Source organism: Ovis canadensis, chromosome X (genome assembly GCF_042477335.2).
Source record: "Ovis canadensis isolate MfBH-ARS-UI-01 breed Bighorn chromosome X, ARS-UI_OviCan_v2, whole genome shotgun sequence".
NCBI classification, from domain to species: domain Eukaryota; kingdom Metazoa; phylum Chordata; class Mammalia; order Artiodactyla; family Bovidae; genus Ovis; species Ovis canadensis.
In genome coordinates, this window is record NC_091727.1 from 114,944,542 (window position 1) to 115,066,437 (window position 121,896).

Below are 121,896 nucleotides of genomic sequence, written 5' to 3' on the forward strand. Positions count from 1 at the left end.
AAGATCTTTTTCGTTTATTTCTTCTGTGTATTCTTGCCACCTCTTCTTAATATCTTCTGCTTCTCTTAGGTCCATACCTTTTATGTCCTTTATTGTACCCATCTTGCATGAAATGTTCCCTTGGTATCTCTAATTTTCTTGAAGAGATCTCTAGTCTTTCCCATTCTATTGTTTTCCTCTCTTTCTTTGTGCTGATCACTAAGGAAGGCTTTCTTATCTCTCCTTGCTACTCTTTGGAACTCTGCATTAAAATGGGTATATCTTTCCTTTTCTCCTCTGCTAACCATCACTAGGCCAAAGAATATCACATGGCCATGCTCAACATTAGTAGGGTTAGGAAATATACTCCTCTTACAGTGACTGGAAAGGAAGGTCAAGCAAATTAACAGTTAATGTACCACAATGTGTAAAATTTGCAGGTGTGGGGCAGCACTAACCTAAGAAGACAGCAGTGCATGGTGGCAAAAAACTTAGGCCATGACATTAGGCATACTTAAATTAAAATCCACTTCTCCATTTACTGTACTGGCCTTTTCATTCAGTCACCATCTTTTATATGTCAACTGGAGAATAGAGCAAGAGAAAATAGTCAAAACAGGTAGAATATTTGATGTACTTAAGGCAGCACCCCAATAAAATCTTAAAATCAATATAAAAAAAGAAGAAACATTTTCAAGAGTTTCAGTTAATTTTTACCTTTTTTAAAAAAAAAACTTTGCTTTGATTTCAAAGAGAAAAGGAATCATTTGCTGGAGCAAACCAAAACTACTCTAAAAACATGTATAATATCATATATGAAATGAATCGCCAGTCCAGGTTCAATGCATGATACTGGATGCTTGGGGCTGGTGCACTGAGATGATTCAGAGGGATGGTATGGGGAGGGAGGAGGGAGGGGGGTTCAGGATGGGGAACACGTGTATACTTGTGGCAGATTCATGTTGATGTATGGCAAAACCAATGCAATATTGTAAAGTAATTAACCTCCAATTAAAATAAATAAATTTATATTTTTTTAAAAAAATGGAATTGAGGTTTGACCCCAGGTTAAGTTGGAGTAAGACATTTTTTCTCGCTGAAATTAACCACAGAACCTGAGCAGACTGCAGGAGCATCTATTTAAAAGGTAAATAGCAGCAGGGATTGCAAGGAAGAACACCAGAATTTGAGCCATCACCAACCCAGCAGTGAGTTTCCCATTTTAGCCCCTCCTATATCCGCTGGCCAGAAATCAAGGCAGACAGAAACCCACAAGTAAGCAATACTGTACAGACAGAGAAAGTCCCAAATGAAGCTCTCTAATTCTGGCTGGAGGTACAGGAAAGGAAACTAGTAATGTTCATAAAGTAGAGGAAAACCCTAGTTTCTTTCCATTCTTTCTCATTTCCAGCATATCAGCCTCCAGGTGATCATGCAGCTATAGCAATGGCAGTGGCAGCAGCACTTCGCTCAGCAGCTTGCAAGAGCCAAAATTCTGAAGGAGGCCACTTTTCTCTCCATTAGGCTGAGGTGTAGCTCCAAGAGAACCGAGCTAAACCCTTTACTTTTGTATACTCTCTCTGTTCTCTTGCTGCTTGGCCCTGACAGTATAATTAGGAAAGTAGGCAGCTAAAATACCAAAAAGGAGAGCCCCAGGGAACCAGAAAATATTGGAGAGTTTGAAGAGGGAGGAGCTCATGAATGTAACCCTGTAAAGTTGCTTATGAACTCCCAAACTGTGCATGTGTTGATCTGGTCTGCATCAGCATACCAATGATTTCCAGAGCAGAACTAAAAGATGGACCACTACCCAGGTTCCAGTCTGGCCACTGGGTGGCTCACATGTAGGCAGGTTCAATGTTTAGAAAACTATCAAAGGAACTTGTGGTCTGAACTGAGACAGATGGATTACCTGATTAAAAACAAAAATTTCAACATGCTCATTAAGAAAGATCTAGAATCTCATAGTGTAATATTCAAAATGTCTATAATAAAATCCAAAATTACTAGGCATATGGAGGACAACAAAAATTTCTATTCATCTAGGAAAAGACAATCAAGAGGTCAATCATAAGCTCATACGGATATTGGAATTATCTGATAAAGACTTTGACATGACAAATTTTAAAATGCTTAAATGAACAATTTTAAACTCTCAAAGCAAACAGTAAAATATAAAGGTATTTGTAAAGAAATGAAAGATTTATAAAAGAACCAAGTAGAAATACTAAAATAGAAAAATATGAAAATAAATTTAAAATTCACTAGACAGATTCATTAGCAAAGAAGAGAGGACAGAGAAAAGATTCTGTGAAGTTGAAGAGAAATTAACAGAAAATACCCATTCTAAAAGGTAGAGACAAAAAATAAAAAGGTTTTAAAAAGTGAACAGAGCCTCAGAGACCTGTGGGACTTAAAAATGTTTTAACAATAGTGTCCTCAGAGTCTAGAAGAAGAAAAATAGTGAAATGTTGAAAAAATATTTGAAGAAATAATGGCTGAAAACTTCTCAAGCTTAACAAAAGAAAAAAATACAAATTTAAGAAGCTGAAGAATCCTCAAATTGGATAAACCCAATGCCAATACACATTATAGCTAGAATTCTAGAAAATAAAGACCAAAAAAAATCCAGAACACAATCAGAAGTTGTGTATAACTTATAGGGGACAATGTTACAAAGGAATGTATATTTCTCTTTAAAAACCGTGGAGGAGAGAAGGAGGTGGCACAGCATCTATAAAGCACTGGGCCGGGGGGGTGGGGGGGGGGTGAAGAATTGTCTTCCTAGAATTCTGTATCTAGTGAAAATATCCCTCAGAAGTACAAGTAAAATTATCAAACAAAGGAAACTAAATACATAAACAGCTAACCTGCTCTTAATTTCTAAAGGAATTTCCTCAGATAAAAGGAAAATAATACTGCGAGAAAATTTGGATTCTTGGGAATAAAGGCAGAACAAAAAATTGTAAACATCTGGAAAAGTATAATAGAAAGGAGCAGGAGAAATATTGAAATTATAATAGATGATACTTTTCCAATATTAATACAGACCCCAAACCACAGATCCAGCAAACTCAGAAAATAACAAGTAGGAAAAACACCAAAAAAATCTACAACTCAGCATACCATATTCAAACTGAAGAAAACCAAAGACAAGGGGAAAAGCTTGCAAAAAAACTAGAGGGAAAAACACACTTTACCTACAGAGGAAAAAGGATTGGAATTACATTGGATTTTTCAGAAACCATGCAAGCAAGAAAAGAAAAGATTGAAACATTCAAAATGTTGAAAGAAAAAAAAATCCACCTAGAATTTCATATTTAGCAAATTCACTCTTTAAAAGACGCTCAGAGGGAATCTGCTGCCAATAGACTATGCTTGAAAGAAATGTTAAAGAAGTTTTTCAGAGAGAAGGAAAGTGATATTGGTCAGAAACTCAGGTCTTCTGAGGAAGGAATCACCAGAGAGGGAATAAATGAAAGTAAAACAAAATGTATCCTTTTTATTATTCTTAATTGATCTAATGGATAATTAGATCTAATTATTCAAAGTAATAATGACAATAATATACTGGGAGATTGTAGCATATGAATAAGTGAAATAAGTGACAACAATGTTATAAGAGACAGGAGGAAGGAATTGGGAATACTCTGTTATACTGTTAAGAGATACCTGTACTACCTATGAAAATGCATAGTGTTATTTGAAAGTGGGCCTAGACTATTTGTAAATGTATACTGGAAATACTAGTAAATTTTTTTTGAAGAAGTATAACTGATACACTAAGAGAGGAGAGAAAATGGAATCATATGAAATGCTCAATGAAAACCAAAGAAGGCAGAAAAAAATAGAAGACAAAAAGAAACAAAGAACAGATACAATGAATTGAAATCAGTAACAAACATGATAGATATTAACTTACATTGTAATATCACTTCAAATATCAGTGATCTTAATATATCAATTACAATAAAGAGATTGATAGAGTAGATAAAACAATAAGACCAAGCTACATGTTGTCTACAGGAAGCTCACATTAAATATAAAGACATTTGCTGTTGTTCAGTCACTCAGTCGTATCCGACTGTTTGCATCACTATGGACGGCAGCACGCCAGACTTCCCTGTCCTTCACCATCTCCTGGAACTTGCTCACATTCATGTCCATTGAGTCAGTGATGCCATCCAACCACCTCATTCTCTGTCATCCCCTTCTCCTCCTGCCTTCTGTCTTTCCCAGCATCAAGGTCTTTTCTAATGAGTCAGCTCTTCTCATCAGGTGACCAAAGTATTGGAGCTTCAGCTTCAGCATCAGTCTTTCCAGTGGATATTCAGAGCTGATTTCCTTTAGGGTTGACTGGTTTGATCTCCTTGCTGTCCAAGGAGATCTTCTCCAACATCACAGTTCAAAAGCATCAATTCTTTGGTGCTTAGCCTTCATTATGGTCCAACTCTTAGATCCATATATGACTACTGGAAAAACCATAGTTTTGACCATATGGAGCTTTGTTGGCAAAGTAATGTCTCTGCTTTTTAATATACTGTCTAGGTTTGTCATAGCTCTTCTTCCAGGGAGCAAGCATCTTTTAATTTCATGGCTGCAGTCACCATCTGCAGTGATTTGGGAGCCCAAGAAAATAAAGTCTGTCACTGTTTTTACTTAGCCATAAAAAAGAATAAAAAAGTAAAACAATGCAACTTGCTGAAACATGGAGGGACCTGGAGATTGTCATACTGAGTGAAGTAAGTCAGACAGAGAAATATATGATATCACTTATGTGTGGAATCTAAAAATATGGTACAAAATGAACCTATTTACAAAACAGAAATAGAGTCACAGATGAGAAAAGAAACTTATGGCTACCAAGGGTAAAAGGGGAGGAAGGATAGATTGGGAGATTGGGATTGACATATACTCACTACTATATATAAAATAGATAACTAATAACCTACTGTAAAGCTCATGGAACTCTACTCAGTATTCTGCAAGGGCCTATATGGAAATAGAATCTATAAAAGAGTGACTATATGTATATGCAAAACTGATTCACTTTGTTGTACAACAGAAAATAATGCAACATTGTAAACCAACTATATTCCAATAAAAATTAATTTAAAAAACTAAACAAAAAAAATAGAAAAGATCAATGAAACTAGGAGTTGATTCTTTAAAAAGATAAAATTGACAAACCTTTAGCCAGACTCATCAAGAAAAAAGAGAGGGTCCAAATAAATAAAATCAGAAATGAAAGAGAATAAGTTAAAAACCAATACAACACTCAAAATATTATAAGATTACTACAAAAAACAATATGCCAACAAATTAGAAACCTAGAAAAAATATTGAATACATAAATTCCTACAAACACATGATTTTCTAAGACTGAATCAGGAAGAAATAGAAAATCTGAACAGAGAGATTATCAGTAGCAAATTTAGTCAGTAATCAAAACATGCCTAATAAACAAGAATTTAGGACTGAATGGCTTCACAGGCATATCCTACCAAACATTTAAAGCAGAGTTAGTAACTAAGAAGCCTGTATGCAGGTCAAAAAACAACTTTTAGAACTGAACATGGAACAATGGACTGATTCAAAATTGGGAAAGGAGTACATCAAGGCTGTTTATTGTCACTCTGCTTACTTAACTTATATACAGAGTACATCATGTAAAATTCCGGGATGGATGAAGCCCAAGCTGGAATCAAGATTGCCAGGAGAAATAACAATAAACTCAGATATGCGGATGACATCACCTTAATGGCAGAAAATGAAGAGGAACTAAAGAGCCTCTGGATGAAGGTGAAAGAGGAGAGTGAAAAAGCTGGCTTAAAACTCAAAATTCAAAAAACTAAGACCATGGTATCTTGTTGCATCACCTCATGGCAAATAGATGGGGGAAAAAATGGAAACAGTGACAGAATTCATTTTCTTAGGCTCCAAAATCACTGTGGATGGTGACTGCAGCCATGAAATTAAAAGATGCTTGTTCCTTGGAAGAAAAGCTATGACAAACCTAGACAATGTATTTAAAAGGAAAGACATCACTTTTCTGACAAAGCTCTGTATAGTCGAAGCTATGGTTTTTTCCAGTAGTAGTGTATGGATATGAGATTTGGACTGTAAAGAAGGCTGAACACTGAAGAATTGATGTTTCTGAATTGTGGTGTTGCAAAAAACTCTTGAGAAGCCCTTGGACAGCAAGAAGATCAAACCAATCAATCCTAAAGGAAATCAACCCTGAATAGTCATTAGGACTGATGCTGAAGCTGAAGCCCCAATACACTGACCACCTTATGTAAAGAGTCAATTCATTGGAAAAGATCCTGATGCTGGGAAAGATTAAGAGCAGGAGAAGAAGGGGACAACAGAGGATGAGATGGTTGGATGGCATCACCAACTCAATGGACAATCGAAAGCAGTCTATAGCTACAATGCAATCCCTACCAAAATACTGATGACATTTTTCTCAGAACTAGAACAAATAATTCTGAAATTATTATGGAGCCAAAGAGACTTTGACTAGCCAAACGAATCTTGAGAAAGAACAAAATTGGAAGTACCACATGCCTCGATTTCAAACTATACAGCAAAGGTATGGTAGACAAAAGAGTATGATACTGGCACAAAGATGGACATATAGATCAATGGAAGAGAATAGGAAGCCCAGGAAAAAACCCACATTTATATGGTTAACTAATTTTTTATAAAGGAGGAAAATATACAATGGGGGAAAGATAGCCTCTTTTTAAGTAAATGGTGTTGGCAAAACTGGACAGCTACATGCAAGAGAATGAAACTAGACTATTTTCTTACATCATATACAAAAATAAACTCAAAATGGATTAAAGACCTAAATGTAAGACCTGAAACTATAAAATTCCTAGAAGAAAACAGGCAGTAAACTCTATGACACTGGCCTTACCAATATTTTTTTGAATCTGTCTCCTCAGGTAAGAGCAACAAAAGCAAAAGTAAACAAATTTAACTACATCATACTACAAATCTTCTGTACAGCAAAAATCAAACAAGAAAAAACCATCAACAAGGCAAACTACTGAACAGGAGAAATATTTGCAAATGATATATCTGATAATGTGATAATGTGTTAATATCCAAATTATATAAAGAAATCACACAACTTAATATTTTAAAAGCAACCAAATTGATTCAAAAGTGGGCAGAGAAACTTAGTAGACATTTCTCAAATTTTGCTGTATGGCTCAGGAAACTCTAACAGGGGCTCTGTATCAACCTGGAGGGGTGGGATGGGGAGGGAGATGGGAGGGAGTTTCAAAAGGGAGGGATATATGTATACCTATGGCTGATTCATGTTGAGGTTTGACAGAAAATAGGAAAATTCTGTAAAGTAATTATCCTTCAATAAAAAATAAATAAAAAAGAAAAAGTGGGCAGAGAAGCTTAGTAGACATTTCTCCAAAGAAGACATACAGATGGCCAACAGACACATGAAAAGATGCTCACCATCACTAACCATCAGGAAAATGTAAATCAAAACCACAATGAGATATCACCTCACATATGTCCGATGACTGTTGTAAAAAAAAAAAAAGACAATAAATAACAAGTATTGGCAAAATTGTGAAGTAAAGAGAACACTCACACACTGTTGATAGGAATGTAAATTGGTGAAGGCATTTTGAATGACAGTATGGAGATTCAGCAAAAATTAAAAATAGAACTACCATAAAACCCAGCAATTTTACTCATGGGTATTTATTCAAAGAAAATGAAAATACTAATTAGAAAAGATATATGCAGTCCTATATTCATTGCAGCATTATTTATAATAGCCAAGATATGGAAGCAGCCCACATGTCTGTTGATAGATAAATGGATAAAGAATATGTGGTATGGGGAGGAAGATGGGAGGGGGGTTCAGGAGGGAGGGGACATATGTAAAAAAAAATAATATGTGGTATACACATACATGCACACACACACACGCACCATCATTATATACACCATTCCAGACCATGTCAATTTCATATCTTTAATGCAGATTAAAGATGTAAACACAAAACCATGGTCCCAATTGGGCCATATCTAAAATTCAATTACATCTGGCAGGTGGAATTAAGTGAAGCCTTCTTTATCATCCCAGTCACAAGCCAGTTACATCAATTGATTTGCACTGGTACAAAATCTTCCATATAAAGGATACCAGCCATATCTTTTCTTGGATTTCTAATAGGTAGAGACCCCAGCAAAAGATATGTTTCTGAACAGATTGTAAGGTCCCTAAGAACTCATCCACCAAGGAAACATGTCAGGTATAGTGAATTGGATTTAGCAAGAGGGGCTGAGAATGAGGGGCAGGCAGAGTTTCCAATTACAGGATCGTTGTTGTTGCCTAAATCCACTTCATCCCAACTACTCTGACTGGGCAAATGTGTATCCTGGGATATAAGGACTGTGAGTAAAAGCCAAATGATATGACTAAACTTTGTAACACCTCAGGACCCAAATAACCATGCCATGAGATTCCCCTAAGGGAGCATAATGCAAGAAGAAGAAAGCTCTGCCCTTTCTGACTTTGCAGTTGATTGCCAAGGTCTTATTGCTCTGTGAGCCTTAAAAGTGTTGATATCCAGGCCAATCAGCAGGCTGTAGCAGGCTGGCCAGGCAGCAGCCACAGCACTGAGGGTCCAGGGCACAGTATCAGCAGCAGTGGTGGTGGTCTGGCTAATTCAGAGCTCATGTAAGATAACCCCCAGGGACTCCCATAAATACTTTGGCAGGGTCTTTGGGAGAGTGACGGGCTTAAAATTACCGTGTAAGCAGATAAGGGCCAGAGCCAGGGTCGGGTGGTTATAGCCATAAATCAGACAGGCTAGCACAATGAAATGTGATACAAAAATAACCTTCACAGTAGAATGACTATACCATTATTTACTCTGTGACAACAGCAGTTGTTTCCTTGGTGCCATTAACTGATTTGCTAGTATTAAAAAGCTAATAATTAAAATGACAAACTCACATGGACAAGTCAGTTGAAGTCTTTGGTTAATCAATTTCCTCCTCAAAGCATGTTACTACACTTTTTTAAAAACCTGTTTCCACTGGGACATAATCAAGGAACATGTTCTTCATCAGTCCCAAGACAGAAATAAGGCATTAAAATAAGATTCCTAGAAGCACATATAAACCCAAAGAAATAAACATTAAAAAGTAGAATAAATATAGGAATTCCACTGGATATCACAGGTAATATCAGTCATCTCATTGGCTGAATTCTTAGTGATAGGCAAACATTTCCCAAAATGCTTTTTTCCCAAAGTCCTTTTTATATAATTAAAATCACCTTTCTTTTTATTTATTTATAAATGTTTGGCCATGCCACATGGCATGTGGGATCTTAGTTACCCAAATAGGGACCAAACCTGTGCCCCATGCAATGAAGTGTGAAGTGCTAACCATTGCACCACCAGGGAATCCCCTGAAGTCACTTTTCTATAGAACCATATTTCCAGTTTAAGCCAGATCTTGAACTGGAATAATGGCCAACACTTAATACTTATTATAAGCCAGATACCATTCTAAATATTTACATGTAATAACACATCTAGTCTATGAGGTCCACAAAGAGTTGGACACAACTTAGTGACTGGAAAACAACAACAACAATAATGCATCCAGTCCCCTCAAATCCCTATTAGGCAAGTACTTATTATTCCTATTTTGCAGTTGAGCAAAATAAGGCTCAGAAAGTTTACATAGTGAGTGGCAGAGCCAGTGTTCTAATCCAGGACATATGACGTCAGAGATGAACTTCTTAACTTTGAATGCTTTCTATGCGCACCTACTGCTTGCATCAACTCCTCGCATCCCAGAGTCCTCCAGAGTGGTACTCCATCACAGCCTGCCCATCCTGGCAAGCACCATGCAACACGGAAAATAGGCTAAACAGAAATGCACCTGTTCATGGACTTGTCCATCCAGACAGTTCTCTTCATGGTTAAGTAAGTGTGCTGTTTGATTGAAAATCCATGCTCTTTTACTTCCAGCAAATGGATGAGCAGCATAATAATTCTCCCAGCACCAGTTTAAGGTACTTAATCAGGCCTGCTTATTTAACTTATATGCAGAGTACATCATGAGGAATGCTGGACTGGAAGAAGCACAAGCTGGAATCAAGATTGCTGGGAGGAATATCAATAACCTCAGATATGCAGATGACACCACCCTTATGGCAGAAAGTGAAGAGGAACTAAAAAGCCTCTTGATGAAAGTGAAAGAGGAGAGTGAAAAAGTTGGCTTAAAGCTCAACATTCAGAAAACAAAGATCATGGCATCTGGTCCCATCACTTCATGGGAAATAGATGGGGAAACAGTGGAAATAGTGTCAGACTTTATTTTGGGGGGCTCCAAAATCACTGCAGATGGTGACTGCAGCCATGAAATTAAAAGACGCTTGCTCCTTGGAAGGAAGTTATAACCAACCTAGACAGCATATTGAAAAGCAGAGACATTACTTTGCCAACAAAGGTCTGTCTAGTCAAGGCTATGGTTTTTCCTGTGGTCATGTATGGATGTGAGAGTTGGACTGTGAAGAAAGGTGAGTGCTGAAGAATTGATGTTTTTGAACTGTGGCGTTGGAGAAGACTCTTGAGAGTCCCTTGGACTGCAAGGAGATTCAATCAGTCCATTCTAAAGGAGATCAGTCCTGGGTGTTCTTTGGAAGGAATAATGCTAAAGCTGAAACTCCAATACTTTGGCCACCTGATGCGAAGAGTTGACTCATTGGAAAAAAAACTCTGATGCTGGGAGGCATTGGGGGCAGGAGGAGAAGGGGACGACAGAGGATGAGATGGCTGGTGACATCACTGGCTCGATGAACATGAGTTTGAGTGAATTCTGGGAGTTGGTGATGGACAGGGAGGCCTGGCGTGCTGCAATTCATGGGGTCACAAAGAGTCAGACACGACTGAGCGACTGAACTGAACTGAAAAACAGAACTTCTCTGTCCCATGTATGGATATAACCCCCATGACCAGCTGTTACTGGAACATTGATTGTAAGTTGGTCCTCCAGCAGAGGGATGGCTTTTGCCAAATCATCGTCATTGTCTACTCCAGCCCAAGACTCAGTCTCACAAGGAAATTGGCCATAAAGGGTAAATAAATCTTGAAGATAAATCTTAACCAATTCATCAAAACTGTTTCCTCTATTTCCCCTGCTTTATATCATTGTATATCACACATCTGATGATCTAACCATTTTTCATTTTCTCTTTCTGTACAGGCAAACCTAACTTGGAATCCCACCTCAGCCATTTCCTAGCTCCATGTTCAACCTTGGGCAATTTACTTAACCTTTCTGTGACTTAGTTTCTCACTCTAAAATGGGTACACAGATGTCTCTTCACAAGGGATCTATGAGGGAAAAATGAGCATACATGTGAAAACATTTGGCATGTTTTAAATGATACAAAATATATTATCATTTTGTTTTAAATTGTGTAAATTCTCAGATGGTCAAATAATTGAAATCAAAGGTGACAATAATCTATAAATCCAAGGAGACAGGATTTTGCTGGGTCATAGCTTCCAGTTGTCTATCTATGACCCTTCACTGTTCCGTATTAATGATCTATATAGCCTGTCATTTTCTTGGCATTCAAAAAAGTCCACAGCTCAACCAATCTGTGAGCACAGTCTTCAGTAACTACACTGGCAATTTCAATCCTCCTAAATTCAATTCCAAGTATCCACCATTTTAACCAATGCCTAAAGACTCAGGTTTTTTGAGAACAGTGTCTAAAGCTGAGTCATTGGGCCAAATTTCCAGAGAGTGGGTTCAAATGTCAATCAAAATAGACTATAGGGAATCATGAGTGGACCATTCAGCTGCTCCAGAATCCTCAAAGCATATTGTCATTCTTTCTCTCACCCTCAGGCATTCTGGAATACCAGAGTCCAGACCAGCATAAAGAAGTATGCTTCCAAAAAGAAAAAGGGGGGGAAATTCAAAACAGAAGATTACAGAAGGAAACTGAATTCACCAGACAAATTTTCAGCAAGAAATTAATTAATGTGCCGCATTTGCAAAAAGGATAAAACAACCTATTCCCTCAAATATCCATATTTTAAATTAAACCTTTATTAAATATTGAGATCAGTTGAGTTCCCATCAATATTACACACGTCCTGCAATATCGTAATCATACATATTTCATTAACTATATATCCACAGCTTTGTAATAACATTTCCATTTAGACTTCCTGTCATTGGGGCTTATATTAGCATAAAAGCACTTGCAGTCCATGACGAAGGGAAGGAAAAACATAGCAACCAAAATGTGCTTTCATTCTCACTATCAGCAGGAACTGTAGCTTGAGACACATAACTGCAAAGCAATACTGGCATGATATACTGCATTGGGCAAGAAAAAATATAGTGGAAGATTCAGAACAGAGGAAGAAAAAGAATAATATATTGTTTATCACAGGTAATTACAGGTTTTCAATATTTTTTATTCCATTAGTTATCATTCCACCAACTTTCCTGTCTTCATTTGCATGAAAGAAAGAGCTGTGACATTTGCTTCTGTAAAATACTCATTATCTGGTAAATTTTGAAAGCTAGTGCACAGACACAGAAAAAGGTACAGGCAGGCAGCCATCAAGATATAAACCAGTGACTCACAGTGTTCTGTTATTTACTTGCTTAATTTCTGACACTTGCCTTTCAAGCCATCTCTTTGATTTGAACAAAAGCTGCATGCATTTAACCTTCACCTTTATTTTTTTCTCAACCATTTTCCAGGCCATGCTTGTCTTAACTTGACCAAGTAGAGCAGGGAGGGTCATTGTGAAAAGTCAGGGCCAAAATAGTTTCGCAAAAGCAAAACCAAGGGTAGGATGTTTTTTTGTTTTTTTTGTTTGTTTGTTTTGCCATGATCTGGCCTTTGAGCCTAAGAGAATTGGGAGCAGAGTTAGGATCAAATATAGGGTCATCCCAGCAGGGGATGACAGATCCAAGTGAATGAATGCCAGAGTCAACATTCAAGGGCAAAACTGAAGCCAAAGTTATAAAAGGCCTGACAAGTAGGGTGGCTATAGACAAATCCTATGGACAGCATTTCCTTGGTATAAGGCATCTTTTGAAGGAACAAGACCCCAATCTTTTACACATACCTCTATCAGTTTGAAGAGCACAAATCTGTGCATGTTAAACTCCTCCCATGATGCCTAGAAGGTACGAAGTGCTTAGGAATTGTCTAAGTTTGTGCTAAAATGTAAGTCCATGATCCTTTATATGCAATTCCAAAATACAAAGGGCTCTTGGATGGAAAGATATTTATAGCTCATTTGTTAGCAAAATCTGATAGGAACAATCGTGAGGTTATAATCTATATTCTTCATAGAACAAATATTTATACAGGTTGCTGCAGAAATGTTACTGTGTTTGTTTGATTATAAAGCATTGTCGCACACTATGCTGAGGATGCCATAAAATCTTTGAGTAACACATTGGATTACCTTCCTAAGGTCTGAAAAATTCTGAATTTCAAAACGCTGAGAAGAAGATAAGGGATGTGGACCTTAATTAAAAGCAGTTGCTTCTGAATACTAGAATCGTACACTGTATTTCTTTATACTTTTCTGTATTTTCAATATTTTTATAGTATATATATAATCTTTATAATTATAAAAACATCTTAATACCTATTCATCACAGCTATTGCAGAACATCTATCTATGCAAATAATTTTAAGTTAATTTATTACATATATTTGAAACAATAAAACAATATAGTTCTCTAGATATGATATTACAAATCAGGGTTTTCACCAATACAAACTTTGTTCCACTCTAATTATTCTCAGCAAAGATTCCAAATGAGTGGTATTGCATACGAATTTTTCTCACCTAACCATTCATTTCCTTTAAGGAATAGCCTGAAAGCAGCATGCTTGCTTTAGAGGGAATTCATGGATTGGGTGACAGTGCTTTTCAAATTTTTCTGCCAAGGCAGAAGAGAATGAACACATTCTTCCAGGGCCTGAGGGCATAAACCCTGTCTGCTTGGTTCTCCATTGCAACCTAGGTGCCCAACTCACACCCTGGCAAGAGTGAGCAAATGAGTGAGAAAAAAATGAATAGTAACTAATTTCCTTATATTGCACTATCTAGAAATAATCCTATTTGCAATGCTTTAAGGATGAAAGAAAGAAACTCTTCATGGACACACAGTTTATTTACATGTCTCTCTGAGAGCTAAACAATCAGTAATTCCTAGAAGCAGGAATATTCTCAGTGTAGTCAACCTAGTGTTTCCAAAATGGTGTGGAGGCTTTTAAGCAGAAGTGATGAGGAATATGTGGGAAAGGGAATACCAGTGGTTTGAATACTTTATACTTATCCCTGCAGCCAAATCAAGCTTTATGGACTAGAAACCTAGAGCAAACTCAAGGAGTAAGGTGTGGTTTTCCTGGGAAGTGTGTGTGTTTGTGTAACTTTGGATTTTTTTAAATTTATTTTAATTGGAGGCTAACTACTTTGCAATATCATAGTGGTTTTTGCCATACATCGACATGAATCAGCCATGGGTGTACATGTACCCCACCATCCTGAACCCTTTAAAGCTAAAAAAATTGACTTGAAGCCAAAGATCTGTGGCCTGAAAAAAACAGGCAAAAACTGATGGGAATCGGTCTCCATGCAAATAAAATTGAGAACTAAGACTGATACGATCTCTTCCTTCCGTTATCTCTGGACTCCTAGTAGGTCTGTTGGTAACAGAGTGGGCTGGGTCAATTAGATTCTTTATTGACAAGGCTGGATTAAGCACTCTGAAAGGAGGTTTAAACATCTAGTTCTCAGGGGTTTACAGGAGGAGGGAGGGATGAAGGGGCAGACCACAGAGGGGTTTGGGGGTGGTGAAACTCATCTATATGATACTACAGTGGTGGATACATGTCATTATACATTGATCAAAACTCAGAATACACCACGGGCGAATTGTAATGCAAATTATGGACTGTAGGTAATTGTGATGTGTCAAGGTATGTTCATCAATTGTAAAATAACATGCCAGTGTTGGGGCATTTGGATAATAGGGAAGTCTATACCTATTTGAAGGAAGAGGCTGGATGGGAAATTTCAGTACTTTCCTCTTAATTTTACTATAAACTTGAAACATTTAAAAAATAAAGTCTTAATTTATGTAAAGAAAGGATATGAGGACACAGTGGGGGGAGGGGAGGGTGGTACAAATTGAGACAGTAGGATTGACATGTTCACACTACCATGTGTAAAATAGATAGTCAGCGGGAAGCTGCTGTAGAGCACCGGGAGTTTAGCTTGGTGCTCTGTGACAACCTATAGGGGTGGAACAGGGGTAGGTTGGAGGGATATCAAAAGAGAGGGGATATATGTATACTTATGGCTGATTGACAATGTTGTACAGCAGGTGATATCATAAAGCAATTATACTCTGATAAGGAAATAAAGTCTTAATTTAAAAATAAAAAGCCTAATAAAGAGATAAGCTTCTCTTTAGAGGAAGGGAAATCTTGCTTCTTCAACTATTATGGAAAAGGAATCAGATGCATTTTGTGGGCCATATGGTCAGTAAAGAAGTGTCTTTCACTGAACTGTGACAATAGACTGGAGCCCTAGACAATGCTCTTGACAACACAGTATCCCATGCTCTTGGCAGCATCATACTCTTTGGCATGGAGGCACTGCTCTTTATGTCCGAGGTCTAGCTCATAAGTGGGTGGAGCTACTACTGTGAGGTAATGAGGTCTGGGAAAGACCCTCTTGCCCATTCATTAATTCAGTTGTTCAAAAAATTAACTGAAGGGCTACCACTGCCTACGCTCTGCCCTGGGAGATACAAACTGAGTATACAGAGAGAAGAACACAGAAAATTACCACTTGCTTGTTGTAATTGAATCTCAGAATATAACAGGAAGGAACAAAAATGTTCCACCCTATCCTTGCCCCCAACCTCACCTTCAGCTAACAGATGCCTACGTGTGTAAGAGTAGCACTTCATCTCATTAACTAACGGTCAAGTTCTTGCTACAGTGACCCTTTGAGAAGCATCAGAGGTTTCCCCATCATGTTGCAGAGCTTCCCCATCCTCTCCCAGAGCAGGATTTCATAGGGGTGGGATAGAAGATAGTCAAAGAGGTCTGGGAACCTGTCAGGGAGAGTAAGGAAACAGGAAAGGAAGAAAAGGCTGGCTCATCAAGAGAAAACAAAAGAAGGAAGACAGCAGGCAGAAGTGAAGAACACCGAGAACAAACTGCCAGTGTTGCCAGTGTTACCTGTGTTGCCAAGGATTGACTTTGCAATAGATACCAGAGCCAGAAAATGAGGTGGGGCAGTGGGGCACCAAAGGGTACCTACAGAAGAGAGGAGACAGACAGGTATGTGGAGGATTCTTATTGTTCAGTCGCTAAGTTGTGTCTGACACTTTTGTGACCCCATGGACTGTAGCTCACCAGGCTCCTTTGCTCATGAGATCCTTCAGGCAAGAATTTCCTTCTCCAGGGGATCTTCCCAACCTGGGGATTGAACCTGAGTCTCCTGCATTGGCAGGAGGGTTCTTTACCACTGAGCTACTAGGGAAGCCAGGCTCCTCCGTCCATGTGATTCTCCAGGCAAGAATACTGGAGTGGGTTGCCATTTCCTTCTCCAAGGGGTCTTCCCAACCCAGGGATCGAACCCAGGTCTCCTGCATTGCAGGCAGACGCTTTAACCTCTGAGCCACCAGGGAAGCCCTATGCAGTGGTTACTATAAGCCAAACTCACCTGCTCAAGGTTCACGTGGTTGTTCCTAATTTTCTTACGGTAAATGTAATTCAGACCATGGATAAATATGTCTTTCCTCCCTTTCCCACCTCCCTTCACTCCTGGACAGGTCCCCAGACACATCAAGATGTCTTTTCCAGTCTGTAGACCACTTGGGACTGTGTGATTACAAAACAAGAAGGCACAAGGGGTATGGTTCTTGCCCCCTAATGAAATCAAGGCCATAAATAATATCTATGAAATGCTTCTTATACAGAATTAGGATAAGATATCAAGTGTCACTTATAGGCATAAATGTGTGGATTATAGAAGGGATTAATGCACATTTGGCACTTCATGCTGATGGATCAAACTCTCAGTCTTTCTCTCTCTTGCCTACACAGACATGCACACACACACACTTCTCATACAGTCTCCACTGTCATTCTTATAAAATATACCTGAAAAAAACAACGTGTCCCTATCCAAACTACTACTCCTGCATCCTAAAGCATCCAAAACATTATCTGACAAATAATTAGAAAATATCTCCACCAAAGGCCAATTATTTTTACATCAAGAAAAATTCTACATCTCAGCTCTAGTCTGCACCCTGACTCTGGGCACAAACTCAGCATCTAATTTTAATTAGCCACCTTACAAACATGTGAGGAAACTCGTAAGGGGACATCGGTGTGACAGTGTGGGTGACACAGAACAGACACCTACTCAATGATGGAAACACTCCAGAAAGTTCATCTTCTTCCTGGAAGGTCATCATCACAAAACGGATGATAGCACATGTTGCTTTCATCCATGAAAGGAGCACACCTGACAAGCCAGTCCAAGGAAATGCCAGCGACTTCAGCAAGGCCTCCTCCCTAGAAGACTCAACAGCTGGCTTTCCATGCTGAGCCCAGCAAGAGGGTTTAAGGCAAAGTCCAACCAGGTTCCATCAGTTTCAACTTCACAAAGGCAGAAAAATACCCAGCTAGATTTGCCTTCTTGAGATAGTACCTTTAAATATGCCTTGGGTGTCTCATGTGTGTGTGTGTGTGTGTGTGTGTGTGTGCATTTACAAGAACCCTCTGTTTGTGATCTGCTCACTGCAATGTAAGACATGAATAAAACAGTGCAACTGTGTTTGTTTTAATAAGGCCATTCTGAGCAGCTGTTTAATGATCCATGGTGTTAAATGAAAACTACAGGTGTTCCAAGTGCAAACCTTATGGCCCAGGGCCCCCCTTATTACCTCTCCACAATTAGCAGCCAACTGCTCTTAGGCTGCGCGAAGAATTGCCGCCATCATCATTACATTGTTTCTTAATTTCATTCTCTGCCTAAGTTTCTTTCCCCAAAGGAAAAACCTGCTTGGCATGGGAAAGCATAATAGTGACAAAACTAAGAAGGAGGGAGAATACAAACCACTCCCTATCTGAGCACAGGCAGGCCTCAGTTAAGGGGGAAAGAAAAGCCAAAAAGCTCAGCCCCTTGAGCAAATTTCCAGAGTGGCTTGATAGCCAAACTGAGCAAAGTCTTGCTGAAATTATGGATAAAAGCTACTGTTTTTCCTGGTTTGGGGTTTGGGGTTTTGGCTGTTACCCTTATACCCCCATTTATATATATATATATATATATATATATATATATATATATATATATATATATATATATATATATAAATTTTAACCTTACAACTTCAGCTTTCATGGAAGGTACATATAACAAGCAGCAAAGGAGGAAAGTTTCTGTATCTCGTGTGAAATTGCTACCCATAGCATCATTCATGACATAGCTCAGTACCCCTTTTGTAAAGATGCCTGAGGAAAATTTAATTATAGCTCAGGAACAAGTTTATCTTTTCATACCAATGGGTGTTCTTTCTTCCACAACTAGCAGTTCTCAATTCTGACAGCACATTAGAATCATCTAATACTAAACACATTGCCCTGCCAGCTCCATTCTGCTAAGTTGCTAAGTCGCTTCAGTCATGTCCGACTCTGTGCGACCCCATAGACGGCAGCCCACCAGGCTCCGCCATCCCTGGGATTCTCCAGGCAAGAACACTGGAGTGGGTTGCCATAGTTTTGGGAGTAGGCACTGGGCAAGGATGCTGAGTTGTGCATTTACCATGTGCTTGGACAAACTCCAGCATTATACTCTGCAGCCAAGATGGAGAACAACTGCCTCAGATAATGAGTTTTATAACTCATTGCTTCTGCCTCTTCATTTTGGTTACTAAGAAGCTCAAAACTAATTGTACTGACTTGTAGTAATTTTCCTCTGCCAGAATTTTTCAATATAATTTTCCCTCTGGATCCCTTTTCATTAATGGATTTACTAGTACTTTAATGTCAGTGATCAAATATTCATTTTGGAGAGAAAGTGAAATAAAACAAGGAATTAAATAAAATAAGACTTGGGGGGCAGCACAAGTAGGCCAATATATGGATCTCTAATAATCACCCAAACTTAAGATGGTCAAACATGAACTCTTGGTTCCCCTCATACGAGCTCTTCCATGAGTCTGCCCCATGGCAGTAAAGGAGGCCCTATTCACCCCGTTTCTCAAAAGTCATCCTGCACTCTTCTCTTTCATCTCACATCTTGCAAACATCAACAGCTCTTGGTACTCCAGTCTTCCAAATATATGTTAAATCGAACCACTTCTCATCATTTGTACTGCTGCTATTTTTCCTGGTTTGAGGTTTGGGGTTTTGGCTGTTACCCTTAAACAATCCTAGAATCTCTGGGGTTTCTAAAAATAAATATTTATTTCTTGTTCAAGTTATATAAAGGGCTGCAGCTTGACTGAACTTAGCTGAGCTCGCTGAGATGAGCTGAGTTCCATATGTGTACAAAGGACCCGGGCTGAAAGTCATGCTGTCCTCATGGTGGAGAACAGAAGTCTGTGGGCGACAGAGTCAACCATCACAAGTGCATTTGAAGCTCTGCTCTGATGGGTTTTACGTTACGTCTTCTCATATTTAATTGGCCAAATCAAGTCACATGACCAAACCCAAAGTTAAGGGGGTAGGAAAATACACTCAGTGTACAGAAAACCTTGGCAAGGAAGGAAAAAAATATTTTTGAACAAATACACAGTGACCACAGCCTCCTAACGGCTATCCACAATTTCCACTCTTATTCCCTCTAATTTTTTTCTCAACACAGAGGATTCTTCTTAAAATTCAAAATGGATCATGTAACTCTCTTGCTTAAAACCCTCCAATGGCATCCTACCACATCTAGAATCAAATACAAATTCTTGGGTGTTTTTTTTTTCAAAATTCGCTTCATCATCTGGTCCCTGCCCATGGTCTCACAGCACTCTCCTCTTCACAAATCTGTTCCAGCCAGGCTGATCCTCAAACTTACCTTCTCCCCACCCTCCAGGGCCTTTTCATTGGCTATCTCCTCTACTTGGAATGTTCTTCCACTTGGTCATCGCAATCTGGCTGCTTTTTGTCATTCAAAAATAAGTTTAAGTGTCACTTCTCAGAGAAACCTTCCTGAATAACATAATCTAAGTTGCTCCCTGCACACCCACCCCATCATCTGCTATCACAAAACCCTGTTTTAATTACCTTTATACCATGTATCGAGCTTCCCCAGTGGCTCAGTGGTAAAGAGACTGCCTGTAATGCAGGAGATGCAGGTTCCATCCCTGGGTCAGGAAGAGCCCCTGGAGAAGGAAATCGCAACCCACTCCAGTATTCTTTCTTTGGAAATCCCCTGGACAGAGGAGCCTGGCAGTCCATGGGGTCACAAAAGATTGGACATGACTGAGTGACTGAACACCAACAAGCAAGAATACCAAGTATCACTGAGAAATTATTTATATATATATATATATATATATACACACATATATATAATTTTTATAATATTATAACATATTATAATATTATAATACAATATATTATAATATTATAATATATATTATATATATATAATTTTTTCAGATTATATGGTCCAAGTTTAAGCTATTTGAGGGCAGAGACCTTGTCTGTTTCACTGTTTTACCTACAGTGCCTAGAACAGCATCTGAAAAACCATAGGTACTCAATAAATACTCATTGACTGACTCAGTCACTCCTCAAGTAATGCTTTTCTTTGTAAATCTTCAAGTCAATAATAACAAGAGTGGATTCTTCAAGCATAGGATAGAAGATTGGACTAGATGACCTTTCAATTCTCACCAGATCTTAAGATACTATGGTTTTCCAGCCAAGTCCCTACCTTTATGCAGCAGTTTCCTGTTTGCAAAAAATTTCACAATGATTACCACTCTTGATCTTCACTAGAACCTTGCAGAGTTTCCAAGGCAAGGTGTTGATACAGATAAGAAAGCAACTTCATACTTCAGGCCAGGATACAGGAGAGGTAACAAATGAGAAGAACATCTTTGCAGTCTGACCCTTCAGTACACAGAGAGATGTCAGCATCTCCAGGTTCCAAACTCCACCCCCGCCCCCAGTCCCTTTAAGACATTCAGGGGACTTCCCTGGCAGTCCAGTGGTTAAGAATCTATGTTTCCAAGCAGGGTTACAGGTTCGATCCCTAGTCACAGAACTAAGATCCTGCATGCTGTGCCATGCAGCCAAAAAAAAAAAAAGGCTTTCAGGCATTGATACTTATGTGTTCCAGCCCCATCAGGCCCCACAGCCTAGCCATCAGTTTCTCCTCCTAATCCAGACTTCTCTATCCTACACCTCTCCACTTAGTTGGGTCTGCTCAGAAAAAATACCTGTGAGTGGACAGTGACCTTTCCCAAGGCAGCTTATTTTCTCTTTTGTGAAAAGAAACAATCTCTAGAAATAAATTAGGTGAGATCCTCTGGCTGGTGGAGCGTGTTGGTGTAAGTACAGACCATGGCGAGGGGCGGCTCTAACCATTTCCCGGTCTACAGGTAAGCAGAGAGAGAAACAGATGGGCCAATTTCACCATCTCACAAAAAACAGTGTTTTCAATATGGTCTCCAATATGGAATTCTGTTTGGGGACTGGATGGCCAATGAAAGCATTTCAGGAAAATAATAAACTCCGTTATGGGCAAGCAGCATGCTTTTTGATTGATAGCATTCATTAAAGTGTGGACCAACAAATGAGCCAGACTTCTGCAGGATGTAACTGTCCTTGGAACAAACTTCAGGTGGAGACTGAGTATGCTGAAGCATGTCCAAACGCCCCACCTCCCACCTGCCAGTGCTCGGAGGTTTTCACAGACAGCCTCACCTCTGCTGGTTCTGCTAACAGACTTGAGGCTTGCCTCTGGCCCTCACATAACCCTGCCTTACTCTGGGGAAGATCACCTACCCTGGTCTTATCTGTCCTCACTATGGAGGGGGCTAAAGTCAGAGCAGAAGAAAGCAACCTTGCTCAATGAGAGCACAGCCATTGGAGGATCTAAGAAAACATTTTTAATCTCAAGTTTGAGGAACACTATTCCTCAATGAAAGGTAAAGGGAAATGCAAATCACCACCACATGGCCACGTTCATTTTTTTAATTTAATTTTTCTTATTTTAATTTTTTCAGCTTTACCACATGGAATGTGGGATCTTAGTTTCCCAATCAAGGATGGAACCTGCACCTCCTGCATTGGAAGAGCACAGTCTTAACCACTACAGTGCCAGGGAAGTTCAACATGGCCACCTTTAGAAAATAGGAAATGAATACTAATGGGGAACTTTAACAGTGCTTGACTCCTGAATCTCCTACCCTCAACTACTGCCATCCCTTTGATCCCAATGTAGTAATACCCTCAGCTCCAAATGAGAATTCCCAGTTAAGGTTCCCTTAGTGTTAGTCACTCAGTCATGTCCAACTCCTTGCAACCCCATGGACAGTGGCCTGCCAGGCTCCTCTGTCCATGGACTTTCCCAGGCAAGAATACTGGAGTGGGTTGCCATTTCCTTCTCCAGGCGACCTTCTCAACCCTGGCATCAAACCCAGCTCTCCCACACTGCAGGCAGATTCTTTACCATCTGAGCCACCAGGTAAGCAAGTATAATGTGTTAGGTTGCAGGTATAAAACAAGAATAAGTAGAATATAAAATTCTTTGTATGGGTGCAGAGGAATTGAAGTTTGGAGAAATAGAGGGGTCTGATCATGCAAGATGTTACATAGAAGACTGAAGAGTTTGGAAGTTCATTTAATGGTAATTCCTATCTGGGGCAGGCTTCCCAGGTGGCGCTAGTAGTAAAGAATTTGCCTGCCAATGCAGACGACACAAGAGACTTGGTTTCGATCCCTGGGTTGGGAAGATGCTCTGGAGGAGGAAATGGCAACCCACTCTAGTATTCTTGCCAGGAAAATTCCATGGACAGAGGAGCCTGGTGGGCTACTGGCAGGCTATAGTCCATGGGGTCGCAAAGAGTCAGGCACAACTGAGCGCCTGAGTATGAGCGCGCGCGCGCACACACACACACACACACACACACCTGACTAGGTCAGGAAAGTTGGTGGGCAGCAGTGACAACAACAAATAGGCTACTTGTGAATCCTAGCTCTGACATCATTCACAGGCACAATAAGCTGTTTAAATAAAGGAATTTGAGCAGCACCTATAAGTCCCCCTGACTTATCAATACCTTCCTCTCATTGACCCAGCCACCACCACACCAAATCCCCAACAATAATATAATAACAAAAACAATATTAGTCACTAAGCCTTACTGAGCACTTACTCTATTCTAGGAGCTCTTCTAATTATATCATATATTTTAGATTATGACTCACTTCTCTAGTTCAAGATGTAAAAGTCCCTGATAAAATGCATGTTATCTGAGCATAGTACATTAATCCATTATCAACCACTCACATTTAAATATTCACCAGAAAAAATAAGTAAAATTAATTAATATTCACCAAATCACCATATTAATGAAGAGTGGTCTGCAGAGACCTAACATGAAAAAAGCTTCTAGAAGATTCATTTGACAGCTGTGTAGAGAATCAGTTAGGGCTAGAAAGACACTACAGCCCTGCACATAAGTTAGGAGTCTGTTTTTATAGGAAATCCAATTGCACAATAAAAGATTAAGTTGTAATTGGTATACAATATACATTTTATAAATTTGGAGAGATGTCTGTGTGTGTATTTATGTATGGGTGTTACTTGCTCAGTTGTGTCTGACTCTTTGTGACCCTAAGGACTGCAGGCTACAGTCTCTGTCCATGGGATTCTCCAGGCAAGGATACTGGAGTGGGGTGCCATTTCCTTCTCCAGGGGATCTTCCTGATCCAAGGATCAAACCCGGGCTCTTGCATTGCAGGCAGATTCTTTATCATCTGAGCCACCAGGAAAGGCCATTAATTATGTATATGCTATAGCACAAACCCAAATCAGATGGGCCCTTTTAAGCAGTAAGTGCACAGTTAGGAGCAGGCACAGGGAGACCCAGAGCTAAGTTCTGGAGTTAGTATTGACCCTAGAGACAGACAAATTGTTCTGTACAAAGAAAATCTGTAATACTTTTATATTCCTCCTGAGAGGGCCAAAGCAAAAAGTAAAAGAAAAGGGATGAGGCCATGAAGAGAGAGGAAGGAAGCTAACCCACATGGTGAGAGACTGTAGCTCGGGTTTCAGAAATGGCTTAGGGACTTGAAAGGACAAGGATGGCCACCGCTCCATCTGAAGTTGTTTGCAACTGTGGTAGCGTCTCTCCACACACACCCCCCACCCAGCTTCAGTAACATCTGCCACACTTTCCCTGTGTCAGTGGGTTGTTGGGAATTGAAGAACAGGAGTTGCATTCTGAGTTTGAGCCAACATGGTACAGAAGAGAAAGAGTATGTACAGCACAGTAAGAAGACCGTGAAATAAAAAAGCTTCCCAAATAGCAGGCACTCAGGGCTTCAGGCAACTGTATAGTGTCAGCACCCTGGAAATTCACAGCTTACACAGGGCTTCAGACTTCCCATGATCTCTGGGATAGAGTTGCTGTGCGTGTGTGCTAAGTCGCTCCAGTTGTGTCTGACTCTGTGCGACTCTATGGACTGTAGCCCACCAGGCTCCTTTCTCCATGGGATTCACCAGGCAAGAATACTGGCTTGGCTTGCCATGCCATCCTCCAGGGGATCTTCCTGACCAGGGAATGAGCCATCATCTTCTGCATTGCAGGCGGATTCTTTATAGCTGAGCCACCAGAGGGAAGCCTGATAGAGGTTTCAGCCAAACTTATTTCAATTTTAAGGACAATGAGGATGACCCTAGCTGACGACTGGAAATGTATAGGATTTTCTTAAAGTGAAATGCAAAAGCAAAATAGAATGTTTTCCAGCACAATTCAGTTGCCATAGTCCTCTGAGCTATTTTTCTCTTTTTCTTCTTTACTTTCCTTTTCTCTCCTTCTCCCTCCCTCTCCTGTCCTCCCCCTCTTTTTCCAGGCCTTCCCCTCTCTCTCTCTCTCCTTCCCTCCCTCCCTGACTCCTCCCTCTTTCTCTCTTTCTTGGTATTTTTCCATCTCACTCAAAGAAGAAAACAGTAAATTGAAACAACAACAACAAAAAAGGTGCATTAATTCCAATTCTAGGTAGATTGCAGTAAATGAGCTTTACGAAGAAAGAAAACTGATTAAGGTAGAGTATTGCAAGCCATATGCCAGTGTCAGGCAGGGAAGCAGCAGCTGTGCTATCAATTAGAACATTCTAATACCCAGTTATGAAGACTGACACTTTGGAAGTAATTAAGTATTAGATATTTTTAGGTCATTGCAGCTGCAGGAACACACAACTTATGCATTCAGGAGATTGAAGACTTGATAGTGGCTTTTTCCTTGGAGGCTGCACTATCTTAATTGTCCCTAATCATTTTCAATACCTATGGTGTTTTGTGATTGCCTCAAACATAGCAATTGGTCAAATGTGAACCAAGGGGGAACTGCTGCCTCTTCTTTTTTTGCTAAGATCATGAAAAGCAGCAGGGGCATATTGGAATATCAGACTAAACCACAATGACAGAAATAGCCCATTGACATGCTAGATTCCCATTAAGAGCATACACGGCTACAGCTAATTTCCTATGGCTAGTGGGAGATTCTAGGAGGCAGTAATCATTCTGTCAAGATGCTGAGATTGTCAAAGATGTCTCTTTCTAGCTGGAGAAAAGAAAGAAAGGGAAATCTTAGCTGATTATTATTTCAGTTAACATATTGTTATTGTGTGTCCCTGCCATGTGATCAAGCCCTAGGCTACACATTCTGGGGGAGAGAGAAAGGGTCTCAATACCAACAACAAAGACTTCACTGCAGTACTTCTGTATAGAGTCACAGACTTGTAAAGCTGGAAACCACCTGCCTCAGTGGTTCTCAGCCCATGAATTTTAACCCACACGTTAAAATCGCCTGCCAGCTTTTAAAAGCTATCATGCCTGGGACTCACTCCTGACCATTCAAATCAGATTTTTAAAGATATATTCTATGTATATACTAGAGCTCCCCAGATGATTTTAAGGTCAGCCAGGGTGGAAAATCACTTATTCATCCAACACCGTTATTTTATGGGTGAGAAAACTAAGACTCAGAAAGTCACTCCCCTGTGACAAAGGGACACCTAGAATCAATCCTCTGAACTCCCAGTGTGTGCTCTTTTGCCCTCTTGAAATGCTGCTTCCTGTCAAAGGAACAGGACTTAGATTGTAAGTGGCAGAAATGAGACCTGAACTCAGACAATCTGACTCCACAGTCTGTGTTTTACCCACTATGCTGTTTGAATCCCAAACAGGGCCAATTGAAAGGCTCAGGCTTCGTGCCAAATGATATTGAGACCAGTCACGCTAGAGGGACACAGAAGAGGAAGTGGTGCATAGAAGGATGTCCAAGGAGCTGGACTTGGAAATCCAGGTAGGAATCAAGGAAGATGACTTGACAGGTTAGGGAGAATGGTAGTGGGAGTGATGTCAGAGACAGAACGACAATAGGAATCCACAGTATACAAGGGAATCCGTGCCATCATTCTTGAAAAACAATTCCAAACTTAACAGTTGCAAAAACATAGAGTATATGTATAGACACTCTACCCAGGTTCATCTTGTTCTCTATGAGTGTGTATGTACGTGTGTATATATGCATATACATATGGATATATACACAGCTTTGTTTTGGAATGCAGATAGAATAGTGAATAAAAGCATAGACTGTATACAGAAGTTAAGTCACTCAGTCGTATCCGACTCTTTGTGATCCCATGGACTGTAGCCCACCAGGCTCCTCCGTCCATGGGATTCTCCAGGCAAGAATACTGGAGTGGGTTGCCATTTCCTTCTCCAGGGGATCTTCCCAACCCAGGGATCGAACCCAGGTCTCCTGTATTAGAGGCAGACGCTTTAACCTCTGAGCCACTAGGGAAGCCCATAGACTGTATATATACATACATATATGTATATATTTGAGGAGGGCATGGCAACCCACTCCAGTGTTCTTGCCTGGAGAATCCCCATGGACAGAGGAGCCTGGCAGGCTACAGTCCATGGGCTCGCAGGAGTCAGACACAACTGGGCGACTAAGCACAGCACAGGAGCATATGTTGTTGTTGTTCAGTGACCCAGTCGTGTCGGACTCTTTGTGATCCCATGGACTGCAGGACACCAGACCTCCCTGTCCCTCACCATCTCCCAGAGTTTGCCCAAGTTCATATTCATTGCATCAGTGAAGCTGTCCAGCCATCTCATCCTCTGATGCCCTCTGATATATAGCATGTACATATATATAATTTGTTACATATAATTATTTCCATATAGAAATTTATATATATTTATTTAATATACTCATATATAATTTATTTTCTGAGCCATTTTAAGATAGATTACATCTATCAATTCCCTTAACCCCCTAATACTTTAGTTTGTATTTCCTAAGGACAAAGATATTCGCTTAGATAACCACAGCACAGTTATTAAGTTCACGAAATGTAACATTGTTACAATAACTTTATCTTATCTACTGCTCATATTATTTCATCAATTGTCCCAATAATGTCCTTTATAGCATTTTGGTTCCTCAAGCAACCTAGCGTCATGATTGCCTTTAGTTGTCATGTCCCTTTAGTTTCATCTCAAACAGTTCTTCAGCCTTTGTCTTTGATGACACTGACATATTTGAAGAGTAGAAGCCTACTACTTTATAGACTGTTCATCAATTTTCATTTGTCTGGGTCTTCCTTAGGATTAGATGTGGTTAATGCATTCCCACCCAGAAAACCACATAAGTGATGTGTCCCACTCAGAGCACCATGTTCGCAGGACACAATGTCTGTCTGTGAGATTGAAAACTGGTCAAGGCATTGTTCAGTGTTCCTGCTGTGTACTCTTTTTCACTTCATTACCAAAACGCAATCTAGGAGGAAACACTTGGAGAACATACATATATCTCGCTCCTCACTGAGGTTCCCTCCACCAAAGTTAGCATCTATGGATGATTCTTTCCTGAACCCTACTCTACTACAATGATTTCCCAACTCTGCCACTCCCTCCACATCTATCAGTTGGCATTCTGTTGTTAGGAATCCCTTCTCCACTATCTGTTTGTTTATCTATTTACTTTTGGCATGAACTTTAATAGTTTCTATATCTGGCTCTGCTAGTCATAATAGGAACTGGCTAGAATATTATGGTGGAAGCCTGCAGTGGTTCCATATATATCCAGAAGAGTTTTCACATTTTAAGAGAGAAATAAGGCATGATTATCCACTGATAAAGGGGGAAAGAAACCTAGTAAACCTATAGGAAGTCCTTTTGGAGGGGTTAAATCAGACAAAATGCCCATTAAATGCAGCTATTAGTAATAAACCCAAAATTCAAACAAAAGCACTTTGCTGTTTGCTTGAAAGCACTGTACCTATTTCAATGTAACATCTCAATTTTCAACCACCAGCCCAGCAAAGATCATTCCAGGAACCTAGTTTTGTCCAAAATTAAAAAAAATTCTGTTCAACTAAATGCATCATGACAGATTTCTCACAGCTCCAGGAATAGATCTATGTTCTTAGGGTGGGTTGGCAGAGAGTGAGGGATTGGACTACAGGAGGTGGTAATTAATCTGATTTTAAAAATCGCTCAAACTGTGAAAACATTAATCCTGCCGAGATTTCAGGGTGTGTTAGCAGGTCAGTTAGGGTTTGTGTAAACCACACCACTAACCCTGGGATGCTTTCACAATTAAAAGCTGATGACGCTTGGGGGGAGACTTTATCATCAGTAAATTAAAAAATCAGGATAGCAAAGCCAAAGAGCACTTTATAGACCAGTGCAATTGGGTTCAGGTTGAAACAAGGCACATGAGGAATATGCATCACATTTCTTCCTTAAAGCTTGCAGTAAAGGCCATATCTTTTCCCAGGTGGTTTTACTTTTCCCTCCTATTTTACCCTCTTCCCAAGAGCAGACTTAAATGTTCAGCTTCCATCATAGCCAGGTCTGGGAAAGCCAGGTAAGTTTGGGGTTGCCTTCGGTCTGCATGCCCCTGACACAGAGAGGCTCCAAAGCAATGATTTCCTTATATTTTCTGAAACTGAAAATCCCAATTATGGTAAACAAAGCTGACACCAACTTTGGCTCATGCCATCTTATGAAAGATGTTTATACTGCCTCAGAATATAAAAAGCTGTCAGGGAGATAACAATCTGCATGAGAAAATGCAGGAGTGTTTTGGAAATGTCAATAGTTAATGAGCCTAAGAGAACAGTTTTTTGTTGTTTTTTTTTTAAAGATCTCATCCCAGAAAATTTAGAACATAGGGCTGATGTATACATATAAAATAATACTGCTATATTTAAAATGGATAACCAACACAGATCTATTGTATAGTTCTTGGAACTCTGCTCAATGTTATGTGGCAGCCTGGATGGGAGGGGAGTTTGGGAGAGAATAGATGCATGTATATGTATGGCTGAATCCCTTCACTGTGCACCCGAAACTATCACAACATTGTTAATTGGCTATACCCCAATACAAAACAAAAGTTTTAAAAAATAGCAGGGATTTCAGGCACTTGTTTTATCAGGCTTTGGTTGCATTTTTAAATTTTGGAAGTAATCATTGCTTTTCAGGTAATGATTGTTACTGATTTACATGAAGGATTCAGGTTCTAACAGCCAGAAATGAATTCCCTAATCTCAAACTGTATGATGGGTCCACTGGTCCTTCCAAACGATTCTTTTGTGATAACAACACCTCACTTCCTGAGCTCATCCACCATGAGAACCCTGAACATTTGGTTGATAACCGACTCGTGAGTTGATTGTCTTCTTGGGAGAATTTAAGTTTCGGTTACTGGAAGGTCCAAAGGAAAAGAATGCTGGCTGTTATGCATAAACAACCCACAGGTTGCTTTAAAGGACTCGACTTGTTGGAGACACAAGATTCAAATTTGCTATTAAGCTGCTGTAATATTGTTCAGTTTCTGAAATGATTTTGTGGTCTTTAGAATGATGGGATTTCTCATAGAGCTCTTTGGCCTTGAAACATACTTATTCACAACATTTATCATATGCAGCGACATTCAGCTACAGCAGAGTAAATAGGCTTAAAACTGTGAGTTCTGCCTGCTGAAATACTTTATCATTACGCCTTGGCATCCTCAAATGCAATAAATGTGGAAATTTGGAATTGAAGGGCTTGATTTCCAGTCTCATTGGCCTCTCTCCCTTTGAATTAATGTGGTGCCATTGAGTTCAGCAATAAAGCATCTCGTGCTAACAGAGAGAAAATATCAACTTTCTTCCCGTGCATATGTGAATTTGGCAAAATATCAGGAAGAAGGCAATATAAAAGTAAAAATGATTTAGCCGTCATGAATATGAGAAGGTGAATTTAATGCATAACTAACACTCTGCAGGATTCGTGGCTCTGGCATACTGGGGGAGGTGAGACATTAATTGAGTTAAGCTTTGGAAGAAAACCATTTTTCTAGTGATAAAAGCAAAGCAGTATTCTGTATGCTTTTCTCTAAGTAATGTTACATTTAAATCACCTTATCATCATCAACAACAACAACAAAAACAAGCTGAACATTTTCTCTTTCTTCCCCTATAAGAATGTCAGTTCCATAGGGCCAGAAGCCATATTATCCCTGACACTTTATAGTAAGTACTTAGTACCTATTGGTCAAAAAAAAAATGTCATAAGTGATTTTTTTGCATGTTTATTTGCTTCCTCTCTGTTTCATCCACTAAAAAGATCTTCTTCATCACACAGTGCCTGGAATAAAATAGGAGCTCAAAGAATGTTTGTCCAGTGAGTAAAAATGAATTCTCCCACTGCACTAGACTTCTGATGGGTAGAAAGAAGCAAGCATATGCAAAAGATCAGACTGAGTGGCCCACAAAAATCTATATTTCTGGAAAATTATACTCATATAAAGCACAAAAATTTATTTTTAATTCCCTACAAGTCATCAAAGGCCAGGGCAAGTAAGGTACTGCCTTTGAACACAAAACTTAAGGGGCAAATATAAGTACAGAACTAAACAGCAAGAGACTATATTTCAATGTGACAGGAATTTTTTTTTTCCTTTCTACTTGCTGTATAAGAACAAGAAGACTTATTGGACACTACCTGTTTCATAGATTCACTCTTGCTTCTCAATTATAAATTAAATTACTTATGCTATTTGTTATATTTTTAACAAAATATAAATTTCCAAAAATTTATTATAAAAATGTAAGGGGCAACAAGATTCAGAAATAAGATGAATAATATTTTAATGCAAGATTTTCGAGTTAAAAATAATGTAAAAATACACACTGAACAAAGTATCCAAATATTAAATAAAGATAGGATCAGTAACAGGCCAGTATCTAGCTGTATTGAAACCTGAGAAAAAAGAAAAATAATACTGCTGCTGTTTATCATGTCCCTGCCTTCTAAAGACGATGATTCTCAAGCAAAATGTGTGGGCTGCCATATGAGGCTGTAAGTTAAAGAAACCCAGAAAAAAGGCAAATTGCTCTCTATAAGTAAGAAGATAGATGTGAAATAGAATCTAGGAGGAGGCAAGAGAACAGAGTTGAGAAGACAGGACCAGTGGAGGAAGGAAAAGGGATGACCAGGAGACTGGAAAAGAGATGTCCAATGAGAAAATTAGATTCAGTTTCACTCTGGTGTGCAATGTAACCAGGCTGTCCATTCCATAGTGACATATTCAGCAAAAAGCTCATTCCCCATTAATGTTTTGGGAAGTGGGTGGATTTATTTTGCAGGGGACGAGGGACAGAGCACCTAATCTTGTCCCAGGAAGAGCAGAGGGCAAAAGCAGAGGTTACCCAAGGAGAGTACAGTCTGATCCTTCTTTATCCAGAAACTTGGCCACTCACCAAGTTTGACTAGTGCTATGTCAATTGTTTGTTGAATCTGTCTGCTCCCTTCCAACTCGACTGCCTGCCTCCATCGTCTCAGATTATCATCATCACCTTTCACCTTAACCATAGCACTAAACTTCTAACCACTCAGGGGTTCATCTTCCCTGCTCTCCAAATCATTCCTCACACAGAAGCACCTAAGCTTTTGAAAATTCTCATGTCACTCTCACCGCTCCTACGACAAAGTCTAAATATTTCAAAATGGCTTGAAAGTCCTTCATGATGAAGCCCTAGCATTGTTTTTTATGATTTCCCATTATCCTCAATCCACCAGATACACTAGACTCTTATAGGTTTTCTGAATGAATGCACTATAATAGAGTGGGAAATTTTTAAAAGCATAAAGGTAGCACATAGGGCAACTATTGCAAATGCAAGACCTGAACCTCAGAATTATAATCACTAAATGACAGTGGGACAAATAGACAGTCAAGTTTAAGATCTGCTTCGTTAGTCAAACTATAGCCAAAGACATTAATTTGGCCACTGGCATATCATTTTCTCTTGTTTCATTCTGTAGTCCAAGTCACCCATAGTATGATATTGAAATAGATATTAAGTTTTTTTCTTTGACTGGATTATAAATGCCCCACATAAAGATAGAACTTGGGCTATTATACCCAGAGCAGAGAAGAAATATTACCAAATTCTTTCATCAAAATTTTATTTACATTTCTTTTGTGAAACATTCATTTCTCTGCACCAAACAAGATAGATTACTTTCATTAAAGTCATTAATGCCCATTAGTAAAAAAAATAATGTACTTGAACTTTCCATAGCCTTAGACTAATCACAGAGACACATGCTCCACCAACACTGGCATGTTCTCATGTAAAATCAAGGTACAGGGACAGCCCTGGTAGCCCAGTGATTGAGACTTCCCACTTTCAATGCAGGGAGAGAGAGTTCGATCCCTGGTCTGAGTAGTGGCATCCCACACACCACATAGCACAGCCAAAAAACTAAAGAAATAAATAAAATAAAACAACACACTTTTTTTGTTTTTTGTTTGTTTGTTTGTTTGTTTTAAATCAAGGTGCAGGGCCTGTCTGTCCACAGCTAACAGCAGCCTATTCTCAACAGAGAAACAAATTGCACACAGACATACAGATTTGCTGGTTCTGTCTTTTCCTTAGACTTTTGTTACTCCTGAATCTGGATATTGACCTACCTTTGAGTGCTATGCCATCTAGCCTGGTAGCCTCTAGCCACATGTGACTATGTAATTTTTAATTAATTATGACTAAAATTAAAAGTTTAAGTCATCTATAACACGATCCACATCTCAAGTGCTCAATAGCCATAAGTGGCCAGTGGCTACCATATTGGACAGTGTAAATACAGCTTACTTCCAACACTGCAGGAAGTTCTATTGGGCAGAGCTGTTTTCACACATTCCAAAGCGCCCACCTCCCTAGCCCCCCAAGTGCAATATTCACACGGAGTTCTCATTCCTGAGCTTCCCTCTTCCTCATCCTGCAAAGATTTAGACATTTTTTTAAATCCCCTATTACACTTCAACTTCAGTTCAAGTAGAGACTCTGACAGCTTTATTACTACTTTATCAAGTCACTTCGTGATTTTTTTAAAAAAATTATTATTCTACAAAACCATTTATCCAGACTGGATTTTGTAGCTGTATGAAGCCTATTCATTTAATAGAAACTGATTTCCAGCACATGATTCCTGGCTTCCTTGCCCCCTAATGTGCTCTGTACCAGCAGTACTAAGGGTAGACGTCCTTTCCAAGAAATCTTCCTTCCGTCAGCCACACTCATAGACCCATCTAAAACCGTGTTCAGGCATTTGCTTTATGTTTTCACAGTCACAGGAAATTACTTCTTTCACTTGAGTTTCATTTCTTTCTTTCTTTTTTTCTTCTCTTTCAGGAAAGGACTGTCTACCCCAGCAATAAAGCATTTGTGTTTTCTGCAGCTAGATAACTGAAGACGAAACACTGACAGGCATATTGCTATATCAATAATGCACTGTCCTTCACCGACAAAAGGCACAGCTACTGACCCACCCCTAGTAAAATACAGGCCTTGAATTGTGTCTCCAGTGGCGAGAAGAGGTTTGTCTTAACCTTTTTGATAATGATCATTTGTGTCTGGAGTTAGGGTGCCATCTGTGGCCAGATTTGGGGCTCAGTCTGTGACCAGAGCCAGGACTCATCTTTAACTACACCTAGGAAACAATATTGTGGCCAGAATCAACACCCAACTAATATTTGACTCTGATGGCCAGAAAGCACATGAGGCCTAGGGATCAGTAGTTTTGTGTTCTAACCCTTAATCCTAGCATGACACAGATAATAATAGTTTGGGGCAGAAATATATTGTACAACTTTCTCTTCTACCCCAAGAGTAGTACATTTGGAGGCATGCATGCTGTCCAGCTCCCATGCCAGACCTACGCATCATGAATCAGTCCTGGCTTTCCTTCCTGATGTGTTCAGATGAGCCCTCGAATGACTTCTCACCACAGTGCCCTATGCAGCCACTACCATTCAATCAGAATTGGCCCAAAAGATTAAAACTATTTATTATCTTTGTTCCAGAGAGATCCATGAACCGAGCAGCAGATTGTGCCTGGAAAGAGGATTGTTATGGTTCTGACCATTTTTTGAGGCCAGAGGAAGGGAGCAATCAACTTAAGGGTAGGACCTGAGGCAAATAAAAACATGGGTATAAGCAGTCCCCTGTAGACACAGGCAGCCTTAGCAGTGATGCAGAGAAGGCAGGAAAGTATTATTTCCAGGCCACCTGCTCTAGTCCTATATTTGCATACTATTGGAGGTAACATGATTTTGTGCCAATTGGATATGTTTACACCTCTTTCTGCCTTTTGCTGCATGAGTCACTGAATACTTTCAGCCTCCTGTTTTCTATGAACAGGCACTGAGAAATCTCCCTCCCTCAAAAAAATTCAAAAGATTCAACTGACTATACCATCCCCTAGAAATGACGGACTGACAGTGGTGACTGAGCCTGCAGTGGCACCCTACTTTTCTGGGTATGTCCTTCAGTCACTGGAAAGCATCTTACTGAGTTGTGTCTTTTCAATTTTAGAACCACATATACTATAGTTACTGTCTTTACAAAGACAACTGGTCCCCAATTCTATGAAAAACTTGCATTTCATCATACTTGAGAACCAATAAGCTCTCAAACTTTCTCCAACTGCAGTTCCAAAGCATCTCAGTGCTGTAGTGACCTGTAAAATTTACCTAGTCCAGCTACCAACCTATTACTTGGTCTCCCTCACAGCCTCTTCAACAAGTTGTCATTCAGTAATTATTATATAATTTACAGAGACAAGGCCAGGGTAACCACTATTTCCAAAGGCATTCATTCCACCAACATCTTGTACTATGCCTTTCCATGTTGGCATGCCTCCCACTTCAATATATTTCTTCCTTGTATTCTGCCAAAAATCTCTCTCCTGATTCCTTCTACTTCCTGGTTCTGCTTCATGACATCTTACTAAAGAAAAACACAAGAGGACTCTGTTCTTTCCAGCCTTTGAGATGTCTGAGAACAGTTATCAGGACCATTCCTGTGCCTTCCTTTTTCCAAGTTAATCAAGCCCTATTTCTATGACTGTTAGCCATCAAGTCCCTTCACTATCCTAGTCAGCTTTTACTGAATATGCTTTGGCTCATCAATCTCACTCTTCAAGTTTCAGGACTAAATGTTTTAAGTTTGACTTGTATTTGTACATGCTCAGTCGCTTCAGTTGTGTCCAACTCTTTCCAATCCTATGGACTGTAGCCCACCAGGCCCTTCTGACCATGGAATTTTCAGGGAAGAATACTGGAGTGGGTTGCCATGCCCTCCTCCAGCGGATCTTCCTGAAGCAGGAATTGAACCCACGTTTCCTATTTCTCCTGCATTGCAGGTGGTTTCTTTACTGCCAAGCCACTGAGGAAGCCCAAGCTGACTTGAGAATAACTGATTAAGGCAAAGCTGTTATTTTTCTTTTTCTAGATATTAAATTTCTAGTGATGGTTTTTAAATGTTGCATTCCTCTTCTTTGAAAATCATCTCATATTCTCAACTCACTGAGCTTCCCAACCCCTTTCATTCCTCCTTCCCATCACTGCATCCAATCTATCAGGTCTTTTTTAAAAACTGTTTCTTGAGTCTCTCCCTCTCTTTTATTCAAATAACTCCCACACATGATTTGGTCCTAATCACCTGACTGTGGCTCAGATCATGAACTCCTTGTTGCCAAATTCAGATTTAAATTGAAGAAAGTAGGGAAAACCACTAGACCATTCAGGTATGACCTAAATCAAATCCCTTACGATTATAGAGTGGAAGTGAGAAACAGATTTAAGGAACTAGATCTGATAGAGTGCCTGAAGAGCTATGGACAGAGGTTCATGACATCATACAGGAGACAGGGAGCAAGATCATCCCCAAGAAAAAGAAATGCAAAAAAGCAAAATGGCTGTCTGAGGAGGGAGCCCTTAAAAAGAGAAGCAAAAAGCAAAGGAGAAAATGAAAGACATACCCATTTGAATGCAGAGTTTCAAAGAATAGCAAGGAGAGATAAAAAAGCCTTCCTCAGTGGTCAGTGCAAAGAAATAGAGGAAAACAATAGAACGGAAAAGACTAGAGATCTCTTCAAGAAAATTAGAGATACTGAGGGAATATTTCATGCAAAGATGGGCTCAATACAGGACAGAAATGGTATGGACCTAATAGAGGCAGCAGATATTAAGAAGAGGTGGCAAGAATACACAGAAGAACTGTACAAAAAAGATCTTCATGACCCAGATAATCACGATGGTGTGATCACTCACCTAGAGCCAGACATCCTGGAATGTGAAGTCAAGTGGGCCTTAGGAAGCATCACTACGAACAAAGCTAGTGGAGGTGATGGAATTCCAGTTGAGCTATTTCAAATCCTGAAAGATGATGCTGTGAAAGTGCTGCACTCAATATGCCAGCAAATTTGGAAAATTCAGCAGTGGCCACAGGACTGGAAAAGGTCAGTTTTCATTCCAATCCCAAAGAAGGGCAATGCCAAAGAATGATCAAACTACCTCACAATTGCGCTCATCTCACATGCTAGTAAAGTAATGCTCAAAATTCTCCAAGCCAGGCTTCAACAGTACGTGAACTGTGAAATTCCAGATGGTCAAGCTAGTTTTAGAAAAGGCAGAGGAACCAGAGATCAAATTGCCAACATCTGCTGGATCATCAAAAAAGCAAGAGAGTTCCAGAAAAACATCTATTTCATCTATTTCTGCTTTATTGACTATGCCAAAGCCTTTGACTGTGTGGATCACAATAAACTGTGGAAAATTCTGAATACCAGACCACCCGACCTGCCTCTTGAGAAATCTATATGCAGGTCAGGAAGCAACAGTTAGAACTGGACATGGAACAACAGACTGGTTCCAAATAGGAAAAGGAGTACATCAAGGCTGTATATTGTTACCCTGCTTATTTAACTTATCTGCAGATTACATCATGAGAAATACTGGGCTGGATGAAGCACAAGCTGGAATCAAGATTGCCGGGAGAAATATCAGTAACCTCAGATATGCAGATGACACCACCCTTATGGCAGAAAGTGAAGAAGAACTAAAAAGCCTCTTGATGAAAGTGAAAGAGGAGAGTGAAAAATTTGGCTTAAAGCTCAACATTCAGAAACTAAGATCATGGCATCCAGTCCCATCACTTCATGGCAAATAGATGGGGAAACAGTGACTGACTTTATTTTTTGGGGCTCCAAAATCACTGCAGACGGTGACTGCAGCCAAGAAATTAAAAGACACTCCTCAGAAGGGAAGTTATGACCAACCTCAACAGCATATTCAAAAGCAGAGACATTACTGTGCCAACAAAGGTCCATCTCGTCAAAGCTATGGTTTTTCCAGTAGTCATGTATGGATGTGAGAGTTGGACTATAAAGAAAGCTGAATGCCAAAGAATTGATGCTTTTGAACTGTGTTGTTGGAGAAGACTCTTGAGAGTCCCTTGGACTGCAAGGAGATCCAACCAATCCATCCTAAAGGAAATCAGTCCTGAATATTCATTGGAAGGACTGATGTTGAAGCTGAAACTCCAATACTTTGGCCACCTGATGCAAAGAGCTGACTCATTTGAAAAGACCCTCATGAAGATTGAAGACCTGAGAAGGATTGAAGGCAGGAGGAGAAGGGGACAACAGAGGATGAGATGGTTGGATGGCATGACCGACTCAATGGAGATGAGTTTGAGTAAACTCTGGGAGTTGGTGATGGACAGGGAGGCCTGGCGTGCTGCAGTCCATGGGTTCGCAAAGAATCAGACACGACTGAGTGACTGAACTGAACACCTCTTGCCAGAATTATTACAGTGGTCTCCTAACTGATCTATTCTTATTCCTATTCCAGTTCCTCCTCTGGCCTACTACCACTTCCTAATACATCCATCACCTTGGTGGTAGTTTAGCACTATCATTCAGCCAGACTACTGGGTTCAAATCTCAGCTATACTATTTTTGAGCCCTGTGAACTTGGAGAATCATTTAATCTTGAAGATCCTTATTTCATTCATCTATCAAACATGGCTAATAATGATATCTATCTCACAGAGTACAGTAAATGAAGTACCACATAAAAGCTAGCCCCAGGCATGGTACATAGTAAATGTACAATACATTTATTATGAGCTCTTATCATTATATCTGTCATTGTCACTTTGCTGATCAGAAATTCCTAGTGTTTTCCATTGCCTATCAAATGAACTGTATCTCTTGAAACTCCTAGAACAATTAGTTTCAGTGGTTCTGTGATACTCATTACATCCTACATATCTTGTATCCCCTACCAGACTCTATAAACAGTTTGTATCTCTTTCAACTATGTATTCAGTTCATTGTATCTAACACTGTGCCTCTTACATTGTAGGATATTACAGTGCTTATTGAATAAATGAAGAATAAAGCTTTAGTCATATGTAACACAAAAATTTCACTGGGTTAATGTATGTACCTTCAACTGATGTTTCCCTGCCATATAGTCTTAACAAATATCCAGAAAATTGGCAAACACCCACCATATAACTCTGAGCACTAGCTGGGCATTTCTTATTCCTTTGGAAACCTCTAATTACAGATGGTTATAAAAAATCATTTGTAGGGGCGGCTTCTTGCATTTTATTATTGGTCCACTAAAGCTATATTCACATTCTGGCTTTGTTGCCTCTTCTCTCCTGAGATTAGATTGGCTTTAAAAAAAAAAAAAAAAAAACTCTGTACACTGTAAGAAAAGACCAGGGACTTGGCCCAGGCTTCAGGGTCTGTGCTGTACTAGGAATGGATGGTGATGGAAAGGAATAAGGACTCCCAGCAGCCCCTAGGTCCCTCAGCACCAGTGTGATAGTCCCTCCTGTCTCTGGGGTTGTATAGGAAAAATCCCCTATTGCCTTGTTTTGGAAGAAAAATTAAGCTGAGTGAAAACAGGCTTCTTCTTGCTCCCTGCCTCCACAAAAAAAAAAAGCATTGTTTTTTAATAAAATAATTTGTTCCCTAAAAATTAATATGTCAGAATAGTTAAAGTTTAGGAAGTATAACTATAAAGTCTAGGAACAATTAAGATCTATAAAATTGAGTAAGAAAAGAAACAGCCAAACCAAGAATGCTGAGAAAACAAGAAAGAGCAGTTCTCCCATCCATGGGAAATGGCTTCCTGCTCAAGAAGATGGCCTGAGTGCTCCATGAAGACCTCCTGTGACAAACCTCTTTAGCTATGATAACAGCTTCAAATATCAAAATAGCTGAGGTTGATTGTGTCTCCTTCACACACAGCCCAAAGTTCCCCTTACACAAAGTTCTCTATCCCACCTGCCACCTTGTGTGACACAAACTCTCAGAAATCCCCACAATCACTTTGTCCTGTGATGATACTGAAGGCCCTGATTTCTGATTGGACATTGCAAGAAAGTGAGGGCATCTGAGAGATGGCACAAAAGAAATTACTTAAGCCATGATTTTGTCAAAAATGATAGACATAAACATTTGAGTTTTGAGAAAACTCCTGTAACCTCCTGTGGGTAGCAATGCCCTTGCTCTTCTCCCTTAAGGGGAAGTCCTCCTATCCTTATGTGCCATAACATGAGGATGGAACATCTCAGAGTTTAGGAGACCTTTCTCCTATACTCAAAATGATCAGTACAAAGCCATAATATGTTTCAATATTTATCAATCACCTTTCAGTCACTGTCTGCTCTTCAACGCACTTTCATATACATTTTTATTTAATTTTCAAATACAGTTTCCCCTTGAGCAACTCAGAAGTAAGAGGTGTTGATCCTTCATGCAGTCAAAAATCCTTGTATAACTCACAGTCAGCCTTCTGTAACCCCAGTTGCACACCTGTGGATTCAACCAACCATGGATCAGACCATGTTGTACTGTAGGATTTATTATGGAAAAAATTCTATGTATAGCGGACCTGAACAGTTCGAACCTGCATTGTTCAAGAGTCAACTGGACTGTAAATAATATCCAGTCACTGTCCTGTGCACTTAACATGAATTATATCATTTAATCCTCACATAAATCCTACAGGTTAGATACTATTATCATCCTCATTTTTGTTGTTGTTGTTCAGTCACCCAGTCGTGTCCAACTCTTTGTGACCCCATTGACTATAGCACACCAGGCCTCCCTGTTCATCATCATCTCCCAGAGTTTGCCCAAGTTCATGACCAATGCATTGGTGATGCCATCCAGCCATCTCATCCTCTGAGAGGGGAAGAGCTACTTCATTTCTTCTATGGGATTCATGCCCACAGTAGTAGGTATAATGGTCATCTGAATCAAATTCGCCCATTCCCATCCATTTTAGTTCACTGATTCCTAAGATGCCGATGTTTATTCTTACCATCTCCTGCTTGACCACGCCCAGTTTACCTTGATTCATGGACCCAACATTCCAGGTTCTTATGCACTACTGTTCTTTGCAGCATCATATTTTACTTTCTTCACCAGACATATCCACAACTGGGTGTCATTTCTGCTTTGGCCCAGCTGCTTCATCCTTTCTGGGGTTATTAGTAGTCATCCTCTGCTCTTCCCCAGTAGCATACTGGACACCTTCCAACCTGGGGGACTCATCTTTCGGTGTCATATCTTTTTATCTTTTTATACAGTTTATGAGGTCCTCACGGCAAGTATACTGGGGTGATCCCTCCTCCAGTGGATCACGTTTTGTCAGAACTCTCCACCTCCACTATGACCCATCTATCTTGGGTGGCCCTACATGGCAATTCATAGCTTCATTGAGTTATGCAAGCCCCTTCTCGATGACCAAGGCAGTGATCTGTGAAGGGGCATCCTCATTTTACAAATGTACAAATCAAGACATGGGGAAGTTAATCATTTTCCTAGTCAGACAAGTAATAAATCATCAAGCTGATATTCACAATGAAATCTGCCTGACCGGATTCAGTAGAGTTTAACAAACATACTATATATATATAATATGATATATATAATCATAGTGTATTGATACTTTGTAACCTGCCTGTGAAAATTTTTGAAGAAGTTTTCAATGTCAATAAATATAGCTCTACATTGTTATTTCAAATGCGCTTTTAGTGTTTCATTGTAAGGCAGTACCAAAATTTATTTAATAACTTTTTGATATAAATTTTGGTCATGCATAATTTTTTACAATGTAAACAGTATTGTGCTGAAAACCTTGTACAGCTATATCTTCATGCACATGTATTACTATTTTTTCCAGAATAAATTCTCAGAAGCTTCATGCCAGTTTTAGGATGTGACAGGAGAGACATGCAAAATAACATTTCAAGGAAAGTCTCCAAGGGAAAGGGCCAAACCTTTCCCTATAAAACCCTCTATAAAGGGCTTTATAGAGTCAAACACAAATTCCAAAATGCAGGTGTGTCATAATGGAGAGCAAAGAGAGAAAGAACAAAAGCAAAATGGCAAAAATCAAAGAACAAGTAAGGAGAAGTTATATACAGAGTCAAGGACATAGGTGAAAAACAAAAGGCTAAAGCAAAACTAAAGGTGGGACCTATGAACATTTGAGAATGGGCAAGTAATAAAGAAGAATATTCTCTGGTGGTGGCCTTAGTGGACAAATTGGACAGACTGACAGTGCGGAAAGAGAAATTTGGATCATAGAGTTTTTTCAGAATTTTTTAGGAGCAGAAAAAAGGGACGAGCCATGGCTTTATGTTGAGGCACCAAATCAAAGGAGAAAGAGACAGCTGATAGAGGAACTGACATGACAGCTCCAGAAGTGAGCAGCAGCAGGATCCAGCTGTTGAAGTAGAGAAATGCTTCCAGCCCCGCCAGCCTCACTGCTGAGTTCAACACGACTTTGGAGGATAGCAGCTTCAGCAAAGCTTTGAAGGCTACTGTTTTCAATGGCCCTTGAGAGGAAGAGGAAATGATCATCAAGGTGACACAAGGAATCTAGCTGCAGACAATGCTAAAATTGGCAGAATGCATCCTCCTCAAAGTGCTAGAAACAGTAACAAAGGATAGGCAATATTTGACTGACAAGTACCAGCATTTCTCTGAAATTCTTTAAATGTCAAAGGCTGCGAAATGTGTCTGGATGAAGAAAAGCCTTTGGTATATGATTTTCTTCTCAAACCCTCACAGAGAAATGAAATGCCAGATGTATTGATAAAATTGAAGAAGATAGCACATAGCAATGGGTGGGTAAGGGAAGAAATTGATGTAATCGCAGAGCAAGGAAAGGCTACCATTATATGTGGTCTGTTACGCACGCACACTTCTCTTATGGAAAATGATGCCATGTGTGAGAGAAGCAGAATGTAAAGATGAAATTGGATGGTTTATATGTAGCCAGTTACATATTTTTCAGATGATATCAACCTGGCACTATGCACAGAAGGCCAGAGAAGCTGAAGTCAGACAAAGTGAAAAGTTATAAATATAGAAGCCAAAGGGAAATATGCTAGTAGAAAAATCCTGTAAGTGGTGAAAGCTCTTGGCAGCTACTCTGTAGTGAAAGAAGACACAGGAAAAACTTGGGAAATCAAATTAAATCTTAGAAAATAATAAAATAAATGTGGAGAGTTTGGAAATTATTAGAATGGAGACTAAGATTGAGCAAGTAGTTTTGGTATAAATTCAATATTCAGAGAGCTCACATTTCAGCAACTAGAAAAAGAAAGGCTAAGCTTGATCAGGATGGGGTCGTTAGAAGGATTAATGTAATGAAAGACAAAATACTTGAGTTTAGACATTAGACAGACCTCAGCTTACATCTCAGTTCTGAAACTTACTAGCTATTGGACAGAGGAGCCTGGCAGGCTATAGTCCATGTGGTCACAAAGAGTCGGATATGACTGGGTGACTAAGCACAGCACAGCACCACAGTCAGGGTACAAAACTGTTGACTGGGTATTTTTATAAGAGTGATGGTTTTTCTTTGAGAAAATATAATATTACAGAATTAATATAGTTGTAAATTTATATTTTCCTTTCCTTTAAAAAATTCCTACCAAAACTTATGGAATGCAGCAAAAGCATTTCTAAGAGGAAAGTTTATAGCTAAAAAATGTTTACATTAAGAAAAAAGTAAGATCTCAAAAAAAAAAAAAACCTATTAATAGCATTACACTTCAAGGAACCAGAAAAAGAACAAACTAAGTTCAATAATAGCAGAAGGAAGGAAATAATAAAGATTAGAGCAAAAATGAATGAAATTGAAAATAGGAAAACAATAGAAACAGTCAAGAAAACTAAGACTTTATTCATTGAAAATACAAACAAAATTAAACTTTTAGCTAGACTAACCAAGAAAAAGAGGGAGAAGACTCAAATAAATAAATGCAGAAAGGAAAGAGAATACATTACAACTGATACTATGGAGGACTAAAAAGCCTCTTGATGAAAGTAAAAGAGGAGAGTGAAAAAGCTGGCTTAAAAAAAAAACATTTTTTTTTAAGTTGGCTTAAAGTTCAACATTCAGAAAACTAAGATCATAGCATCTGGTCCCATCACTTCATGGGAAATAGATGGGGAAACAGTGTCATACTTTATTTTTTGGTCTCCAAAATCACTGCAGATGGTGACTGCAGCCATGAAATTAAAAGATGCTTACTCCTTGGAAGGAAAGTTATGACTGACCTAGACAGCATATTAAAAAGCAGAGACATTACTTTGCCAACAAAGGTCTGTCTAGTCAAGGCTATGGTTTTTCCAGTGGTCATGTATGGATGTGAGAGTTGGACTGTGAAGAAGGCTGAGCGCTGAAGAATTGATGCTTTTGAACTGTGGTGTTGGAGAAGACTCTTGAGAGTCCCTTGGACTGCAAGGAGATCCAACCAGTCCATCTTAAAGGAGATCAGCCCTGGGTGTTCTTTGGAAGGAATGATGCTAAAGCTGAAACTCCAATTCTTTGGCCACCTCATATGAAGAGTTGACTCATTGGAAAAGACTCTGATGCTGGGAGGGATTGGGGGCAGGAGGAAAAGAGGATGACTGAGGATGAGATGGCTGGATGGCATCACCGACTCGATGGACGTGAGTCTGAGTGAACTCCAGGAGTTGGTGATGGACAGGGAGGCCTGGCGTCCTGTGATTCATGGGGTCTCAAAGAGTCAGACACGACTGAGTGACTAAACTAAACTGAACTGAACTGATACTATGGAAATACAAATGATCATAAGAGATTACTGTGAACAATTATACACCAATACATTGGACAATCCAAAAGAAATGGATAAATTTCTAGAAATGTATAACCTACCAAGGCTGAATCATAAAGAAATAGAAATTCTGAACATACCAATAGTGACTAAGAAGTCTGAAACTGTAATCAAAAACCTCCCAATAAAGAAAAGCTCAGGACCAGATGGCTTCACAAGTGAACTTTACCAAACCTCTAAAGAATTAATGATCATCCTTCTCAAAATCTTCCAAAAATTTAAGTGGAGGGAACACCTTCAAACATATTACATGAGACCTGCAGTACCTTGATATCAAAGCCAGAAAAGAACATCATGAGAGGGACTTTCCTGACAGTCCAGTGGTTAAAACTCCATGCTTCCAATGCAAAGCATACAATCCCTGGTTGGGGAATTAAGATTCCATATGCCACGTGGTGTGGCCAAAAAAGTTTTTTAAAACACTGTGAGAAAAGAATACTTCATCCCTGATGAATACACATGCAAAAATTTTCAACATAATACTAGCAAACCAAATTCAACGGCACATTAAAAGGATCATGCATGATGATCAAGTGGGATATATTCCTGGTAGGCAAGAATGGCTCAATATACACAAATCAATAAATGTGATACATCACATTAAGAGAATAAAAAATAAAAACCGTATGACAAAATTCAACATCTTTTCATGATATAAACACTCAATAGAAATTGAGAAAAAAATAGAAAATTTATTTCCAAAAGGTAGAACAAAATGATAAGGAGTTAGAAAGCAGAAAATATTGGTGTCTTATAAAATCAATTCAGGAAATCTAATATCCAAAAAATTAATCCTTGGTCTTAAAATAGAAGAGAAACTGAAGGACAGGAAATTATCAAATGAATACCATAAGAGAATTTCCCAGTTCCAAAAAAACATGAGTCTCAGATTAAAAGTGCTCACAAAGGGTCCAACATAGTGAGTGTTCAAAGACACTAAACCTAGGTCACAGCATTGAAACTTCAGAACATCTTGGGAGGAGAAAATTTTCTAAAAGGAAACTCATACATGATTCACACAGGAAGGGTAAGGGGAATTACATTCAAATGAATAAGAATCAAAATGGCATAGGACTCTTCCTCAAAACATTTTGTTTTGAACATGTTAAACACAGAGACTAGGGGAAAGACAAGTAGGAGGAATACCGATGTATCATTCACCTAGATTCAACAACTGCTAGTATTCTGCTAAATTTGCTTAATTTCAATAAGTAAGTAGGTAGGTATAAAATTAGGTAGGTAGGCTAATTAGCCAAGCAGCCTAAGGGAGTGATCAGTCCAGATAGGAAGAAAAAAGAAAAGGACATTAAAGGAGGGAAATCTTCAGTAAAGAGGATCTTATGATAGATGAGTTAATACAATGGAATGTTTGAAGGAGGAGAAAACGACAGGTGTGAGGTATATTTGATGGAACAACTTGGAAAAAATTAAAGAATACTGTTTACATTATTGTAATGATATAATCACTGATACCAACTGATTAAAAAAATAGTGATATAACTATATTCAAAGGATCACAAAATTATGTAAAATATATGAGAAACCTAAATCATTATCTACCACCACAGAAAAATCAGTAGATACTAAATTTTTTTAGTTCAGTAAGTAGTAGAGTGAGCATATTGTTTAGAAACATGGAAGTAAATAATAGAAAAAAGAGCTGAAGTGTTGGAACTGGTTGTTTCCAAAACATTAAACCCGGGAGTGCACAAGGAAGGGGCAAGGGACTGCAGATTTTTGTCATATATTCTTTAACTTTTTTAACTATGCAAATAAATTATTTTTATTTAAAAAAATTAACATGCAACTTCTGCTTCTTGGAAGATGGAATAAATATATTTCCCCTTATTCCTACACTAATTACAACTAAAAATCCTGGAAAGTACATATAAAACAAACAGGAAGATTCTTGAAGGTGGAGAGAAGCTAGACTAGCTAGGGACCTCAGGAGCTAAAGAACAACATCATGGCAAGCTCCTTGAGTTTTCTTTTGCTTCATATATCTCAGACTTGGAGATGAAGAAGCTGGCAACCCAGAAGCATTAATGAGTGTAAACAAAAAGAAAGCACAAACTGAAGCCTGCTTTCATTGGCCCAAGGACCAGGAAAGCCTACCAAGATACAAAACGTTTAGTCAATTACCACTCTGCTCCAGTCAAGCACCACAGAAAAAAATGTAGCCCCACCCTTACCTATGCCAGCAAAGGCTGAATGAGAAGCCTAGACTTCTTACAAGGTTGTAAGGTACTGCCCCCAATCCTTCACTCTCATGGCACCAAAGACCATGTAGGGACTTCCCTCATGGTCCAGTGGTTAATAATTCACCTGCCAGTGCAGGGGACATGGGTTCGATTCCTGATCCGGGAACTAGGATCCCACATGCAGTGGGGCAACTAAGCCTGTGTGCCACAACTACTGAAGCCTGCATACTCTAGAGCCTGTGCTCCCCAACAAGGGAAGCCACCTCAATAAGCAGCCCTCACACTGCAACTGGAGAGTAGCCTCCACTTGCTACACTAGAGAAAGTCCATGCACAGCAATGAAGACCCAGCACAGCCAAAACTAACTAAACAAAAAGAAGACCATGTAGGGAGCTGGGATTTCATTCTTGTTTGGTTGGTGATGATGCCTCCATTAGTGGTGATCACCTGAAGAGCCTGGATTTCCACACACTCCCAGCAATAACATGTCCCTCCCCCTCTCCACTGGAGTGGTATTAGAGGAAGACTAGAGGAAAGGTAGGACTTTCACCACTGCCCAGCAGTAATGAGTGAAGGTCAGATGGGGAACAGTTAAAATGTATGCCTAAAAAAATTCAACTAACCCACAGAAAAGCAAATTAATTAACTGATAACAGAAATTAAAAAACAGAACAAACAGAAAACAAAAAAGTAATGTGGCAGACTTAAACGCTAACATATCAATAATCACATGAAGTGTAAATGGCCTAAATACATCAATCAAAAGACAGAGATGAGAACAGTAGATGTAAAAATATGACTCAACTTTATGCTGTCTATAAGAAACTCACTTCAAATATAATGATATAGACAGGTTAAAAGTTAAAGGAGAAAAAAAGACATATGATGTAAACATTAATCAAAGGAGACTAGGAATAGCTATATTAATATCAGATGAAGTAAACTTCAAAGCAAAGAAAATTACCAGAGACAGAGAGCAGCAATACATAACAACAGGATTAATCCACCAGAAATACATAGCAATATCAAATGTGCATTTACCAAAAAACAAAGTTGAAAAATAAAAAAAAAGAAAAATATATGACGCAAAAACAGATGAACTGGTTTTAAGGCTGTAAAGACAGAACTCTTTCTCTAGAGAAACAGACAAATCTACAATGCTGGTAATGAACTTCAACACTCTAGGTCTCATCAATTGATAGAAAAACTAGATAGGAAATCTACAAGGATATAGAAATGAACAGCACAAACAACTAACAGGATCTAATGTAATATACAGAACACTACAACCAATAACAACAGATACATACACTTTTCAAGTGCCCAAGGATCATATACCAATATAGACTATATTATGGACCATAAAACAAGACTCAACAAATTTAAAAGAAATAGTGGCTCAGATGGTAAAGAATCTGTCTGCAGTGCAAGAAACCTGGGTTTGATCCCTGGGTCAGGAAGATTCCCTGGAAAAGGGCATGGCAACCCACTCCAGTATTCTTGCCTAGAGAATTCCATGGACAGAGCAGCCTGGTGGGTTACAGTCCATGGGGTTGCAAAGAGTCAGACGCAAGACACAAATGAGCAATTAACCTACCAAGGAAGTCATATAAGAAATAAGCAATAGAAAAATAAGAGGAAAACCTTTAAACACTTGGAAACTAAATAACACACTCCTAAATAATCCATGAGTCAAAGAAGAAATCTGAGGGTATATTCAAAAATACTTTAAAATAAATGAAAATGAAAACACAACATATTCAAATTTGTGGAACATAGGTTACAGGGAAATTTACAGCACTGAATGCATATATTACAAAAAATAAAATTCTCAAATCAATAATCTATGCTCCTGACTCAAGAATCAAGAGAAAAAGAAAGAAAACAAAATCAAAGTAATCAGAAGGAAGGAAATAATAAAGAACAGATTCAGTGAAATGGAAAACAATGACACAATGGAGAAAATCAATCAAAAAAGAGACGGTTCTTTGGAAACAGCAATAAAGTTGACAAATTTCTAGAAAAAAATGACAAAGAAAAAAAGAGAAAACACAAATTAGCAGTACAAGGAATCAAATAAGAGATATCACTATGAACCTTGCAGACATAAGGGAACACTACAAACAACTCTACACACATAAATTCAACAACTTAGTTGACATGGGCTGATTCTTAAGAAAATACAATGCCACACAACCTTGTGTATGCCTACACGCTAAGTCGTTTCAGTCGTGTCCAACTCTTTGTGACTCTAAGGACTGTAGCCCTCCAAGTTCCTCTCTCCATGGGATTCTCCAGGCAAGAATATTGGTGTGGGTTGCCCTGCCCTCCTCCAGAGAATCTACCCAACCCAGGGATGGAGCCCACATCTCTTCAATCTCCTGCATTGGCAGGCAGGTTCTTTACCACTAGCACCACCTGGGAAGCCCCACCACATAGCCTCATCCAATATTAAATAGATAAATTGAATAGCATTATAACCAAATTGACTTAGTAATTTCAAAACTCCCCCACAACAAATCTCTAAGCCCAGATGATTTCACTGAATAATTATACCAAACATTTAAACATGCATCCTTGAACATAAAAAAAAAAAAAATTAACACCAATCTCAGTTTACCTGGTGGCTCAGATGGTAAAGAATCTACCTGCAATGCAGGAGACCCAGGCTCCATCCCTGAGTCAGGAAGATCCCCTGGAGAAGGGAATGGCTATCCTCTCCAGTATTCTTGTTGGAGAAGTCCATGGACAGAGGAGTCTGGTGGGTACAGTTCACGGAGTCACAAAGAGTTGGACACAACTTAGCAACTAACACTTAATACACTAACACCAATATCATAAAATTTCTTCCAGATAACAGAAGAAGAATGAACACTTCTCAATTGATTTTATAAAGCTAGTATTACCCTGATACTAGAACCAAACAAGGACAGCACAAAAAACTGTACAGACCAATTTTCATCATGAATACATGATGTAAAAATCCCTAACAAAATATTTGGAAAAATAATTCAGCAACACAAAAAAATAATTATGCACCATGATCAAGTACAGTTTATATCAGGATGCAAGGCTGGTACAATATTAGGAGAAAATCAATCAATGTAATCTATATTAATAAGTTAAAGAAGAAAAATCACATGATCATATCAATTGATTTTAAAAAAGCACTTGACAAAATTCAACACACATCACGATAAAAAATATTCTCAGAAAAAGAGGAACTTTTGTCAACTTTATCTAGAGCACCTACATTAAAATCTATGGCTAACATCATATTAATACTTCATAATGAAATACTAAATGATATCCTCCTAAGATCAAGAAGGGGCTTCCCCAGTGGCTCAGCAGTAAAGAATCCACCTGCAATGCAGAAGATGCAGGAGATGCAGGTTCGATCCCTGGGTCAGGAAGATCCTCTTGAAGAAAGCATGGCAACCCACTCCAGTATTCTTGCCTGGAGGATCCCATGGACAGAGGAGCCTGGCAGGCTACAGTCTGTAGGATCGCAAAGAGTCAGACACAACTGAAGCAACTGAGCACGCACGCAAGATCAAGAACAAGCCTAGGACTTTATCAAGCTTTATCAAAAATTTAAAACTTTTGCTTTGCAAAAGACCCTATTAAGGAAGATGAAAAAACTGGCTACAGAGTGGGAGAAAATACTTGCAGAGTACAATATCCAACAAAAGACTTCTATCTAGAATATATTAAGAACTTTTAAAAACTCAAAGTAAAACATAATACAATTAAGAAATGGGCTAAAGACATGAATAGACACAATCTAAGAGGATATACAGATGGCAAATAAGCACACGAAAATGTATTTAACATCATTAGCCATTAGAGAACTGCGAATTAATACTCTAATGAGATATTACTACACACTTGTCACAATGGCTAAAATAAAAAATAATGACCCTAATGCGGGTAAGGATGCAGAGAAACTAGATTGCTTACATGTTGCTGGTGAGAATGCAAAATGAAACAGCCATTGTGGAAAAGAGCACTTTCTTCTAAAGAAAATGTAATTGTCATACAACCCAGAAATTGTACTCCTGGGCATTTTCCCCAGAGAAATGAAGTCTTGGGTTGACACAAAACCTGTACACAAATGTTTATAGCAGCCTTATTCATAATAGACAAAAACTGGAAACAATCTAGGTGTCCTTTAATGAGTGAATGGTTAAAGAAACGGTGATACATCCATACCATAAAATACTACTCAGCAATAACAGGCTGAAATTATTGATATATGCAGCAACCTAGATGAATCTCCTTGGAATTATTCCAGGTGAAAAGAAAAATGTCAGTCTCAAAAGTTAACATACTATATTATTCAATTTATTTAAGATTCTTGAGAACCAACAAAATTTTAGAAATGGGGGAAAGACTAGTGGTTGCCAGAGGTTAAGGAGCAGGTGGAGGCAGAAAGGTAGTGGCTGTGGCTTTAAAAGGACAACACAAAGGATCCTTGTGGTGAGGGAAATGTTCTGTATCTTGACTATCGATGTCAAAATCCTGGTTTTGATTGTACACTATAGTTCTGCAAGATATTACCATTGGAAGACACTGGATAAAGGTTACATGGGCTCTCTCTATATTACTCCATTTTACTAATATTTTTAAGTTTTATTTTATTTGGTTGTGGTGGGTCTTAGTTGTGGCTCACAGGATCTTTCATCTTTGTTGTGACATGCAGGACCTTTAGTTGCAGCATGCACACTCATAGTTGTGGCATGTGGGATCTAGTTCCCTGACCAGGAACTGAACCCAGGCCCCATGCATTGGGAGCACAGAGTCTTAGCCACTGGACCACCAGGGAAGTTCCTTTATTATTTCTTAGAACGTTCATGTACATTTATCTGAGTATGAATTTTTATTAAAATAATTATTTTAATTGAGCAAAAAAAGTGAAGCAGTTGTTGACTCCAGGATAAACAGAAAGTTGTACACAGAAAGACATAATCAGCATAGTGAAGTCACTACTCATCTCAACAGTAAAACCACACTTACATAACTATAATAAGGCAAATGCTGAATACAAATTTGAACAAAGATAATTTAATTATATTGATAGCATATGGGGAAGAGAAGATGAGCATGGAGTGATGTAAAATACTAAACCTTCATAATTCATAATAGAATATCGGTAGCATGTTGTCTGAAGACCATATACCAAGAAATAGCACTGAAAGTCTATTATTTACACAAATGAAAATATCTCAAGAAATAGTCATGAGAGGGTTAGCTTTCCAGCAGGTTGGTTGCGAAGGGAAGGAGGCAACGGGCAGGGGCCTGCTATCTGGAAAGCACTTTGGTACTATTTTGTTTTACCATTGTAAATGTATTATTCTGGGCTTCTCTGGTGGCTCAGATGGTAAAGACTCTGCCTGCAATACAGGAGATCCAGGTTCGATCCCTGGGTCAGGAAGATCCCCTGGAGAAGGGAATGGCAACCCACTCCAGTATTCTTGTCTGGAGAATTCCATGGACAGAGGATCCTGGAGGGCTGCAGTCCATGGGGTTGCAAAGAGTCAGGCATGACTGAGCGACTAATACTTTCATTTTCATGTATTATTTGGATAAAATTTGGTAACATTTTTAAGGAAACTTGATAAAATTGTTAAGAAAGTGGAAGTACTCCTGATGGGAGCAATGTGGCTTCCACTCCCTGTGCCTATATTAATTACTTTCACACTCAGCACCGACCTCCTAAATAGCAAAGCCAATAACAAAGTCCTCTTTTCTAGCCTCAGCTTGCTAGAGCCCTCTGCAGCATTTGACACTGTCGACTCTCCCCTGACTGGCACGACACTATCTCTCCTCACTCTCCCGTCCTTTCCATACTTACTGCTGCCATGCTAATTCAGATCTATTAACTCTTACCCGAACCAATGCAACAGCATCCACCCTTCTACCCACCTCCAGGGTCCTGCCAAATCAATCTGTTTTATGAAGCAGCTCTCACCCTGTGAAGGCTCTACTACAGCACAGTCTACATCCAGACCTCCACCTGTTCTGGTAAATAAGTCTTATTGGATAGAACACAGCCATGCCCATTCGTTCACCTGTTCTCTATAGCTGCTTTGGAACTACAACAGATTTGAATAGTCAGTTACTATAGGCATCTTCCAGCCTACAAAGCATGAAATATTTACTGTCTGGTCCTTTACAGAAAAAAACTTATAGATCCCTCCTCTACTGCAAGACACATATGGATCTTGGTGCTCAGAAGTCCCTTTGTTCCTAAACTCCTCTTTGATGTGAATCACAGTGGTTATTTCAAAATTTCCCCAATATCTTCTAAGCCTCCTACCCTAATATCTCTTCCTCTGGTCACAGAGAAAATAGAGGTCTTTAAATAATACACATTACCATATGGGAAACAGATAGCCAGTGGGAGTTTGCTGTATGACGCAGGGAACCCAAAGCCAGTGCTCTGTGACAACCTGGAGGGGTGAGAGAGGGAGGGAGGTGAGAGAGAGTATAAAAGGGAGGGGACGTATGTATACCTATGGCCATCTCATGCTGATGTATGGCATAAACTATCACAATAGTGTAAAGTAATTATCCTACAATTAAAGATTTTTTAAAAAGGCATTTTCATCACCAAACAAACAAAAAGAAAAGAACACTTTGACTACATTCCCATTGCCCCATCCCTGTTTACACATATTTTCTCTTGTACCTACTCAATCTTTCTGGAATATAAGTTCCATAGGGGCAAGAATTTTTGTCTTACTTCTTTAAACAATTGGGCTTCCCTGATAGCTCAGTTGGTAAAGAATCTGCCTGCAATGCAGGAGATGCTGGTTCGATTCCTGGGTCGGGAAGATCCCCTGAAGAAGGGATAGGCTACCCATTCCAGTATTCTTGGGCTTCCCTTGTGGCTCAGCTGGTAAAGAATCTGCCTGCAATGTGGGATACCTGGGTTTGATCCCTGGGTTGGGAAGTTCCCCTAGAGAAGGGAAAGGCAACCCATTCCAGTATTCTGGCCTAGAGAATTCCATGGACTGTATAGTCCATGAGGTCTCAAAGAGTCAACATGACTGAGCAACTTTCACTTTCTTTAAATAATTACACTTCAGCACCAAGAACAGTGTCTACTATGGTGTAAAAGCTCTGTGTTAAATGAAATTATCTTTAATATCAGTAGAATGGTGCCTTAAGGGTGATTCTTCCACCTGTACTCCGGATCTCCTCTGTTCCCGCTGCTCCAGGGACCTCAGATTCATCAACACATCCTGTTCATTCCTACATTTTCAACCTCCACCCTCTCCCCCTGGCACACAATGTGCTCCTGTCTCTCCTGGTATGCCTGCATAAACTTCCCTTGTGGCTCAGACAGTAAAGTGTCTGCCTACAATGAGGGAGATCCGGGTTCAATCCCTGGATCAGGAAGATCTTCTGGAGAAGGAAATGGCAACCCACTCCAGTACTCTTGCCTGGAAAATCCCATGGACAAAGAAGCCTGGTAGGCTACAGTCCATGCGGTCGCAGAGTTGGACACGACTGAGCGACTTCACTTTCACTTTCAACCACTACCCAACTGCCCACCTCCCATTCACAACCACGTTTCTTGGAAGAATTTTATACACAGTTTCCACTTCCTCTTCTCCAATAAATTCTCAAGCCCCACCACACCACTGAATAGGCTTCAGTTAAAGTTAGCAATCCCCTCTATGGTGCAAATTCCTATAGAAAGTTCACACTCTTTATCTAACTCTGTAGAGTTTAACACAATTCTCTGCCAACTTTTCCCCCACCTTATCCCACACACATACACATATCTGCCTGTTCTTTCCATTTCTCCTCTGGAGTTATGTGTTCGGCTTTTTCTTGTATCCTACATATTCTCTCTGCATGGAAGCTCTACACTCACTCTAATGGATAATTATTCTATACATCAAAGATGGGAAACGCTGCTTGAAGCTTCATGTGGCCTAAGCTAGGTTTTGTTTACCTGGTTTACCAGACTTTTTAAAAATGTGACTGCCTTTAGGCGGGGCCCATGCACATCTCTTGCCTTAACCCCATTTCAGCCCCAGGGAGAATCATCCATTTATGTTACCTACCTGGATCCTGTAGACATTTGGATATTCCCAATACCGTGACTCTCAATACTCTATCTACAGCCCAACCTACATTTCTATACTCCAAATAATATAGTACACTTTTGGCCATCATCTCCATTTGTATATCTGATGGGACCTCACACTCAACATGGGTAAAACAAAGCTAATAATTTCACCCTCAGTTCTTCTCATCCACTTGTGTTCCTCCTCTGAGTGAATGGCACTCCCTGACACCCAGGTTCAAGCCTCAGATTCATCCTCGCACTCTATCATCCACCTTGTCAGTGGCATTCCATTGGTTAGTAAGTCTGCCAATTCTAGCCCCTAAATATCTCTCCAATGCATGGCCCCCTCCTTTTTCCCCACTGATATATTTGTAACTCAAGGTCATATCAGCTCCACATGCATGACTGTAATAGCCTCTCTAAGGCTTTTCATGATCAGGTCCCTATTGAGTTCTCCAGTGTTCTCTCTTCACCACTCAGTTCACGCCCTAGGTTCAAACCCAGCACTGTCAGGAACTCTCCAGGTTCTCTACACCTCTATGACTACCTGCTCAAAATAGCCTTCCCATTTCTCTGCTTGAAACACCCTTCCTATATCCCATGTTTCAGGAAAAGCCACACTCTCATATTTCAACTCAGACATTACCACCTCTAGAATGCCTCTCCTGACACCTTACATCCTGTCTAGGGTCTAGAACAGATGCCCTCAGCACTTCTCACCCACTGCCCCCACTAAATTAATTTCCTTGTGGGTAGAAAAGGTATTCAGCACTGTATTCCCATGCTTTTTCTTTCTTTTTTACTCTACATGCCTTTGAAAGTGTCTGGCACACAATAGTCCACCAATAAGATCTTTTTAAGTAAATGATTCTCTGAGCAAAGTCTATCTCCATAACACTGGTGCCCTAGAGTCTTTGCAATTCAATTCTATATGTCCATTTTCATCTATATCTCTCACTACACCCCTACATGTATATCGAATGCCCCAAATAGTGTAAACAGTCAAGAATATCACATTATAGTCAAAACGACTAGGGAGAAAGTCTGTAAAACCCAACACTTATTATTCATAAATTGAGATAAATTGCCACTATGACTGTTGAATATGTAACCAAATTGTTCTACTTCACTCCCTGAAGCTCTTGGGCTGGTTTCCCACATCTATCATTGCTTATGGTTTCCTCAATATCTCTTCTTATAAGTCTATCCTTCATATACCAGATAATATACTGTCTTCCTTAAACCTGACCAGCTCGACATAGCCAGAAAAAGAAGTGATTACTTTTCCCCCTGAGCACCTCTACGACTTGGATTCTCGAATAACTATCCAATTTTGCCTTGTTTCATAGTTATTTGTGTGCATAGCTTTTATCCCCTTCCTGACTATAATCTTCCACAAATCAGGGACCATGTCTTTTTTGACCTTTGAATGCCCCATGGCATCTTGAACTCAATGAATATTTTAAAATACCTGTTAAACAAAATCAGATTGGGGGGAGCATTTCACCTAATTGCAAACACACTTGGCATTTGATTATCATCCCTCAAGCCTATTGCTTTGTGAATTTGAAAAAAAAAAACTCATCCATGGTAATTATTAAGTACTAATTATCATAGTGGTTTCCTATTTATAAATGTTAAACATAAGGAGGAAAGGTTTTCAAAGTCACTGAGAGGAATAGACACGTTGGTTTCCGTTTCTAAAGGCAAAGCTACGGAATCCATTTTCATGTGGTCTGCTTGGACAGCAAAGGGATTGCCTCAGTTCCCAATTGCAACTATACTGGCAACTCAGAGGTATCTCTTCAAACCCTGAGTAGCTCCCCTGGAGCCTTCCTCAGATAAAAAGATGAAATTTAATTTGTCATTGCATAACCCAGTCACGGAAAGCTCGAAGGCACTCACGTTTTTCTTCCCTTCATAGTAGACATTTAATTATATGATAATTACTTACAGCTTGCTGCTCAGCTTCTACTTTTATGAAATGTAAATTACACTTCACTCAAAAGTGCAAGATGAGCATTTAAAATACTTTACTAGATAGATTTAAAGAATTTTCTGACATCTTTTCCCAGCCCAAGAATTAGGTGATATACCTTTAAAGGAAACTTTCATTTAGATACCAAGAAAGTTGAGTTCTTAATGAATACCTGAAAGACAGAAACACTTCCAAGGGGAAAAAATGTATATTGGGTTTTGAACAAATTCAGTGGCCTCGGCAAAGCCAAAGCCTCATCTCTGAGAAAATGTCAGCCTCTCTATTAACTGTGCTTACTGGTAGATTCATTAACTGAATTTTACTGGCAAGGCTGAGGGAAAGAAAAGTAATGGCAATGATAAAATAATACAATTTAAATGACTGCTTTGGAAATGAATGTCAAATGTATCTTATTATTCTTCCAGCATTATTTTCACCTGACATTAGAATTATGAACTTCTAACAGAGGTCCCTTGTGACTCAGATGGTAAAGCGTCTGCCTATAATGCAGGAGACCCAGGTTCGATCCCTGGGTCGGGAAGTTCCCCTGGAGAAGAAGATAGCAGCCCACTCCAGTATTCTTGCCTGGAAAATCCCATAGATGGAGGAGCCCGGTAGGCTACAGTCCATGGGGTCGCAAAGAGTCAGACAAGACTGAGCGACTTCACTTCACTTCAACAGAGGTCAAGTGATTGGGAAAATCATTATTTCCAAGGCTACTTTATGCATGTAAGTAGAAAACCTTGTCTAAGGCATGCAAAGCCACAGCTAACTCAAATCATGAACCATTCTCCTTAAACTTTTCGAGGATTTGCCATTGTCCATTGCCAGCTCAAAATTTAAGAGGGTTCAAGATTACTCTCCATGATATTTGTCTCTGGTTTCTCATCCAGGGTCTTGACAGGAAAGTTCAAAGAAACTAGAAAATGAACAATAGCCAGAAAAGGAGAGAAGTAACAGATTTTTGAAGTTGGAAATAAATATATAGAAATTTAAAGCAAATTATTTGCCACTGTTTGATCAAGAAATCACTAGGAATTCAAGTTCAACTACCACTGATAATTAAGACTGTTTATTTGTAGATGATTTTACTATTTTCAATGAAATTTCACACAAAATCATAGCATGTTAGAACTGTAAGGAACATTAAGAATCATGCAGTATAACTCTCTCTAACATATTCATTTTCATTTTATTTTTAAAAACTTTTTAAGTATAACATGGCTTCCCAGATGGCACTAGTGGTAAAGAACTCACCTGATAATGCAGGAGACAAAAGAGACATACGTGGGTTCGATTCCTGGGTGGGAAAATAACCTGGAAAAGGGCATGGAAACCCATTCCAGTATTCTCGCCTCGAGAATCCCATAGACAGAGGAGTCTGGTGGGCTACAATCCATAGGGTCACAAAGAGTCAGACACGACTGAAGCAATTTAGCACACACATCACACAAAGTATAACATATATACAATAAAGGTAAATCTTAATTGTTCAGACTGGTTAACTTTTATAAAGTGAGCACACATGTTACCACCACCTAGATCAGGACTTAGAATGTTAATCAACTTCCCAAATGTCTCTCTATGTCCCTCCTGGTCTACTATTATTCTGATCTCTATCATCATTGATTAATTTTGTCTGTATATGAACTTGATATAAATGGACTCTTTTGCATCTAGCTTCTTTCTCAACCTTATGCCTATGAAATTAAGTCAGTAGTTTGGTTTAGTAATTGTTTTTTCTAATTGCTCTGTGATATGACATGGTGTGAATATACCACAATGTATTTATCTAGTCAAATGTTGATGAGCATTTGAGTTTCTTTCAGTTTGGTGCTATCACAAATAATGCTGCTATGAATATTTTGCACATGTCTTTTGGTGCACACACATATGCATTTCTATTGGAGAGACAGATTGATTTGTAAGGCCACTGAGTACACATATATATTCAACTTGAGTAGATGCTGCCAGTTCTCCAAAATGATTGTACCAATTAAGATTCCATTCAACAGTGCATAAAAGTTTTAGCAGCTCCCCCATCCTTGATTTTACTGGGTATTGTTGGTCTTTTATCCTGATAGATGTATAGTGATATCTCATTGTGGTTTTAATTTGCATTTCCCTGATGACTAAGGATGCTTGGTGACCATTTCAAAACCTTGTTTTGTGAAATATCTGTTCAAGTCTTTGCAATTTTTAAATTGCTATCTATATTTTCATTTTTAATTGATTTGTAGGAATTGTTTATATGTTTTGAATATAAGCCCTTTACCCATTATTTAGATTTCAAATATTTTCTCCCACACTGGCTTGCCTTTCATTCTCTTAATGGTGTTTCTTAGATGAACAGGAAATTTTTTATTTCATAAAGTCCAAGAGAGAGGACTCAAATTACCGATACAAGGAATGAAAAAAGATATCACTACAGATACTATAGATGCTGAAAAGGATAATATAAAAAATTCTATGCCAACTCTTTCAGCACAATAGTCAATGCAGTCTATTTTCATCCTATAAGCTATCACTACTATATAAACTTAAAGAAATATTAGAAAATAACTTCTGCATTACTTAAAAAATATGCAAATTTCTCCCTTCATTTATTCACTTATTCCATTCTTGTTCATCTTCTAAATGTCAGATATTGGAAGGCAATGGAAATATAACAATGAACAAAAAGATTAGTTCCTATCCTTATAGAACTTACAAACCAATATTAACTAATATTAACAATCACTTTAATAACTCATTACCATTATGGTATGTGCTACGTAGAATAGCTCCAAGGTGCTATGCATGCATGCAATGGGAGCCTAATTAGAGTAAGGGGTCATGGCAAACATCGAAAAGAGTGACATATAAGCTGAGTCTTGAAGGATGGCTAGGAGTTTGCTAAGTGAAGCAGGGTGAAGGAGCAGGGAGGTTGAGATGGGGAAATTCAAACAGAAGGAGAGCTCCTCCCTCTCTCCTTTCCAATATCCACCCACTCATGTGCAAACACGCAGGCGCACACACACCCTCAGTTCAGTTCAGTTCAGTTCAGTTGTGTCCAACTCTTTGCGACCCCAGGGACTGCAGCACGCCAGGCCTCCCTGTCCATCACCAACTCCCGGAGTTGACTGAAACTCATGTCCATTGAGTGGGTGATGCCATCCAATCATCTCATCCTCTGTCGTCCTCTTCTCCTCCTGCTTTCAATCTTTCCCAGCATCAGGGTCTTTTCCAATAAGTCAGTTATTTGCATCAGGTGGCCAAATTATTGGAGTTTCAGCTTCAGCATCAGTCCTTCCAATGAATATTCAGGACTGATTTCCTTTAGGATGGACTGTTTGGATCTCCTTGAAGTCCAAGGGACTCTCAAGAGTCTTCTCCAACACCACAGGTCAAGAGTAATACAAGCCTTATGACCTAGAAACCTGGGGATTCAACAGCTCCCAGGTCAAAGTTAAAAGAATGGTGTGTTCTAAAGCCAAGGCAAAAGGAAACAAAGAGCTAAACAGCTGTGTTAAAATCAAAGTGGCTCTGAGGTTTGGTATCTCACATAAAGAGGGACCTAGAGCTTTAAGATTGACCCTCCAAACTGGCAAGGCTACTGGAGTGTTACCAATTCTACAAGTAGAGCATTTAGGCACCCTGTTCCCTGACAGTGCATAGGAAGGTGACAAGACCTCGGAAGAAAATGGCCAAGTGGTATCCAAGAAAGGCTAGACTGCAGGCTGATCCGGGGCTCCCAGCCTGGACAGAAACCCTCCACCTCAGCTTAAGCAGGATCAGCAGAGCTGTTAGCCTTGAAGAGACCACCCAGGGTGTAGACTGAAGATCTGAGCACTCTCAGTGACGGTCTGGGAAAGAGCACTGAACATGACCCTGGAGGCCTCAATAATCCTGACATTGAATTTTCTACCAAATTTGGGTGGAGCTGTGTGGTCCCTGGGCTTCCCTGGTAGCTCAGCTGGTAAAGAATCCACCTGCAATGCAGGAGACCCTGGTTTGATTTCTGGGTCGGGAAGTTCACTGGAGAAGGGATGGGATACCCACTCCAGTATTCTTGGGCTTCCCTGGTGGCTCAAACAGGAAAGAATCCGCCTGCATGCAAGAGACCTGGGTTCGACCCCTGGGTTGGGAAGATCCTCTGGAGCAGGGCATGGGAACCCACTCCAGTATTCTTGCCGGGAGAATTCCAGGGACAGAGGAGCCTGGTGGGCTACCATCCATGGGGTCGCAAAGAGCTGGCCATGACTGAGCAACTAAGCACAGCACAGTGTGGTCTCTAAACAGATTAAATCATGTTTGTGCTAAGTTGCTTCAGTTGTGTCCAACTCTTTCAAACCCCATGGATGGCAGCCCGCCAGGCTCCTCCATCCATGGGATTCTCCAGGCAAGAATACTGGAGGCTGCCATGCCCTGCTTCAGGGGGCCTCCCCACCAGGGATGGGACCCAGGCCCACTGTGTGCCCTGCATTGGAGGCAGGTTCTTTACCACTAGGGCCACCTGATCTTTTGTTTTCTGCTGTCCAGCCTGGAACCACTGACAGGTTCATTGTCATGGATAGCCTTAATTGTCCCCACACATGTGTTGCAAAGATACTCAAATTCCTCCCAGGCCTCAAATTCAGCTGGACTCAGATCACTGCCATGTCTCCTTAACCTTGGCTTGAAGATTCTTCAGGTCTTGAGGGCACTCAGTGCTACCCAGAAAACACTGGGTTCTTCCCCAGAACTCACTGGAAAGCCAAATCATGTTTAAAGGACAAAAGAAATACAACATTTCTTTCGATCCACATTTTGGGACAAAAGGTTGTGAAGAAGAAGTGGAATCTGGAAAAAGTCTCAATGCAGTTTGAGCTGAGCTTCAGGTGTCTTTTACTGGATTCTGCTGGCCATAAGTGGAGAAGGAACAATTAAAGGTACAGGGCCAGCATGGACAAATGCTCAGTAAATAAAAGAAGGAATGGTCTTGGCCCTTTCAGGGACCCATGCCAATCTCCAGAAAGTCTTCCTTTTTATCTGAGCTCCATCTCTCCCACAGGAGTGATACACACAAAGAAAGCTGGGCTGTCTTTCCCTAATCTATGGCTTCCCAGCAGTGACAGTAGGCCTCCCAATTGGCCACCAAGGTTGTAGGGGCAAAAATGTGCTTCACACTTAACTGGGAAAGAAGCTCCTCATTGAGTTATGTATCATTAGTGCATCCTAATGTCATTAGGTACAAGAATCAAAATTTGCATAGAAATCATTGCAGGGAATTGTTTCTTCCCCGTGCCGGTATAGATTTCCCGGCACCGTTAGCTGCTTAATGCTACTGCTTTTAATTGATTACTCCAGGGGACTCCCTCAATAGCAGAATTCTTCAATTGAGATACTAGGACATTCATTGAATGTGATTCGACAACCCCAATTGACTCTGGAGACCTCTACCTTTCTATAGCACAATCAGAGCAGGCCCACAAAATTGAATAAATAATGTGGTCCTACCATATGCAATACTGAGGCTACAGCCCACTTAAAAATATGAACCTGTCCAGTTCCGTTTACTTGCTAAAAATCAATCAGTGATTAAGTCATACATTTGTAACTACACACAAATTGGGTATCTGAGACTCATATTAAAACCTCTTCTTGTTTCCACCTCTGTATGTCTGGGAAAACTATAAAATGCCTGAAATCACCCTCCTGCCGTAGTAAACAGTTGAGTGACCCTAGCTTGACTCTCCTTTGGCCAACCAGGGGTGTTGTAGTATTCGATATTTACAACACCATGGTCACTGCTGAGGACTAAAGAAGCTGAGAGGTGTTGGAGAGAAAGCAGACTAAGGCGAGGACAGTTCAGGGAGCACTTCAATATGTACTGATTTACCCAACCCTCAGCAGGGGCTTCTTGTCTTCTGACTCACTTTTCTCTTAAATGTTGGCCTCAAGCCCATCCAACTGACCAAATATAGAGTGCCTTAGCAGGGTTACTATAAGCGTCAGCCCACAAATTCAGGTGCACAAGAAGTTTTTTCTTGTGATTAGTCTATTAGGGGCCTCCATTCCTCCAGGTAATATAAAACTTAATCTCAGACCATTCAAATTCTCCCCACAATCTCTGGGGCTGTGGCTAAGACAAAGAGAGAGTATTTGATCTTTTATTTTCTGCTGTCCACCCTGGAACCACTGACAGGTACATTGTCACGAATAGCCTTAATTGTCCCTGCACATGTGTTGCAAAAATATTTAAATTCTACCCAGGCCTCAATTTCAGTTGGAGTCAGATCACTGCCATACCTCCTTAACCTTGACTTGAAGTTTCCTCAGGTCTTGAGGCCACTCAGCACTACTCAGAAAACACTGGGTTCGTCCCCAGAACTCACTGTAGTCTGGGAAATGATAAGGCTGCAACCAAGTCTAGTCCACAGGGCTGGAGCCAGGCTGGACTCGGGGGAGCCCTTCAGAGCTTGTTGCCTCCCTCTCTGTGAGGGAGAGGCCAGGCACAGTCCCATCTACTCAGCTTTCTCCAACCCTCTCTCCTTTGTCTTCCACTTGGGTCTTGCCCCACAGCGCAGGTAACTGCATCTCTGTTAAGGGTCTTATCAAGGACTTTTGTCCTAACTCACTCCTCTCACATCCCATGGAATTTTCACCTAGTCTGGGGAGAAAAAAAAATTGGCTCAGGTTGATCCTGTATCCTTTCAAATCTGTTATGTATGTCATGAAGTATATGACCTGGGTTCTTTAGGGCTTAATCTTCTGAAGCTCAAAAGCCCTGGTTCCTGAAACTCTTAATAGGTTTTTTAAAACTCAAAGGCTGTGAATTAACTTTTTAGTTTTCTGCTCTTCTGCTATAATAACCTTTCTCTTAGGTGATGAAATATCTTTGCTGAATATGGGAAGGGCTAGGTGTAAGGACACACACACAGAGAAGATAATTTATTAAAATATTATCCCAACATGCTACTGTATACCTAAGGCCATGGTAGAAACTAGGGGAAACAAAAAAATAACATGGTCTATGTGCTAAAGACAATAAAATTTCATTATAGAGACCATGATTTACACATCTAAGATACTCAAAGGACACATTGTCACATATAATGCAGGGTTAACTTGAATGATACTCAAAATGTTATGAAGAAGCCAAATAAGAGAGCTATCAAGATGAACCATAGGGGTCAGACACAGTTCCATGGATATGATTGACCTGAAAGGAAGAAGGTAAGAGGAGGTAATAAGTGAATAATTTCATCTCGAAAACCTTTCTCCAGGCAAGTGTCATGTCCTTTATATTAGGCTTTTTATGGTGTTTTTTCACTGCTCTCCCATGGGTTTGATGAAAAAGTCTATTTCTGCCTTTCAAAAACTAATGTGCCCTAGATTCCCCTTTGATTAGCCAGCATCCATACCAACATGTAAGATTTTATTGAAATCCATTTCTCCTGCAGTAACTGAGGAACACTTTGATACTCATTGCCCAAGAGGGTGGAACCATCAAATAGGACCACCTAAAAAAGGGTAAGATGTGCCATGACCTACATAGGTAAAGATCTAATTGTGCACTTTCACTGTGCAAATCTTTCTAGATAGTTAGAATGACTCCCTCTTTTTCTCTAGTATTTTGACATTTCAAACGCAATGCTCTGATGTCCAGAAAATGTTATTATTTGTTCAAACTAATAATAAAGGAAAAGAAGAGGGAGTTTTAGAATCCAATACTGCAACAGTATATTAAAATCAAATCTTGGTTTTAATGTGTGTACATTTTAAATACATATTTTCATTAAACAAGGAGGAAGACTAAGCAACATTTTTATAAAGAAATGTGCCTTTCAGTGGCTTCTCCAGTGGCTCAGAGGTAAAGAATCAGCCTGCAATGTAGGAGTTGCAGGAGATGCAGGTTCGATCCCTGGGTCAGGAAGATCCCCTGGAGGAGGGAATGGCAACCTACTCCAGTATTCCTGCCTGGAGAATCCCTTGGACTGAGGAGACTAGCGGGATACAGTTCATAGAGTCGCAAAGAGTCAGACACAAGTGAAGCAACTTAGCACTCATACACGCCTTTCAGGGAATTAATACTTATGTTTGCATCACTAATAATGATTCTTAGCTCCAATAATATACATTATTACTACTGTAGCTAATTGAGAATTTTCATGTTTTCATCATATACTGAATCCCTTTTCCACTGTAAAAATACTTCTCCCAAGTTTCATTTCTATATCAGAATAACTCTGAGAAAGCACATTTTTCTGTTTAAGGATTTGTGACTTCCTATGGAAATCTATGTATTTACAAAGGAAATTTAAAGTACTCTTCTCTTAAAGCTTTGCCTTAAATATACGAATAGGAAATCTTCTGCTTAAAAATTGATTTACTTAATAATTAAACATGGTGGTGGTTATGAACTTGAATATAACAAAAACCTGGGGATCTGGGGTGGGTGGAGGGAAAAAAACCTAGATGAATACGAATACATCAGCAAATTGTTACAGTAGCTCATGGGAGAAAAATACTACTAAAATAACTGCTGAGTATTTTTATATCTTGGAATTTTAGTCATTGTAAAATAGGGATGAAAATTAATGAATAAAATTTGTTTCAGTTAAGAGGAAAAAAATGATCTTGTGACTTTTTTCTACTTTACTGGAAAAAGAAACCCTATAAAATGTATGTTCAGAGTAAATAAATTCAAACCCTAGACTAAGCACCTGTACAAAGAAAAGTCATTTCCTGACTCTCTACTCTTCCTCTCATGAGTCTGTGTTTCATTCTACATATACCAAAATGACTAATATGAATGACAGAAGTATTCTATCCATATAGAAGCATACATTTTCAGATTTAAAAAAACACACATGGAGTCACATTAGACATATTTGCCTACAACATTTTGAAAAACAACAGTATGTCATGGATGTCTTTACACATTAGCACATTCAGACTTGCTTCATTCTCTTTAAAGACTCAGTTCAGTCATGTCTGACTCTTTGTGACACCATGGACTGCAGCATGCCAGGCTTTCCTGTCTATCACCAACTCCCAGAGCTTACTCAAACTCATGTCCATCAAGTCGGTGATGCCACCCAACCATCTCATCCTCTGTCACCCCCTTCTCCTGCTTTCAATCTTTCCCAGCATCAGGGTCTTTTGCAGTGAGTCAGTTCATTGCATCAGGTGGCCAAAGTATTGGAGTTGCAGCTTCAGCAACAGTCCTTCCAATTAATATTCAGGACTGATTTCCTTTAGGATTGACTGGTTGGATCTCCTTGCAGTCCAGGGGATTCTCAATAGTCTTCTCCAGTGCCACAGTCCAAAAGCATCAATTCTTTAGGGCTCAACTTTATTTATAGTCAAACTCTCACGTTCATAAACTTCCAGATGTTCAAGCTGGATTTAGAAAAGGCAGAGGAACCAGAGATCAAATTGCTAAGATCCGTTGGATCATCAAAAAAATAAGAGTTCCAGAAAAGTATCTACTTCTGCTTTAGTGACTATGCAACAGCCTATGACTGTGTGAATCACAACAAACTGTGGAAAATTCAGAAACAGATGGGAATACAAGGCCACCTGACCTGCATCCTGAGAAACCTGTATGCAGGTCAGGAAGCAAAAGTTAGAACTGGACACAGAACAACAGACTGGTTCCAAATAGGAAAAGGAGTACGTCAAGGCTATATGTTGTCACCTTGCTTATTTAATTTATATGCAGAGTACATCATGAGAAATGCTGGGCTGGAAGAAGAACAGGCCGGAATCAAGATTGCCGGGAGAAATATCAATAACCTTAGATATGCTGATGACACCACCCTTATGGCAGAAAGTGAAGAGGAACTAAAAAGCCTCTTGATGAAAGTGAAAGAGGAGAGTGAAAAAGTTGGCTTAAAGCTCAACAGCCAGAAAACTAAGACCATGGCTTATCAAGTCCCATCACTTCATGGGAAATAGATGGGGAAATAGTGGAAACAGTGTTAGACTTTATTTTGGGGGGCTCCAAAATCACTGCAGATGGTGATTGCAACCATCTGCAACCATAAATGAAATTAAAAGATGCTTACTCCTTGGAAGAAAAGTTATAATCAACCTAGATAGTATATTCAAAAGCAGAGACATTACTTTGTCCACAAAGTTCCATCTAGTCAAGGCTATGGTTTTTCCAGTGGTCATGTATGGATGTGAGAGTCGGACTGTGAAGAAAGCTGAGCACCTAAGAATTGATGCTTTTGAACTGTGGTGTTGGAGAAGACTCTGTTGTTCCATGTCCAGTTCTAACTGTTCCTTCCTGACCTGCATACATGTTTCTCAAGAGGCAGGTCAAGTGGTCTGGTATTTCCATCCCTTTAAAATTTTCCACTGTTTGTATTGATCCATACAGTCAAAGGCTTTGGCATAGTCAATAAAGCAGAAGTAGATGTTTTTCTGGAACTCTCATGCTTTTTCAATAATTCAACGGATGTTGGCAATTTGATCTCTGATTCCTCTGCCTTTTCTAAATCCAGTTTGAACATCTGGAATTTCACAGTTCAAGTACTGTTGAAGCCTGGCTTGGAGAATTTTGAGCATTACTTTACTAGCATGTGAGATGAGTGCTATTGTGTGGTAGTCTGAGCATTCTTTGGCATTGCCTTTCTTTGGGATTGGAATGAAAACTGACCTTTTCCAGTCCTGTGGCCACTGCTGAGTTTTCCAAATTTGCTGGCATATTGAGTGAAGCACTTTCACAGCATCATCTTTCAGGATTTGAAATAGCTCAACTGCAATTTCACCACCTCCACTAGCTTTGTTCATAAGTGATGCTTTCTAAGGCGTACTTCTCATTCCAAATGTCTGGCTCTAGGTGAGTGATCACACCATCGTGGTTATCTGGGTCATGAAGATCTTTTTTGTACACTTCTTCTGTGTATTCTTGCCATATCTTCTCAATATCTTCTGCTTCTGTTAGATCCATACCATTTCTGTCCTTTATTTTGCCCATCTTTGTATGAAATGTTCCCTTGGTATCTCCAATTTTCTTGAAGAGATCTCTAGTCTTTCCCTTTCTACTGTTTTCCTCTATTTCATTGGATTAATCACTGAAGAAGGTTTTCTTATCTCTCCTCACTATTCTTTGGAACTCTGCATTCAAATGGGTATATCTTTCCTTTTCTCCTTTACCTTTCATGTCTTTTCTTTTCTCAGCTTTTTGTAAGGCCTCCTCGGACAATCATTTTGCCTTTTTGCATTTCTTTTTCTTGGGGATGGTCTTGATCACTGCCTCCTGTACAATGTCACAAGCCTCCATTCATAGTTCTTCAGGCACTCTGTCCATCAGATCTAATTCCTTGGATCTATTTGTCACTTCCACTGTAAAATCGTAAGGGATGTGATTTAAGTCATACCTGAACGGTCTAGTGGTTTTCCCTACTTTCCTCAATTTACGCCTGAATTTGGCAATAAGGAGTTTGTGATCTGAGAGTCAGCTTCCAGTCTTGTTTTTGCTGACTGTATAGAACTTTTCCATCTTTGGCTGTAAAGAATATAATCAATATGATTTCAGTATTGACCATATCGTGATGTCCATGTGTAGAGTCTTCTCTTGTGTTATTGGAAGAGGGTATTTGCTATGACCAGTGTGTTCTCTTGGCAAAACTCTGTTAGTGTTTGACCTGCTTCATTTTGTACTCCAAGGCCAAATTTGCCTGTTACTCCAGGAGTTTCTTGACTTCCTACTTTTGCATTCCAGTCCCCTATAATGAAAAGGATATCCTTTTTGGGTGTTAGTTCTAGAAGGGCTTGTAGGTCTTCATAGAACTGTTGAACTTCAGCTTCTTCAGCATTACTGGTTGGGGCATAGACTTGGATTACTGTGATATTGAATGGTTTGCCTTGGAAACAAACAGAGATCATTCTGTTGTTTTTGAGACTGCATCTCCAAGATGGCAGAGTAGAAGGACATGTGCTCATCTTCTCCTGCAAGAACTCCATAATTACAACTTGCTGCTGAACAACTGTCAACAGAAGAATGTTGGATCCCACCAAAAAAAGATACCCCATGTCCAAGGCCAAAGGAGAAGCCCCAGCAAGACTGTAGGAGGGGTGAAATCACATTTAGAATCAAACCCCATACCCAGCAGAAATGCTCAGAGGGCTCAAACAAACCTCTGTGTACCAGGACCCAGAGACCCTACAGAGACTGGGCCAGAACTGTGTTTGAGTGTCTCCTGCAGAGATACGGGTCAGCAGCGGACTGCTGCAGGGGCAGGGGCTCTGGGTACAGTAGACCTGGGTATGGGACAAGCCCTCTTGGAGGAGGTAGCCATTAACCCCACCATAGAGCTGCCAGAACTTACACAGGAATGGGGAAAGAGATTCTTGGAGGGCACAAACAAAACCTTGTGCACACCAGGACCCAGGAGAAAGGAGCAGTGACCCCACAAGAGACTGACCAAGACTTGCCAGGGAGTGTCCAGGAGTCTCTGGCAGAGGCATGGATTGGTGATGGCCTGGTGCAGGGTCAGCAGCACTGAGTGCAGCAATAGGAACATAGGATCTTTTGAAGGAGGTTACTATTATCTTCATTACCTCCACCATAGTTTGGCCTCAGGTCAAACAACTGGGAGGGAACACAGCCCCACCTATCAACAGAAAATTGGATTAAAGATTTACTGAGCATGGTCCCGCCCATCAGAACAAGACAGGATTTCTTTGGAAGGAATGATGCTAAAGCTGAAACTCCAGTACTTTGGCCACCTCATGTAAAAAGTTGACTCATTGGAAAAGACTCTGATGCTGGGAGGGATTGGGGGCAGGAGGAAAAGGGGACAACTGAGGATGAGATGGCTGGATGGCATCACGGACTCGATGTTCGTGAGTCTGAGTGAACTCCAGGAGTTGGTGATGGACAGGGAGGCCTGGCGTGCTGTGATTCATGGGGTCGCAAAGAGTCGGACACGACTGAGTGACTGAACTGAACTGAACTGAGTCTCCCACCAGGAAGCTTCCATAAGCCTCTTATCCTTCTCCATCAGAGGGAAGACAGAATGTAAACCACAACCACAGAAAGCTAACCAATCTGATCACATGGACCACAGCCTTGTCTAACTCAATGAAACTATGAGCCATGCCATGTAGGGCCACCCAAGACAAACAGGTCATGGTGGAGAATTCTGACAAAACCTGGTCCACTGGAGAAGGGAATGGAAAACTACTTCAGTATTTTTGCCTTGAGAACCCCATAAACAGTATAAAAAGGTAAAAAAGATAGGATACTGAAAGATGAACTCCCCAGGTTGGTAGGTGCCCAATATGCTGCTGGACATCAGTAGAGAAGTAACTCCAGGAAGAATGAGGAGGTGGAACCAAAGCAACAACACCACCCAGTTGTGGATGTGACTGGTGATGGAAATAAAGTCCGATGCTATGAAAAGCAATAGTGCATAGGAACCTGGAATGTTAGGTCCATGAATCAAGGAAAATTGGAAGTGGTCAAACAGGAGATGGCAAGAGTGAACATTGACATTTTAGGAATCAGCTAACTAAATTGACTGGAATAGGTGAACTTAATTAGATGACCATTACATCTACTACTATGGGCAAGAATCCCTTAGAAGAAATGGAGTAGCCATTATAGTCAACAAAAGAGTCCGAAATGCAGTACTTGGATACAATATCTTCAAAGACTAGATAACTGTGGGAAAGACTAGAGATCTCTTCAAGAACATTAGAGATACCAAGGGAATATTTCATGCAAAGACGGGCTCGATAAAGGACAGAAATGGTATGGACCTAACAGAAGCAGAAGATACTAAAAAGAGGTGGCAAGAATACACAGAAGAACTGTACAAAAAAGATCTTCATGACCCGGATAATCATGATGGTGTGATCACTCATCTAGAGCCAGACATCCTGGAATATGAAGTCAAGTAGGCCTTAGAAAGCATCATTACGAACAAAGCTAGTGGAGGTGATGGAATTCCAGTGGAGCTATTTCAAATCCTGAAAGATGATGCTGTGAAAGTGCTGCACTCAATATGCCAGCAAATTTGGAAAACTCAGCAGTGGCCACAGGACTGGAAAAGGTCAGTTTTCATTCCAATCCCAAAGAAAATCAATGCCAAAGAATGCTCAAACTACCGCACAATTGCACTCATCTCACATGCTAGTAAAGTAATGCTCAAAATTCTCCAAGCCAGGCTTCAGCAATACGTGAACTGTGACCTTCCAGATGTTCAAGCTGGTTTTAGAAAAGGCAGAGGAACAAGAGATCAAATTGCCAACATCCTCTGGATCATCAAAAAAGCAAGAGAGTTCCAGAAAAACATCTTCTGCTTTATTGACTATGCCAAAGCCTTTGACTGTGTGCATCACAATAAACTGTGGAAAATTCTGAGAGAGATGGAAATACCAGACCACCTGACCTGCCTCTTGAGAAATCTGTATGCAGGTCAGGAAGCAACAGTTAGAACTGGACACAAAACAACAGACTTGTTCCAAATAGGAAAAGGAGTACGTCAAGGCTGTATATTGTCACCCTGCTTATTTAACTTCTATGCAGAGTACATCATGATAAACGCTGGACTGGAAGAAACAGAAGCTGGAATCAAGATTGCCAGGAGAAATATCAATAACCTCAGATATGCAGATGACACCACCCTTATGGCAGAAAGTGAAGAAGAACTAAAAAGCCTCTTGATGAAAGTGAAAGAGGAGAGTGAAAAAGTTGGCTCAAAGCTCAACATTCAGAAAACCAAGATCATGGCATCTGGTCCCATCACTTCATGGGAAATAGATGGGGAAACAGTGGAAATAGTGTCAGACTTTATTTTGGGGGGCTCCAAAATCACTGCAGATGGTGATTGCAACCATGAAATTAAAAGACACTTGCTCCTTGGAAGAAAAGTTATGACCAACCTAGATAGTATATTCAAAAGCAGAGACATTACTTTGCCGACTAAGGTCCATCTAGTCAAGGCTATGGTTTTTCCTGTGGTCATGTATGGATGTGAGAGTTGGACTGTGAAGAAGGCTGAGTGCCGAAGAATTGATGCTTTTGAACTGTGGTGTTGGAGAAGACTCTTGAGAGTCCCTTGGACTGCAAGGAGATCCAACCAGTCCATTCTGAAGGAGATCAACCCTGGAATTTCTTTGGAAGGAATGATGCTAAAGCTGAAGCTCCAGTACTTTGGACACCTCATGCGAAGAGTTGACTCATTGGAAAAGACTTTGATGCTGGGAGGGATTGGGGGCAGGAGGAAAAGGGGACGACCGAGGATGAGATGGCTGGATGGCATCACGGACTCGATGGACTTGAGTGTGTGTGAACTCCGGGAGATGGTGATGGACAGAGAGGCCTGGCATGCTGCGATTCATGGGGTCGCAAAGAGTCGCACACGACTGAGCGACTGAACTGAACTGAACTGAACGGATTTAACCAATTGCCTTTGGATAGATTTGATTGACCCCAGTATAGGGCTTCCCTGGTAGCTCATACTTGGTAAAGAACCTGCCTACAGTGTGGGTTCAATCCCTGGGTTGGGAAGATCCCCTGCAGAAAGAAATGGCAACCCACTCCAGTATTCTTGCCTGGAGAATTCCAAGGACAGAGGAGCCTGGTGGGCTACAGTCCATAAGGTCACAAAAGAGTCAGACATGACTGAGTGACTAACACACACAGAATGTTATACACATTAAACAGGGGTGGGTGAGTATTTGGAAACAGGAAACATTAGGAAGTATCCTAACAGTTTAAAGTTTTCATGGACTAAAATAGGTTCTAATGATCAGAACAGACCTGAAAGCAGAGTGGCAGGTGGGGTTGGGAGTACAAGATCTTATTACTACCAGAAGAACAAGGTTCTTCCTAGGGCAGTTATGAAACATACTGTTGTTGTACCAGATGAGTAACTGCAAGTCATTTTCAACAGTGGAAGGGTAGCTTACACATAAAAAGGTCACTGTCACTCTGTGCAGAGGAAATAACTGGAGTAGCTTAGCTAAAGCAAAATAAAAACAAAATGGTTTCAGAACAACCTCTTCTATTCATGTGAGCTTTATTGACCATTCAATAAAATGGTCCGAAATAAATCAGAAGACCATGGCAAGTTGTAGCTGTGTTAATGATAAAAGGTATTTACCAGTAAATGATATTTACTGTTTAAATTCAGCAGTCAAAAGAATCCCTTTGTAAACAAGGTGAAAAGTGATAAATTTATGTGTATTCCTTCTAGACTGCATTACTCTTTGGAAAACTATGATCAATTAGAATTTTGGTATCACTGTTACCTTTTCCTTCACGTTTGCATCACGGTGATAAACTAAAGCTCTTATTTTCTGGGCACATTCTTCTACATACAACAGGTAAAACAGTGGACCTTCCATGAAAGTTGGCTAAATAGCTAAATGGTCTTTTTTTGTTGAGGCAGTTCATTATATTCTGAAACAGTGTAAGAAACTAATGGAAACAAGAGGTTTTGAGTTTTAGCTAAACAATACTATTTCCTTGGCCTGATGCGAAGAGCCAACTCATTGGAAAAGACCCTGATGCTGGGAAAGATTGAAGGCCAAAAAGAAGGGTATGACAGAGAATAAGATGGTTGGATGGCATCACCGACTTAATGGACATGAGTTTGAGCAAGCTCTGGGAGATAAGACAGGGAAGCCTGGCATGCTGCTGTTCATGGGGTCACAAAGAGCGACTGAGCGACTGAACAAACAAAGAATGCAGTCATTTTTCCTCATTAAGATCCATCATATAGTTATCATAGAAACTCATTAATTCTATATAGTCATCATAGAAACTCATTAATTCACAAATTGCTAACAGCACACACAGTGTGCCAGGCAGAGGGCTGAGCAGATGAATATGACAGGGTCCTTCTTCTATAGGGCATTCTACAACAACACAACTTATATTCCCTTGAAAACACCACAGCTTTTAATGATCTTGCTCATTTCTTACTTTTTTGTGTTTTCTCCCTAGACTGTAAGTTCATGAGGACAAGCACGATGTCATGCTATACTCACTGGTTTATCTTGACACTCAGCCTGACATCAGGCCCATAAATACTAGTGTTTCAGTGGATACTAAGATATATTGAAGATAACGAGGTCAAGTATAAAAGATGTGATGATATAAGTACCCCAAATTGAACAGAGACACAAAAATTGTAATTTATTATTACAGGGAGACTTTTTCAAACTGGTCTTCAAAAGTAAAATATGTTCATTACAGAAAATTTAGGTAATTCATATAGGCAAAAAGACCCAAAACAGAAGGAAAAACCACTTCTAATATTGCTCAGAGATAATTCCTGTTAATATTCTGGGATAAATCTTTCCTTCCAGAGCTGTCTGACAAATCCATGTATCTGTATAGACAAAACAAATATGCAAGTACTTACTGGGGCACCAAGAAGTCCATCTGTCATGGCTGGATTTTCAGACAAATTCAAAAGCAGTTTCAAAACTTGAACCTGAAACAAGAAAAATATTGGGTTATTTCAGACAACCAAGCATGGATTTTCTCTCTCCCTGGCATGCTGTCTCCCAACTATGTCCATATTTTAAAAGTCCTGTCTATTCTTCAAGGCCTGATTCAAATTATCTTCATTCCATGAAGTCTTCTCAATTCATCTTATTTAAAACCTTAGTTTTTCAATTATACTTACAGACAGACAGGGAGAAAATATTCAGTGTCTTCACTACCCACCACTGGCCCACACAAATACCTAACACAGGGTAAGTTTAACATGTTATGTAAATTATCTTTATTAGGTTTACTATTAAGTGAAATATGATCTTTGGAACCAAAAAGCAATCTCTCAAAGTTCAGTTTATTTCTACTTAAAGTATGAAAATTTGGGGATAGTTTGGTACTTTTTATTAGCTTACTGTTATTCCTGGTATGATCATTTTTAGGTGAAAAATTTTAAAATCATTTAAATAGACAATGATATAAATATCAGTAAAAACATGTTAACTTATACTGGACTGGCTAAACTATTAGCATTCTTTTTTGCATTTTAATTAATTTATTTTTAATTGGAGCATAATTGCTTTGTAATATTGCATTGGTTTCTGCCAGACAGCAACAAGAATCAGCCATAGGTGTATATATATATGTCCCCTCCATCTTGAAACTCTCCCACCTCTCACCCCATCCTACCCCTTTAGGTTGTCACAGAGCAACAGGTTTGAGCTCCCTACATCATACAGAAAATTCTTACTGCCTATCTATTTTACATATGGTAATGTATATATTTCCATGTTACTCTCTCCATATATCTCACCCTCTCCTTCCCCACCCTGTGTCCACAAGTCTGTTCTCTGTGTCTGTGTGTCCATTGCTGTTGCAAGTAGGTTTGTCAGTGCCATCTTTATAGATTCCATACACGTGTTAATATTAAATATTTGTCTTTCTGACTTACTTCACTCTTACAATAGGCTTTAGGTTCATCCACCTCATTAGAACTGACTCAAATGTGTTCCTTTTTATGGTTGAGTAATATTCCATTGTATATATGTTCCACAGTTTCTTTATCCATTCATCTGTTGATGGACATCTAAGTTGCTTCCATATCCTAGCTATTGTAAATAGTGCTGCACTGAACATTGGGGTACATGTGTCTTTTTCAATTATGGTTTCCTCAGGGTATTTGCCCAGTAGTGGGATTGTTGGGTCATATGGTAGTTTTAGTTCTAGTGTTTTGAGGAACCTCCATACTGTCCCCCATAGTGGCTGTACCAATTTGCATTCCCACCAACAGTGTAAGGAGGTCACCTTTTCTCGACACCCCTCTTCAGCATTTGTTGTCTGTAAAATTTTTGATGATGGCCATTCTGACCTGTGTGAGGTAAGAATATACACACTACAAACTCATTGTAGTTTTGATTTGAATTTCTCTAATAATGAACAATGTTGAGCATCTTTTCATGTGTTTATTAGCCATCTATATGTCTTCTTTGAAGAAATGTCTGTCCAGGTCTTCTGCCCATTTTTTGATGGGATTGTTTGTTTTCCTGATCTTGAGCCATATGAGCTGCTTGTATATTTTGGAGATTAATACTTTGTCAGTTGTTTCACTGGCCATTATTTTCTCCCATTCTGAGGGTTGTTTTTAATCTTCTTTATTGTTTCCTTTTCTGTGCATAAGCTTTCGAGTTTAATTAGGTCCCATTTATTTAATTTTGCTTTTATTTCCGTTACCCTAGGAGATGGGTCATAGAGGATCTTGCTGCGATTTCTATCAAGGAGTGTACTGCCTATGTTTTCCTCTAAGAGTTTTATAGTTTCTGGCCTTACATTTATTAATAAGCCTTTAATCCATTTTGATTTTTATATGGTGTTATGAGGTGTTCTGATTTCATTCTTTTACATGTAGCTGTCCAGTTTTTCCAGCACCACTTATTGAAGATGCTACCTTTTCTGCATTTTATATCCTTGCCTCTTTTGTCAAATATATGGTGCCCATAGGTGCATGGATTTATCTCTGGGCTTTCTTATCTTGTTCCATTGGTTTATATTTCTGGTTTTGTGCTAGTACCATATTGTCTTAATGACTGTAGCTTTGTAGTATACAAATTTCAATTGCATTTGAAATGACCATATAGTCTTAGGGGAAAAAACTTATAATTACCAAAGGGTGGGCTTCCCTGGTGGCGCAGAGGTCTGCCTGCAATGCGGGAGACCTGGGTTCGATCCCTGGGTCGGAAAGATTCCCTGGAGAAGGAAATGGCAACCCACTCCAGTATTCTTGCCTGGAGAATCCCATGGACGGAGGAGCTTGGTGGGCTACAGTCCATGGGTCGCAAAGAGTCGGACACGACTGAGTGACTTCACTTTCACTTTCACTTGCTTTCAATGGTGAATGGAAGGGTTATAATAGGAGGTTGGGATTAACTTATACCAATGATACATATAAAATACATAGTCAGCATGGACGTACATTACCAATGGTGGGTACTAACCAATCTGTAATAATCTATTTGTGAAAAAGCCAGATGTGAATAGATACCTGCATGGGTACAACTGAACAAGATTCTGTACTTCTAGAGGAAACACAACACTGTAAGTAGAATTTACTCCAATTAAAAGTACAAATTAATTCAAAATAAAACAACTACTAAAGATACACAAGCTTTTGGTGGCTTCTACTCTCACATTCCACTTTAATTTACAACCAGAAACTAGGACTAACCCTAAGACTCTGGTTACCAGAGTAGTAAGTCTAGGGATAGAAGAATTTCTGCAGTACTGTGGCCATGCTCTAAATAGCAACTCTATAACTATTGCTCATGGACAGTTTGTATTCACAGGGAATACTGGGCTCTAAATAATACCTGCATTTTAAAATTTTTCAGGGGAAACAAATAGAAAATAATTTTTTTAAAAAACCTGAGCACACTATGAAAAAGAAACTTTTATAGTAAATTCTACTCACCGTGTTTTAAAAATAGCCCATAAAAACTTGCTGAATGTCATAAACTATGATAGACATGAAATCAAAACCACAACGAGGGATCACTCTGCACCAGTGTGAAAGGCTATCATGAAATATCTATGAAGAATAAATAGTGGGAAAGGCAAGGAGAAAATGGAACGCTGTTATGGTGTTGCTGCTGCTGCTGCTGCTGATAAGTCGCTTCAGTCGTGTCCAACTCTGTGTGACCCCATAGACGGCAGCCCACCAGGCTCCCCCATCCCTGGGGTTCTCTAGGCAAGAATACTGGAGTGTGTTGCCATTTCCTTCTCCAATGCATGAAAGAGAAAAGTGAAAGTGAAGTCGCTCAGTGGTGTCCGACTCCCAGCGACCCCAGGACTGCAGCCCACCAGGCTCCCCCGTCCACGGGATTCTCCAGGCAAAAGTACTGGAGTGGAGTGCCATTGCCTTCTAGTGCCATGTAAATGATAAGAGTCAATACAGAGAGGAATAAGAAACTGCATTTAAGAGATGAAGATAAACCTACCATAAAAGCTTGCAGAACCACCCTCCAAAGAGTAATTGAGGAGAAAATCAAATTTTTGAAATGAACAGGTAGAGATGAACATATACACACTACTCTTTAAAAATTAATCAACAAGAATCCACTATAGGATGAGGACCCCTACTCAGTACTGTATAATAAACTATACGGGAAGAGAACCAGAAAAAGGACATGTACACATCTATGTGTAAGTGAATCATGTTGCTCTATACCTTAAAAAAAAAAAAACTACATACTAAAATATTGTAGGAAAAAAATAAAATAAAATAAAATATTGTAGGGTTTCCCTGATAGCTCAGTTGGTAAAGAATCCTCCTGCAATGCAGGAGACCCTGGTTTGATTCCTGGGTCGAGAAGATCCACTGGAGAAGGGATAGGCTACCCACTCCAGTATTCTTGGGCTTCCCTAGTGGCCCAGTTGGTAAAGAATCCGCCTACAGTGCGGGAGACCTGGCTTTGATCCCTGGGTTGGGAAGATCCCCTGGAGAGGGGAAAGGCTACCCACTCAAGTATTCTGGCCTGGAGAATACCATGGACTGTATAGTCCATGGAGTCGCAGAGTCGGACACGACTGAGCGGCTTTCACTTCGCAATATGGTAAGTCACCTAATCACCAATACAAAATACAAATTACAAAAAGAGAATGCAACTCTATTCCCCTTAGGCCTTGGTGACCTGGGCTGCTGTCACATCCCTGAAGCCTGAGCAGGCTTGGGTCCCAGGGATGGACTGTCATGGGGCTGATGGAGCTGGGGAGGATGTGCCAGCTAATGAGCCCTGCCCCATGGATCTGATGTGCCTATTCCCCTCTGCATGGGCTCATGACCTCCAGATCCAAGCAGGTCCTCCTGCAGCAAAACTGTGCCTACTGCACCCAAAGGATGTGGAGCCTCTGTGCTGGTGGTTGGGTCCCCACGTCCAGCCTCCTTCTTTAGGGCGCCCCACCTATGGATGAAAGCACCCTCCAATAGTCTGTTACAGGATCTATGATGTTTCCAGGGGATAGGGGTAAGGAAGGAAGAAGGAATGCAATACAAGCCCTGGGTGTTTCTTCTGGCATATTCCACCCTAATTGACAATCCAGGAACAGTACTTTCCCTAAGGCACTGGTTCTCCCAGTAACCAGAGTGGGGCATAAAGACATGCTACGGCCTTTGGCCATTTCCATAACAACAACCAATGCTCATGGGCACTTAGCATTCACAAGGCCAGAGGGGCTATAAGTTAAAAAACACCTGCCCTCAAGAAATGTCCTAGGGGAGGTCATTGGGAAAATATTAAAACAGGGAAACCATTCAAGAAGCCAACTAGAATAAGTATGTTTTCAAAAAAATCACCTGAAAAGATGTCAACATCACTGAATATGAAAGAAATGCAAATAATCAACACTTCAAGGAGGTAATCACCTCACACAAGTCAGAATGGCCATAAGCAGAAACTCTACAAACAGTAAATGCTGGAGAGGTTGTGGACAAAAGGGAACCCTCTTACACTGGTTCTGGGAATGGAAACTGGGAGTAGCCACTCTGGAGGACAGCATGCAGCTTGCTTAGCAATGAAAATGAGAATGAAATTAGACTACTCCCTAACACCATACACAAAATAAACTCCAAACAGATTAAAGATCTAAATAAAAGGACAGATACTATGAAACTCTTGAGGGAAAAAGCAGAACAAGCTTTGACATAAAATGCAGCAAGTTCTTTTTTGATCCACCTCTTAGAATCATGAAAAATAAAACAAAAATAAACAAGTGGGACCTAATAAACCTAAAAGCATTTTCACAGCAAAGGAAACCATCAGTGAAAGAAAAAGACAACCCTCAGAATGGAAAAAATTCTTGCAAATGAAGAACACATACAAACAACTTGCACAGCTCAATATCAAAAAATAAACAACCCAATAAAACATTAGCCAAAGATCTAAATGCAGATTTCTCCAAAGACGTCATGCTGTGCTGTGCTGTGCTGTGCTAAGTTGTTTCAGTCGTGACCGACTCTTTGCACTCCTATGGACTATAGCCTCCCAAGCTCCTCTGTCCATAGGATTCTCCAGACAAGAATACTAGAGTGGGTTGCCATGCCCTCCTCCAGGGTATCTTCCTGAACCAGGGATTAAACTCACGTCTCTTATGTCTACTGCATTGGCAGGCAGGTTCTTTACCACTAGTGCCACCTGGGAAACCCCCAAGGCAAATCAAATGTAAAAAAAAACCTACAACAATAAATTCTGCAGAGGGTGAGGAGAGAAGGGAACCTCCCTACACCATTAGCAGAACTGTAAATCAGTACATCCACTAAAGAGAACAGTATGGAGATTACTAAAGAGAGAAGTACCAAGTGACCCAGCAATCCCACACTTAGACACAGATCCAGAGAAAACAAAAATTTTAAAAGACAGCAGCACTCCAAAGATCATGGCAGCATTAGGTACAATAGCCAAGATATGGAGGCAACCTAAGTGCAGAAGGACAAATGAATAGATACAGAAGATGGGGTACATATACACATTGCAATATTACTCAGACATAAAGAAGGATCAAACAACGCCATTTCCAGTTACAGGGAAGAAACTAGAGATGATCATACTAACTGAAATAAGACAGGGAAAGACGACCATCACAGCCTATCACTTTTGGTAAAATCTAAAAATGGATACGAATGAACTTTACAGAAGAGAAACAGCCTCACAGACTTAGAAAAGAAACTTAAGTTTACCAAAAAGGAAAGGGGGGGACAGGGAGTAATTAGCTGGTTCAGATCAATATACACACCTTAAAACAGGTGCTGAAGGGCTCTTAATAGTCACAAATCTTACAGGGCTGTAAATGTCACCTGCCCTCAAGAAATGGCCTGGAGTAAATCATCAGAAAAGGATCCAAAACAGGGCCAACTTTCAAGAAGCCAGTCTCAAGAGATAAATTTACTCACAAGGTGTACAATAATAAAAGCACATGGAAAGATACTCCACTAATTATTAAATCAATACCAATCAAAACAACAATGAGGTACCACCTCACACTGGTCATAATGGCCATCATCGAACACATTTACAAAGAACAAATACTGCAGAGAATGTATGGAAAAAGGAATCCTCCTACCATCTTGGTGGGAATGTAAAAGGTGAAGCCACTATGGAAAAACAATATGGAAGTTTCTTGAAACACTAAACACAGAGGTAGCATATGATCCTGCAGCCCCATTCCTGGGCTTAGATCCAAAAATTTATCATTCAGAATGACATGTGCACCCTGATTTTCAGGGTAGCACTATTTAAAATAGCCAAGACATAGAATCCACCAAAATGTCCATTGACAGCAATATGAAAACTAACTGGTGCATCTATACACTGGAATACTATTCAGCCATAAAACAGAAAAAAATAAAGATATCAGCAGCAGCATGGATGGACCAAGAAATTATCATACTAAGTGAGGTAAGTCAGAAAGAAAAAGACAGATATCATAAAATATCACCTACAGGTGGAATCTATAAACTCATACCAATGAACTAATTAACAAAAGAGAAACAGACTTACATACTGAGAAAACCAAATTATGATTATCTAAAGAAAGTTAGAAGGGAAGCATAAATTAAGAGTTTGGAATGAAAATATACACACTAATATATATCAAGTTGATAATGGAAAAGGAAGTACTGAATAGAACAGGGAACTCTACCAAACTATATTACCTATGTGAGGAAAAGCAGAAATAGATATACATCTATAAATAACTGCTTCAAGTTCCTGTACACCTAAAACAAACAAAACATTGGACATCAACTCTACTCCAATATAAAATAACAATTAAATTGCAAGAAAGATGATCTGAGCTCAGTCTAGGGGAAATCAGACAGTGATGACCCTATGAATTAGATGTAATAGGCTATGATATTAATATGATACCACCAAAGATTTTCACTCAGCAGAACACACAATAGCAACCCACTCGAAGGTACCCAACCTCATATGAATGCAACAAGATTAAGAGAAGAAAAAGGACCATAGGTTAATCAGGGCAACACCCTCAATTCAGATGTGGGTAATGTCAGAGGGGACAAGAAACGTTGCAGGAAAAGAGCAGATATGGAGTTTCTGGGTACACATGATCCTGACCCATGGGAATGGCTTGTGTGTGTACATTTCAATCAGTCATGTCTGATTCTTTGAGACCCCATGGACTGTAGCTCACCAGGCTTCTGTGTCCATGGAGTTCTCCAGGCAAGAATCTTCCCAATCCAGGGATTGAACCCATGTCTCTTGTGCCTCCTGCATTGGTAGTGAGTTCTTTACCACTAGTGCCACCTGGGGAGCAGATGGCTTGAAACCCACACAATCCCCAGACCCTGCTCATATGACCCTTGACCATGACCACCTCCCTTCTGACCCCTGACTCCCAACCTCAGACCTTTGTCCTCTGACCCTTGAGCTTATGACAACTGACTCTAACCTCTGACATCTGACTTCTGGCCCTTGACCTTTGTTGTTGTTTGGTCACTCAGTCATGTCCATCTCTTTGTGACCCCATGGACTGCAGCACACCAGGCTCCCCCGTCCTGTAGCATCTCCTGGAGCTTGCCCAAACTCATGTCCATCTAGTTGGTGATGCCATCCAACCATCTCATTCTCTGTCATCCACTTCTCCTCCTGCCTTCAATATTTCTCAGCATTAGGGTCTTTTCTAAATGAGTTGGCTCTTTGCATCAGGTGGCCAAAGTATTTGGAGCTTCAACTTCAGCATCAGTCCTTCCAATGAACACCCAGGACTGATCTCCTTTAGGATGGACTGGTTGGATCTCCTTGAAGTCCAAGGGACTCTCAAGAGTCTTCTCCAACACCACAGTTCAAAAGCATCAGTTCTTTGGCTCTCAACTTTCTATATGGTCCAAGTCTCACATCCATACATGACCACTGGAAAAACCATAGCTTTGACTATTGGCAAAGTAATGTCTCTGCTTTTTAATATGTTGTCTAGGTTGGTCATAGCTTTTCTTCCAAGGAGCAAGAATCTTTAATTTCATGGCTGCAGTCACCATCTGCAGTGATTTGGGAGCCCAAGACCTCTGACCCCAGTCCTAATCTATACCCCTCTTCATCTAATCAAATAACATACAAACAGCAAAAAAAAATAATAAAGCTTCACACTCTAGACGAATCATGCACCAGATGAACACAGAATGAAGTCAACACCAAAGATGAAAAATTTATCTATTTGTCACCATCTGACCCTTCAGGAATTTGCCTTCTCCAGCTGGCTTCACTGCCGATCTGAAGGTTAATTGTGACCTATGACCCCCAAGACCCTTAGCCTCGGACTGTTGACCACTGACCATTGAACTCTAACTAGGAACCCTGCCATTTGACCTCTGATCCTCAATCCTCTTGACCTTGGACTGTCTGACCTTCTATATCTGAGCCTTTACCTTTGACCCCATGCCCTGCCCTATGACCTTTGACTCCATGACCTTTGAGCCTTTGCCTCCAATCCCTGACTCTTGAACTATGACCTTCTCCCCAAACGAACTGTTTTAATTTTTTAAAGCTTAAAAACACAATGACAATGAAGCAATGATGTCCCTGTGGCACAGTCCCAAATCAGTATTCATTTAAAGCTGTGCCCTTAGAAGTCTAAGGTCAGAGGTCATAGGGCAGGGGTGGGACCACTGTCATAGGTCAAGGGTTAGAGGTCAGAGGGTCATGATTCAAATGTCAAAGGTCATAGGTCAGTTTGGTCTGGGTCAGAGGTCAAGTCTCGGATATCATAGGGCAGGGGTCTGGGGTTAGAGGTCATGGATCTATGATGCTTGATTAGCTTACTATTCAATATGTTCTTATTAAATACCTACAGTATGCTGAGACATCCTGGAATGTGAAGTCAAGTGGGCCTTAGGAAGCATCACTAAAAACAAAGCTAGTGGAGGTGATGGAATTCCAGTTGAGCTATTTCAAATCCTAAAAGATGATGCTATGAAAGTGCTACACTCAATATGTCAACAAATTTGGAAAATGCAGCAGTGGCCATAGGACTCGAAAAGGTCAGTTTTCATTCCAATCCCAAAGAAAATAAATGGCAAAGAATGCTCAAACTACTGCACAATTGCACTCATCTCACACGCCAGTAAAGTTATGCTCAAAATTCTCCAAGCCAGGCTTCAGCAATACGTGAACCATGAACTTCCAGATGTTCAAGCTGGTTTTAGAAAAGGCAGAGGAACAAGAGATCAAATTGCCAACATCTGCTGGATCATCAAAAAAGCAAGAGAGTTCCAGAAAAACATCTATTTCTGCTTTATTGACTATGCCAAAGACTTTGACTGTGTGCATCACAATAAACTGGAAAATTCTGAAAGAGATGGGACTACCAGACCACCTGACCTGCCTCTTGAGAAACCTGTATGCAGGTCAGGAAGCAACAGTTAGAACTGGACACGGAACAACAGACTGGTTCCAAACAGGAAAAGGAGTACGTCAAGGCTGTATATTGTCACCCTGCTCATTTAACTTATATGCAGAGTACATCATGAGAAACGCTGGACTGGAAGAAACACAAGCTGGAATCAAGATTGCTGGGAGAAATATCAATAACCCCAGATATGCTGATGACACCACCCTTATGGCAGAAAGTGAAGAAGAACTAAAGAGTCTCTTGATGAAAGTGAAAGAGGAGAGTGAAAAAGTTGGCTTAAAGCTCAACATTCAGAAAATGAAGATCATGGCATCCGGTCCCATCACTTCATGGCAAATAGATGGAGAAACAGTGGAAGCAGTGGCTGATTTTATTTTGGGGGTCTCTAAAATCACTGCAGGTGGTGACTGCAGCCATGAAATTAAAAGATGCTTACTCCTTGGAAGGAAAGTTATGACCAACCTAGATAGCATATTAAATAGCAGAGACATTACTTTGTCCACAAAGTTCCATCTAGTCAAGGCTATGGTTTTTCCAGTGGTCACATACGGATGTGAGAGTTGGACTATAAAGAAAGCTGAGCACAGAAGAATTGATGCTTTTGAACAGTGTGGTTGGAGAAGACTCTTGAGAGTCCCTTGGACTGCAAAGAGATCAAACCAGTCCATCCTAAAGGAGATCAGTCCTGGGTGTTTGGAAGGACTGATGTTGAAGCTGAAACTCCAATACTTTGGCCACTTGATGCGAAGAGCTGACTCATCGGAAAAGACCCTGATGCTGGGAAAGATTGAGGGCAGGAGGAGAAGAGGACAACAGAGGATGAGATGGTTGGATGGCATCACCAACTCAATGGACATGGGTTTGGGTAGACTATGGCAGTTGGTGATGGACAGGGAGGCCTGGTGTGCTGAGGTTCATGGGGTTACAAAGTATTGGACATGACTGAGGGACTGAACTGAACTGAACTGAACGGCATGCTGAGCCCCATGCTAGGTACTATTAGGGCTATTTGCCTAAAATTTAATCACCAGAACCTCTGATCAATTGTGTTTGTGTATGCTCAGTCCTATCCTACTCTTTGCTACCCCATGGTCTGTAGCCTGCCAGGTTCCTCTGTCCATGGGATTTCTCAAGCAAGAATACTGGAGTGGGTTGTGATGCCCTCCTCCAGAGGATCCTCCTGACCCAGGGGTCAGACCCATGTCTCTTGCATCTTCTGCACTGGCAGGTGGGTTCTTTACCACTGTGCCACCTGGGAAGCCAAGAGGGAACCATAAAGTGTGCAGTGTATGCAGAGCAGCAGTCTCATGCTTGACTGTGTATCAATGCCACCTGGAGGGTTTCATAAAATACACATTGTTGGGCCTCACCTCCAGATTTTGTGATTCAGTAAGTCTTTGGTGATGCCTGAAAATCCCCATTTCTAACAAGGTCCCAAGTGATCCTGATATAGATGGTCTGGCAGAAACAACTGGCATTGCAGTTTAGAACCTGCAGGATTTAGAGTCAACCAAACCTGGATCTGAATTCCAGTTCTGGCTCTTATGAGCTGTGCAACTCTGACTACATTACGTAATTGTTCTGAGCCTCAGATTTTTTATATGCAACACTTGATACAACAAGATTTGGCAAACAGATTTGAGATCTGTTTGTTAAAGTACAGGGGAAATAGCAATGAGCAAGACAGACAAAAACTCTATGTGGTGACAACAATTCAGCACACTCACAAAGAGTTCTACATAATTACCATCGTGATTAGCACTATAAAGCAGGAGGGTGGTGTGCTATGAAAAACAGGGAAAACTAATCCAGACTGAATGGTCACAGAAAATGTTATTGAACTGTAAGTAAAACAGCCCTTGTTCACTAGTAGGATCAGTAGGGTTGGGCTGCTACTATTTGTAGCTGCTGGGTGGACAAGGTATAACTCTAGGGAGATGGAGGAAAGAGGAGCATGGGTTACAAAAGGGGTCGATGAGACTGGTGGTAGCGGGTGTGGCTAGAGTGTATGGCCAATGGAGGAGGTTATGGTGGTAGTATGACAGTGGGGAATTGTGGTGGGGTGATGAGGATATCAGGGTGTAAAGCCTGGTGGGAGTGATGCCTGGGAGGACTTGCTCTCTAGGTAAGGTTACTGGCTATGGCTTGTAAGTGACAGTGGTGAGTAGAATCATTATGAAGACTAAGGGGGCATTCCTTTAGCCAAATGACTCAAAGAAGGTAGTGACATTAAGTTAAAACTGGAAGGATGAAGAGAGAGGTGAGGTACACTCCACGCAGAAGCAATTGCACATGCAACAGCTCTGAGACAGCAGGGAGCCTATAGAGACTCAGTGCAGCTGGAAGGGCATGAGTAAAAGAGAAAATGCTAGAAGAGGGGGTTATTGGCTACTGGACAGAAGCAAACCATGCAGAGCCTTGTAAAAGTTGACGAAGAATCTAATCTTTTTACTAAGGGTGATTACAAACAATAAGATCGGTTTGGCATGTTCAAAAGCTCACTCTGGCTATATTGTGGAGAACAGACTGGGTGCAGAGGACATAAGTCAGGAGTTTGGAGCAGACTGAAATAAGCCAGCAAGTCAGCACTGAGTCACATTTTTCTACTGACAGAATACAGGTACTTCCATAAGCAGAGTTCTCCCATATCTTCCTCCTGGTGATTTCTTGCCTGGTATCCCAGTTGTGGTACTATGTAGTCCCACTCCTACACAAAAACCTGTTTCCAAATCTGAATCTGGATCTGAATTCCTAATACCCACTACCATGTATGTGCGTGCAAAGTTGCCTCAGTTGTGTCCGATTCTTTGCAACCTCATGGACTGTAGCCCATCAGGCTCCTCTGTCCATGGGATTCTCCAGGCAAGAATACTGGAGTGGGTTGCCATGCCCTTCTCCAGGGGATCTTCCTGACCCAGGGACTGAATCCGTGTCCTGCACTGGCAGGCAGGTTCTTTACCACTACCACCAACTGGGAGGTCCCCCCTCCAACTACAATAATCCCTTGATAATTAACCACCAGTTAATCTGGGCTCTGCCAATTGCTAACTATTTGGATGACTATTGTTAACTGCTCACTTCTGTTTGGCTAACACTTGATTATTGGCTTACTTTGTCATTATGGATACTTACATTCACATCTTTTCTGCTCTCAGTCCTCTGATATAATTTGATTCTGAACCTGCCCTGATGGAATTCCAACCATCATGCCCTCAAGGCTTGTTGTTGTTTAGTTGCTGAGTCATATCTGACTCTTTTGTAACCCCATGGACTGCAGCTTGCCAGGCTTCTCTGTCGATGGGATTTCCCAGGCAAGAATGCCGGAGCAGGTTGCCATTTCCATATCCAGGGGATCTTCCCAAACCCACATCTTCAGCCTTGCAAGAAGATTCTTTACCACTGAGCCACCAGAGAAACCCATACTCAAGCCTATAATAACTGAATCATGAAAAACCAAAATTACATCTTTGTCCCAGACCCAACCTTCCCCTGACCCACTAAGCCCTCCTGAATTCCCAAGTCTTACCTTTTCCAATCTGGCCTGTTCCACCACCAGTCAAAGCCCTGGTTCTACTAGCAGGTATTGATGAAGCTCTAGAATGCCATTCAGTAATTAACGTAGCCTGGGATGCAGTGTTACCACATCAGATCTTGCTGGCTGCGAAGTGGGTGTGGGCTGTTTGAGATTCTTGGACTCTTGCCATTATATAACTTAAGCCTGGTAAACAAATCAGAGCTGCTTCTTTAAAACACCTGAGCTCCCTTCTGCTTTATTGACTATGACAAAGCTTTTGACTGTGTGGATCACAACAAACTGGGAAAAATTCTTAAAGAGATAGGAATACCAGACCACCTAACCTGCCTCCTGAGAAATCTGTATGCAGGTCAAGAAGCAACAGTTAGAATGAGACAAGGAACAAGGGACTGATTCCAAATTTGGAAAGGAGTACGTCAAGGCTATATATTGTCAACATGCTTATTTAACTTATATGCAGAGTACATCATGAGAAACACTGGGCTGGATGAAGCACAAGCTGGAATCAAGATTGTTGGGAGAAATATCAATAATCTCAGACATGCAGATGACAACACCCTTATGGCAGAAAGTGAAGAACTAAAGAGCTTCTTGATGAAAGTGAAAGAGAAGAGTAAAAAAAACTGGCTTAAAACTCAACATGCAAAAAACGAAGATCATGGCATCTGGTCCCATCACTTCATGGAAAATAGATGGGGAAACAATGCAAACAGTGAGAGAATTTTGGGGGGAGAGCTCCAAAATCACTGCAGATGGTGACTGCAGCCATAAAATTAAAAGACGCTTGCTCCCTCAAAGAAAAGTTATGACCAACGTAGACACCATATTAAAAAGTGGACATTACTTTGCCAACAAAGGTCTGTAGAGTCAAAGCTATGGTTTTTCCAGTATTCATGTGCGGGTGTGAGAGTTGAACCATAAAGAAAACTGAGTGCCAAAGAATTGATGCTTTTGAACTGTGGTGTTGGAGAAGACTCTTGAGAGTCCCTTGGACTGCAAGGAGATCAAACAAATCAATCCTAAAGGAAATCAATCCTGAATATTCATTGGAAGGACTGATGCTGAAGTTGAAGCTCCAATACTTTGGCCACCTGATGCAAAGAGCCAACTCATTAGAAAAGACCCTGATGCTGGGAAAGATTGAAGGCAGGAAGATAAGAGGGCAACAGAGGATGAGATGGTTGGATGGCATCATTGACTCAATGGACATGAGTTTGAGCAAGCTCTAGGAGTTGGTGATGGACAGGGAGGCCTGGCATGCTACAGTCCATGGGGTTGCAAAGAGTCAGACATGACTGAACTGAACTGAGCTCCCTTGTCCATTCCCTGGGAAACAAGAAAGCTCTCCTTCCTGGTTTGTTGGAAGATGGTATTAACTCTATAGGTCAGATATGCCTCTCTGAATATGTGTGTTAAGGCCCAACTGATTAAATCCATGCTTCTTACATTCAACTCAGACTGCATGCAAAGATGGCAGGGAGGTGGGGGAGTGGGAGGTGAAGCTACTAATGCATTCAAAGTCCCTCAGTTTTCTGAACTTGTGTTAGAGTTCTCTGGGCATGAAATCAGAGGAGGGGAAGGCAAGGGACCATGTGTAGTAGCTGCTGACACAGAGGGCTGCTGCTGCTGCTGCTGCTGCTGCTAAGTCGCTTCAGTCGTGTCCAACTCTGTGTGACCCCACAGACAGCAGCCCACCAGGCTCCCCCATCCCTGGGATTCTCCAGGCAAGAACACTGGAGTGGGTTGCCATTTCCTTCTCCAATGCATGAAAGTGAAAAGTGAAAGTAAAGTCGCTCAGTCATGTCTGACTCTTAGCGACCCCATGGACTGCAGCCTACCAGGCTCCTTCGTCCATGGGATTTTCCAGGCAAGAGTACTGGAGTGGGGTGCCATTCCACACAGAGGGCAGGTTTTTTAATTCAAGATCCTTCATTTGTAAACCTACTACTTCTTATTGTAAAGACCAAAATATTTTGAGGGTGGGATGCTTTGGGGAGGAGAATTCTCCCTGAGAATGAGTCATCTCACAAGGAATCTGGGAGAGATCTCCTGATCAGGGCTTGATGATGGGTCTGGTACCAGGGGCTGGTGGTAAGGGTTTATAGTTTAGAGAAAAGAATTCCTGGGAAAAGGAAACTCAAGGCTATAAGAATAGTATCTGACAGACCAAGGCCAAAGAGGTGAAGTCAAAGTACACTTGTTGTTCAGTCACTAAGTCGTATTCAACTCTTTGTGACCCCATGGACTGAAGCACGCCAGGCCTCCCTGTCTATCACCATCTCCTGGAATTTGCTCAAACTTATGTCCATTGAGTCGGTGATGCCATCCAGCCATCTCATCCTCTGTCATCCCCTTCTCCTCCTCCCTTCAATCTTTCCCAGCATCAGGGTCTTTTCCACTGAGTCAGTTCTTCACATCAGGTGGCCAAAGTATTGGAATTTCAACTTCAGCATCAGTCCTTCCAATGAATATTCAGTACTGATTTCCTTTAGGATGGACTGGTTTGATCTCTTGCAGTCCAAGGGACTCTCAAGAGTCTTCTCCAGTATCACAGTTCAAAAGCATCAATTTTTCAGTGCTCAGCCTTTTTTATGGTCCAACTCTCACATCCACACATGACTACTAGAAAAATGATAGCTTTGACTAGATGGACTTTTGTCAGCAAAGTGATGTCTCTGCTTTTTAATAGTGATGTCTCTGCTGTCTAGGTTTGTCATAACTTTTCTTCTCTATAATACGTAATAGAGGTGGCATGTTATCAGCATATCAGAAAGAGACCCAGCCCAACAGGGGCAGACCAAACAGCCGTCAGCCCAAAATCAGGGAGTTTGTAGGACTCAGGAAGTCCTTGTTTCTTTACATTTACAGAGAGCTCCATGAAACAGGCTTAAAGCTGGGTTAGTCACAAAGATGATACTCACATTCAAGGTGTTGAGTTTTTCATTGGTTGGTTCCAGGACATAATAAATTCTATAATAAATGGGGTTTAGTTTTTAGGTTCTCTTTCTTCTCTTTTGGCACCCTCCCATCCTGGGCTTCATCCAGCCTGGCATTTCTCATAATGTACTCAGCATATACATGATGACGAAATGGTTGGATGGCATCACCGACTAAACGGACATGAGTTTGAGCAAACTCTGGGACATAGTGAAGGACAAGGAAGCCTGGCGTGCTACAGTTCATGGGATTGCAGGTCAGTTCAGTTCAGTTCAGTTGCTCAGTCATGTCCAACTCTTTGCAACCCCATGAACCACAGCACGCCAGGCCTCCCTGTCCATCACCAACTCCCGGAGTCCACCCAAACCCATGTCCATGGGGTTGCAGAGTTGGACACAAATGAGCGACTGAACAACAACAACATCCCAGACATCAATTGCTGTATCAGCCACACAGATCCCTCTTGTCAAGTCTGTCCTCATGATGCCCCAAGGCCCAGAAATCTCTGCACCTTGGATCCCCTTCCATGCTGTCTGCCTGCCAGCCAGATGAAGGCATGACAGGCTACTGACTGTTGTCTATCACATTTTTCCTTTGTATTTTAGTGGAAACTTTTAGCAATTGTGACTTTCAGTGATAGTTCCCCAAAGAGTAATTCTAATATTGGGAACTTCTGGCCGTCTAGTGTCTCTAGAACAATTTTTAGGGTTGGTTTAAAACAACACAAATTTATTCTCTTATGGTTTTAGAGGTCATAAGCCTGAAGTGAGACTCATCAGGATCTTTCCCGATGAGTCGGCTTTTCACAGCAGGTGGCCAAAGTGTCAGAGCTTCAGCTCCAGAGATAAGTCTTAATAATTCTGCAAGTCCATCCTTGTTTATGAGACTAAAGTCACAGTGTAGACAGGACTTCCAGGTTCCTTCTGGAGGCCCTGAGGGGGAAACCTGTTCATTTGCCTTACTCAGCTTCTAGTATCTAGCTGCGTGTATTCCTTTTGGCCCACTCCTCTATCTTCAAAGTGTATCATTCCACTCTCAATTTCTGTCATCACATCAACTTTTCTTCTGCCTCCAGTCTCCTCCTGAGTCCCTCTTATTAGGACCCACGTGATTACATTGGACCCACCCAGGTATTCCAGGATAATCTTCCCATATCAAGGTCCTTAACTCAGTCGCACATGCAAAGGGTCATTTGCATATAAGGTAATAGTTTCTAGGGATTAGGATGTGGAAACACTTAAGGAACCATTACTCACCCTAGCACAGAGAACCTTTTAAATTGTACCATGGTTCGAACTTTTTCTATCTGCACATAGTTTATGGATTAGAGGTTTTAAAGAAATGTGAAATAAATTAATGTTACCTTCACCCAATGATCATCTTCCAAAGGCTGTATGTGAGTGGAATGAGGTGATTGTGGGGTGGGGGAGGTGCATGTTCAGGAAATCCTGCAATGAGACACATGGAATTGGTCTCTTACCTGAGTAACTCCACTGCCAATTAGGACCAGGCTTTGCCTTGTACTATCATCTGAAGCCCCATCACACAGCAGTTCTTTTCAGTGGTTCTGCTGCTTTTCCAATACAGTTTTACTCTTGAGCCCATATGGCTCTCTCAGCCTAGTTGGAAATTGAAGGCCAGCTTCCTTCAACTCTGGCCTTGATGGAGGAAATAGGAAGTAGACATTTGGAAAATTCATCTAGGAAGGGAGGGAAATTAAAACTGAAGGAAATCCAATTGTTCTTCACAAATGTCTAAAGAAATTAGAGCAACATTGACTCAAAATGACATCCTACTTAGTTTACAAGCTCCCAATTGTTCAGGATGTAGTGGGGCAGGAGCTAGCCTACCCAGAGAGTCTGCACAGGCCCTAGGAGCTGGAGGCAGGGACATAGTGGTGAGCAAGATAGATGCTATCCTGGGCCATCATTTCCAAAAGTTTTCATTCCAGGAAGAAATGTATTTATTATAGCTACCAGTGAGCATGTGCTTCCTATATACTAAGCACTGTGTTAAGGACACTACATGTGTCTTGTAATTTAACCTTCATGACAACCATGTAAAGTAGTTAATATTACCCTCTTTTACATGTTAGGAACCCAAGGTACAAAGATGTAAAGTGATTTGCCTAATGTCTAAAACCTCCTACAAGGCAGAGGTAAAATTTGAACCCACATATGTCTAACTTCATGGCAAATAGAAGGGGAAAAAATGGAAGCAGTGACAGATTTTCTTTTGGGGGCTCCAGAATTAGTGCAGATGGTGACTGCAGCCAGGAAATTAAAAGATTTTTGGAAGAAAAGCTATGACAAACCTAGAGCACATATTAAAAAGCAGAGACATCGCTTTGCTGACAAAGGTCCATATAGTCAAAGATATGTTTTTTTCCAGTAGTCATGTACAGATGTGAGAGTTGGACCATAAAGAAGCCTGAGCACTGGAGAATTGATGCTTTCAAATTGTGGTATTGGAGAAGACTCTTGAGAGTCCCTTGGACAGCAAGGAGGTCAAACCAATTCATCCTAAAGGAAATCAGTCCTGAATATTTATTGGAAGGACTGATGCTGAAGCTGAAGCCCCAGTACTTTGGCCACTTGATGTGAAGAACCAACTCATTAGAAAAGACCCTGATGCTGGGAAAGACTGAAGGGAGGAGGAGAAGGGGGGTGACAGAGGATGAGATGGACATGAGTTTGAGCAAGCTCCAGGAGACAGTGGAAGACAGAGGAGACTGTCATGCTGCAGTCCATGGGGTGCAAAGAGTCTGACACGACTTAGCGACTAAAAAACAATAATATGTTTGACTTCAAAACCCATGCTATTACCCACTATGCTATTATACCACTCCACATGGAGCAGTTACAATTTGGAAGATTGATCATAGGAGCCATTGAACGTTGTATGGGGCCCTCAGCTTAATGACAGAGGCAGAACATTGTCAAGACTTGTTTGTTGGGAGCTACCCCTACACCTGAAGCCAGTAGCCACCTTCTCCATTACATACCATCTCAACTCCATCAGGTTTGGGTCTTTCATTCAATTTGTCCTCTTTTAAGGACCGAGTATTCACAAAGATGTAGAAGACACAATCCTGCTCAAGATATTACATGAATCTTGCTAATCAGACTCCCCAACAAGTACAGGAGCCATAGAAAAATACAGAAGCTGATGAAACTTCTGTACTGAACTCTGGGTTATTTTCCTTTCTGTCTTGTTTTTTTCCCTGTCCCCTTCACTCCACAAATTTCCTGTCCCATATCTAATTCCTTGAACCACAGATCACGTTTCTTCTCCCCTCCTCAAATAATGACCCATTTTTTGTCCTTCAATATCTTTCCATCACTTAATGAAGATTTATCCCCAATTACCTGATACCTGGTACCTTCATCTATTCACAGGTATCACAGTAACCCAATCTCAACACATACACCACCACCAACAACAAAACAATGCAGCCTGTATTCTGAATTTTGAGACCAGGCAAATCGAAGAACTAGCAACCACTTGGTGGCAGCATACCCAAATTCAAAAGCAGGGACTATTTCTAAGTGAGAAAGAACAGTCTGAACTTACACAACTAAAGTTAGATAATGCTAGCTATGCAAAGTTAAAGTTAGAAAAAGATAACCATGTCACATCTATAAAGTAGTATCAGTTGTACCCAGGAAGACTGAAGTGAGAGTGTTGCAGTCCTGATAACTACAGAAGAGAGACACAGAGAATGCAAAATTTATTATGGGAGTAGGGAGTACACCCTCCAGGCTATAACCACAAAAAGAGCCCTGAGTCCTCATGTTTCAGTTCGAAATGCACAAAGGCTGTTATGCCTCCATATTCCCTTAGAGCAAACCGCAGTTAGACTAATAATCCAGACTATTGGAAACAATGATAAGCCCAATGAAAATGCATATATAGACATTTTTCTTTCTGGTATAATGGGTCATTAATAATAGGATGCCTAAAATAATACAAGCAGCAAATGTATGGCTTTGGAAACTGTACTCAAAGGGAGTCAAACCCTCCTCTGGGATTTGCACCAAATGTCAAATGAGCTCCCACTGATGCAAAGTTGCCCTCCTGATGCTCTTGAATTCTACAAAAACCCAGAGACTATATTCTATTCCTTAAGTAGCCAGAACAAGATCGTTATTAGCAGTCCAGCACAACAAACTTTCCCTGCTGTCTTTAGAAATATGGGGCTCAGAATAGCTTTGCAATTGGCCCCTTAGGCGAATTATCTCCAATTGATTAAGAAGTGCCTATGCTTTGCATCCTAAATGTCTGAAAAACAAACGGCTTCTCCCTTTCTCATTCGAACTTTTCTATTTTTAGAGGAGTCAGTCTATAGTTTTCATCTATATTAAGACACCAAGCCAAGAAGTTCAATGGTAAAAAGCATGCTCAGCTAGCATGCATAAGGCCAAAGTCAATCACAAAAACATATTGAGCTCCTACTACGAACCCATTCCCACGCCAGCTGCTATAAGGGAGACAGAAAAAGTTCTGGCCTAGTGCCTGGACTCAAGTGTTGACAATCTAGTGAGGAGATCAGATTAACATATAAAACAATTAACTAAAAGACAGACTGTGTTTTCAGTTGGATGGCTCAGAGACTAGGTGCTATGGCATTAAGAAAAGAGGAACATGAATGTGGGCTAGGTTGTTGTCAAGAAGTGTGAAAGGTCTGAGATTTTACCCTAATTACAAGCTAGTAAGTTAGCCTGTCACAGTTTCATGAATATGGGTAGAAAAGTATGACATTCTGGGATTAGAGATGAAGGAGAATTTATTGCTCACAGCCATAGCAGTAGCATGCATAGCGGCATTTCTGCTTCGGTTCCAGAGTCCCAGTTCCCACAGGACGACGTGAAGAGGGCCAAAGGACACCTGCTTGTGAAGTAATTTGCATCACAGGAGAACCTTGAGTTTAGGGAACTCAAGCTATAGAATCTTTTTTCAAAATTAATTTATTTTAATTGAAGGATAATTGCTTTACAATATTGGTTTGATTTCTGCCACACATCAACATGAATTAGCCATAGGTATACATACGTCCCATCCCCCTTGAACCTCCCTCCCACCTCCCACCCTTTCCCACACCTCTAGGTTGTTACCATGCTCCAATTTGAGTTCCCTGACTCACACAGCAAATTCCCTTTGGCTATCTGTTTCACATACGGTAGTGTATACACTTCCATGCTATTCTTTCCATTCATCTCACCCTCTCCTTCCTCCCCCACCCCATGCAATGGAGATGCAGATATAAAATCTTTTTATAATGGGTAATAAGCATGTCTGGCCTTTGCTCCAGAGGGAGATACTACCTCTTTATTGAACTTCCTCTTTTTTCCCTTTATAAACATCCTTGGAAAAAAAAAAAAAAGTCCCAAACAATGAACAGTCAGCCACTCAATTGTAAGATATTCAGATACACAAAAAATTCAGTAGTTAGGCAAGGCTTTGGGAGGGGTTGCAGATCACAGCACAAACAACTTACATAAACCCACGTCCATTGCAGAGCTACAGGTCTTCAAGATGAGGGATTTCCTAAAATGGCTAATCAGATCCTAAGGGGTCCAGTGCTGCAAAGATCTTTGTCCAACAGGCTCATTTTGCAGACACGGAGACTGAGTCCCAGAGAGGTCAAGTGTTCCTAACATCATTGTGTTGTATGAATATCTCGTGTCCTAGGGCTGATTAAACAGGTATATTCTGTGCCCACTGTCCTGCTTTCCATAGTAGGCTACTGGTTGAACATCTCGTTAGAAATAAAATCACCACCTCTATCAGCTTTACACTAATGCATTGACATCCAGAGCACTCGTTAAATGAACCGTAAATCCAATACATGGAAGTCACTTTCCACTAAATCAAGTCAGGCTTCCGTCAGAATTAGCATTGTGATACACTTAATGCCTGCCATTTGCAGGGGGTCTCTGACTAGATCATTTTAGACAAAGAGAAAAAAAGGTGCAATCATAAAATAGTGCTGAGAACATAGGTCACACTGCAAGCATCCTATGCCAGAGCTAGGGCTTTAAGGATAATCATTGACTCACACAGACAGCTTAGGGAAGCCATCTAAGGGTTCTCAGTTCTTTGTTTACTCATCTCTTTGTACTTTATCACTGACTCCAGATCGGAACTGTCATAAATACTACTTGCTGTGTCCAAGAATACCTCTGGCCCTTTTCAGTTTGCATAGCAACAGAGCTGAGGAGGGAATATAAAAACGATCCACTACTAAAACAGAACCCGGGGCTTCCCTCATGGCACAGTGGACAAGAATCTGCCCTGTAATACACTGGTTTGATCCCTGGTCCAAGAGGATCCCACATGCAATGAAGCAACTCAGCCCATGCACCACAACTACTGAGCCTGTGCTCTAGACTCCATGAGCCGCAACTACGGAGCCCATGAGCTGCAACTCCTGAGCCTGTCTGCCACAACTACTGAAGCCCATGCCCCTAGAGCCCATGCTCTGCGACAAGAAAAGCCACTGCAATGAGCAAAAGCCATCACACTGCACTAGAGTGTAGCCCCGACTCTCTGCAACTAGAGAAAAGCCTTCACAGCAACGAAGACCAAGCACAACCAAAAAATACAAGAAATAAAAAGGAGCCCGAAGTATAGATAGACCTTCTTTTATTTGTGGGGAATCTGGATAAGAATAATAATCCCAGAGCAAGAAAGTTAATCAAACTTAAACATAGTTTCTACTTGGGTCTCATTAGGCCTGGCCCAGAAAGTCAGGAGCATGTATTGAACAAATGAAAAATCTACCTGTGAGTTTCTGATTTTGTATGCAAATCATGTCATGGTTTGAGAAAATATAGCTCTTTCCAAAATCAGGAGTATACTGGCATATAAAAGCCAAACACAGAATGAAGTAATGTTTGTCCCTTGGCCCCCACCATCATTTCCCACCTCTAGGCTACCAATGCTCTAAGGCTGACTAAAAAGTCGTTGCCATATGTGTGAGTGTGTGCAGACTCAGTTGTGTCTGGCTCTGTGCAACCCTATGGACTGTAGCCCACCAGGCTCCTCTGTCCACGGGATTCTCCAGGCAAGAATACTGGAGTGGGTTGCCATTTCCTTCTCCAGGAGATCTTCCCAACCAAGGACTGAACCTATATCTCCTGCATTGTGGGCAGATTTGTGACTACTGCGCCACCCAGGAAGCCCTCATTGCGTTATGTTACTGGCTATAGATGAATTGACTTGTTTTGGCTTTTACTTGAACAGGAAACTAGTGTTGAGATCAAGGGAGATGATAATTGCATCATCATCGCACCTGGCAGTCCACACCTGAAGCATTCAGCTGCGGGCACCAGATGTAACAAGCAACTTTGAAAATTAGAGTTTGTCCAGAAAGGAGTAAAAAATATGATTAGGGGGCCTGAGATTCTGAGCCTTTGAGGACTAGTTGAGGGAACTAGAGATGTTTAGCCAGGAGACAACTTAGTGGGAAACTATTAGTAGTGTCCTCAAACCTTGGCAGGGTTATTTTTTTTTTTTTAGGGTTATTATTTTTAATAGACACTTAGTCTGGGTGGCTCCAGAGAACAAAAATTGGGCTACTGACAGGTTGAAAAAGAAAATAGAAGTTAACTCTGTAAAAGAAAGAATTTTGAAATAATTGAAACTATCTAAAAATGGAATGGGAACCAAACAGGACAGGATGAATCTTCTGAATAGGGCTCATTACACTTACAGGATCTGGGAGTTAGGACCTTAAAGCGGCATGCTTCCACTAAACACCGGGACACTCCAGCCTCTGGTGTAAGAACAGTTCATCTCTGAACAAAAAGCCTATATCTGACAAATAAAACGCTTAGTTGTTGTTTTTTTTTTTTCCCTAGAGACTTAATATCACAGGGCCATAGGATGTTGGAGAAAAGGGACTTCTAAAATCACCTAAGCTTCTGATTAAGTCCATATTGCACACCCTTTGAATCAAGGGTGCCCAAGAAAGTTGCAAAAGAAATACCTGAGGACAACTTGAGCTGTTACATCAACTTATATTATTCTTCAATCAAAAAACGGGCAGAAGATCTAAATAGACATTTCTTCAAAGAAGATGTACAGATGGCCAAAAGGCACATGAAAAGATGCTCAACACCACTAATTATCAGAGAATGCAAATCAAAACTACAATGAGGTATCAACATACACTAGTCAGAATGGCCACCACCAAAAAGTCTACAAACAATAAATTCTGGAAAGGGTATGGAGAAAAGGGAACCTTCCTACACTGTTGGTGGGAAAGTAAAATGATACAGCTGCTATGGAGAACAGTATGGAAGGTCCTTAAAAAACTAAAAACAGAACTACCACATGATCCAGCAATCCTACTCCTGGGCATATATCCAGAGAAAACCATAATTCAAAAGGACATGTGCACCCCAACTTTCACTGTAGCACTATTTACAATAGCCAAGACATGGAAACCCTCTAAATGTCCATCAACAGAGGCTTGGATAAAGAAGTTGTGACAAATATATACAATGGAATATTACTCAGCCATAAAAAGAATGAAATAATGTCACTTGCAGCAACATGATGATAATCAGTAGAGATTATCATACTAAATGAAGTCAGACAGAGAAAGACAAATATCATGGTATCACTCGTATGTGGAATCTTATTCTTTTTAAAGATACAAATAAACTTATTTATAAAACTGAAGCTAATAGATACCGAAAACAAACTTATGGGTATAAAAGGGGAAATGTGGAGGGGGAAGGATAAATCAAGAGCTTTGGATGAATACACACTACTGTATATAAACTAGATAAGGAGATCAGCCCTGGGTGTTCTTTGGAAGGAATGATGCTAAAGCTGAAACTCCAGTACTTTGGCCACCTCATGCGAAGAGTTGACTCATTGGAAAAGAGTCTGATGCTGGGAGGGATTAGGGGCAGGAGGAGAAGGGGACGACAGAGGATGAGATGGCTGGATAGCATCACCGACTCGATGGATCTGAGTCTGAGTGAACTCCAGGAGTTGGTGATGGACAGGGAGGCCTGGCGTGCTGTGATTCATGGGGTCACAAAGAGTCAGACACGACTGAGCAACTGAACTGAACTGAACCAACAAGGACCTACTGTATAGCAAGAGAACACTACGCAATATTCTGTGATAACCTATATGAGAAAAGAAACTAAAAAGAATGAATATATGTATATGTATAACAATCATTTTGCTGTACTGAAACTAAAACATTATAAATCAACTATACTCCAATAAAATTTAAATATTTTTTAAATGTACATTATTCTTGCCCTTAATTCAAATTGTGGTGCTGAAGAAGACTCTTAAGAATACTTTGGACTGCAAGGAGATAAAAACAGTCAATCATAAAGGAAATAAATCCTAAATATTCACTGAAAGGACTGATGCTAAAGCTGAAGCTCCAATTCCTTGGCCACCTGATGCAAAGAACCAACTCATTGGAAAAGACGCTGACGCTGGGAAAGATTAAAGGCAGGAGGATAAGGGGGCAATAGAGGATGAGATGGTTGGATGGTATCACTGACTCAATGGACATGAGTTTGAGCAAACTCTGGGAGATAGTGAAGGACAGGGAAGCCTGGAATGCTGCAGTCCATCGGGTTGCAAAGAGTTGGACACAACTTAGTGACTGAACAACAACAATTATATATACTCTTAAGTCCCTTTAACAATAAATTTTTTACTTTTTTTCTTTGTGCCATGCTGACAGTGCCAATGGTTTCACCCTTTGCTTCTTTTAACATCTTCTATCAGTTCACTGGCAAGCCAAGGTGACTTGTAGATCAAGTCACAGCATCTACTCTGCTCTATAAGCAAGAGCCCCTGATACCTGTATGAATAATGCTCCCTGTAGCTCCTGTTCAGAGAAGGCAATGGCACCCCACTCCAGCACTCTTGCCTGGAAAATCCCATGGACGGAGGAGCCTGGTGGGCTGCCGTCTATGGGGTCGCACAGAGTCAGACACGACTGAAGCGACTTAGCAGTAGCTCCTATCGGACTATAGACACTTCTGAATATCTTCCATACCCTTCATCCAGCTCTCTGGCCCAGGCAGTATACTGGGCGCTTCCCCTCCACTACAAAGAGCCCCATTGAAGGTATAGCAACTCTAAACTCAGGGTCTAGCCCACAAAGAACCAAGGAAGTAGATCTTCTCTGTCTTGCTACATTTTCCACCCACGTAAGTATGCTGTTGCTGTTCAGTCACTAAGTCATGTCCAACTCTTTGCAACCCCATGGACTGCAGCACACCAGGCTTCCCCGTCTCACACTATCTCCTAGAATTTGCTCAAACTCATGTCCATTGAGTTGGTGATGCTATCCAACCATCTCATCCTCTGCAGTTCCTTTCTCCTCTTGCCCTCAATCTTTCCCAGCCTTATTGATTCAGGACTTATTTGCACAGTGAAGAGAGCGAAATTAGGACATGCATGTGGCTTCTCAGACTTTCTCACAACACTGACCTAGAGGAGGAGAACATTCTTCCTTTGTGTCTTATCAAGCCTGGTTGTTGATAAGCTAAAGCAGGAGACTTGAGGAATTTAGAAAAATCCTCTCTCAACAATGTGACGCTTTCAAGACTTATCCCCTAGTACAGAATTCTATTTTGAATGTCAAAAGCTGAAGGATAATGTTTTCTTACATATTTTATTCTCAATCTTTTTTCCCTTGGGGCTTCCCTGGTGGCCCAGACAGTAAAGAATCTGCCTGCAATGCAGGAGACCCAGGTTCAACCCCTGGGATGGGAAGATCCTCTGGAGAAGGGAATGGCGACCCACTCCAGTATTCTTGCCTGGAGAATTCTATGGAGAGAGGAACCTGGTGGGCTACAGTCCATGGGGTTGCCAAGAGTCAGACATGACTTAGTGACTGAACACAAACTTGCTCTGAGAAAAGGAGTTGACACATTCACACTCAGGTCTTTGCCACCGAGTGACTAAGATTGAGGCATTTCTCCTGGGGAAAATTACAACTCAGTATATATCAACTTTAGAAACCGGAATGGCTTTATAATTAGGGGGTTGAATTTAAGACTCAGGTCTTGTCTCCCAGCACTTGCTAGGGATGTAATCTGGGGAAACTTATCACTTTGAGCTTCAGGCAAACTCATCTGCAAAATAGGGGAATAATAGCACATACCAAGCACCGATGTTATAAGGATTAACTGAGTTTGTTCTGTTAAAATTCCCAGCCCCAAATCTGTCACACAGTGCATGTTAAATATTTATTTCCCCTATTGCAAAGGTATAATTCAAGTTTTATTTTTTAACCCATAGGTGAGAGGAGTTTGGGGAAGTCCAGAGGCCCTTCCCGTTCCTCTGAAATTGTGTCATAGAAACACCTTATATGTAAACAGCCTTAGTATCTTATAATTTTTCACATAACATAGAAATTCCTTATATATGTAGCCTTAGCATTTTATAATTTTTCACATAGCATAGAAATGCCATATATATACATAGCCTTAGGCTCTTAGAATTTTTCACATACCTTAGCTCTTTCAATCATTTTAACAACCCACAAGGGAGGCAGTGCAAACCTTGTTAAGTGCTATTTCACTGGATAGGAATGCAGGTCTGGGAAAGTTGAGTCACTTTGCCAAAACTGAGGTGTTTTGCCTTTTAATCTAGAATTATCTTCTGATGGATAAGATCATATCTCTTGGTAGTCATGCTGGGATAGAAACCAGTCTCCTCTATAATTAACCACATGGAATTTTTTCTCCTCCTCCTTTCCCCACCACTAGGCTGCTCAGTTTGGGCAGTTTTCAGGGGTTTGTCAAGGATATTTTTTAAAAAACGTCCTTTTTATATGAAACTTACTTCTGTAAAAGTAACAAAAGGTTATCTCCTTTGGTATTGATAACATAATTTTTATTGTTGTTTTAAGTGATATATTTTGCAAAGTAAATTTTTCAGTCGTAAATGTCACTCCATGAGGAATACATTCCTTCCACAAACCTTTGCTTCTGGTGTGTCTCATCAGGGATATGGTACCCTCTTGGGTGTCTCTGCTTCACTGATTGTCTTGCCCACCAGAAGGTCTACCTAAGGATCAGGCCTGTGTCTGATTTAATGCTGAAACCTCCAGCTCCCAGCACATGGCCTGGCCCACATGATGAGGAACTAAGCCAATACTTGTTAAGTAAAGTGATCATTATACAAGGAGAAAACTGTTTTATTCATTCAACAATAATTAGAGGATGGTCCCTGCCCTCTAGGAGCTCAATGTCTACTTGGGAATGTTTCATAGCCCCTCATTCTAAGATCCTGGAGATCAGTGGCTGGGTTTTAGTCATCTCTGTATCCCCATCACCTAGCATAATTCTTGGCACACCCAGTGCTTCTTAAACTTGCCCACTTAACTACCCCTAATGGTAGAGTAGATACCTATTCCTGAAGGAATATAGGGACCTACTTTGAAGTGCCTTTCACAAGTAGAATTTCCTTGGAAGTCTTGTGTTCTACTCTTAAAATTCATATAAATATTATACTATACTCCACAACAGTGATTTATACTTTTAAAAAATGCTTAAAATTACTTATTGCCAAGTAAAAAATATGCTCCAGAAAGATGCTCCTACAATGCTAACTCAAACATCCATACAAGCAGGTTAGATGCTCTAGGTTCAACTTATCAGGCTCAGTGGAGGGCTTGAGGGAAGTTTTCATGAAGGACCTGGTCTTTCCTGAGGCTAACTGGCACAATTAGGAGTGAGGTTGAATTGTGCTTAGATTTTTGTCTAAAAATGATTTCCCAGAAGGTCCTCAAATGTCAAGCTTCAGTTGGCAAACTATGCTACACTCCAGAAGCAGGGGAACATAGCTTTCCTTAAGGGAGGAGAAGCAGGGAGTAGGGATGGTGTAGAAAGGAACTGGTCTACCTGGGGGCATTTTGCTTTGCACCAGTTGGAGAACTCCAGTGGTTTAGTCGCTGGCCCCATCTGAAAGTATCTGCTCTGACAGCAGTGGACCTGAGTGTGTCACAGAACCATACTTAGCTGAAGGGTGAAGGGACATGGCAAATGAGAAAAGAGCAAAAATAACCTAAAAAGAAAGGGCCATGGGGGTACTACTTAAAATTGTTGTTCTACAGAGAAAAAACAAACAGAAATACCAGTTAGGATAAACTAAAGAAAAATATAACAGTTTTCAGGAAGCCAGGACCTATGATTCCAAGGCCAGTCTTGTTGTTCTATTTTCTGGCCCTAGATTAAGCCCTGATCACAGTCCTTCCCAAGTTCCCAACACAGACTATAGTCAGAAACCTAACCCCAAAAGTCATGTCACAAAGTGAGGAGTTGGCCACAAATAGGATAGCTAAAATAAGGTGAAAGATGCAGAAGAGACCAGCACTTCTCAACTTTAATGTGTATATCAGTCACCTGAGAATCTTGTTAAAATGCAGATTCAGATTCAGTAGATCTGGGATAGCTCAGCATTTATACAAGCATCATGCCTGCAAATCCAAAGACTACATACTGACTGAGTTGCAAGGGTCTAGATGTAGACCTCTTCTCACTGATGCTCACCTCCTAGGTTCATTCTTTCAATGTTGATAGTCCCTATGTGAGCCCTTGAGATTTCAGAGAAAAGGTGCAATTTGAATTTATAGCAATCAACTTTTACTCCATGCTATCTTTACACTTAGGTGCTTTTTATTGAGCATTATGTACTGTAAATAATCCTGTCTCCCAGGGCTAAGAAAAATACATCTGGAGCAAAAGAACACAGGCAATAGAAACAATAACAATTTGGGCAAAAAATTATCTCCTAGTTACTAAGGCTCTGTGATCCGAGACACTAATACAAACCTAAAAAATGTATTATGAGATCAAAGGAATAAAATGTATGTTATCTACTATTTTGTAAGTACTCTCTTTCAGATATTGACAGAGACGGTTCAGTTAACACAACAAGCAAGGGTGGTCAGGGAAAGACGCTAAGCATGCTGCCAAGCACATCATAACTCTTCAGCAAGTAGTAACTTCTCGGTAAATCTTCAAACTAACAAAGACAGATTTCAGAAAGGCAAGACTGGCTTTGACAGGAGCAAGGATATATAATGGGAACCAGAAAACTTTAGAAATGTAGAGGAAGACTGTGTCAGCCAGGGTTCTTCAGAGAAACAGAACCAATATATTATATACTATATTATATGTAAAAGATATTTATTGTAAGGACTGTCAAGTCTTATATCTGTAGGCCAGTTTAGCAGGCTAGAAGCTCAGGCAGGAGGTGATGCTAGTCTCAAAGCAGAGTTTCTTCTTTTCCAGGAAAATTTTGTTTTTGCTCTTAAGGCTTTCAATTAATTAGATGGCTCCCACACACATTAGGAGAAGGCAATGGCACCCCACTCCAGCACTCTTGCCTGGAAAATCCCATGGGTGGAGGAGCCTGATGGACTGCAGTCCATGTGATCGTGAAGAGTTGGACACAACTGAGCGACTTCACTTTCACTTTCACTTTTCACTTTCATGCATTGGAGAAGGAAATGGCAATCCACTCCAGCGTTCTTGCCTGGAGAATCCCAGGGTTGCAGGAGCCTGATGGGCTGCCGTCTATGGGGTCGCACAGAGTCGGACATGACTGAAGTGACTTAGCAGCAGCAGCACACACATTATGAAGCATAATCTCTTTTACTTAAAGCCAACTGACTATAGATGTTAACCACACCTACCAAATACTTCACAGCAACATTTATAATAGTGTTTGATTAAATAATTGGGTAATACAGTCTAGCCAAGTTGGCACTTAAGTTAACTATCACAAAGACTATTCTAGGTCATTGTTTCTCAGCCCTGGTTTCACATTAAGATCACCTGAAAGTTTTTTTTTCTTTTATCAATAAATACCAAAGCCAGACCTTACTCCCAAAAGATTCCATAATTTTTAATAGCTTGTCATGCAATTCCAATGATTAGTGCAGTCAGGATGGACAACCACTAATTTAGAGACCAAGTCTCATTTCACAGATGAAGATGATGAAGGCCAAGATGAGAAAAGAAAAAAAATTTTCCCAGCATCACTTAATAATCAGGGGACAGGTCTGGGATTCCTGATAACCCGGTATGTTCCCAACACTAGCTCTGTCACCTTCAGCTCCTGACTAGGTGAATTTACAAAAAGATTTTCCATAACATTATACCTTGAATTTTGCTTGAAAATAATTTGGTATTAAGATTGGACAGAATAGGCAGGGCGGTATAGGTAAAACAAGAGTGGCCATGAAGTGATTATCACTGAAGGCAGGTAATGTATACATGAGGGTCTTATATTATTCCCTTTACTGTTTTATTACTCTGAAATTGTTAGCAATACTTTTAAGATCAAAAACAAAAAAGGGAATCCCATACCATTGTCTATCTCCACACCAAGGCATCAGCTGTAATTAACTGACTTCCACTGGATTTAAAGAAGCCTCCCAACTTTTCAACTCTAAAACTGGAAGCATAGGAGAATGGTCTGTCAGTAATCATCATTTCCTTGTAACTGTAATGAGTATTCATTCCTGAATATAACCTGTCTTTAAAATAATAAATAAACAAAAATTTATCTCATGTTACTAACAAATGGGAGGAAGGTGCCTGTATAAAACAAGCTCAGAAGCAGAAGATATTAAAAAGAGGTGGCAAGAATACATGGAAGAACTGTACAAAAAAGATCTTCACGACCCAGATAATCATGATGATGTGATCACTCATCTAGAGCCAGACATCTTGGAATGTGAAGTCAAGTGGGCCTTAGGAAGCATCACTACCAACAAAGCTAGTGGAGGTGATGGAATTCCAGTTGAGCTGTTTCAAATCCTGAAAGATGATGCTGTGAAAGTGCTGCACTCAATATGCCAGCAAATTTGGAAAACTCAGCAGTGGCCGCAGGACTGGAAAAGGTCAGTTTTCATTCCAATTCCAAAGAAATGCAATGCCAAAGAATGCTCAAACTACCACACAACTGCACTCATCTCACATCCTAGTAAAGTAATGCTCAAAATTCTCCAAGCCAAGCTTCAGCAATACGTGAACCGTGAACTCCCTGATGCTCAAGCTGGTTTTAGAAAAGGCAGAGGAACCAGAGATCAAATTGCCAACATCTGCTGGATCATCGAAAAAGCAAGAGAGTTCCAGAAAAACATCTATTTCTGCTTTATTGACTATGCCAAAGACTTTGACTGTGTGCATCACAATAAACTGTGGAAAATTCTGAAAGAGATGGGACTACCAGACCACCTGACCTGCCTCTTGAGAAATCTGTATGCAGGTCAGGAAGCAACAGTTAGAACTGGACATGGAACAACAGACTGGTTCCAAATAGGAAAAGGAGTATTTCAAGGCTGTATATTGTCACCCTGCTTATTTAACTTATATGCAGAGTACATCGTGAGAAATGCTGGACTGGAAGAAACACAAGCTGGAATCAAGATTGCTGGGAGAAATATCAATAACCTCAGATATGCAGATGATGCCACCCTTATGGCAGAAAGTGAAGAGGAGCTAAAAAGCCTCTTGATGAAAGTGAAAGAGGAGAGTGAAAAAGTTGGCCTAAAGCTCAACATTCAGAAAACGAAGATCATGGCATCCGGTCCCATCACTTCATGGGAAATAGATGGGGAAACAGTGGAAACAGTGGCTGACTTTATTTTTTGGGCTCCAAAATCACTGCAGATGGTGATTGCAACCATGAAATTAAAAGACGCTTACTCCTTGGAAGAAAAGTTATGACCAACCTAGGTATTATATTCAAAAGCAGAGACATTACTATGCCAACTAAGGTCCATCTAGTCAAGGCTATGGTTTTCCCTGTGGTCATGTATGGATGTGAGAGTTGGACTGTGAAGAAGGCTGAGTGCCGAAGAATTGATGCTTTTGAACTGTGGTGTTGGAGAGGACTCTTGAGAGTCCCTTGGACTGCAAGGAGATCCAACCAGTCCATTCTGAAGGAGATCAACCCTGGGATTTCTTTGGAAGGAATGATGCTAAAGCTGAAGCTCCAGTACTTTGGCCACCTCATGAGAAGAGTTGACTCATTGGAAAAGACTCTGATGCTGGGAGGGAATGGGGGCAGGAGGAGAAGGGGACGACCGAGGATGAGATGGCTGGATGGCATCACGAGCTCGGTAGACATAAGTCTGAGTGGAATCCGGGAGATGGTGATGAACAGGGAACCCTGGCGTGCTGCGATTCATGGGGTCGCAAAGAGTCGGACACAACTGAGCGACTGAACTGAACTGATCTTAGTGAGTTGCAAAGCACTAGACTGGGGTGCACATATTAACCACGGAAAGATTATTCTGCTGTTGTTGGATGAATTATTTTACAGATGTCACTTAGGCCAAGTTAGCTGATAACATTATTCAAGTCGTATATAACCTTGCTGATTTTCTGCCTACTTCTTCTATTCATTATTAAAAGTAGAGTATTGAAGTCTCCAAAAATTACTGTTGAATTGTCTATTTCTTACTTTAATTCTGTTAGTTTTTGCTAGATGTATTTTGGAACTGTATTGTTAATATATTTACAATTGTCTGCCTTCCTGATGGACTGACCGTATTTTCATTGTAACATAGCCCACCATCTCTAGTAATTTTTTTTGTTTTAAACTCTATTTGTCTAATATTAGTAAAGCCATCCCAGCTCTTTTATAATTGCTGTTTGAATGGTATTAATTTTCCCATGATTTTACTTTGAACTTATTTGTATCATTGAATCTAAAGTGCATCTTTTGCAGACAATATATAGTTGGAACTTGTTCACTCTTAATCCAAGTTAACAATCTCTGCATTTTGGATGAAGTGTTTACATTAATGGTGATTACTTATCGTGTAGGATTGATGTCTGTCATTTTGCTATTTATTTTCTATATATTGTACCTCTTTTGTTCTTTTGTTATTCCTTTAAAGCCTTCTGTCTTAAGTGAATATTTTCCAATATACCATTTTGATTTAATGATTTTATTTTTAACTATATTTGTGAGCTATTTATTAGTGGTTTTTCTAGGATTTAAAACATTTTTTTTAATTATTCAGTTCAGTCGCTCAGCCATGTCCAACTCTTTGCAACCCCATGGACTGCAGCACACCAGGCCTCCCTGTCCATCACCAACTCCCGGAGTTTACTCAAACTCATGTCCATTGAGTTGGTGATGCCATCCAGCCATCTCATCCTCTGTCATCCCCTTTTCCTCCTGCCTTCAATCTTTCCCAGCATCAGGGTCTTTTCAAATGAGTTAGTTCTTCACATAAGGTGGCCAAAGTATTGGAGTTTCAGCTTCAACATCAGTCCCACCAATGAATATTCAGGACTGATCTCCTTTAGGATGGACTGGTTGGATCTCCTTGCAGTCCAAGGGACTCTCAAGAGTCTTACCCAACACCACAGTTTAAAAGCATCAGTTCTTCAGCGCTCAGATTTCTTTACAGTCCACCTCTCACATCCATACATGAATATTGGAAAAACCATAGCTTTGACTAGATGGACCTTTGTTGGCAAAGTATTGTCTCTGCTTTTTAGTAAGCTGTTCTGGCTTACTTTGTCATAGCTTTTCTTCCAAGGAGCAAGAATCTTTTAATCTCATGGCTGCAGTCACCATCTGCAGTGATGTTTGTGCCCCCCACCCAAAATAAAGTCTGTCACGGTTCCCACTGTTTCCCCATCTATTTGCCATGAAGTGATTACTAATTATTAATTTATTATTTTTTTACTGTTCTGGGTCTTTGTTGCTGCATGGGCTTTCTCTAGTTGCAGAGAGTGGGGGCTTCTCTCTAGCTGCAGTGTTCCAGCTTCTCGTGGTGATAACTTCTCTTGTTGTGGAGCACTGGGCTCAGTAGTTGTGGCACACAAACTTAGTTGCTCTGCAGCATGTGGGATCTTCCCGGACCAGGGATCAAATCAGTGTCCCTTGCATTGTAAGGCAGATTCTTAACCACTAGACCACCTGGGAAGCCCTACAACATATATCTTAACATAGTAAAATCTACTTACAGATTTTTAATAACTTAAATCTAGTAAAATATAGAAACTTTGCTCCAATAAGCTCCCTTCTTTCCCACCTTTATACCATTACTGTTATATATTATACATCTATACATGTTATGAACACAAAATATATTGAGTAATAATTATTGCTATATAAATATTTTAAATAATTTAAGAGAATACAGGAGAAAAATACATAATCTTTTATATTCACCTTCCTATTTACCATTTCTGGCACTCTTCATTTCTTCCTACAGAATTGAGTTAATCTGGTGTCATTCCCCCGCCTCAGAATAGAGCTATTCCTTGTCCCTTGCTTTGTGCTATTGTTGTTATAAATGTTGCATCTTTATATAATTCAAACAATATTCTTTTTAATTGGTATTTTATGCAATGGTTTTTTTTTTAATCAGTTAAGAGAAAAAAAGAGAATATATGTTGGCCAATCCCATATTTAGGAAGCCAGACTTCCTGGGTTTAAATCTCTCTTCTGCCACTTACTGGGGCTTTCCAGGTGGCACAGGGGTAAAGAATCTACCTGCCAATACAGGAAACGCAGGAGATGCAGGTTTGATCCTAGGGATGGGAAGAGTCCCCAGAGTAGGAAATGGCAACCCACGCCAGTATTCTTGCCTGGAAAATTCCATGGACAGAGGAGCCTGGTGGGCTACAGTCCATGCGACTGCAGAGTCGGACACTAATGAGCACAAGCAAACAACAGCCACTTATTAGCTGTGTGACCTTGGGCAAGTTACATAGTTTCTCTGTGCCTCAGTTCTTTTACCTGAAAAAAAAAAAAAGATATAATAGTAGTACCTACTCTATAAGGTTTCTCTGCTGGTATGAAATGAGTTAATTTTTTAAGTGTTTGGAAAGGGGTATCTACTATATATGTTTGTTAGACACATAAATTGCCGGCTGGAAACTAGTACAGCCACTATGGAGAACAGTGTGGAGATTCCTTAAAAAATTGCAAATAGAACTACCTTATGACCCAGCAATCCCACTCCTGGGCATACACACCGAGGAAACCAGAATTGAAAGAGACACATGTACCCCAATGTTCATCGCAGCACTGTTTATAATAGCCAGGACATGGAAACAACCTAGATGTCCATCAGCAGAGGAATGGATAAGAAAGCTGTGGTACATATACACAATGGAGTATTACTCAGCCGTAAAAAAGAATTCATTTGAATCAGTTCTGATGAGATGGATGAAACTGGAGCCGATTATACAGAGTGAAGTAAGCCAGAAGGAAAAACACCAATACAGTATACTAACACATATATATGGAATTTAGGAAGATGGCAATGACGACCCTGTATGCAAGACAGGGAAAGAGACACAGATGTGTATAACTGACTTTTGGACTCAGAGGGAGAGGGAGAGGGTGGGATGATTTGGGAGAATGACATTCTAACATGTATACTATCATGTAAGAATTGAATCGCCAGTCTATGTCTGACGCAGGATGCAGCATGCTTGGGGCTGGTGCATGGGGATGACCCAGAGAGATGTTATGGGGAGGGAGGTGGGAGGGGGGTTCATGTTTGGGAACGCATGTAAGAATTAAAGATTTTAAAATTAAAAAAAATAAAAAAAATAAAAAATAAAAAATAAATTGCCGGCTGGGAAAGTTACTAGCTGTGTGATCTTAGGCACCAATGTCTTCATCTTGAATATAAGGACGATAGTACCTACACAATGTGGTTAAACTTATACATTCATGATAGGAGTACAAATTGTAGCTAGGCTTTTGGAAAACAATTTGTCTCTATGTATAAAAATCTTTAATTTTTAAAATTGAACAACTAAGCAAATAAATTTCTATAGCACTAGAAGTAATCTGAAATATGGTGGTAGTGGGGTATTTTTCCCATGAGTGGAGTCATTGTGAAAGAATTTATAATAACAAAAAGATGGAAGCAGCAATAGAGGAACTGTTACATAAATTATTGTACATTCATTCAGAAGAATATTTTACAACCATTTAAATGACAGTAATAAAGTGTTATTATAACATGGAAAAATGCTTATATAGCTATAGGAACGTCACTCAGTCGTGTCCGACTCTTTGCGGCCCCATGGACCGCCTACCAGGCTCCTCTGTCCATGGGATTTTCCAGGCAATAGTACTGGAGTGGATTGCCATTTCCTTCTCCAGCGGATCTTCCTGACCCAGGGATGGAACCCAGGTCTCCCGCATTGTAGACAGACGCTTTACCGTCTAAGCCACCAGGGAAGTCTGTTATACAGCTATAACCAGATAATAAGCTATACATATAGTAATATTCTAATTATGTTAGAAAATGATATTCCTATTTTTTAAAAACTTACCAAAATTATAAGAGTGATTACTTGAGACAACCAAACTAAATTTTTCTTCTTCTCTAATTTCCAAGCTGTCTTTTATTTTTTTCAATGTAGGTTTAAATCATACTAACTTCTGCCTTGTCTTCATGACAGACTTCATGTGAGGATTGAATGAGACACTGATAGGTATGAAAGTGCTTTGTAAACTCTCACATAACAATCTTATGTAAGGTGTTATTATTTCATAAAGAGTTATGTGCAATCTGAACAGACACACATCTGCACTAAATGGCATTTCCGGGTAGGGCTTTGCACATTTCAACATCAGGACACACACAGAACATGAACATGTTTGTTGGCATACTGAGGAGAATGAACCAGGTTGCTTGCCACCAGAGCAAGTGGTCAGGCTTCTGGCCAACCCTAATCCCACCTGAGGGTGAGAGGACCAACACCAAATGGAAATCTCTGCTCTATTGGCCTTACACTTTCTTTAAGAGAGGCTAGAGTCCAAAGATCCAACACTTTGCGCTCTTGGACCTTTCACTTTACCTCTCCTTTACAAATAGAGATATCAATGTTCCTTTCCTTCCCAGTCTCAGAGGCTAAAGTGAGTATCGAGGGAGGTGGTGGATGTCAATGTGCTTTGTTTGGAAATAAAAAGGACAGGGACTTCCCTCGCAATCCAGTGACTAAGATTCCGTGCTCCCAATGCAGGGGGCCCAGGTTTGATCCCTGGTCAGGGAAGTAGATCCCTGGTCAGGGTACTAGATGCCGCAGCTAAGAGTTTGCATGCCACAACTAAAGATCCCACACACCACACAAAGACTGAAGATCCTGCATACCATAACTAAGCCCCAGTGCAGCCTAAATAAATAATAATAATTTTTTAAAAGAGAGAGAGAGAGAGGACATGTGGTGGGTGCTATTATTCTTTCACATTTAAACCCCAGGGAGGGCTTCAACATTAGGGAAGCCAGTGTGTTTTTAAATGAGACACATACATTGCTCATTTATTCTACAAGTGCTCCCTGTTCGCAAAACACTGCACTAGGTATTGAGAATCAAAATTTCCCATTCTCCTAAGAAAACACTGATTTGTTATTTGGCCACAGCAACAAGGAACCCTTAGAGCCAATTTTAAACCCATTTCTTTGGTCAGTGACATGGGGTACCAATAGTCAGGCTTCTGAAAGCCAACTGATCAGTGATAAACCCATGCCTGAGAAAGTCAGCCAGCCCACAGCAGACACACTCAGGTTACTACGTTACTATAGCTAAAGATGCCAAGTTCCTAAGTATTCTCGCTTCTGAATTCCACCAATCCCTGAATTCTGTGCTTTCCAAAATTCTATATGAGGTAAACTCGCTGCTTCTCTTAGAGCATCTACACCTTACAAGTGAAGCTCTCCCTTAGTTAAGCAAGCAATAGACTCAGCTTTTGGTTTCAGTCATTGAGTATTAGCCTTCAACATTACCAAAAGTACTAAAAGATGTATAAATGATCCAAAGGTGGTCTCTATATATTAGCCCTATGATGTTGACTTCTTCATAAGCAGGCTGGGATCTTTCGGTTCAAAAGCCAATAGGCATGGTGGGGGTGGAGGGATAAATTAGAAGTTTGGGATAAACATAAACATTACTATATATAAGATACACAACCAACAAGAACCTACTGTATAACACAGGAAACTCTGCTCAATAGTTTGTAATAGCCTATAAAGGAAAATAATATGTACATATAACTGAACCACTTTGCTATACACCTGAAATTAACACAGTATTGTAAATCAAGTATACTTCAAAAAAAGCCAATAGGTAGAAAATTCAAATTTTTACACATTCAACTGTTTCAAATATAGCCCAAACAGGGAGATACTTAGCTATTTAGAGCCTACTTGCTTTGCATACCCTGCAAAACCACACCTAACATCTGCTAGCCACAGGTCAGATAAACCTTATCACTATAAAAGACCACAAGCTACTGAGCTGTTAAGAGCTCTCTGACTCAAAGGCTTCCCAGCAACATCACCTAGATCCCTTCAGGCTCCTCTGTTTATGGGATTTCCCAGGGAAGAATACTGGAGTGGATTGCCATTTCCTTCTCCAAGGGATCTCTGACCCAGGGATCAAACCTGAATCTCTTGGATTATAGGTGGATTGTTTACCCTCTGAGCCATCAGGGACCTCTACCATTTAAAGCTGTCAAATTAGCACCCAAATCAATCTCATTGTGTGTTACTGCCGCCTTATGGCCATCCGCTTTTCCTTAATCAGCCCAGACAGGCCCTCAAGCTCACTACAAGGAAACATCAGGCTGGCTTGGCTTTCTGCCCTCCAGGAGTTCTCAGGTTGATGGCGGAGTTGTGACAAATCCATTCAGAAAGCTATAACAAACCTAGACAGCATATTAAAATGTAGAGGCATCACTTTGTGACAAAGGTCCATCTAGTCAAAGCTATGGTTTTTCCAGTAGTCATGTACGGATGTGAGAGTTGAACCATAAAGAAGGCTGAGCACCAAAGAATTGATACTTTCAAACTGTGGTGCTGGAGAACACTCTTGAGAGTCCCTTGGACTCTACAAGGAGATCAAACCAATCAATCCTAAGGGAAATCAGCCCTGAATGTCCATTGGAAGGACTGATGCTGAAGCTCCAATACTTTGGCCACCAGCTGCAAAGAGCTGAGTCATTAGAAAACACCCTGATGGTGGGAAAGATTGAAGGCAGGAGGAGAAGGGGGCGACAGAGGATGAGATGGATGGGTGGTATCATAGACGCAATACACATGAGTTTTAGCAAACTCCGGGAGGTAATAAAGGACAAGAAAGCCCGGTGTGCTGCATTCCATGGGGTAACAAAGAGTCAGATACAACTTAGCAACTGAACAACAAAAAAGGTCAAACACAGCTACTAAGTTTCCCAGCTGGCAATTTATGAGTCTAACAAACATAGATGGTAGATACTAGGTGCCAGGCCCTCTTCCAAACACTGTGGCCAATTGATGGATATAAACCATTGGTGATCAGATTTGGGATGGAGAAAGAGGTCACCTAGGGCAGGAATGTGTCAGGACTGGCTTTCTGAAAGAGGTGGAAAAGGAATTGGACAGTGCAATGACTAAGTAGCGGAGAAGGCACTGGCAACCCACTACAGCACTCTTGCCTGGAAACTCCCATGGACAGAGGAGCCTGCTGGGCTGCAGTCCGTGGGGTCGCTAAGAGTCGGACACAACTGAGCGACTTCCTTTTCACTTTAAACTTTCATGCATTGGAGAAGGAAATGGCAACCCACTCCAGTGTTCTTGCCCGGAGAATCCCAGGGATGGAGGAGCCTGATGGGCTGCCGTCTGTGGGGTTGCAGAGTCGGACACGACTGAAGCAACTTAGCAGCAGCATGACTAAGTAGAGAAAACGTTTCTAGAAACCAAGAGAAAACAGGTCAAACCACTCATCAATGAGGCAATGTTTTAAAATTCTAAATCTTGAAAGGCCTAGTAGACCTAGATTCCCTGACATGGACCAAATACTGAAAGCTAGTTTCTACCAAGTAGATCTGGGTCTAAGTAGTATCTCAAAGGTTTTTTTCCCCTCCAGTGGTCACTAGAGTACCCTGGTAGCTCAGCTGGTAAAGTGAAAATGCTGCACATGAAAATGATCACAGGCTAAGTAATGTGTGGATCATGATATAGAACAGCTTGATGACCCATCTGTCTTCCTGGGTCTAAGTAACCCCAGAGAGAAATAACCTTTATAAACATAGAAGAAAGATTACATCCCACCATGGCTTTTCAAACACAAAAGAAATGCTCAGAAATATTCTTGGATTTCACTGGTAACAGCAGTTGCTCACAGGAAAATAAAACCCTCCTTCCCCTCCTGTCCCCAATCTTCCAAAGGCATCCCACTGCTCTGATCAGGTTATCCTCCTTGAAACAAAGTAACTTTTAATAAAGTGGGTTGCTGGCAGGGAGAACCTGATATGATCACACACCTGTTATAATAGGATTTAATTCTGCTTCAGATGTGCTAGTTTTAATAAAAAGGGATTGAGCAAATCGAAAATAAATTACATTGAAAGGTCAAGCTTATTGCTTGTACAGTTATGTTAACTCCCTCACCAACACTTTTAGAGACTATTTATGAGACCTTTTGATTTGGGAAAGAGGGGTATAAAATACAACTACAATTTCCCCATTATTTGCAGCAGTATTTCATTTTCAAGCATCAATTCCAAGCACTTAAGTATGGCATTCTTTAAAGGGAGTAAATCTAAAAAGTATGAGTTGTTTACAGAATGCTATTGTTCAATATATTAATAAAACAAGCTTTCCTATCCAGTGGAAAGTTAGAAAAATCTTTCCAGAGTTTACGCAGCATGCTAATTCACTTGAGCACATGTAGAGTATTTATTAAGAATATGTTGGCTCCCAATTTGAATGAATATATTCCTGTGACATAGTACCTCCTCTGCTAGAGGGAAGCCTGATTGATTTACTAACTAGGGATGATTTATTAACTAGGGACCAGTGATCCACCCAAGATTGTTTTCCTGATCTTTATAATGGGACATTCAAGTAGATATAGTGAATTTGTTTCTTTGTTCAGCTTCAGTTCAGCTAGAATTGTTTCCATATGTGATTCCAAATGTCCTTCCCTGTTCCCAGGTTGATTTCATAATCCATCCATCAACCATAACAGAATGTTGAAGAGGAATTCTCCTAGTGCCCCAAACTGCTGACTATGGTCCAAAACTGAAGATAAGTAATAAACAATAATAATAGCAAGTTTGCATGACACTTATTATGTACCAGGCACTGTACTAAGCAGTTTATAAAGCTTAATCCAATTAGTCCTCACAATGACCCTAAGATATCTATATTATTATCTCATCATTATCCCCATTTTATTTTCATTTTTTTTAATCTTTTTTTTTTTTTACTTTATAATTGACATGAATCCACCACAGGTGTGCCTGAGTTCCCAACCCTGAACCCCCCTCCCACCACCCTTCCCATATCATCTCTCTGGGTCATCCCAGTGTCCCCATTTTAGAGAAGAGGAAACTGAGGCACAGAAAATTTAAATGATCTGCCCAGGGATACACAGTTTGTAAGTAGAAAATTCAGAATTTGAACACAGGTGCTCTAGCTCCAGACTTGAGGTGCCTTATTGCCTAGATTGTCTCATAATCTAAAGAGAGCCACCAATAAATGAGGCCAGATATTTTCCCCAGAGCTTTCTGGACACACTGCCATCTTCTATCCTCTACTACTCTCCACCTCCAGTCTACTCCCCTGAGGCCTGGAGAAAGGGAGAGAGCAATTTATTAGAATTTTCAGCTTGGTGGAAAAGGAGAAAAGGTTTTTCTCTTCCCACCACCAAAACAGGGCATGGACCCTGGGAAGTAGGGCACGGACCCTATGAAGTAGGGCATGGACCCCAAAAGCAGCTTTCATAGATTTGAGGAGAACCTGTAAGAACAGGAGACTGGGATCTTCAGACTGGTATCACCCGACAGGATGCTTGAAGAGTGATGGTAGACCCTGCATACTTACTCTCATACCTTTGGGTGCAACAGGGTGAGAATCCTTAAGAGAGCGTGATATAGATTCTCTAAAGAAAGAAGTTGTGGGTGAATATTGAGGCTAGCCCTATTACTCACCTGGAGATTTCTGAAGGCAGGTGACTTGCTGGAATACTCCATCCCAGTAGGACATGAAAGGATTACAGTGTAATGTAACTTGGAGGAGAACAAGATGATGCTCTGACCTGCAGATCTCCACTGTGCATGAAAGTCACAGAAAAGGACCACAATAGTTATGTGACTCCACCCGAAGGAGCCTGGAGTAGAAGAGAAGGAACCTGAGTGCTACCCAGAAAGCTTCAGGGCCGTCAGTCATGGCAACCTATCTAGTGAAGGGGTTAGGCACATGGGCTTCTGGGAATGACTGTGAGAGACCAACTGCCCCTCTCTAAGCGAGTTCTTAGTCACAGAGGACATTTCAATAGAGCTAGCCACCCCTCCCATGGAAGTCACATATGCTGCCTCTGTTCCCAGATGGTAGCCCAGCAGCAGCAGCTACCCACAAGAGCTAGAAGCAAGTCTAAGCAGGGTGAGGCCAGGGGCATCACCTCATGCCAACAGACAGCTAAAGTAGAAAGCAGTAGCGAAGGAGCCAAAGGACAAACAGGAAGGGGAAGAAGACAGAGGAGGAGATGAATAGCACCCCCTGCATCTGCTCCTAGTTCTCCTACCCACCCATCTAGACCGAAATGTAGTAGAAACAGGGTATCTCTGATTTAGATATGGGATAGGAATTTTTAATAGACTAAATTTTACTCACTGACAAGGACCAGAAGATTATGAAATAAAAAAGGAAATCAACAGGGTCTTCCATGATGGTCCAGTGGTTAAGACTCCACACTTCCAACACACAGGGCATGGGTTCAATCCCTGCTTAGGGAACTACGATCCCACATGCTGCATGACCAAATAAATATTATAAATAATGTTTTTTTTTAAAGGAATGAGAAGTTGCTATATAACACAGGGAGCCCAGCCTGGCACTCTGTGATAATCTAGAGGGGGTGGGGAGGGGAGGGAGACTTAACAGGGAAGGGATATATGTTTAATTATGGCTGATTTGCATTATTGTACAGCAGAAAATCAACATAATATTTAAAGCAATCCCCCCCTCAATTAAAATAAACTTTAAAAAAGGAACTCAACAAAGCAAGGTTGGAGTCAATGTTCAGAAAACTTGAAAACTTTACATGTTAATATTCTACTAACTTAATATTTCTGAGTGAACCAGTTACACCAGAATTGCATGGTGGAGGTGGAGAGAGGAACGGGTGCCCCTTCCACAGGCTACTGTAGGAGTGTGGAAATTACTCTTCCAGCCCTTCACCTCAAAGATTACAGGTCTATGTAAACATTCTGACCCCCTGGGGTTCATTTTCAGTCTCCTGGATTTATGAGCAATAGGTGTTGTCCAGACCATCAACCTAGTGGAGAATACAATCACCCAGAAAGCAGCAGGAACCAATTCATCTGTCTCTGACTCAGTCCCCACGTGCAGAACTGGAGGAACTCTAGCCCCATCCACATACTTCCTTCTGGCTCAAGTTAGCTATGGTGAAGAACAGAAGAGGAAGCATCCTTGGAGTGTTTTGCAACTTCCACCTTAGACTGTATTTCCATATATTCCTGGAGACCAGGTCCTGAACACTCTTTCTGGAACCAACCACGTGGTCACTGCCCAAAGAGCCTACTGCTATTCGCTGCTTCAGCACTCCACCTCCATGGCACCGCTAGCGTCCTTTTCAGCGCTGTGGCAGGGCTCTTCTGTATTGGCACTCTTAATCTCACACTGAAACACTACCCCAGAAGGTGCTGCTACATTCCAGATATGATGTGGGAGCCCGCTCTCCCTCAGACTCTGACATTTGTCCCAGAGGAATGTGCCAGCAGTTCATATGAGTGTCAGCCTACCATGATGCCCTTGCTAATCCCTCTCCACACCACAGCATTTTCCCCACATTGGGTTTTATTCTCTCTGTTACTGAGGTGAGCTCCTAATAATATTATGTCTGTATTTAGCAAGTGCTCTGTGGTCAAATGCTGTGATAACTGTATTATCACACTCAATCCTCAAAACCACTCTATTAAGCAATTCCTGGTTGAGATTAGTTTTGCCTGGGGAAAAAAAAAAAAAACAAATAAAAGGGAAGTAATAACGGTTTAAATAGCATGGTGCTTCATTTCCTCTCACATCCAGGTAAGACTGGTATGATACCCGCTGTGTCAGAGGCCTAGATTTCTATTCCATTGCTCCATCTTGAGTCTTGCTTCCAATTCCACTGTCATTTCACAGTCCTAGCTGGCTACTGGGGCTTTAACTGTGATGTCTCCATTCCATCCAACAGAAAGTGGAAAAGTAATGGGAAGTGTTTGCCCCTTCCATTTAAGGACATTTCCCACAAGTTGCACACACTGCTTACAATGCATTGGCTAGAACCTACTCACATGGTCACACCAAACTGCAAGAGTGGCTGGAAAATATTGTCCTCAATCCTGATGACTATGTGACCAGCTAAAGAAGTGGGGTTCTATTGCTGATGAAGAAAAGGCAATATATTGGGGGAACAATTAAAAATATCTGCCATAGGTAGGTACAAGGTTCCCACATATGATTGTGCACTTTGTGGATTTAGAAAAGCAGAAAGATGGGAGATGAAATTTAGCCAGTGCCCACTAATGAAACCAGAGAGCCATAGGTCAAGGTTCAGTGAATCTAGAAGGAGTGCCTTTCATATTAGTTTAAGCCATACGAAATTATCATTCTCATAGATCAAAAACAATGCAGTATCAGCAATTTCATATAGTTCAACCTAATAATATAACCATACCACTGTTCTGCCTAATGGGGAAGGAGTCCTTATATCCCTATGGCTAATGGCTAAATGTTTTAGCAATCAGCTCTCTGGGGGCAAAAGCCCTTATTTGTAATATCTGCTGATTTCCATGAATAAAATATACTCCCACCTCAGTCAATCTCAAACCTCCAACTTGACATCACTGAAAACAGTCAGGAAGATATATGCAATAACACAAAATTATATAGCTATTTCCATATACAAATATGGAATTAATCTCAAGAGCATATAGAAGTACAATGTAGTAAAACAATTAGGAAATGATGAGTTTTGCACATTTGTTTTAATACAGTTTTTAATAAGTTTATATAATTTAATTTTTAGCAATGTGTGTGTGTGCTCAGTCTCTCAGTAGTGTCTGAGTCTTTATGACCCCATAAACTGTAGCCCACCAGGCTCCACTGTCCATGGAATTTTCCAGGCAAGAATACTGGAGTGGGTTGCCATTTCCTACTCCAGGAGATCTTCCCGACCCAGAGATCAAACCTGAGTCTCTTGTGTTTCCTGCATTGGCAGGCAGATTCTTTACCACTGTGCCACCTGGGGAGCCCAATTTTCAACAATGGCTATGTTTAAAACTTGGCTTGCAAAATTTCCTGAAAAGTTAACATTGGTTCTTGTGAGCCAGAATGAGCCGGCTCCAGCATACACCCTTGGCCAAAGATCATAGTCCAATCATTCAGTCATTTGACCTGCCCAGAAAATTCCTTGTTTTCTTCTGTGAACCAATACTAAGTCATCCACCCCTCCAGACTTCCAGACATAGATGAGTTAACTGAATATTTATTGCTTGCCCTATACCCTTAGACCTCTGTCCATATATCAGCACTTATTTAACCTCTTTTATTTATCTTTTCAGCCTATACTATCCCTTGGAGTAGTAAAATCTGTTTTTCTCTATGTGGCTACAGGTTTTATGCAACACTGAAGTTTTCAGAACTATCTCTAAGCTTTAAATAAATGATTATACTTGCTTTGGTTTTAAATGATATTATGCCTCGATGGGTATAGCAGTGACTTTAATACAGTTTGAGATGCTTGCAGTTGAGCCTAGTGAATTTTTAATTAGGTATCAATCAAATAGAGAGACTGGTTATAAAACATTATTTTCCAGTAAAGTCAGCAACATGGTAAATGATTTTATTGGTAAACCATGAGCTTTCTTTACATATTTATTATTATTATGTCAATACAGTTTTCCTCTATCTGTGTATGTATAGCAGTTGACAATATCAGCCACATTAT

General features: G+C 40.4%; 1 long non-coding RNA gene across 1 annotated transcript; it reads right to left on the bottom strand.

Moving 5' to 3' along the window:
- Positions 1-59,322: 59,322 nt before the first annotated feature.
- LOC138931175 (uncharacterized) lies at positions 59,323-119,754 on the bottom strand. Its single transcript, XR_011446441.1, has 4 exons — positions 118,557-119,754; positions 117,875-118,053; positions 74,444-74,515; positions 59,323-64,272 (listed from the first exon to the last, which is right to left on the bottom strand). It is a non-coding gene; the product is annotated as an uncharacterized lncRNA (long non-coding RNA).
- Between the last annotated feature and the right edge of the window lie 2,142 nt (positions 119,755-121,896).